The 124,908-nt window shown below is 26.1% G+C and overlaps 12 protein-coding genes across 23 annotated transcripts; 8 read left to right on the top strand and 4 right to left on the bottom strand.

Moving 5' to 3' along the window:
* Window positions 1-4,192: 4,192 nt before the first annotated feature.
* LOC129612898 (heterogeneous nuclear ribonucleoprotein R) lies at window positions 4,193-57,788 on the top strand. Of its 9 annotated transcripts, none has more exons than XM_055526753.1 (13): window positions 21,336-22,390; window positions 30,262-30,383; window positions 30,499-30,820; window positions 32,252-32,493; window positions 36,327-36,462; window positions 42,251-42,384; window positions 43,420-43,548; window positions 43,641-43,781; window positions 43,851-43,957; window positions 44,609-44,739; window positions 48,841-49,016; window positions 51,873-52,098; window positions 57,278-57,782. In XM_055526753.1, exons 2-13 carry the CDS (start codon window positions 30,264-30,266, stop codon window positions 57,460-57,462), a joined length of 2,049 nt encoding a protein of 682 aa, XP_055382728.1. In that variant the 5' UTR covers window positions 21,336-22,390; window positions 30,262-30,263; the 3' UTR covers window positions 57,463-57,782. The 9 variants fall into 9 exon arrangements, with proteins under 9 accessions (XP_055382703.1, XP_055382693.1, XP_055382736.1 ...); XM_055526746.1 differs by lacking the exon at window positions 36,327-36,462 and adding an exon at window positions 39,284-39,419 and having other exon boundaries at window positions 21,337-22,390; window positions 57,278-57,777; XM_055526728.1 differs by lacking the exon at window positions 21,336-22,390 and adding an exon at window positions 4,193-4,574 and having other exon boundaries at window positions 43,641-43,957; window positions 57,278-57,787.
* An 8,991-nt stretch (window positions 57,789-66,779) lies between these two features.
* Window positions 66,780-68,408, top strand: LOC129611194 (histone acetyltransferase Tip60). The gene has a single exon (XM_055524189.1). It carries the CDS (start codon window positions 66,900-66,902, stop codon window positions 68,265-68,267), a length of 1,368 nt encoding a protein of 455 aa, XP_055380164.1. The 5' UTR covers window positions 66,780-66,899; the 3' UTR covers window positions 68,268-68,408.
* A 3,144-nt stretch (window positions 68,409-71,552) lies between these two features.
* Window positions 71,553-73,407, top strand: LOC129610403 (putative SERF-like protein). The gene is made up of 3 exons (XM_055522972.1): window positions 71,553-71,741; window positions 72,987-73,092; window positions 73,145-73,407. The coding sequence occupies exons 1-3, from the start codon at window positions 71,735-71,737 to the stop codon at window positions 73,218-73,220; spliced, it is 189 nt and encodes a 62-aa protein (XP_055378947.1). The 5' UTR covers window positions 71,553-71,734; the 3' UTR covers window positions 73,221-73,407.
* Window positions 73,408-77,856: 4,449 nt separating this feature from the next.
* LOC129608553 (mitochondrial transcription rescue factor 1) lies at window positions 77,857-78,799 on the top strand. The gene is made up of 3 exons (XM_055520140.1): window positions 77,857-78,285; window positions 78,352-78,424; window positions 78,492-78,799. Exons 1-3 carry the CDS (start codon window positions 77,951-77,953, stop codon window positions 78,690-78,692), a joined length of 609 nt encoding a protein of 202 aa, XP_055376115.1. The 5' UTR covers window positions 77,857-77,950; the 3' UTR covers window positions 78,693-78,799.
* Window positions 78,800-78,902: 103 nt separating this feature from the next.
* LOC129608542 (protein VAC14 homolog) lies at window positions 78,903-82,340 on the bottom strand. 2 transcript variants are annotated; one of them, XM_055520118.1, is made up of 14 exons: window positions 82,207-82,340; window positions 82,042-82,144; window positions 81,825-81,975; window positions 81,543-81,773; window positions 81,255-81,475; window positions 81,063-81,183; window positions 80,884-81,007; window positions 80,607-80,809; window positions 80,420-80,543; window positions 80,259-80,367; window positions 79,697-79,993; window positions 79,541-79,620; window positions 79,302-79,464; window positions 78,904-79,225 (listed from the first exon to the last, which is right to left on the bottom strand). In XM_055520118.1, the coding sequence occupies exons 2-14, from the start codon at window positions 82,137-82,139 to the stop codon at window positions 79,072-79,074; spliced, it is 2,076 nt and encodes a 691-aa protein (XP_055376093.1). In that variant the 5' UTR covers window positions 82,140-82,144; window positions 82,207-82,340; the 3' UTR covers window positions 78,904-79,071. The 2 variants fall into 2 exon arrangements, with proteins under 2 accessions (XP_055376103.1, XP_055376093.1); XM_055520128.1 differs by having other exon boundaries at window positions 78,903-79,225; window positions 82,042-82,294.
* A 1,264-nt stretch (window positions 82,341-83,604) lies between these two features.
* LOC129608668 (RRP15-like protein) lies at window positions 83,605-84,283 on the top strand. Its single transcript, XM_055520332.1, has 2 exons — window positions 83,605-83,734; window positions 83,790-84,283. The coding sequence occupies exons 1-2, from the start codon at window positions 83,719-83,721 to the stop codon at window positions 84,227-84,229; spliced, it is 456 nt and encodes a 151-aa protein (XP_055376307.1). The 5' UTR covers window positions 83,605-83,718; the 3' UTR covers window positions 84,230-84,283.
* Window positions 84,284-84,508: 225 nt separating this feature from the next.
* LOC129608660 (nuclear cap-binding protein subunit 2) lies at window positions 84,509-85,264 on the bottom strand. The gene is made up of 3 exons (XM_055520320.1): window positions 85,117-85,264; window positions 84,847-85,064; window positions 84,509-84,784 (listed from the first exon to the last, which is right to left on the bottom strand). Exons 1-3 carry the CDS (start codon window positions 85,165-85,167, stop codon window positions 84,583-84,585), a joined length of 471 nt encoding a protein of 156 aa, XP_055376295.1. The 5' UTR covers window positions 85,168-85,264; the 3' UTR covers window positions 84,509-84,582.
* Window positions 85,265-86,002: 738 nt separating this feature from the next.
* On the top strand, window positions 86,003-88,020 carry LOC129608650 (RAB6A-GEF complex partner protein 2). The gene is made up of 4 exons (XM_055520309.1): window positions 86,003-86,389; window positions 86,622-86,821; window positions 86,996-87,264; window positions 87,335-88,020. Exons 1-4 carry the CDS (start codon window positions 86,277-86,279, stop codon window positions 87,914-87,916), a joined length of 1,164 nt encoding a protein of 387 aa, XP_055376284.1. The 5' UTR covers window positions 86,003-86,276; the 3' UTR covers window positions 87,917-88,020.
* Window positions 88,021-88,482: 462 nt separating this feature from the next.
* LOC129609620 (protein CLEC16A homolog) lies at window positions 88,483-92,676 on the bottom strand. Its single transcript, XM_055521661.1, has 12 exons — window positions 92,509-92,676; window positions 92,292-92,459; window positions 92,079-92,218; window positions 91,859-92,007; window positions 91,654-91,796; window positions 91,508-91,594; window positions 90,724-91,448; window positions 90,363-90,482; window positions 89,846-90,304; window positions 89,480-89,787; window positions 89,182-89,420; window positions 88,483-88,821 (listed from the first exon to the last, which is right to left on the bottom strand). The coding sequence occupies exons 1-12, from the start codon at window positions 92,541-92,543 to the stop codon at window positions 88,572-88,574; spliced, it is 2,823 nt and encodes a 940-aa protein (XP_055377636.1). The 5' UTR covers window positions 92,544-92,676; the 3' UTR covers window positions 88,483-88,571.
* Window positions 92,677-93,267: 591 nt separating this feature from the next.
* LOC129608437 (probable cleavage and polyadenylation specificity factor subunit 2) lies at window positions 93,268-96,165 on the top strand. Its single transcript, XM_055519934.1, has 5 exons — window positions 93,268-93,703; window positions 93,762-94,027; window positions 94,086-94,743; window positions 94,805-95,253; window positions 95,308-96,165. Exons 1-5 carry the CDS (start codon window positions 93,555-93,557, stop codon window positions 96,021-96,023), a joined length of 2,238 nt encoding a protein of 745 aa, XP_055375909.1. The 5' UTR covers window positions 93,268-93,554; the 3' UTR covers window positions 96,024-96,165.
* On the bottom strand, window positions 96,099-98,103 carry LOC129608448 (uncharacterized). Its single transcript, XM_055519944.1, has 6 exons — window positions 97,961-98,103; window positions 97,591-97,902; window positions 97,453-97,532; window positions 97,181-97,381; window positions 96,939-97,126; window positions 96,099-96,878 (listed from the first exon to the last, which is right to left on the bottom strand). The coding sequence occupies exons 1-6, from the start codon at window positions 97,971-97,973 to the stop codon at window positions 96,185-96,187; spliced, it is 1,488 nt and encodes a 495-aa protein (XP_055375919.1). The 5' UTR covers window positions 97,974-98,103; the 3' UTR covers window positions 96,099-96,184.
* A 2,886-nt stretch (window positions 98,104-100,989) lies between these two features.
* Window positions 100,990-116,946, top strand: LOC129608678 (myotubularin-related protein 13). 3 transcript variants are annotated; one of them, XM_055520351.1, is made up of 15 exons: window positions 100,990-101,065; window positions 101,163-101,468; window positions 101,522-101,607; window positions 102,269-102,556; window positions 102,635-102,981; window positions 103,926-104,303; window positions 104,487-104,730; window positions 104,786-105,679; window positions 112,617-112,771; window positions 112,835-114,079; window positions 114,139-115,410; window positions 115,471-116,169; window positions 116,224-116,348; window positions 116,462-116,544; window positions 116,612-116,946. In XM_055520351.1, the coding sequence occupies exons 2-15, from the start codon at window positions 101,414-101,416 to the stop codon at window positions 116,702-116,704; spliced, it is 5,964 nt and encodes a 1,987-aa protein (XP_055376326.1). In that variant the 5' UTR covers window positions 100,990-101,065; window positions 101,163-101,413; the 3' UTR covers window positions 116,705-116,946. The 3 variants fall into 3 exon arrangements, with proteins under 3 accessions (XP_055376326.1, XP_055376335.1, XP_055376318.1); XM_055520360.1 differs by having other exon boundaries at window positions 101,029-101,061; XM_055520343.1 differs by having other exon boundaries at window positions 101,054-101,468.
* The last annotated feature ends 7,962 nt before the right edge of the window (window positions 116,947-124,908 follow it).

Here is a 124,908-nt window from a genome sequence, read left to right as displayed (position 1 = left end):
CAGCTTTGGCTTTCAATAATGTTTGACATTTCATTGCCAAAAATCAAAATTAGGTGTCAAAAAAACTATTGAAAAAATATTTATATAATGTATAAACAACAATGTAGGTGTGCATATGCATGAGGTACAAAATAAAATTTTTAAGGGTTTAGTGTGAATATCATGAATTTTTAAGAATTATCAAAAGAAAATAAAGTTAAGTCAAACAAAACAATCTAGCACTACTACATTAAATAAATAAATTATTAAACGATGTAATACTACATTATTAAAACTACTTTCATTCATAAACGAATATAATAAAAAAATTACATACGTTTTAGATGAGCAATCTATTCAAACGCTGGAATTTAAGGGTTAATTGAGTGAGTTAGGAAAAATAATAATTGTACTTTTTAATGGCATGGCATTTACCATAAATTTGGAAAAGCTTGCAGTTTCGGAAATATAAGCTACCAAAAATTTGAACTTTACAAATTTCGAAAGCCGATAGCTCGAAAGGGGGTGGAGGTGAAAAAAAATTCTTCTAACGAAATAAACTATTTATTAGTGTCTAAAAGTTTCTAAAATTTCAGCTTCGTACAATTTACGGTCTAGAAGAAATGCGATATCAAAAATTCGAAAAAAACGGATTTTAGATAACGCTAAATTTTTCTAAAGTTCAAATTTAGTATGCCGTCATAGAACAATTTTATCCGTCAGGAAAATTTTCAAAATGCTTATGATTTCTTATTATGAAAAATATGATGAAAAATATGATGAATGATTATTATGAAAAGTTATGATGAAAAAGGGCATTTTTAAGTGTTTTAGGGGCTATAACTTTTAGGGGGGAGGTAGGTAAAAATTTTCTTCTGTGGAAATAAGTTTCTAGTAAGGATCTATGTACATATGAAATTTCAGTTTTCTATATTTAGGGGTGTAAAAGTTTTATAAATATGTCCACGGACGGACAGAAGAACGAAAGGACGGAAAACTAATCAGCACTTTTTCTCAAAATTTTTTTTTGGAAAAGTGCTAAAAATTATTTGAACTTTAGACACTTATTATATAGTGACTTTTAGAATACAACATTGTCAAATTCATATTGAACTACTTTTCTTATGCTTATCTGAATTCATCTGAAGAACTTTTACTTGTCAATGTCAAAATTATAATTACCGAAACGATCAAATTGGTTGGTTGATTTAAGGAAAAATTGTATCAGTTAAAAAACATGTCCTTTACATTTACGTTTTCAATCTTTGTTTGAATTTTTGGCCTTTTCGATTTACATTAATATAGCTATAGAATTAAGCGAAGTGCATACATTGATCAAATTTTAACATAAGATAGATTGCATAATAAAGGATTCACACGCGTTCACATTTAAATGAAAAAACTACTGAACTCAAATTAGGCTGTTATTGCTTGCTACAACAGAAATACATATATACATACATATAATATGATAGTATAACAAATAAAATAAATTGTGAGGAGAAATTTTTTTTTTATTGATAAAAATAACTTTTTATTAAGAAAAAGGATAACTCTAAGTAAAGTCGAAAAAATAGATGAATTTTGACGATAAATTTTGTGTAATATGACGAAGTTTCTGGAATTAAGTATGTCCCCATTTATTTGCATCGTGAATCGTTTTTTTAAACAAATTCATTGCATTGTCTATAATTTTTCCTCTTTTTTCTCAAAGCGCTGCGCGTAACATTGATTGATTTTTTTCATACTTTTTGTTAAATTTTTTTTGTTGTTTTGTTTTGTTCTTAAACAATTAATATGATTATATCCTACCTCACCTTTTATAAGATGAGACACTTTTTGACCACTGCATTATATTTTTTTTTTGTTACTTTTTTTTTTCAAAATTGCATTGCAATGCAAAACAGGAAAATGAAATTAAATGCATAAAATAAAAAATGATATAAACGAGCATCTTATGTTATTAAAGACAAAAAAAAATTGAATGCAATGAATAATTTTATTACGGTTAACTTTTTAAGTAATAAAATATAAAAGAAGCAAGGAAAAGAGCGAAAACCAAAAATGAATAAAAAAATAAAATAAAAATTAAAAAAAAAGCTATATACACAAGAACAATGAAGAAGCAAAAAAAAAATAATAAAAAATATTGCTTGCAATACAAAAATTTGGAGTCGAATTGCACACCGCTCTAAAATACACAATAATAATCAACTCAGTAGAGAATTAGAGACAAACCAGTAAGTTAAAACAAAATTATATAGACATAATTTTTTTTTTATATATGTATACATACTTGTACCGGAAATCTGTATGTGGGTATATAAAAGAGAAAAATTTTCAAAAACGAATACCTATGTATGCATGAATGTATACGAATAAAGTACAAAGGTATTCACAGAATGAAAAAAAATTATTTTCTATATTGCAATTTTAATTTTATTTTTGCCAACAAATTTTTGTGTATATGCTTACGAATTCTAAAAAACTTATTTTGTTGTTTTTCGTCTTCTTTGGCGTTCTTCTGTGCTACAATTTTGTTTTTTTTTTTGCTTTTCTTTTCTTAAAATTCGCAAAAATTTTCTCCTTGTTGGTAGACTCCTTAATACAAATATTTTTTGCTTGGTGTAGAACATAAAAAATCCTCTATACACATACCGTCAATATAACAATATTATTTTTGTTATTATTGCAACAGCAATGAATTTTTAATGCAATGAAGCAAGTCTAACGTCGTGTGTACTCCTAACTGAATAAAGGAGACGAAAAAGAATTAGTGAAAAAAAACAACCAATATTTCTATTTATTGTATATGTGAATATACACGAGCAGTGTATTATAGTATAGCGATTTTCTATATATTGTATACATACATACATATAAAGGTATAAAATTTAAAATCACGAAAAATTTAGACAATCCAAATTTTAGGCGAAATTCAAAATTTTTGTTTTATTTTTTTTTGGTTTTTCTTTCCTGTTTTCTTTTTCTTATTTTATTTTTTGGTTTTTTTTGATAGTGGGGTCAAAAAATTGAACTGGATTTACATTCAGTATGGTAAATTTGTATTAGCAAAGTTGACCGCGACTGAAAATGTTTTGAGATTTAACACAAATAATCGTCGCGGATAAAAAAAAGTTTTTTTTCTCCTCTATTTTTTTTTTTATTAAAATAGTACGATGATAAAATAATTAATAATGTGAAAACAAAACGTTTTTGGATTTATAATCACTTTGCTTGAACTAAAAACACAAAAAAAAAAATTAAAAAAAAAAACAAAGCACAAAAAGTAAATTTTGCGCTAATATCAAAAAAAGAAAAATAGGAAAAAATATTGCAAAAATTAAAAACAACTTCTTTTTTTAAAATAATTTTTGGCTTTTTTTTGGTTACCACTTTCTTCTATAAATTTTTGGCACAAAAAAAAAAAATTAAAATTTTGTTGGAAAAAAAAATGAATTGCAAAAATTTTTATCATACCAAAATTTCGAAAATTTAAAAAAAAAATAAAAATTTTTTTTATAATTGTTATACTTACAACATTTAAATATATTTAATACTAAGTATAACAATTACCGAACCACAACTTAAAATTTCATCTTTACTACTTTTTAAATATAAATAAAAATGGTCATTTTTTTTATTTAATTATTTTAATTAATGAAAATGATCATAATTTTCTCATCAGTATAACAAAAGAAACAAAAAAAAAACAGTTTTTCAAAAAAAGAGGAATAAAACCTTAAGGAATATTTTTGTAAAACGTTGAGAAATAAGAAAAAACAAAATAAAATAAGAAAAAGCACACTAACACACACACGCACATAAAATGCTTTATTTCGATGAAAAATTTATTTTACGTTCGGGTTCTTTTAATTAATAAAAGCTCAAAAATGAAATTGCAAAATATAAAAACCAAGAAAAAAAAGATAAGTTCATAACACTTTTTGAAAAACAAAATAAAAAAACAAAACGAATCAGATAAAAAAAAATTATTTGGTTATTAAGAAAAAAAAAAAGAAATTCTAACACAATTAAAAAATTTAAATTTTAAAAAATAAAGAAAAAAAAATTAATAAAAATAAAGTCAAATTTTAATAAGAAAAGAAAAAAAATTTAAAATACAAGAGAAGTGATTCGAAAATAACACCATAACATTTTTTTAAAAGTGGCTGTGTTTCATCCGTTCCTTCAAATCTGCTGTTAAATAATTTTTAAAATTCGGGAATAAAGAAAAAAATTTATTTTTTTTCAGTATTTTTTTTTTTAAATACGCAGTCAACGTAACAAAATTTCAAAATTTTTCATCTTTGTTTAAAAAAAAAATTGCAAAATTTCACTTCAATTTTCTTTTCTTTTTGCAAAAATTGCAATAATAAAACAACAAAACAAAAATAAACAACCTTTTTGAAGAATAAAAAAAGAAAAAAGTAAATCTTGAGGAAAGCAACAACAATAAATTTCATCCACAACAAAGTTTATATGGTGCCACAACTCTCCCCCTTTAATGTGCTATTTCTGGAACAAACAAACGGAATAATTTTTAAAAACAAGAAACAAAATACACTTTTTTTTTTCATAATTCTAAATTTTGAGTGAGTATTTTTTCATTAAATTTTATATTCATATTTTATTTACATTTACACATAAATATAAAAGTAATTTGTCTTTATTAATAAAAAAAGATCTATTTAAACATATTTAAACACAACTATACAAGTAAATTCATTGTTAGGTTAAAACACAACTTAATTTTTTCAAAGTCATTATAATGAATTAAAACCTAAATGGATGCGGTATACGGTGTGCGATATTCCGAGTGTATCATACGGTGTGCAATATGGCGAGTGTGGTACTGGTTTTATAAAAAACATTAATAATAATAAGTGCAGTAAATATTTAAATATAAAAAAAAACTTTTTTTTTAACAGCATGCCGCGTCCATTTAGATTAGCACTAAATTATTTGGACACTTACTTTATTGCATACATAATTTAATTACATCTTTGCAATAAAATTTCGTAAAATTCTCCTTGGAAAAAATCTTTAAAAGTTAAAACTTTGTAGAATTTTTTATCTCTTTTTTTCGTTCTAATAAACCTAGTTACTTAAAATTGCACTTTCCATTTAATCACTTTTATTGATTGTGGCTATTCAATCTCATAGACTTACAATAAAATATGAATTCTATAATGTATACTTATTACATTCGAAATTTGTAATTATTACAAGTGTTCATTATTGTGCTTTTTATATTTTAATTCTAAATTTGAACGTAAAACTCGCTTATTTAATTTAGTTTAACATAAACTAAGTATGTCAAAAGAGTGAATACATAAAGAGGTTTATACCAATATCAAAAATGTTTTACAAACTCTTTTTGTTTTTGGTTTCATTGAAATTTGACGAAATCTTTATGCGTAACGTCGCTGATGTCAATTGCGTTTGATGGAAAAAATAAAATTATATCTGTTTTGCATTAAACCAAAATACAACGTCTAAATGCTGCCTAGGAATTTTTAATAAATATTTATATACAAGAAAAAATTTCGCTTCTGTCAAATCAAAATCGAAAATTTTCTATATTAAAACTAGCAATATTCAAAATTTTTTAAACAACAGTGAATTTCTGCTCTTAAAGATGGCATTTTTTAACACTAATTTTATGAAATTGTCAAAATAACTTGCGCTATAGAGAGCTTGTACGCTTCCTCATTAAAATAATTAGAAGTTTTTTATACATATATATACATATCTTTAAATCATTAAATTAAATTTTATTCAAATTAATTTTGATTAAATTAAATATGACGTCAATGTGTTTTAACGAAACTGCAATACTTGCCATTTCTAATGCGTTTACTTTCCTTTAATACAAGTTTTATTGTAAAAATTAATGCACAAACATAAATACATAATAAACAATATTTTAAAAATAAAATTTTATAGTTATAACGTAAATTACAAAATTCGATTTACAAAAACTTAATTGTGCGGTTGTCAAAGTGTTAAGATTAAATGGTTTCAAAACAGGAATTTCAACTTTTATTTATTTGATTGACTCCGTTTTTTCTGTAAAACGAAAAAAAAAATATTTGCTGTTTTGTAACTCGTGTATTTTTTCGCCGAAAGTTGTATTTGAGTTTTTTTTATTAATTTAATCAATAAATTAAATTTCCATTGACATTCTAGTAGTTATATTATTAAATTCAACGAATACAACTTAATTTTTCTATATTTTTAAAAATATTTAAAGTAATTTTTACATTATCTTTGAACAAATGTAGTTTTTTTTTGCACAAATGTTTGAATTTTTATACTAAGAAGAATTTTTAATTGTTCTCTTTTGATTCCTCGTCATCTTATTTCTGTTGTTGTGTTAACCCCCTTCTTTTTTCTCATAAAAATTTCCCAAGGATTTGAATACACATTTAAATACAGCAGCCCTGATTCTTTTTAATGAGTTGAATTTTATTCAAATTTATTGCAATGCAAAAAAAAATTTCCGTTCTTATGTGAATGCATAAATGCAGCGTATAAAATCTTTGAAATTGAATTTAATTCAATGGTAAATGATATTGTAGTGTTGGTTCCTGCTTCTACAATTTTTTTTATTTATTTATAAAAAAAAGATTCCTTTGATTTGGATTTCGTATTCAGTATGACCATTCTGCTGTTGATTATTAAATTAAGGAAGTAGTAAATTAAAAACGTGTTTGGTCTTTTACTTTTTATATGGATCTAGAGTAATTTTAGCAAAGCTTTTTTAAGATTATAGTTAAATTTGTATTTTTTAGAAACTAATAAATGAAATTTCAAATGGCTTTTATTAACATTTGACATTTTCTTAACCAAGAATAGTTAAAGTTATAACTTTCCACTCAAATTAAAATTAAAATAAGTTAGCAAAAAATATAACGGCTTGTGAAGAGCACATTTACGATATTAAAGAATCATTTGAAAATAAGTATAGCAGATTTGAGATTACATCTTTCCATGAAATTTGAGATTATCTCTTTCCATTTTTGTGGCAGTGTTAGTATCTATCTGTAGGAGCTGCTGTGACGACGAGGAGGAAGAAACGGTGACCCACCTGCTTTGCTCATGTCCGGCGTTGGCGAACTCTAGGCAAAGGTTTCTTTGAACCCACTTTTTTGAGCGGGCTACGGACCTAACGAATGTAAATGCTAGGGATCTTGGCCGGTTTCTGAGGAACTCGGGCTGGTTCCAATGATGGAGAGGGGGAAGATCCGTGTAACCTAGTATTTATAGGGGGAGAATAGTAAATTTACGCAAAATGTTTCAAAATTATTTCCCAATACTTACGTCAAATTTAAGTCAAATTTTCTTTGCCGAACTGGTATTCTTACATTCAATTTTGGATTTATGCGTTTTCTTAAAAATATTTTAAAATCTTTTGTTTATAGTGCAGAAGTTTAAAATAGTATTGTAGTTAAAATTGAGTCAATTTTTTCGATTTTATAATCTGAACAGGAAATATAGATAAATTTTCATACATAATATATCCGCACACGTGAGTTCGTCACAAAGTATGTTTCGCTAGTACTTCGTATAATAAAACTTAATGGTGTGGTATACAAATATTATTTTATCACTACAAAACTTCAAAAGAGAATTAGGAATATATACACATTTAGTCTTCTATAGCGAAATTTGTGTCAAAAGTTTTTTGCATTCTATCACGAAAAATTATGTAAATGGGAAGACTGACTGACAAATTTTTTTTTTACAATTTTTTCTTTTCTTATTTTAATAAAAGAAAAAAGGAAGCATATCTGAAAATTGAAACCTGTGGTAGTAAAGAAAATTTTGCATAAAGTTGGTTTTGTTCTTAAAACACTTCAAAAGGTATGAAAAATTAAAAATATAAAACTTAGTGAAAAGGGGGAAGAAATCTGGTTTTCTCTTGTCATATTATAAAGAAAGTCGTTTAAAAAAAACTGAATTGAAATTGAAGTGGACAAAAAATTCAGCGTATGTACATACGTGAATAAATCTAATCACAAAATTACATTTTATTAAAATATTTCAAAATGTGTGCAAGGAGAATTTTAGAATGTTCATCAATAAAAGTATATAGAAAAAACATACTAAGTAGTGCGTGTGTAAATTAGTTTCTATTAGAGCACATGGAACTGATTTTAAAAAAAAAAAAAGTGTTTACTTGAAAGATGCAGAATAATATCAATTTCTTCCTCGAATAATGTTTGCTCTGATTTCCAGATTTTAAGTTTTAAATATTCGCTAATTTATAAAAAGTGTGACTTTGAGAACTACTCTAATCTGTCATAACTGGTGATTTTTATGTAGTTTCCATGCAAATCTTCATTTTTACTGAAATTTATAAATTGTACTTACATTTTAGCGGAAAACGCTTAATAGGCAGGATTCGTATAAAAAATTTGGATTACTTTCTGAATTTATGTAAATTATCGAACAGTTTTTGTCCATTTAATTTTCTTATTTTTGAATAATCTTTAATTATTTAATTAATTTTTTAAATTCAGTGAAAGTTATTGAATTCAATTTAATTGTTGGAACTGTGCATATTTTCCAATTAAAAACTTAAAGAAAAAGCATGCAAGTTGGCAAGTTTGTGTTCTAAATCTAAAGTGAAAAAAAATCGAAAGGATGAATTGAGCTTTTGAATTTGATTTCTTCTATTTATAAAATTAACAAAACAAAAATATCTAAGTAATATTTTTTAGAAGATTATTAAACCGTAGAAAAGTTTAATTTTTTACATTCATATTCCTTTTTACAACTTCTGTGCCAATTTGCTAAAACGTGAATCATTGTGAATTTTTTTTTTTTGTTAGAATTTTATTAAGATAATTTTGAGATTTTTAGGGGCAGTTTTCGAACATATTACTGACTAAAAATAATGAAACTTTTCGAAATTCGATGCTACAATATGTCGCATTTGTTCGGAATCCTCCCTTTTCATTCAGTCAATTGTTACAGTTTTTTTCGTTTTCACTTGAGGCCGGCCATGGCTATGTCGACTTAAAATTAAAATATGAGTAAGAATGCATGTATAAGTATGTATATTAATGTGTTCAGAAATGTCTTTTTTCTTGGGGCTAAATGCATACGTTGTTACAAAATGAATATACCCTTTATAAAATAAATGATATATACAGGCGGGAATAAATTTCACAGTACAAAAATTTTAATTTCCAATTTGTTTATTGTGCCTAGATACGAGTAACAGCTGTGTTACATTAATAATTAAATTACAAATATAAAGTAATTTACATCCATTGAAATATATTCTTTTCATGGAATAAGAATATTTTGAATAGTTATAGTAATTAGAGAGAAATAGAAATCTTTGAGGTTTTATAAGTGAAACTTAGAAACTACTATTAAAATAAACTTAACCTAATTTTAGTTATCGAATATATGGATCTAAGATCGATTGTTTTCAGAATTCAAATCGAAAATTTTATAAGTATTGTCTAAAATTTCAATACAATTTCATAACGCTTTAAACACAGATTTGCGTATGCAAATAAAAAATGCAAATAAATGTATGTAAATGCAAATAAATTGTGTCATTAGCATCGACGTCTTGTTTTATTGTTTTAATCCACGGAGTCTACAAGATTTCATTTTGGTGTCATTTTCCATATATTCATTTATATTTTTTTTATAATACAACATTGCAGGTAAACATATACATATATTTAAAATGTTTGAGAAGTGTATAAGGCTGAGTAAGAACAAGTTTTGTGCATATATGTACATACAAAAAAATTTTAAAATATTATAAAAGGAGAGTACAATCGTACAATTAATCATCGTGGGTAATAAGTTTTGTACCTATTTTGCATAATAATATACAAGAAAAAAGTATAGCAAACACATGTAAAACTGAAAGAGCGTATCAAAAACATAAGAAAAAACAAAATAAAAAAAAGAGTATAAACGTTCGCAATATTCTAACGTAATACGAGTACTCTAACAATTTGATGCACAAATCTTCAAACTTAACAATAATAAGATCTTTACATAGACACACAAGTTATATATATATTGAATAATTTATATAATATATATTACGATAAAAATATTTAGATCACATTATTGTATGACAGTGTGAAATCAGGAGTTAATTTATGTAAAAGAAACACTACGTTTTGTAATTAACAAAAATCATTTAGTACTACAAGTACTGTAATTAACAATATCATTTACAACGTCTAAAAGTATTTTAGATCATAGTTTCATAGTAATAAAAGTACTTTGGACATTGTACAAAATTACTTACAATTACGGCAATAATTGTTATAATTGTAAATATGCAACCACTTTGATCATTATGAAACCATTATATAATCTAAATAGATTATACCGTTTGATACAATATGTATTCAAATTTTTTAAAAATTTAACCGTCGGATTATAGTTGCAATGGAAATTTTCGTTGGTTTAAGGGGCAATTTTGAGCAGCGTCTGGAAATTATCATTATAAACACCATAAAGCTTTAATTTTTTTAAGTCTTTTTCCCGAATGTACGGAGGTTATAATTGTGATATAGGCTAATAATTTAACATGAGCGTAACAGTATAGACAGAAAAAATTAGTACTGGCGGGATGTGTAAGGTGGATGAAAGAGGGTAGCGTTTACGGAGAACCGTTGGTGTTTTTTTTTTATGAAACAAGTTTTCCATCACGATGAAATTTTTAGCAAAGGAAGAAATATATACTAGCATTACATAAAATAAGGGAGTTTCTGTTTTTGAACAAAATTTCACAGGAAACCGAAAAATTTTTTTTATATTTTTGATTTTCGTTTTCATATTTCTTTAAAATTCTTCGCCCAATCCCGGTATTATTTTTGGTTCTTAATTAAAAATTCACTAAATATTCTCAATAGTAAGTTATGGGCCCCGTAAAATATGCAAAAATTAATAATTATTGGCTTTAAGCAAAATTTAACTTTCTAAAATTACAAAAACTGACGGGGGTCTGTTTTTCTTTTTTTTTTGCTATTCTATATAGTTATTAGGTATATATACCTATAGAAACCAAAAAATCTGATGTGGTCAGGACATAACCGGCGGTAGTTTGTATTGTCTATTTTAACGAAAGTGTTAGAAAAGATTCTAAACACTTCTTTTAAGGTCGCTAGTCGCTCAATTTTAAGGTCGCTAGTCAGCTTTTAGTTTACATACTTTGGAAACTAAATGTAAATTTGAGTCTTAGAAGAGTTTCGCTTCATACCATCCAAATCCTTCTGAAAATTATCTTTTCTCTGAAATTGATTTCGGTAGTAAACAGAACTCAAATATTAAGTTTTAAATTCAGCTTCCGCGCACTGATATTCCCAAAAAACTTACAAGTTCATTGTTTTAACATCCTGAACTTAAATATTAAATTTCAAAGAAATTGGCTGATTATTTCTCCTTATATGCGCAAAAATGTAAAATCAGCCCGCAAAAAGGTCTAGTTCACAAGACCTGATATATCCCAAAAGTATAAAATTTCATCAAAATCGGTTCAGCCGAACTTGAGATATTCCTCTAAAAATAGTTTATTAACGTTTCCTTACACTGGAGAAGTGCGTTTCTACTGAAAAGTCGATATGCAAAATTTGCTACCATCACGTAACCTCCCTTATTGTATGCAATGCGGTTTTCTTTACCAGTTTTTTACAAATGTACTGTGTTAGCACTGCAGTATAAAATTTAATCTCAAAAATATTCGTGTAGAAAAATTAACGTTAAAATATTGTTAACAAAATATTGCTAACAATGATAACCAGTCCGTATATCACTCACCTTATTTAAGTAAAACGGCAATTTTAATAATTAAATTTTTCCAGGATACATGCATTTGAAGAAAGCTTTAAAGAACTAAGTTTTTTTGCGCATAACTTCCGTTCGAAAAATATTGGAGTTTCCATAATCATTCGTTTTTTCATACTTAAATCACCTCGTATTTATAAAACTACAACATAGTTAACCGTGTATTTTGGTTTGAAATCGAAAGTTTTTCGTAGCTACGCGTATTTTCATAAAAATTTATTTTTTTAAAAATATGTGAATAATATTAAGTAACTTTAAAATTTGTACTTAAAATTTATTTTATTATAGTTTTTTTATTATTAAGTGCAAATTTAATTACCATTATGTAAAAATATTAACGAGCATTTTTTTGAAATATAAGTTAATTACATACTTTCACGTATTTTACGATAAAATTTTGTTTTACCGCGTGTTTTATGATAACAAGAAATAACGTTAAAGTATAAAAAATGTATTTAATTTGATGACATTTTATATTAACTATGAGTATATAATAAAAGATGAAATCTAATGTGGACAATGCATAACCGGCCGCAAAACGTATTGTCTAGTTTAGCGAAAATGTTGCACATAATTATGAAAATCCCCTTTAAATATTACTCTTAAATTTTAAGGGCTCCAGTGAGTTTATAGTTAACATACCTAGAAAAATGTTATTTTGGTTCTTAGAGGAGATTCACTTTATGCCACCTGAACCCACTTAAAAGTTTCCTTGTTCGGTTCAGGAACTCTGAATTTAATTATTAAATTTCAAGAAAACTGATTGATTATTTCTTTTTATGTATGCAAAAATGTAAATTTGGGCCGTAGTAAAATTGCAGTTGATTACACTATTTCTTGATTTTTTTTCTTGATTGTCGCATTGGCAGGCGAACTTTATGTATTTCAAGTTTTTCTGTTATACATTTTCTGAAGAAAGATCAAAAATATAAAATCGTACCGTATCCAGGACTTGACATATCTTTCCTGAAACTTAACAAATCCCAAAAGTTAATCAAACCGTGGCATAATCAAAATAAACTCAGATACAAATTTTCATGAAAATCGATTCAGCCACAAATTGATATTCACATCTGCTCAGTTTTATGCCATCTTATGAAATTTTGTGTCATCACCTAATCTCTCTTATTGTATACAAAAGTAAATGCATACATATAAAATCGTTTCTTAGCTTATACACCAAGCCCCTTTTTTGTTGTTGGTAAAATATAAATTCTTATTTTTTATAATATTATTTAATTTTTTTTATATAGTTTTGTTTAAAGTCTAATTTTGATTTAAATTGTAAGTCTATTTAAAAAATTTTAAATTAATTTAAGAAACCTCAATCAGTTGGAATTTTCTAAGTTCCATTTCGTCTACAAATGAAACTTATATAATATAGATTGTTTCGACAGAAATTTAAAAATTTTCCAGTAGCTTAGTGAAATTCCTGTATTTCCCACTTTTAATTCTTGATGATTTATAGAAAAATTTAGCAAAGCGTAACATAAATAAAAATTCAATAGGCTTGGAATTATAAAGAAGAAAAGAAAAAATAAAAATACTGCAGTAAATTTGTTGCTATGTGAATATCTACACTTCTCACACATTTTGTTACATAAGCTCTATCTCAAGTTTTATAATCACATATATATTAGTGTACTTATATACTTATTTGTATTAGTCACAATTCATTTTTTTATTTCCTAATAAAGCAATTTTTTTTACAATACTTGCTATTTATTTCATACTATATGAAGATTATAAACTTACACAATAATGATGTTTTAAATATAGTTGTTTGTACTAAAGAAATTCTAAACTTTTAATTCATTTTACAAAAATGTTATGAGAGGGTTATTCATAAATAAAGTCAAATAATTATTAGTCAATAGATTATGTTTCTCTTTAGACAAAACTGCACCACAGTATGCACAGGTAAACGTATATAGACGGATTTCACTAACTTTCATAAACGCAATACTGTAAAACAATAATTGCGAAACGCAATACTGCTTAAATATAACCTGATGATTTTACAAACTATTTTTAACTGTTTTATAAAATTAAAAGATTTACAGTACATATGGTTTTCATACTTATTTCGTCATGCTGCGAAAAAATAGCCATATTTAGGAATGAATTAGGTTAACATTTGTATTTGAACAATTTGTCATTTCTATACAATGTATGTATGTATGTATATGTTGAAGTATAATCAGTTATGAAATTGATTTTATTTCCTTACTTTTCCCTAATAACTATTAATGAACAATTTCCTTAAAAGGCAGTAAAGATACTTATGTTTACCCTTTCAAAATTAATTAAAAATACATTTTGTGCTTTTGGCGTTATTTATGAGACAAATTTAGCTTCAAACAAGTGAGATGATCCGTCTGAATGGTTTGAATTGTGTTCTCTAGATAAAAATAATTTTACATAACATGAATTTGGTACGAAACAAAACAAAAGTGGCTCTTTTAAAAATTAGGAGTTCTACAAATAGTTTTCTCTCAGGGCTATGCAGGCTTAAACAAATTACCTTAAGATAAATAAAGAATAACAATTTATTAATTTTTAATTGATAAGAACAAAATTTTTAATTCAAAACATTTTTTTCAAAATCACAGTAAATTAAAGTTATTGCATTACCCATGACAAAATTTATGAAAGCTCCCATTTTAAAATGCATTAAATAGAACTTTAAGAAAATGTTTTTACATAATAGTGTTATGCGTTTAGAATATTACTTTTGCAAGAAACCAGAATATTTAAATGAAAAATGTTGTTATAAATCTTTTTTTACGTTTAAGATGCAGAAGTTTTAATATTGTTATATTATGAAATTTTGAATTATACTATAATGTAAAGTATATAATATCAAAGTTATATATTTGGAAATTTAAATTCCCTATAAATATTGTAGTACATGTTCTCATTGTCCAGCATTAAATCAAACCAAGTTACAGCTGATAAGGTCATACATTCATACTTATATAAATACCCTTATGATAACTAATAATATTAATTGTGACATAATATTTTTCAACCTAGAATAATAGTATAAATTTTTGAAAATTATTTTATAGATATTCGAAGATTACTCCTAAATATATGCAATATTATATAGAAATAAAATCATTATGTATTTCAAATCTTATAAATAAATCAAAATTTAGGTTTAAATTGTTAAAAGGAAATTTTATATTTTTTGCTTTTTTAAAAAAATTCATTTGGTCGACCATATTTTCTTTTTTTTACCGATAAGAAAGGTTGTGTGATGGCACCAAATCACGCAAGTCGAGTTTTCATTGGAAATACGTTTCTCCATGGTAGGGAAGCGTAAATAAACTATTTTTAGAGAGATGTCTATCGTTCTGTCTATCAACCAGTTTGTCTCTCTGTCAGTTTGTGTGTGCAGATCAGAATCTCGATTTCGACTGAACCGGTTTTTATGAAAATTTGCATTTGAATTTACTATGGTTATGCCCCCATATGTCAGATATGACTTTCGGGATATGTCAGGTATCGGGAACTGGACCTTTGTTATACGGGCCGATAACAAAACTAAAAATTACTAAAGTGAACTTTCTATCTTTCATAGAATATGAAATAATTATTTTAAGGAACTTTTCACAATCTTATGAAATGCGGTCGGTCATGTGCTGTTCACATAAAATTTTTTTTATTGAGTTGCACGTTTATTTGAAAATTGCTTTATCTTGTCTAGTATAGTTAAATCAATTTTTTGATTATCTGTTTAATATATGCAAAAATTACAACTTTTTAATCAATATATACATATATATATATATATATATATATATGTAGTTATACATATGTATGTAGATTTATATTGTAATTTAAGTTTCGGAGACATGCTTACATTTCGTTTACAAATAAAATTTATTAATTTTAACTCAACAGTCAACACTGCTGCATCACATACCCTTTGACGTTTTTTTTATTTCAATACTTAATACATACGTACATACTCTGAATATCAAATTTTACATAAAAGCAAAAACAAAATTAAAATTTGTCTATATAAAACGAAATAAATAAAAAACATTTCCAAATATCTGCAATACAAAATTTTTTTTTTAAATAAAAAAATAAAAAAATTTTAATTATAATCATTACCTTCAATATTATTGTACAAGAGAACTGAGAAGATAAAAAAAAATAAAGCAAAGAGATTAAAAATATTATTTTCTCTCCTTTGTCTACTTTTTTTTTTATTTTGAATTTGTTTTCATTTTTTGTTTTTCATTTTATTTTTGTGCTCTGCTAGAGGTCATTTACATTTGCAATTTATTCAACTAAATTTTGTATTTTTTTCTGCTTGTTTTTGTGTATATGCATGTTCACATATATATATCCATATGTATAAAGATATGTGTATATAAATTTTTATTGTGTATATATTTATATTATATAAATATATTTAATATACTTTTGATATTTATTTTTATGAGACATTTTAAATGTACAAATTAACATTATTGAGTAAAATTTACTTACATTTGATCAAAATTAAACAAATAATAAAAAAAGACTTGTAAAAAGTGCATTTATATCAAAATTTCTCAATAAGATTTTAAATGAAAGAATAAAAATCTTTTTAGTCATTGTACCTATATGAGTATAATAGGTAGAATATATAATACATTTGTATATAAGGGTTTTAAATCATAAAGTGTATGTACCCTTAAAAGAAGTTGTATTTGGTACAGAAGTGTCTGCCTATATAAGACAAATTTACTATTTTGCATTTTGCAAAAATAATAAGATTTTGGTACCTTATTAAGCATTCTTGTCGCAAATAATAACACTTTAATATTAAAATTATTATTTTCAAAGATTATCTGTTAAAAGAATATTCAAATTATAATAATTTTACAAGATTTTCTATATTAATACCAACACATGCACGTACTTATTAATTATTATAGTATTAGGGTGTTATGATTTTTTGTATTGCTTTAAGGCGAGTAAAATAAATTAAGTAATATTAATTTTTACAGATTTTTGATATTGATTTTCGTTTTAATTTTATGTCAAAGGTGTATGTAATTTTTAAAATTTTAGAAAAACTGTTCTTACGTCTACGTATACACATGTCATTACATTCACCGTCATATAATTATAAATTTTGAAAATTAAAAGCATAAATTATGTTGAGATATAGACGTCTGTAATCAATTACTTTAAAAATGTGTCTTTGCACTCAATTTAAAAATTTTTTTTTTATAAAATTCTATTTAGTTCATTAATGAATAATTGTTTATTTTTGGCCATTCTATTAGACATCCAAACATTTTTATGTTTACTTGTGTTTGTCCTCAAATACAAAATGTTTTGTGTAAATGTGAATGTGGATAGTTTTTGTTGTTTTTTTTTTGGATTTCTCTAAAAAATTTAAAGCTCTATATGGCACCCTATTTTTAAAACAATACACTTCCAAACATACATATTGTACTCCCAAAATAAAATATTTAAAATATAAGTACAGGTTACGAGAATTATATTATACACACATGCATATACATACTTACATTATATGTCTGTACGTACGCACATACCGGTCATAGATAAAAACAAATTCTAAAATATAAAAAATAAGAAAAGAAAACAACAGCAAAGTGTCCTATTATTTGAAGTCTGTATAACAGGAAATCAACATTTTTAAGCCTTTATATTTTTCTACATGCACATATACATATGAATAATATGTAAAATAGAAAGATAGAAAATAAAATTACATAACACTAACAAAACAAAAAGGACAATTTATCCTAATTTCAAATGAATGTAGGAATTGACTATTTTGTTTCTATACTTTTGTAATTTTCTCTATTCATTTGTTATTATTATTTCTGTTTTTCTTTCCTTTTTTAATTCTATAGTTGAAAGTTTTTTAAGGTATTAATTTCGTTTTTCTTCTTATTCTTTGATTTTTTATTTTTGGTGTTTTTCAAATTCTCAACGCTCTCATGGGTTCTTTTAATATTCTTTACATAAAACGTTTGTTTTTCAGAAATATTCATAATTTTACATGCAGTCAATGTACACACGTATCTATGTATGTACATAGAATGTGTACTTTTGGTGATATACAAAATTGTACGTATGTGTATGTACTTTTATGTACTTACATATATCTGTCGGTATATTTTTTTTGCAATGTACCTTTTATTAAGATCAAAAACATTATTTCTCTATGGAAAATATTTATCTATTATTTCTACATACATTGTTTATACATACATGCATCGACAAAAGCGACGACGATGACGACGACGACAACGACGACGAGAACGACATTTCAAGGTGCTTTTAGTAAAGACTTTCATAAAGATTCGAAAAAAAGCTTTATTTTTACTTATAAAATATCTTTTATTGCATATGTGTACATATATACATATATATATATGTATGTAGGAATAAAGTGAATTCTTAATGATTAAGTTAAAAATTTGCAAACTAATACACTAATATTCCAATTATTTATGCATATGTATGCGGTTATACACGATAGTATGAAATATGTGTTGGTGAAAAAATATTGGAACTCGATGATAAAAAAAAATGCAATATTATTCTCATTTTTTAATATTTAAGATATAGATGAATGCACATACAATTATTTATAGATAAATAATACATATGCATGTAAAGCTATGCATATGTATTAAAGAATATATATATATGTATACACAAGACACGAAGTTCATACACTATATACAAATTCTTAATGTAGTCTCAAAACATATTTGAAGTATAACATATACAATAAAAATTAAAGAAAAAACAAAAAAATTAAAGCAGAACAAAAGCATCTCTGTACACAGTAGCCGCACCACCGCATCAGCAGCAGCAGAGAAGCGTTTTTTAAATGAAAATTTATAAAAAAAGCATTATGTATATACATTTTTCTTATTTTGTTTTCTTGTTTTTATTTCGGTTTAAGGTCGGTCGTCAATGCAACGACGACGGCAACGCAACGAGCAAAAAAAATTGTTTTACCCTCCTATACAAATCATACAAACATTTATGCAAGTTTATCAACGGATATATGCATATTATATACCTATATATATATGTATATAGGTGTAGGATATGAGCATATCCATGGCCACATACGTACTTATGTGTATATAAATATGCATGTATTGAAATATATGTATATATATATCTATCACTTGTTATTTATTCTCTATATAAATTTATGCTTTTTTTGTTTTTATTTTTTTTAAAAAAAAAACGTAAAAAAAGTCACTGAAAGCCGGTGTCTTTCATTGACTTTTTCTCTATGTTCTCTATGCTAAAAAAACAAAAAATAAAAAAAATATAGATAAAATAAAAATGCTTAGAGATAAAACCAAACAAAAAAGAAAAACAATAAAAAAAAAGGAAAAGAAAAAATTGTGCAGAAATGTGCTTTGCTATTTTCTTTTTTCGACATTTTCTGTCTTTTCAGTTGTTTATGTGCAATATTTTTGTTATTTATTTTGTTTCTGCTGACGAAATTTTGCTCTCCGGTTTTTTATTTCGTCTGTTGTTTGACAATTTTTTTTTGTTTATTTATATTTTTTGGATTATTTGATTATTGTCATAATAGACATGTACATTTATATATACGTACATATATACATGCATGAATATTTATATTTTCATTTTTATAAATTTAGAATATTAGTAGCTATTATTTTGTTTAAAATTTATACATGTTAAAATGTATTTTAAAACGTACATATATGTATGTCTATATACCTATATGCATACATATGTATACAAAATTAATTTAAGTGCATAAAGTGAATAATATACATGTATGTATATAATCGGACATCATACATAATTATGCACTTATATTAGAATATACGTACATATTATGTATATGGACATCCGAGCATAATATTGTATATAATTCCACTTCATTGTTACATTATCTATGTACCTATGCACATTATATATATAATCAAATCTATACACAAGTATGTACTAAATTTCTATGGATATGCATATATCAAAAATATATGTATGCGAATCTATCCTGTACATAAGCATCTAGCTTTTATTACCTTATGTATAATGAACGTTAATTTTTGCTAATATGTTTTTTCTGATAATTAGTTTCAAATTGAAGAAAATTAAAAATACGGATTTACTTCATGATGATTGATACATTTAAACTACATACATATGTACGTATATATATATGTGTATGTGTATAAATAGCATTATTATTATAAATTACAATGATTTTCGAATCTTTGTGCATAAATTGGAAAAAATCCAAAAAGAATTTTCATAATTTTTAAAAACTCATAATTTTACCTAAATTTAAAAACGAATTGATTGTAATTGCCATATTTTTCAATTCAGACATGCATACTTATAATGAAAACTACATAATTTATAAAAATTTATTCCTTATACTTGTATATACATATATCTTTACATACATGTATATTCTATAAGAAATATAAATGTATTATATTTCAATGTATTTGAGTCAAATTTCCACTGGTATTGTATAGATGTACATACTGTGTATAAAATACAAAATATCCATGGATATCTGGTATTCTGGTTCTAAATTTTCTATATTATACATTCGTGTACATATGTGCATAAATATATACAATAGACGTATACAACTTTAAAGTATACTTAAATTTATTACCATATACACATAGTTCATATGCAGCCTTATTACAATACAATATTTGATATAATTATTAATTTCTTTAATTTCATCATAATAAGTACAAAAACTCTGAACAGTCTGCAAGAGACCAGTCTGTTTTGTATGAATATGACAGTTTTTTTTCCTTTTTATTCCTTTCTTTCCTTCTTTTCTTTCTTTATGGGATTTACATGCACAACTACATACATACCATCAGTACAGTAGATATCATGCCAAGACGTAAAAAAAAAAAAAAAGAGAAGAATCAAAAGGAAACAAAAACAAATGAAACAAAAGTAGAAAGAACAAAACAACAAAAAAAAATGTTGTGTTCTCAATTTCATAGCAGACACAAGGAGCGGAGCGCAATGTAACAGTATTTATTAATAATAAAAATGCACAAAGCAAAATACATATTGCAAACAAAGCAAAAGCATTTTTCTCGCATTTTGCGAGAGAATATTTTACAAATACATTCGCATACTTAACAATACAATCATAACAAAATACTCGTACTTTGAATGTATTTTGCAATTATATGTACATATTTTTGCAAAAAATAACAAATTCATATAGAGAATATAGAAAACACAAAATAAAAAAAATCATATAGAACAAATTAACAACAACAACACAAACAGAATGAATAAACGAATAAAATGAATAAAAATAGGGAATGAACTTTTCGTCGGTTTTTGTTTTTGTTTTTTCTTTATATTTACATGTATATAAAAAGATTTTTTTATAAATATATAATATGCATGTAGATCTATAAAAATACACGATATTAAAAGTATAAAGCTTTTTCCACACTTAGAAATACTATCGGTTGCAAATTGAAATTTTAAGTGGTTTAGCTAACAGAGAACAGCCGGTGACGTAGCGTCCGCCATATTACACCGCGACATACAGTGTATTATTTTTTTTTATTTTCAAAAAAAAAAGTCTTTAATAAAATTTTTTATAAAAAAAATTATTGTATATTAAAAAAATATTAAAATTTTTTATTGCTTGTTTTCTTTTTTTTTTCTGTCGTAATATTGTCAAATTAAAAGTACTAAAATTAAAAGAAATTTTTACTTAAGTATAAAAAAAATCTAAAAAGGAATATTTTTGTTGTTGGTATTCGGAATCAAAAATACTGCATTATTGCGATCTTTATGGTCTCTACTACATTCTTGCCTTACAACTTATTAAGAACGTTTTTTTTCGATACTTTCATTAAAGCAGTAACAATAATAACAATAATAATAAAAAAATAATACAACAAAATAATAAAATTAAAAAAAATTAAAGTTGAATGTGAATTTTTTTGTGCAATTTTCAAATATTTAAAATAAAAATATTAACAAAAAAAAAATATTTTAAGGATTTTAATAGTACAATTTAATGTTAAATTAAAATTAAAAAAAAAAAAAATTAGTTTTGCATCGCTTATAAGAATTTCTGTTTTTTTTTCTTTTTTTTTTTTAAATATTGAAACTCTCTGTGAATATTTTTGAAATACAAAATTATATACAAAAAAAAAAATATGCAAGTTATATAAAAGTAATAGTAAATAAATAAATTAAAGGAAAAATAAAAAAATTGATTATGTTTAATGAAACCGGCCCGGCCCGTCTGTAAATTAAAAAAAAAAAAAAAACAAAAAAAAAATAAATAAGAAAAAAAATCGGTGTTGTGCAATTTTTGTTATCACACAAAATCAATGCCATATTCATGCTCAAAAAGAAAAAAAAAATCTACATTTAATATTCAAATTTAAAATTTTTAATCCAAAATTAATTGTAGCCTAAAAAAATAATTTATATATATATAGAGAGAAAATATCAAAATCGTCAATATTAAAATTTAATAATTAAAATTTAACTAAATACAAATTAAAAAAAAAATAATAAGGTAAAATAAATTTCTATATTTTTAGATTAAATTAATTTTTACTTTTTTATTATGAATTTTGAATTAAATTATGAAATTTAAGAAACACAAAAATGCATTTTGCAAAAAAAAAGAAAAAAATTTTTTTCTTGATTTTAATGTCCACCATCTTGTTTAATTGAAAAACTGCATAATGTTAATGTAGTCTGTGTCTATGTATGTGAACATATATTGTGCATAAATTTTAATTTAATTCCATTGTATGCATATACATATATGTATGTATGTGTACATGTATGCATATTGTAAGTAATATTTATATAAAAAAAATTTTTGCACTCTTATATTCATATGATATTAAAATTTGTATACATAAATTGCGTATAGAAGTAGATGCACAATATGTTTGAGCGAACGTGTGAATGAATATAGGAAAAGTATTAACACATTTACAATAAATTTATGCACATTAAGTATATTTATGTTTGCATGTACATAAAAAAGAGCTCTTTGTACTTGTGCAAAAGTACTGCAATTATTACATGTAAATATTTTTGATGTTTTTCTTTTTTTTTTTTTAACTGCAACTGTCAATTTGTACAGCAAATATGAAAACTAGTAATAGCAAAATATTGTGCTTCTAAAAAATGAAATGTTCGTTCTTCAACTATTTCTTCATATGCAAATATCTGTATGTATATGCATCTTGTTCTGCATTGAATGTATGTGTGTGTGTGTAATTTGAATTTAATTTTATGTAGTTTAAAATACAATTTATTCTTTTAATTTTAATGTCATAAATTTACATTTTAAGAGTTAATATTAAAAATTAAATAAAATTATTAAAAAGAAAAAAAATAAATTTTAATAAATAATAGTAAAAACAATACACAATAAATTTACGCCATACATACACGGATACGTAAATAAACACATACAATGTATATTATACAAGTCAGTGTATGTACACAAAATGTGCATTTTTTCCAATGCTTCAATGTGTTTTATTCTATTTAGCTTTTTTTTATATTAAGCTTAAAAGTGCAATAAGAAAAGGAAAAACAAAACGATTTCAAGAAACTAAAAAAGGCTTTGAAACAAAAAAAAATTTTAAAAACCCCTGCGATACTCTCAAAAATTTTTTCGTCTGTTTTTTTTGCACTCGTGTTCCGGTTTTTATTTTTTCAAAAAAACTAAGAAAAAAGCGCATTGAAATTGAATTTGAACGATTAACTAAAAATTTATGCTTCAATCGCCATGCTTTCGTTTACATACACACACACACACACATATATACATGACAATTTTTATTATCAATTATTGCAAATATCTTAATCTACTGTGAGTATTTGTAGGGTAAGAATATTTAATTTTCCTTTTATATTATTATAAAAATTTATGCATATTAGATTGCACAATTGCACAATGCAAGGAAATTTTTAAACAAAACAAAAAATCCTTTTTTTTTTTCAAATAATAAAAAAAAATATCGTTAAAAATTTCATATCCTCTTTCTCTTTTGTTTTCTGGAAAACGATTGTGTTTTTCAATACAGGAAAAAAGTTCCATATTAATTGAAACCATTGCACAAAAGACGTGCGTCCGGTGAAACTGGTCTTTAGCATAAAAATGCAAGAGAAAAACAAAAACAAAAATCAAAAAGATGCAATTGCACATTTTTCGTTTTCCACATACATTAAATGCACAATTGCATTATATAACAATAAGTGTGTGTGTTTGTGTGCGTTTTTGCATATATAAAAACAAAGAAGAAAATAAATTTATTTTTCTTAATGTTTGGGTAAAAAGCATGATTTATAAATTTTTTTCGTTTTTTGTTTTTTTTCTTCATTCTTTCCGATGAGAATAATGTGAAATTGCTATAGAGGAGGCGACGACGACGGCAGTATCGACGACACAAAACTCTTTTTTTTTCTATACATTTTCTTGTCTTAAAGTTCATTGAATCCCAATATAAAAACCACATTACAAATATATATGTACATAAATGTATATGTATATTTATGTATTTATGTTTAAGGACTATATTTGTATATACAAATAATATATATGAATGTAAAAATATGCATGTACATAAGTTTCAGTTGTTTTCAGGTATACCAATGTGCATTTAATATACATAAGAAATGGCTACAAGAAACAAAAATTGTATTTGTAAAGTAAATATATATACATATATGTATATATGCACATATTAATAATGTTTAAATATTTGGACTTTGGGAAAAAAAACGATTTTCTTTTTTAATGTTGTACTTGATTTCTTGTATGACTCTCTATATTTGTGTCGTACGAAATTTAAATTCTTCTTACATAAATAAAAAATAATCGTGCATTAAAAAAAGACGGACAGTCATACGTAAATGTATAAATAAGTTTTATAGAAAATAGAGAAAAAAATCAAAGGACTTACATACGAGTACATATATGAGCATAAATAGTAATAAATATGTGTGTGCTCATAGAACTTATTGCCTTTATATTTAATTTGTAAAATAGTTTCGGTTTCCTTTTCAAAAATCATAAAGTTTCCATTGTAGTTTAAAAAATTCAAAAATCAATATTCAAATTTTTTGCCGGCCGACACAATTTTTTTTCTGTTTCAAAAATAACTTGGATTTTTCAATGAATTTCTTCTTTTTTTTGTGTTTTACATAAAAACACATTCTCTTTCTCTATTTAATTTTCTCTCTTAATGTCCTGGATTTTTTTGTTTTTTTTTTCATTTTGGAAATGTCATTATGTTGAATACAAAATAAATTGCATACGTACAATAATAAAATTTCAATCTGTATTTGAAATTGTTGTTGTAATTATTTTTTTTGTTGTTCTTTTTTTTTTACTTAATGTTAATACTCGTATAGAGTTAAGGGTTGCCATGTAATAATTTTTGTCTTGCTAGTGTTATTTTTCTTTCTTTATTATATTGACGTCGTTGTGTTTTTGTTGTTGTTTTTGTTGCCGCAGTGTGTTTTTTTACTTTTCTCTGTCCTTCTTTTTTTTTATATACTTTGTTTGTTCGGTCTACTTTAATATATGTAGGATTTTATTAATAATGTTGTTTTCCTGGTTTTGAAATAATTATTAGAAGAGTGAGTATGTATGTCTACATGATAAATATTATGTATGTACTTAGTTTTAATTAGTCGATTAAATAATATAAAAATGTCGGTTATATTAAGAGTACCTAATTATTTTATATATTTGATGCACATAAATACATACAGATATACATACACATTTATAAAATACATAAATAAGTACTAATATATTTTACTCAAATATGCTTTAATTATATTTGTATATATACGAAAATGCATCCATAGTACACTGTATGTATTGCACATTGCAATGTATATATGCAATATATGTATGGATATGTATGTAATTGTAATTGTATAAAGATATTTTCCCTTTATAAATCTATAGTGTTATTACATTTATTTTTCTTGTGTGTTTGATGTTGCTATGGGATAGCAGTTTGCTTTTAAATAAAATACTCGTATGCAATTTTTTATGATTTTCATATGTACATCATATATATATGTATATAGGTTGCACATAATGTTAGTACAAAGGAACATATCTAAATACACTATATATGTACTTATATGTGTACATGTTTAGAATTTATGCCTATATGTATGTACATGGTTTGTACTTTGCTACTACTTTTATTTTTGAATGCAATTTAAAAATTTTTTGCTTCATTTTTATGTTTGTTTGTTTGTCTGTTCGTTCTTTTGATATTGTGTATGAAAGGTTTTTCCTTTAATAATAATTTTGTCTTACAAAACTCTTTTTTAAATTAAAAATAAAGTTTTCATTTCAACAATAAAAAAAATAATTGTTTTTTACGGCTTTATCGTAAGTTTAAATTTTAATTTTTTTCAATTTTGAAAATTTTGTTAGAGAACAGAATATTAAAAATGCATTTCCATGCAAACACACGCGTGTATAGGTATGTAACGCATGTATATGCATTTATGTTTATCTTTGTATAAACTGAAATGCATTTTAAATTTTGCACATGATTTTTTTTTTTATATTGAAATTTTGATTGTGTATGTTTAACATACTTATATAATTTTCCATTTTACGGAATTTCATTTTTTTCGTCTTTGATATTCTGCAATACATGTATTTTGTATATATGTATGTATGTACATTATGATTATTACAAATAATTTAAGAATTAAGGGTAGTTAAATGCTATTATTCTTCTTTTTCTTTTATTTGTAATATTTTTCTTGATGAAAAATAAAAGATGCTTTCAACCTATATACATGCATACGGACATGCTTACAGAAGTAATTGCAATACAATTTTCTTGCGCGCATACATACAAACACATGTACTTATTTTTATACAATATGCACTTTTATTAGTTGTTTTTTTCTCTTGTTAATATAGATAGAAAAAAAAATGTGTAATGTTAAATGTAAAAAAATTCCGGTTTCATATAGAATTTTTTTTTTATGATGCATCAACGCCGCATCTTAACGATATCACACGTTATATGCACATACATATAACATATTACGTGTATAGATATGTGCCTGTGTGCGTGGTAAGGAAAATTGTAATAAATTATTCTTTTGATATCCAGTTGTCTGATTATTATATGGCTATATAGTCTTAACGAGATTTAAAATTGAGTGACCCAAAATTATTCTAAAATTTTCATCAAAAGTTTTCTTTTTTTTTGCTCTTAATTTTGCAAGTTATATTTTTTTATATAGACATACATATTTACGTAATGTAGGTTGTTCCAATTTCTATTAAATATTTGTTCTAATTTTTTTTTTGTTTTATAAGATAGTGTCTACACGTATTTAGTTTTATTTGTTCAAAAAAAAAATTGAAAAATTTGGAAAAGTTATAAAATATTGATGTTTAATTAATTAATAGTGTGCTAATTTAACCATAATGTATAACAGTTAGTTAAACACATAGACAATAAAAATAATATTCCATATTGTATATTTAATTTTATAAGTGGGTCAGTTCTTTTGAAGTTATATAAAACGATCCCCGGTACCAGAGGAAAATATTTTGTTTTGAATATAAGTAAAATTTGGTGTAATATTAAGTATCTCATGGGCTTAATGTGCATATAACTAAATCTATATGGTCAACTAATTATATAGCCATGGTATAGTTATAGAACATATACCTATACGCTTGGCATGGAACGCACCCAATAATTTCTGCAAAAATAAGAATAATATCATTATTCTTAACAATATTGTCAAGCAATAACTGCGAAACGCAATACTGCTAAAACATAACGTGCTGCATATGCAATATATTTTTATCTATTATATAAAATCAAAAAAATTCATATGATTTTACTGCAGTTCACACACTAATTTCACCATATTTATCACACTAATTTTAAACATTAAAAAAAATATGTTAACATTTGTTTATGAACACAAATAAAGCGCAATTGTCGCTGTATATGTTGTGATATATTGCGTTTATGGGCTTATAATTATAAATTCCAAAAAATTTAATTTAAATTATTTTCGATAATCTGAAATTTGGCTGTTCGATAGTCATTAGTCAAGCACAAGTTACGCCATGTGCAATATAGTTTCTTATAGATCATTTAAAAAAAAGCGGTTTTCTTATCAGTTCGCTGATATTTTCAAGGGTTCAATATTTTGTTTCATATATGTAATTATCCTAAAAGTATGCTACAAAATTTTTCTTAAAAGTGAATCCAATTTTATTTTCGAAGTAACTGGATTTACTGATAAGTGATACATAACTATTTTTGGATTATGCCTTATCAACAAGATTCGAAAATATATACTAATCCTATACTTAAATATTTTTAAGACACATAGTGAAATTTTCAATTGACTTTCAGTAAATTCTTATTTTAAAATTGAAAATTTCTAAGAAATTCAAATGAACGATTTTCTTTTTTTTCGATTTGTTTTATTCTAAAATATTTTGTGAAAGGAGTTTGTGAAAGAGTGGTTTCTTCCTTAGACAAAAATTGTGACAAGATTATTAGGTCAAATAACCCGATTTGAGATTCTGAAGAGTCATCAAACAATTGCTAGAATTCACACCGAATGCTATTTAAATGATGCAGTAACACTAACTAATCGAAGTAATATGCGTATAGTGAAGAGAACACTGTTAATATTTGCCCTGCGTAAGCAAAGATTTGGAAGAAACTTGTCATTCCGTAATCAATTGCAGAAATTAGCGCTAAATTTGTTATTTTTATCTGAGCCTGGTGTACGAGATATTGTGTTGTACATACAAATTGGGAACTGATATTATATTTATATGCGATAAAATCAATTTTTTCCGCTGTTCATGCGAGCAAAAAACTTTATAGATTCCGTTAAATTCAGAAAACGCACTTTTCATTTGGTGCATTTTTAGTAGTCAAGTAACAAAATTGTGAAAATATCAGTGAAATTACATTTATAAGCCGAGATATGCTTACAATGGAAAAACATACTGTTAACAGCTTAGGTGGTGTTTTTATTATTTCTTGTCGTACTAATAGATCGTTAAAACGTATAACGATTTATAGGCTATAAAATTTTTCATTGATAGCAGTCGGTTAACAGCAATTTAAAAAGGAGTCCCAAAATTTGGCAAGCAGGATCATAAGTGTTTCAAGTTTTATTGCATAAATTCTTTTAAAATTTTTCAGTACTTTTTAATATTTATAATATCTTAAAATTCAATCAGTTTAGCTTATAATAGAATTTTAATTAACACTCGATTTCTTATTATAAGAAATTTAAAACATGTTAAAAATTTTTTAAAACCCTAGTTGACTATTGAATTTTTAAGCTACTCAATAATCTTTCAATATTTACTCAAATATTGGGTAAGATACTCAAATATAAAATTGTGCCAGAACTATTCCTGAATCAACATGCCATTTAGTACATCTGTATATCTTAAATTTTGTGTGTTTGTATTTTGGAAAATTATGAATCAATAAAAATTCGCAATACTAAAGTTTTAATGTGCAATGCAAAAATTGAGGTCACTCCAAATTTTTGTTTTGTTTTCAGGATTTTCTACTTTTTTTTATATAATATTCTTTTATAAATGTGCTGTAATAGTTATTGGCTATTTCATTAATAATTGATTGAAAGTTCCAAAAAAGAAAAATTCATAAAAAAATATTTCAATAAAATTTAGTAGGGCCACTTTTAATTGAATTAAAAGAAAATTTTTTAAACAAATATTAACATTTGTTCTTATAAAGGAGTGCATATGCAAAAATTTAATTGAAAAAGAAATTTCTTTCAAATTTTTTTGATGCGGTTATCGAGTTGTACAAATGAATTTCTAAGTTTAACAATAACTCGAAATGGATTTGAAACTCATCAAGAGAGAGCATGCGATACAAGTTGAATTTTGATTAGTTTGATTGTTAAAATTTTTAGAGACATCGTCGTTATACGAGGATAAAAAATTACAAATTCCACGAAAATTTGTTTAAACAAACAGAAGCTACGGTCATGTTTAAAGTTAATTGGGTCAAAAAGTACAAACACTTGCGTATATTTTTCTTGATCAGTTCATAACTTTATATTGGCTAGATGAGTTTTGCAGATTGTCCTTATTCCCTTTAAAGACATACGTAATTTATTGAGACTTCCTATTCGAGTACTTTACCTATTTTTGCTGGGCGAATCTACTGTTTTGTGTAAAAATCTATTTCTATTCTGTCTGTGTAATTGAACAAAAAAATTTGGGCGTTCATCTCCAATTATAATTATTAAAAAATATTGCAACTTTCTAAACTATTGTTTATTCCTAAATTTGTTTTGATATTTATTGGCTTAAATCACTAATGACCATCTTTTAAATTTTATTTTTAGAAATGGCAGAAGGAAATGGAGAAATAATTGAAGGTGCAACCAATTTAAAAACTGATGATAGAGGAGATGGACAAAGAACTGAAGATTATCCCAAAATTTTGGAATATGGCTTAGATGAAAAGGTTTTTATAAAATTTAAAAAAACTTTTTTTTTTTTTTATTCAAATATAATTTTATTTAAAAAAAAAATTTACAAATACTTTGTAAAAACCCAAACAAAAAAAAATATTTCCAAAGGTTGCTGAAAAATTAGATGACATCTATAAAACTGGTAAATTAGCGCATAGTGAACTAGATGAACGTGCTTTAGATGCATTAAAAGAATTCCCAGTAGATGGTGCTTTAAATGTACTAAGTCAGTTCCTTGAGTCTAATTTAGAGCATGTTTCAAATAAATCAGCCTACTTATGTGGTGTTATGAAAACATATAGACAAAAAAGTCGAGCTAATCAACAAGGAATTACGACACCGTCAACGACTGTGCAAGTTAAAGGACCCGATGAAGAAAAAATTAGAAAAATTTTAGATCGTACAGGATACACTTTAGATGTAACAACAGGTATTTTCATTAATTTATTGTCAATGTTCAAGTTTTTAATTGTTTAAGACAAATTCGAGGAATGCTAGGGAAATGTAGACTACAATGTGGTTACCACTGGGAAAAATTTCTTAAAATTCTTGTTGGGCTTATAGTTTCCATCAAATTCAATACATTATTAAAGGCTTTAATTTCAAGTGACGAAATTGAATTTTAAGTAAAAGCTTGAGTGCCAAGACGGAAACTCCTTGCGAAACTTTAATATTTTTGTTGCGTTTTATAATATAATTTTTCTTATTCATTTATATAATACATGAAAAAAATTTATTAAATCTGTAACTACTAGTAGAATTTGCTCACCTTTTCGCACATTTCTTAAAAAACTGAAAAAAATCCACCTATTAAGAGTAACTTTGTCCGTTTGCTTGGGCGCGAATATTTAACTACTTTTATGTTAATAAGCTAAAACATACTCAAATAGATTTTTTCAAGAAACCGTTTCTCTAGAAGACCACTTTTCCCTCTCTTTAAATATTTGATTCTTTATTGTATTGAAAACACAAATATTTTGTGAATTTTGCAAATGCAGTAAAAATAGCTTCTTTTACAGTAACTTGCTTGTTTTACTGCCAAATAACAAAGGTGTGCGTTACTATGATAAAAGAGCCATTGAAGTTAGTTGTTATTTTAAGCCTCTTTTCCACATTTCATATAATTTTTCTCCTACATAGTCTTCCAAGTAATATAACCTCTCAAAATTAGAAATTTCATATTTCCAAATTGCTATAAAAAAAAAATAATATCGGCAAATGTATCTTCGTATTGGAAAATATAATTACTTAATAATTTAAATACACCAAGCTTTCATTCGAATTCAATCATTATGTAAGCACCTCATTCAATGATTTAATTTTGATTCCCATACGGTCAATTTGCAATAATTTTTTATAGCTTAATAAAATTATAATATGTAACATATTAATAAAAAAATTCAAGTATTTCTACTTGTTCGAGGGTTCGGCGTGGTTTGACTTATATTTAAGTTAGAAATCCTGTTTATTCCGATTTATTCAGATATTCAAAATGCAGTAAACTTATCTCAATTAAACTTGAATACTTCAGTTTGAATTTTGACATTCATAATACGTTGTATAAAACGTCTAAACATGAATTAATTCTGGAAATTGAATTTTGTTAGATTTTATATAAAAAAACACAAAATTTCTTTCTTATGTAGCATACAACAAATTTTGTGGGAATTCTATATAGATTTTTTGTTTGCCTTTATTGCAATATTTTACTTGATTTCCTTGATTGATTCCTAAGAAACCAATTTTATATTGTCCATATACAATGGTTTTTAATTTTTATTTAATTAATCTATGAAAATAATAGAACAAATTCATCATAATATTAAAATAAAATTTAATTTTTCTTGTTTTGTAATTGAAGGTCAACGCAAGTATGGTGGACCGCCTCCTAATTGGGAAGGTCAGCCGCCAGGAAATGGTTGCGAAGTTTTTTGTGGAAAAATTCCTAAAGATATGTTTGAAGATGAATTAATACCGTTATTCGAAAAATGTGGAGTAATTTGGGACTTGAGATTAATGATGGATCCAATGACAGGAACGAATAGGGGCTATGCTTTTGTAACATTTACAAATCGTGAGGCAGCAAATAATGCAGTTAGAGAGGTATAAAAATGTACTCATCACAAATAGTCATAAAAAAAAACAAAAAATTTTATTTAAAATATTAACTCTACTGCATGGTATTCTCATTTAGTATGTTTTCTCCTGATTCTCAACTAGCATGTAAAATATTGGTCTAAAACAAATTTGGATTCACAATCTAAAGAAAGTATAAAATGTGTATGTAATTAGAAGAAAAAAATAGTAAGAAAAGCAAAATAAAAATAATTCGGCCAAAGTGATTTTACAAAAACAGACAAAAAAAAAAAGCAAAAATTTCCCATGCTGTTGAGTTTTGTATCTATCCTACTTTTTTTATGTTTCATTTAGGTTAGCTTCCTAAATACACATGGTGGTTTGTAAATTTATTACATTTAATTTTAACAGATCTATATGTCAGTCTTAAATATTCTTAGTATTCTTAGTTTTTTTGTTTTTCTCGTTGTTTTAGTGATCTTTTTCATTAATTTTTATATACAAAAGATTTACATAATGTACATAAATTCATTTCATCGATTATTTGTATATAAATGCATATATAAATATATATATATCGATATTAAGCTAAACTAGAATTATATATGAATACTATAGAAAAGATTTCATATTTTTAAAGACCCTTACGCAAGAAAAAATTCTACACAAATTCGCATTCAATCTCCTCTTTGTACAGCATCTATCTTTAATGTGCAATTAAATAAGTAGGGCATGAAATGACTTAATGTTTGTAATGTAATCGAAATTTGAATACACAAAAGCACTAAATAATCTTTCATATTCTGTTATAGATGCATCGCGATAAAGTAAAATTTTTCTATATGCAGCTAGTCGTAGACGTTAATCGTAATTATTACGTGAAAAGAACATAAAAAGGTTTTTTTAGTATTTATTGGTAGTGCCACAATAAAAAATTGTCATTAAAATCATCTAAATATCAAAGGATAAAGTTCTTCACTTTAACTAGTAAAATTTTATAAGATCCTTTTTATTTTTAAAAACTTAATTTTTAAAATTTACCAATTAGGTTTTTATTTTTCGTTTAAGAAACTGAAAAAATAAATACAGATTTACTTAATTAAAAACATGCCATTAGAGTTTCTAAATGATTCACCTAAAAGCATGATCATTGGATATTAAACACAATCTACCAGAACTAATAATTCTTTCTGAAATTACGTCATTTGTAGAATCCTGCCGGTATGAAAATTATTTCATCTGTTTCGTCTGTGTCCAATAGAAATAAATGCATAAACATTTTGATAATTTTCATCATCTATAAGTAATGCGTCTAACAGAATATGCAAGTGATAAACTAAAATTACAAAAAGAATTAAAATTATCAAATAATTAATGTGATTAACAAATGAGTAATTAAATTTTTTTTTTTCATCCTTTTTTGATAACCACATAAAATGATTTGTGTATTGCGTTAAAAAAATTTGTTAAAATTTTGAGTTCATACGAAAATATTAGTCAAATTGAAAAATAATGTGATAAACAATAAGCTATTTCTACCTCTAATAATATTTAAAAAAATTATTTTCAGTAAATTCCATTTAATAGGCTAATAAATTAGAAAAACCAATTTTTTTTTGTCAAACTATGCATATATTTTTAATAACATTAAATTAATATTATTTTTTTAAGAAATTCGAGTACAGGGTATAAGTAGAAGATAATTAGAATATAATTAGAAGATTCGCGAAACTTTAAACTAACTAAAAATTCTTGGCATTGTTTAACTTAAAATTTAAATGTCTTATAATTCTAATTTTAAGTTTTTTATGTTCTTTGATTTTCTTATTATTTTATTATTAAATTTAATTTTAAAATTAGAACTCGCTTAATCTCCGTTATTTCACTATTGTTACTAATGAAAATAAAATTATAATTGTTGAAGAAAACATAAAAATAATTTTAAAAATTTAGAAAATAAATAAATAATGTTCTTATAGAATTAATATAGATTGTTTCAGTTTCAGCTTTTTAATGCTGATATTTTAGTAATGTGAAAGATTTTGATTTATTTCTATATTGAATTGGTTTTCACAAATATGCATAGATTATAATAAATAAGTTAAAAAAGAAAAACGTGATTTTTATGTTCTTACTGACTATGTTATTTAAAATGGTGGTGTTAAAAATTCTGAAATTTTTTGTTGAAACACTTAGAACAGCAAAAGTGTTTATTAATTTTTCTATTTCTCCTTGACTATATCCTAAGAGAGAAATTTGTTCTACATTTTATTCATTTTGTCAAAACAAAATAAAAAAAAAAATTTTCCCTGTTTTCTTTGATTTGATTTCTTGTTCTTCTTTTGTTTTGTGTCTTTCTCTATTGAAAATTCACTCTATGTCACTTCCGAGGTTGCGCAATCTTACCAAAAACCGTGTGCTTCGTATAAGAATTTTTATATTTCTGTATAATGTAATTTTTTTTTATTATTATTATTTTTGTTTTATTTCTTTTTTCTATATTCTTAACTATAGCAGTTCTTTTAGTATTTAAATTGGCAAAATGTTTTTTTTATGGTGGGTGATTACTACTGTTCTCATTGTATAATTTCGCAGTTCAAATAGTTCACATTTATGGATGATCTAAATTGTAACCAGCTACAATATTTTAATGAATAAATTTGTATATATTTATAGTCACGATTTTTCTTTCTTTGAATCCTGCATTGAAAAGTTAACTTTGAACATTTCAAATTTTAAGCATAAATTTATCTATATAACATATACAAATTTGTTAAAGAAGTTTTTTAAAGTTTTAAATTTCATCTAGACGTAAAAAACTCTTTAATCTTTAATAATTACTTTATAAAAGACTTACGCCCAAAAATATATGCACAGTTTTATTTTTTAATAGAGGTTAAAGCATTTATTATGATGAAATAATTTATAAAATACGATATTTAATTTAATATATACGATAAATATTATTATAAAAAATTTTTCTCTTTCATATTACATAATTTCCGTAAATCTGTATAAATGTTCAATTTATCTTTAAAATTAAATTTATCATTCGTTTACTTAAGTTATACTTAAAAGGGCAAGCATATATTTCTAATTCAACAGTATATTTAAATATAATAAATGCCATGTTGATAAGATCTTTTAATATTTAATGTATATTTATATTATTAGTTTAGTGTTAAAGTGTCATACTTGTGATAAGTAAATAAGAGGAATGATAGTGTTACACTTAGCGACTTGTCTTGCATATTACTGTAATTGTTATCAAATATAATGTTGCTGTTTCTATACTGATAACGCCTGTAAATGAATGGCATTGTAACAGAAAATGCTTAGTTATATATATTTTTGATATATATAATAATAATACTTGCAATTCAATTTAAATTCAACAGAATGAATTTCAAATTTTTCACTTTATTGATGATTGATTATGAAAAAATCTTATGTTATATAAGTGCATTTAATTGCATTATGAACGCGGTTACAAAAATTACGTCTAATATGTGAACTATTTTGAAATTTCTTTATAAATGCAATATATTTGGGCATTCTTAAAATTCCCAGCCTCTTATCTTTAATGTAGATTTTTTAAATATTTCCTCTGTAATTTTTTATAATTTTGCCTTTAAAAAGGATTTCCGGTTTTTTTTAAACATAAAAAAAATATAATTTTAAAAATTGATTTTTTTTATTTTATATATTTTGATTTTTTTTTGTTTTATTTTAATCCTTTTGTTGTTTTTTTTTAAGTTTTTATTTTTTTTTTTTTCATTTTTTGTTTTTTTTTGTTTTATTTTTTATTTTTCATCTTTTTTTTTCGTATTAATTTTTTGCGTACTACATAACACCCACAGCTCGATAACTATGAAATAAAACCTGGAAAATGTTTAAAAATTAACATAAGTGTTCCGAATCTGCGCCTTTTTGTAGGAAACATACCTAAATCAAAAGGCAAAGAGGAGATATTAGATGAATTTGGTAAACTAACAGGTAAATTTCATACTCACCATTTAAAAACCAAATGAGTTGATTTTTTTTTTACATTTATTAAATATTTTTTGAAACGCTTAAATCAAAGCAAAGAATTAAAAAAAAAATAAATTTCGCTTATGTCTTTGTACAAAATAATCAAGCAAAGAGCATCGATCTAATATTCTTTTGCGATAAAAAAAAAACTAAACAATATTGACAATGACATTAACACTGAATGCCAATCAAAAAATTTAATTTAAAAGGGCTTTAGCTTACACTACAGAATTGCCATTTTTTCCGAAAATAATTCTGTACTGTCAAATTGACGCATGTATTTTTCTAAATAAAAAACTATTTTTAATTATTAAATTATGGCGTATCTTTGTTCGTATAACGGTAGCCAATAATAATGAATCCGTTTTATAAAATTGTTTATTAAATTTAAATAAAAAAGTAAATAGTACGGGCTTTTATTATTGACAATAAAATATGAATTTATTGTCAGATTTTTTTTTTTAAATACTACAGAATTTTTCAATAATATTATATTTAATTCAATTATAAAAAATCAAAATGCATATAATTACATAAACATAAATAGGAATAAAAAAATATTCTACGAAATTCTTAATATTAAATTAAAAATTAAAAAAAATCGAGACTTTTTGAAAAGCTATATAAGTGTAATCGAACTTAAGTTAATTGAATCAAACAGGTTCCCAAAATGCAATATTGGTGTGTATAACTATATATAGAATTAATTAAATATTTTTAATTTTATAAAACCTTAGCACTTGCAATTCAAAATCATTAAACAAAATTTTATACTTCAATTATTATTTTGATAAGGTTCAGACTATTTTAAAATTTATATAGAGTGTGTACGTATATTTATATAGCATATGTATATATTTATAGCATATGTATATATTTATATATTTATTAATTAATATATTCTGTTTCTAATCAAATTCTATAATATTCTGAATAGTACCATTATGAACACACAAATTCCTCTGAATTCAGATATTATTAATATTTTTGTAAATAATTGCCTTATTAATGTGTTGTTAATAATTAATAAATGTTTATTAATTTAAATGTTTAGTTGTTAATTGTCCATCATTCTTGCACAATATAATATTGATTTCAAATGCCTCCAGTCATTTAATTAGGTGTGACAAAATATGTAAGAAAATAAAATTATAATTAAAAAATATTTTAAAGGAATAAAAAATTTTCTTTCTTTTAAATCCTCATGCTGTAACTCCTGATAAATTGTTTGATTGTATACAATTATATGATTATTTATATTTTAATTTCTTAAAAATTAATTTTTAAATAAATTTACATGAAAAAGTTAGGTTATTTTTTTTTGTTCTAAAATCATATCCCAATGATAAATTTTCGATTATTTTTAAATATATAATCGATTTTTAACATAGTTATATGCAATTCAATGCAATTTAGTTACTGCGTAGTTTTAATCGATTTCATTTAGTATCCACATATATTTTTTTTTTTGTCATTTACTTTTTCTCATGAGCACCAACAACATTGTTAACTTATCATATTGTATTAGATAATAAATACACATATATATGAAAAAATTACATTAAATTTCAAAATAAGAATATATTTTTAACATTAATTTTACATATTAAGAACTACATAACAAAGTTTTTCCAAACATATTCATAATTTTATTTTTCGCAAGATGAAATACATCTACATATGCATACTCACTTAATGGTATATATGTATGTACAATGTACATGATACACTTATAGTTTCTTAACTGATTAATGAAAAAAAAAATATTTTGAAAAAATTTCATTCCGTTTCATTATTTTATTAAATAGGAAGTTAGGGGTTAGTGTCATAAATTAATAACATATGTACATAATAATTTTCAAATATATAGACAAAAATAGTAAATTGTAATAACTGTTCTCATCATAATACATTATATTGATCCATTATCATAACAAAGATTTTATTCAATACCAAATAGTATTCAAATGCAAGTGATTACAAACTAGTTATTACATAGTTTTTAATTAAGCTTATTTTTAGTATCGAATCACTGTAAGTGATATTGATATTTATTGTAAAAATTTCAAAAACTTTATTATAGAAACGATTCATCTGTATAAATTGGTTTGTGTTTACAATAACAACATCGAATTTTTAAAGATTATTACCAGTTATCACTATCACTTACTGATTACTCACAATTAATAAAAGAAACTATGTTTTTTTGACACTTTAAAAAATCGAAAATTTTTTTTTTTAATTTTACAACATAAGTAAAACGCAATTACATATAAACAAAAACTAAAAGATTCATAAATCCGTTTGATCTAATAGATTTAAGAAGTATTTTCTAAAATTCAAAAATAGTAGAATATTTTTAGAAATTTATTTTAATCTCCAACACATAGACCAAAGAAATTTTAGTTAATGTTAGCGTTTATTAAAATAAAAATCAAATTGGTTTATAAATGTTCATTTCACCATCAATTTTTACTTAATTACCATTAAAATCAAAAATATTTTCATAAGTTAAAATTTACACCGAAAAATGTTTTTTTTTGTTTTTGATTTGTTTTCTGTTTAATTTCTTTCTTATTTTTATGTTCATCAATTTTTTCAAATTCGAATTTTGAATAATACAAAAAATCTGTTCCCAAGTTCACTACTTTTAACTTGGTTTATTTGTTTTAAACTTAAAATTATATAAGAATTTCAGTTTCCTTTCTTTCTTTATACAAAAAAAATATACAAAAAAAAAAAACAAACAAAAAAGGAATTTGAGTGACTTGTAACTTAATTCCAGCTAAATGACTTCGATATTCGGAAAGGCAAAAAGATTGGTGTTACAATTTCGTATAACAATCACCGGCTATTTGTCGGAAATATACCAAAGAATAGAGATCGCGACGAATTATTAGAGGAATTTTCAAAACACGCACGTAAGTCATCCATATAAAGAAAAAATTAAAATTCCAAAAAAAAAATCTCGATGTAGACCTTTCCTCCACATTTTTTTTTCCAAATGAAGCGATCAAAAAATTTTACACATTTATAAATTTTTCTCATTTTATGCAATTGGATTTATTTTTTTTTTTATTTTTTTTTTCTAATTGATTGGCTGTAACATAATGTAATTATTTAATTAAGCCCTTTAAAAATTTCATTGTCAAAATTATTTTATATTTCATTTTTAACATGTTTTTTTTTATTGGTTATTATTTGAAATTAAAAAAATCAAAATTAAATTAAGACAATTTTCATGATTCTGTCACCTATATCATCATTAAATTGAGTTATTGGCGTGAAATATTTTCGTGAAAATTATCTTAATTACATATATACATAAAATTGGTATTTCATGTGTATATTTTACATATTATATACATATATATATATATAATTATATAACATATATGATTATTGGTTTGAAATATAATAGCATTATGTGATTGATAATAAACTACTTTTTATTAAAAGTAGTTTTATAATTTTATATGTACGGCTTAGTTTCAATATCGTCAAATAACGGAGTAACTTTGTAATCGAAAAATTTTGTAGTTTCTGATTTCATAAAACATTAAATGTTTTTTTCTTTTCATTTAGAAAAAAATTTTCATTGAAATCAGCATTATTTTGTTTTTTAAAAATAACTACAAATTATTCTATTGAATGTTATTTCAATGTTTTTGACCATACTTAAACTAAGCACACATATATATTTTTTAATAAATTATTGTAATAATCAGGCCTATTTTATTATAAAATTAAAAATTTTACCAAAAAACAAAATCAATTGCCAAATTCGCAAAATTTCAATGAATACATATAAATTTTACTGTTATATAAAATTTATTTCATATAAAAATAATATTTGTTAATATTTGGCTATAAAAGTAAAAACAAAGAAAATTTATTTTTACTTTTAATTTTATTTTTATTTCGCCAATGGTATATGTTTGGACACTAAAAACTTCGATTAAACAGCATTATTTATATACAATTGAATGGAGAAATGTTGAATTCAAATGCTACAGTGAAATAGAGTACGCATAAAATACTTATACTCAAATTAAGCTGGAAATCAAATAGTAGTAACGGTAATTCTCAACAAAATATTATAAACTGTTACAGTTCTATTCATTATACTTTTTAAAATATTAATAATATTATTAAATAATCTAAATTATACATTTATTGAAATCACATTTAAAAAGTCTATCAGAATATACAATGTTATCATATATATACAGGTATACATACTAGTTATAGCTATACATATTAATAACTGTAAAACGTATGTAATTTTAAATTTCTATTATTTAAACAGAAATTTACAGTAAACACATATTGAATATTTATTCCGACATTTCATTTATATATAAAATCTTGTTCCCCGAAATAGTCTACGATTTCCGTACCCAAATATAAACTTAATTTATATAATACAAATTTATATATTAGACTTTAGGTTTATTTTATGACTTTTTTCTTTTTCGAAAAACTTCTTAAATTGTAAAATTTTCTTACAAACTATTTTAAATTATTTTTAATTTTTTACGAAACTTTTATTGAATGAACGACAATGTGCTAAATACAAAAACACTTTACCTAACCTAAAATTAATTTTTTAGTGTTTTATACATAAGATTGGCATTAGTTCTATAATGCAATAAGTGCAGATCAAAAACACTAAAACGAGGAGTACTTTTAATATTAAAAAAAGAATTATTGTTCTTCCATTTTAAAAAATAAAAAATATTCAGTTTTATTATTGAGTCAATATTAGTGTTTGACTCACACTATAAGAAAAAAAAATTTTATAAAATTAGAAATTAAGAATGAAACTCATTATTTTCTAGAAATGCGACAACACTAAGTGCATTTTAATCGAACTTTTAATGAATTTATGATTATTTTCCACATAATATTACGTTTGATGCTTAAATTTATTAAAAAACTAATTCAAAAAAAAAAAAATAATTATTAAAAAATTTTTTTCAATTTAATCAAACATAAAAAAAGAATAAATATGTGAATTAAAACTAAAAAATTTTATTTAGTATGTGATGACTGGAGGAAGAAAACACTTTCTTGCTTTCTTTTAATTTTTATAATGTGAATAATGTTTTTTTTATAGTATCGTTTGTGGTAATTCAAAAATTTTTTATAAATAATTTATAGCGAATTGTCCTCCATGTATAGCGTCTACCTAACACAATAATATTTTACCGTCTATACAAGATTAATGTATGTACATAAAAATTATTTATTTTTTTTAACGAGCACTAAAAAATATACAAATCAAATTTTTAAAATAAATTTTATATGAATTTGGCCTAAGTTATTTACATATTTTTATAAGAATATGTATATGTAAAAAGTTTTGGTGGTTATATTGGTGTGAAATGGTCTGCAATGGTCATTATGCGCAATTAATACCAAGACTTCAACAAAATTAAAATAAAAAATTTACCAAAATTTAAAGCATTACATTGAAGTTGGTTGACTCTTTTCCTTTTCGAAAATTATTCCAAAAAAACACAAAAAAAAACAAATAAAAAGAATAAAAAAAATTGCGTTTTTGGCATTGAATTTGGTTAAATGACATTAAAAGAGCATACATTAAAAAGATTAATCTTGAATTTTATTATATTTCAATTCTATAACATAAAAATAAAAATTTAATTATTGTTTTTTTTTCACAATTTTTAATAATTATTAAAATTAATTTTTTAATATTTTATTTTAATGAAAAAAATAAAATGCGTAGCCGGTCTAATTGAAGTGATAATATATAGTTCTCCTGATGACAAAAAAAAGAACAGAGGCTTCTGTTTTCTGGAATATGAATCACACAAAGCAGCTTCATTAGCAAAACGTAGACTTGGAACTGGAAGGATAAAGGTAACTTTATGTGTGTGTCTTATAATAATAGAGTGAGCTTTTTTTTTGCTTTGAGAAGATTTACTTATTAAACAAACTATCATCATATTTATATCACTGTCACAAATAGATCTTTAGTATAAACTTATTACTGTGGCTGAAAATTTTTACATGTCTTAACCCTTGCAAAAGTTGAAATTCCTCAAAGAGCCAAACATGCTTCTTTTTGATTATGATTTTGTTTTCAAAACAACAAACATTTCTCAAATTCTGTAAACGCAGGAAGGAATAACACGCTTCTCCTACCCTGACACCTCATAATTGGATATCAAAAAGATAAAATGGCCGTTGAAATTGATGGTTTTTTCTCAAATTTTGTATATCGTTTTTTTTCTAAACGGCAACTTGTAAGAGTCTGAAATTTTAGCAAGTTGTAGACACTAATAAATACTTTATATTAATCCATTAGAAGAAAATTGTTTTCCACCTTGACACCCTTCCAAGTCAACGACTCGCGAAATTTTTAAAATTTGAATATTCAGTGACTGATGTGACATTAAAAAGTATACTTATTTATCTTAACTCAGCAACTTGACTCTCCATCCAACTGTTATGCTACTGCTTCTGTTAATTTTATCCATTGTTCATTCTAAAAGCATGCAATATATTGATATATTTTGGTAAATGAATAAATGCATTGTGTATATGGGTTATAGTATACACGGAAGACAATTTTTGTAAATACACAAACACATTTTTTGAGGAACGGTAGTAGGTATTAAGTTTTTTTATTTAAAATACCGTCGCTATAATTATGCTATAAATTATATACACAATGGTAAAAGAAGTTTAAATAATGTAATGGACTTTAAAAGCAGTTTATTACTTTTTCAAAAAAAAAGTGTTGCCATTGGTTTGACCCAACTTTATGAAGGTTAACTTTAGCTACAAAAATATTTGTTAATATTTAGTATAACAAATATAAATAAATAATATTGTCTATCAATTTTATACAATTAATTTAAAACAAACCATATTTAATTCGTTCTAAATTAGGTCTGGGGATGTGATATTATTGTCGATTGGGCAGATCCACAAGAAGAACCGGATGAACAAACAATGAGCAAAGTCAAAGTTCTTTATGTTAGAAATTTAACTCAAGATATTAGTGAAGAAAAACTAAAGGTATGTGTTAAAAAACTGTTTAAAAACAAAATATAAAAATATGAAAAAGAAATTTTTTGCAAAAAAAAAATTAAAATTTTTAAAACAATAAGGAACAATTCGAAAACTTTGGAAAAGTTGAAAGAGTTAAAAAAATTAAGGACTATGCTTTTGTTCATTTTGAAGATCGTGATAACGCTGTTATAGCAATGCGCAACCTTAATGGCAAAGAAGTTGGTAATTCTAATATAGAAGTATGTAATTTTTTTATATTTTTTGAATTATGGAAAAGAGAAAAACATAAATATTTTTATATTTTAAAGGTGTCTTTAGCAAAACCCCCTTCAGATAAAAAAAAGAAAGAAGAAATTTTACGAGCTAGAGAACGTAGAATGATGCAAATGATGCAGGGACGAATCGGAGCAGTAGGGTAAATTATAATTAAATTTCTTAACAATTTTATTGCTTTTATTTATGACGTTATTCTTAAATTATGATTATTTTATTACGGCATTTTCTGAACATTCTTTAACACATTTCTCTAATTATTAATTTCATTATTAATAATCTGTCCAGCTGCCCATTCGTTTGAAAATTTTCAAAATGAAGGGCTGAACAACATAAAAACTTTTTGGATTGTCGAACTGATTTTGCATAATAATTATTATCTCAAACCGGATTTTCATAAATGTTTGAAGCAGTGTTTTGCCTTATTACAAAAAAAGGCTTTTCCACTTCATCCCCTCCCCAAAGTTTAAGTTTTTTCAAACCTTTAAGTTTCGATTTCATTGAAACTTATAACATTTATGAAAGCAAAAACCTAAGACTAATAGAGCGTTTATTTTAATAAATGCAAACCAATCTGCAATCTTATTTATTACGCAATAAAAATTATATTGCTGAATAAATAAAAAAATAAAATTATACTCTCATTTGAGATTGGATATAAAAAAATCCATAATGAATTTTAATAAAAATTCGACTTTTAAATTTATTTAAAAATTAAATTTTATTCTTTCATTCTATTTTAAATTCTATTTTATATTTTGTGTATTATTAAAAATTTTAATTTGTGATGCAGGATTGAAGATATCCCGATTCCTCGAAATATATCACCAACATATCCATCTATGATGCCGATTGGAACACCTTTAAGAGGTCTAGCTCCAAGAATACCATTAAGAACTCCAATGGCTACACGCGGTGATTATGGTAAGTGAAGTTCAAGTAAATTAAAAAAATGTTTTTTTTTTTAGTTTTAGGTTAAATCCAAGGTTTTATTAAAATTGTTCTGTGATAAAATAAGAGAAACAGTAAAAATATAATATTTTCATTTGTAAATAACGTTAACAAACCAAAAAAAAAAAAAATTAATTAGAAAAATTTATTTTATCAGGAATATTTAAATTTCTTGTACATCTTTATTATTTTATTGTTCTTTTTATTTTTAATTTATATGTATTGAATAATAGTTGCCACATTTAGTCATTATTTTATGCCAAAATATATATATATATATAGACTTGAATATTATAAATGTATGATTTGGTTTAAAGAAGGGAAAAGGTCAATTGTATTATTTTCATGAAAACATTAATTTCTTATAATCTTTAGTTTTATTTTTGCTACTTCTCAATCACACCTTTTTACTTTCCATTTTAGAAGTATGAAAAAAACTAATTTAATATTTTTTTTGCAAACCGATTATTTGTAATATAATTTGAATTTTTTGCATTATAAATATCGTTTCTATCCTATATTTGTTTTTTGATAATCTTGTATATTTTTGTTGCTTTGGCATGTAGATTTCATTTAAAATAACCGTATACTTAACAAAAATTAACTATACACTTAGTTTTGCATGAATAAATCTTAAATTTTAATAGATAGAAAAATATTTTTTTACTGAAACTTTATGTACCAAATATAAGTAGACACCAAAAACAAAAATTTTTTTTAGTTGTATTAACATAAAAATATATAGCATATTATTTAAATTTTTTTCAATTTAGATTAAATTTTTAAAATTGTAAATAATGAAAATTATATTATGGTAACACTGGGCTCTATTTAATAAGAATTTTTTTTTATTATCGGACAATACAATGTCAAGTTTATTTTGTCATTCAAAGAAAAATCTAAATTTATATGATATAGAGATCATACTATTTTGAGAAGAAAATTCAAGAGTTAAACAGAGACAAAATGTTTGATGAATATGACGAAGATGTGGCGTATTAAATTTCTCTTAATTGAAATTAGTTTATGTTGTGAAAGTCAAATAGCGGTTTTATCAAATATAATTATCGATGAACAAAATTAAACAAAGCTTAAATATACTTTACTCGCGTTTAGAGCACGTATATACTACTTTACATTATTAATTTATAAAACACTCGAACACACTTGACTTGACAATAAAAGACGCTCGTAAACATTTGATATCACAACAGTTATTTCAAAATTTTCTCTCAAAAAAACTTTGATCAATTTTAAATTGTATTTTAACAAAAATTTTAAATTAAATAAAATATTCTCATATAAATATTATTATGATGATTTTTATAAAATAAAGCCCAGTGTGAATTAAATCAAAATTTTAATAAGTTTTATTTTTGATAAATATAGCAATGGCGAATAAAATCATGATTCTCACAAGATTTTTACATACAAAAATATCCAACTTTTTATTTTAAGCACCCAAATTCAAATTTATATAATATACTAAAATGATAGTTATATATAGTATATATGTGATATAGTATATATTATATATACATTCATTTAAATATTCATGTTTAATTAATAACTAAATTATATGTTAAAAGTAGGTATATTTTACCAATCCCACCTCACCCTAATACAAACATAATATATATATAAAACGTAATATATAAAAATTATTTTTAAGTTCCAATAAGATAATAATATTATTATCGTTATTATTGTTATGTAATCATAAGTTTTAAAAAATATTAAAATGAAAAAAACGGCTAAAGAATTTTACTTCTAATTTTTTAATGTACATTTGTTCTGCATAAAAAGATGGCGTAAACTGTTTGATAATATAAGAAATTTAATTTATTTTTTTTGTCGAAAAATTGAATGAAATGCACTGTTTTAAGAATATTTATACATACATGCATGTATATCATGTATACTGTATGTATAGTATAAGACGAGACCCCGGATAATTTATTTTGGTAAGATAATTAAAATTTTTAGTCAAATTAATTGCAAAAATGTTAAAGAACAAATCAAAATCTTAATTATTCAAGAATTTTTAGCCATTTTTTTTAAATATTATAAAGAAATTAATACTTAACAAATTAAAATTAATTACAAACTATCATACATATTCTGGAGCTTGTAAAAAATTAATTTAAACACAAACCAATACATACAAATATAATTGTACACATAATTTGAAAACATACTTAATATGTATGTATGTAAAAATCATTTTATTTTTCAAAACATGATCCTACATACTTCTTCCAGAATATGAACGTAAAAATTATATAGAAATTGGAAATCTCCTCAATAAAATTCTTAATTTATTTTGATTATAACTTAGGCAAATATTAATGTTTTCAATTTCTATGTAATATTTAAGGTGTACCTATGTTTAGAGTTTGTACTTAAAAAAAATTGAATTTATGAAACCATGAAATAAAAAATTTCCGAAGAACTCATAAATCAGTAAACTCATGTATAAAAAATTGTAACGTAACTGTAATTTTCCATTTAATTATTATAAATTTAATCATAAAGATAGGGTGATTTTTTAAGTGTTTGATTTTTATGCTTAAAAGAAAAACACAGAAAAATTGTATATGTTTGTGAGTGAATTGATAAATCAATCGTTGTTATTTACTTTTTGAATATAAATTACTAAATACATATATTGAAATATCACTAATTATTTTAACGCCTGTTGATATAAACAAGAGATTCAATTCAGGATCATTTCTTTGGGCTTTAATTTCTCTATGGTGATCGATTTTAAGTTAATAACTTTTTGTGAAGAATTACGCATAAGTGTCAAAAATAAAAACTAGAAAAATCGAACACAAAATCACCCTTTGTAATTAAAAACTTAAATTTTATTTCTCTATTTTGAATTATAGTATTTTTTTATTTTGTTGAAATAAATCGTATTTCATGGTACCTACATATATTTAGTACAATTTAAGTATAAACTATATGAAATCCCAAATTAGCATTTTATAATTTCTGAATACAATTGGAATTTAAGTGCAATATAATTATATATTTTAATTTTACGTTATAAAATATTGGCATTGGAGAAATCTGAACCAACTTAAAAAATTAAAAAATAATCATTTTATAATGTTATAAATTAAAAAACCAAAAAAAAAAAAAAACTAATATTTTTAAATGTAAAAAAATCCAATTTTTTTTCTTAATTTAATTCAATCACAAAATAAGTAAAGAGCCTATAAATTAAATATTTTTTATATTACAACCTTCATATATACATATATATATACATATGTTTATATATATGTTTATATGTATATATATATATATATATATACATATATACATAATGTTACCACCAAGTTATTTTTTTTTCTTTGTATATCAACCAATAACATTTTTTTCTACAAAGCTTACATAATGATGAACGGTAACGACACCTTACATAAGAATATGTAAACCTTTAAATTTTCAATTTTGGTTACTTTTACATTACGCACCATTAGGAATTTTAATGCTAATTGAAAACTATTATAAGTATTTGACTTTTAATGGCAATTAAATTTTTTAAAGTTTTGTTTTCGATTTTCATAATTCAAAATTGTGACGATCTCATAGATAAATCTTGTTTAAAGGTTTTCGGTAAAATTAAAAAAGAAATCTTTGTCAATAATTTTTTTATACAATTATTTAATATGCACTACATAAATGTAATTTCGGTAACTCAATACTGTTATCATCATGTGAACTTTGTACTAAAAAAAGAATAAACTAACTAACCACTAAAAAAAACAATTGGTAAAATAACAGCATGTTGGATTTCTGAAATTTAAATTAGAGTATTTTTTTTTGTAATCTCTGAAACTAAAACAAAAATAAAAACAAAAAAAATTTAATTGTAGTCAAAACAAATTACATGAATTCCATTCTATTGTAATATCGTAAATGTAAAAGATTAAAGTTTTTGATGTTCTTTTTTTTTGTATTAGTTAAAATTCATAACTATAAATAATATTTTAGAAACAAACAAAAATTGTATTTAAATTTCAATAAAAAAAGCAAACAATAGAAATCTCAACAAATTTATAGATTATGACTACGACTTTTATGGTTATTCGGATTATCGTGGTGGATTCAATGAATCATATTATGAAGACTATTATCGTACTTTTGAAGGAGATTACTTTTTTGATTATCCACCATGTGGGGTATCACCATCCGGAGGGCCCGTTGGTGGACCACAAAGAACTACTAAAAACAATGTGGTGGGTCATCAATAATGTTATGTTATTTTTTTTTATTACTTTAAATTTGTCAAAAAAAAAAATAATTTTTTTTTTAATTTTTCATCTGTTTATTTTTTTGGTTATTTTATGCTTTAAAATTTTATTTCACTTTACATAATATTTAAAATACAAAAACAGAAAAATCGAAACAATTTAGAATTAAAAAAAAAGAATGAATTTTAATTCAACTTAACGATTTCTTAAACTTTACTATATGAGAAGTTATGAATTTTACTATTTTTTTTTAATTACCAACAACTTAACAAATATTTTAAAAGTTTTTCTTTTTTTTCTTTAAAATGAAAACTTTAAAAATACAACAATATAAGAATAAGGAAGAGAGGTAAAACGAGAATCAAAATTAATTACAAAAAAAATTTCATATGTACAAAAATTACGAGCTTTTAATGAACGGGATTTCTTTTATTCTGTCCTACTAGAAATTAAAATTTTGTTATAATTTTATAATGCACAAGTCCAGCTTAACTTTTATTTTAATGGTATTTATGTTTATTTATATTTTTTTATTTTATTTAATTTTTTTTTTGTCTTTTTTTTTTTTATTAAATTTATGTTGCTTGGCAGAATTACGTATGTGGTTTTGTACTAAAACAAACTTTGTATAAAAATAATATTACTAATATTTTAAATGTAATAAAAAAACATGAATAAAAACAAAAACTTTTTACCTTATAACTTATATGCTTGAAAGCTAATTTAAATATATACATACATATATATATATACATATATACATATGTATATATATATATATATATATATATATATATATATATGTATATATATATATATAGTGTATTTAAAATAAAAATCCCTTTAAAACAATTTTTTATAATATATAGTAATTTTTTAATATCCATATAAGAATCCTTCTTTAAAAGTGCTTGTAGAAGTTTTATATTAATTATATACTTATATGAGAAAAATAATATTTATATACATAATTAATTTCTATTAATTCATATACATATAATATTTAGGGTAAATTGAAAAAAAAATCATCGATACTGTGAAGGTGATTGGTGCATCAATTCATTTTTGAATTTACCCACTATTTATTTTATAAATATTTATGTATGTGTATAATATAATTTAATAAAAATAATACTATTATATTATCTTAATTTTTTTTGTGATAAAATGTCAATTAAAAGGAATCATGAAACTAACAATGTGGAAAATTATTCTTTTTAAATAGTTAACGTTGATCTATAAATAGCTTAACAGGCAAATTAATCTTGTAATTTATCGCTTTAAATAAAAAAATAAATAAAATAAACAAAAATGCAAAATATTATTGTAAAATTTTTAATGCTTATTGAAATTTACATAAACGTACATATATTACGATATATAACAAAAACTGTTCAGTATTACAATTGTGGATCATTTCCTTAAAAAAATTCAACCGAATCGCAATTTCAATACTGTTTCTAAAAAATGTCCGAAAGTTTAGAAAAACAATATAGCCAATCAATGTGTTTAAAAAGTCTATGTTTTTCTAATTCTTAATTATTTTTTGAAACTAATTTATATTTAGTTTCAGTTAAAATTAAAATAATAATTATATATTGTTTTAAAAAATATTTTTTATTGAAATAAAAGAAATTTCACAGGTGATTTGTTAATAAGGAGGTTATTCCACACAGTAATTTTTCTATCATGTTTTCGCCTAATAAATTTCATTTACAAATTAATGAAATTTTTTTTTCATTTAAATTATGTAATATTTTGTATTTTATAAATATTCACAACAAATATTTAAATTTTATAACAATAAATTCAATTTAAACTTTGAGTTCATTGCATACAGTTAAAAATAAGAAAAAATAAATATTTATTTGGCTTATGGTTTTTACATCAATTAAATTTAATCGAAAAAAAGTGATTTTTTCAAATAGATAATATAATGAGTATATACGTATAAATATACATGTAATAATGTTGTATATTAGAACGCTGGATTATTGCATACGTATTTTCAAAGCTTCAATTTATATTAGGTTTATTTTTCAATTAACAAAAATTTTTCCTATACAAAAAAAAATACATTTTTTAAAAAAAGATTAGAACGTTACTCAAAATTTTCATTTCGCTAATAATTATACTTCTCAGTATATAAAATAAAATTTGAAAAAAAAAATCAAAGAATTTTTTTTTTATTATATAAGACGTATATCAAAGTGAGTGCACGCACTTGAAAAACTTAAAAATTATAGAATATAAGCAGTTATAAATATTTTTAATTAATAAACGCAGTTGTTTTTTATTTTATCGTATATTATTGAACTTTTACGTTTTATTCAGTTTCAACTTAATTAAATCAATAATTAATATAACCTATTAATATTATATACATATGTATATATATAATAAGTGTATATAACTATATAAGGTATACATATGTACATTTTTATAAAACATTGAGTATGTACATAAATAAGTTTAAATATAATTACATATATACATTTATATATCTTATTTATATACATATATATATATCTAATATTAAAATATATTGTTAATTATATAACTATAATACAAATATACAAAATATAATGTAGCTTTTATACTTTTTTATTTTTTATTTAATTCTTTTATATAATGTTCTAACGAATTTCGTTTTTTATTTTCTTTTTTTCGGTTATGCTTCTTGAATCAAAATAATATGAAAATCTTAATATGTATTAAAAAAAAAAAAAACACACGTTTATTTTTGCAAATCAAATTTGTTTTTTTTTTATTGAAAATGCATCAATCAATGAACATTTTCGTAAAAAAAAAAAATGAAATTAAAAAAAAAAAAAAAAATAGGGGGTTGGACTTGGACGTGGAACCACGGGGCGTGGCCGAGTCGTTGGGCTCCATGGCAACATCAATCGTCTGGGGGTCCCACCGGCAGTGGCGGTGGTGGCGGTGGCATCTCATCGAGTGGCCACCGCGGGGGTTCTGGAAACACCAGGGGGGGTCCATGGGGTGGGACAAATTCGTCCCAAAGATCGTGGCATCCAACGCGCCAAGCCGCTACAAAATTTACCAGGTGAGAAGTTCAATCACAAAAACAAACAAACAAAAAATAAACTTAAAAATTTACGAGTATATACGAAAAACAAAAACCTGATAAAAATGTTAACAAAACAATTTACAAAATAAAAAAAAATATAAAAAAAAAATTGTAATAAAAAAAAATCTTAGATTACAAAAAAAAAACTTTTTTTTTTATTAAGGAAATTTTTTCAATTTTACAAAAGAAAACAAAGGTGGATATTCATGTATTTTTTTTATATACATATATACATATATATATATATATACATATAAATGTATTAATTTATATATGAGTTTAAAGAAAAATAAATCTTCTTTTACTGCTGTAATAATTTAAATTACAATTACGATAGATTTTTTTGTAATAGACGTAAAAATTTGCTATTTCAAAAAACAAAATTTTTTTTGCATGTAAAATTTTTCAATAATTGTTTCTGTGTTTTAAGAACTTTTGGTTTATAGAACTATAAAATATTTTTATTATTATTCAAAAGCAGTAGAAGTAAAAGCAAATTAAAAAAAATACCAAAAATTATTTCTTGAATGAGTGTAAATTTTCATAACGTTCTAACGACCGAGCGTTCTAAAATTGTACTTTTTTTTTTAATATTTTTTTTCCTTGTTATAATTTTTCGCAATGAAATCTAAAAAATAAGAAGACTTATTTTAAAACAACTTGGAATTATTCGAACTGTAAAAAATTTATTGAATGCTATTTTATTTCTTCCTTTTATTTTACAAACACTTTTCATCTCCTACATAATGGAATGTTAGTTTTACTCCTCATATGATGTATGAAAAATATTATCAAAAAGAATATTTGACAATTTGGCTAAAACTGCATTAGAAAATTTTAAATCTTGAACAAAAAAAGATGACTAAAAACTGCGGTTGGACGAAGAAAACAAAAACTTCATACAAAAATATAATTTTAAAGAAAATATACGTTAAACAAATGCAAAATTTTCATTACTTTTTGATTCAGAAGAACCGAATTTTTTTTTTAGAGCAAAAACATATTTTTATTTTTTTTTTAGTTTTGGTGTTTATTTGAAGTTTTCAAGGAATACATTAAAAAAAAAAAACACGTTCATAAGAGGCTTTGTGTGTATATAATATATACTATCATCTTTTTATAACATATATATACAAACATATATATATATAACTACAATATAGTTTCTTATTAATTTTATTGAACACAACACACATACATAAAACATACACATGTACACATTTAAATGTATATAAATTATGCATCTGAAATTCGCTGTAAGATAATATAGATGTGCAGTATACTTACAATATATTAATACATATATGCGAATAATTTTGTTACGTAATATATATATATATAAATTATACTCATTTATGTAAAACAGTAGCGCTTTATTCATACACAATAATACATAACGTATTTGAAATAATATGCATAAATTTTCCTAGGTTACAAAATTTATATACCAAACAAAAAGCATTAAAACTACTAAAACCACCAATAACCAAGTTTTGAATTAAGTATGTAACAAATAAAAAAGAAAAATAATTCCATTTTAAGCTTCAGCTTTTTAAAAACGTTTATTATATCAAAGCAAATATTAGACTAAAAAACAAAAATATTTAAAAAATTAATCATCTAGCTTCAAAAATGTTGAAGTTAGTTACAATAATTTAATGTATTTATAATGTTTTTGATTGACATTCGCAATAAAAATAATTTAAAACAAAGTCTAGGGTGTTGCAAAAATTTCCAAAAAATATAAAATCGATCTGGTCGCGAAACTTGTCTTTTATAACTTAAGAAATTCCATTAAGTTTTTACACTTAATAATTGTTTTCTTCAAAATTAACAATTAGAAAATAAAATAATTTCAATTCAATAAATAAATTTTTTAACATTTAATTTATACAACATTCTACATAAAAAATATTTATCCAAACATCTTTACGGTATTATATGACTAATATTCTTACCTATGTTATATACAATTGTAGTTAAATTAAAAAAAATATCTTTCTTTTAGTTTTTAATAAGTTTTGCTACATATTAATATAAATTTGGTTTTGTTAAAGAAATTTTTTACTTTTGCTGCTGAAATTTACACACGTTTTTTATATATATATACATAAAAAAATAATTTTCACATTATATACTTAATTCTAAAATAATAGTTTAAGAACACTTTCAATTACATTAATACAATATATTTTTTTGCCAAGAAACTTAACATTTTGTAAATTTCATACTTAGATTCTACTGTATAATCATATTTTATATAAATTTATATTTAAAATATAGTTGAATACTAATTGAATAACATTTTATATATATATATGTATATTATATACATACATATTTGTACTTAAAAGTAGTATAATAAAAATAAAAATTCTTATAAATAATAAAACAAGAGAACGAATGTTATGACTTTAATTATAAATTTACACACTGCATTTAATATTTAATAATATTTGGTATTTATTTTTTTATATTTCTTTTTTTTTCTTTGAATTTATTTTTTTTTTGTGACTGAAAATGGAATTTTACATCTAAATTTTTAAGATATTAATCGAAAAATAAAATAAAATATTTTTATTACATGTATAGTTTACCAATGAATAAAAAAGATAAGATTTACACAAAAAAACTTGCAATTGCAAATGCTATATATTTTGTTTTTTGTTTTGGTTTTTAAGTAACCTACATACATACATAATTATTATAAAATTGTCATATTTTAAAATATTTATAAAGGGTTTTTTAATTATATTTTAACTTGTTTACCCTTTTGCTTTGCTAAAGAAAAAAAAACGAAGCAAATTAAAATTTCATTTAAAATTATTATTTTTTTTATGATTTAATACTAATCGTATCATTTATATACATACATAATACATCTATATATACTTATATATATATATAAATCTTGTATTTACGTGTTTCATTTTGAATGCGATATTAATTATATTTTGCTTAAAATTGTATTATTTTTTTTTAATAAAATTTTTTGGTGTACTGTTTTTAAAGTTAATATTCTGCATAATTTTAACATAAGGTATTTTTGTTATTTAATACATACATACAATATATACATATATATATATATTTCTAATATTTTTTGAATTTATTTTCATACCATCATTTCTTAAAATTTTTTATTTTCCTTTTATTTTATTTTTTGTTCTGTAAATGTACAAACATTTTTTTATTTTTCCTACAAAAAAAAAAAGACCAATATAATTCGGCAAAAATAAAATAAAGTTTTACCTTCTTAAAATCTTAAATAAAAAAAATATAAAAAGCAAAGAAGAAAATACAGTTTCCATTTAATGATGAACTAAAATTCTTTTATTTGAAACTCCTCTATTCCGTTTAAAAATCTTCTATTAATGAGCCATCATAAGTTTGGCATTTAAAGTTAAAACAACACAAGGTAGTAGGGAGCGGTAATATTTTAAATTTTATAAATTTCATCATTACGTCGTTTATTCGGTATCAAAAGATTTTTGCAATTTATTTGACATTTTGTTTTTTTTTTTTTTAATTTTATAGCGTTTACACGTAGTGTTTTCAATACACTTTTCCTATTTTGGCAGTTTTAAAAATAATGCGATTTTATTCAAAATAATACTAAAACGATAATATTTTTAATTAAAAAATATATTATTGTTACGTATATAAGCAAATATTAATTTTTCATTTAAAAACTTTGATGCCGTTTTTTTTCAATTATATAGTTATCAGACATATTATTATGACAAATACTAAAATTTAAATTAATATTAAGAATTTAAGAAAATTATTGCCACAAAATATTGCTATTTGTGATTTTGTTTCAAATAATATTCTATTTGTATTAATCAATTTTTTATATAAATGTACATTGATATTATTAAAAATTCATTGAAAAAATTTATATATATTTTACATATATTTGCAATTATTGTATTAAAAGAAATTGAAAACGGTTTGAAAAATTTATTTTCATTATTTCATTATTACAAACGGAGATAGAATATCTCAAGAGCGGAATGTTCTCAACGTTCTTCATAATTTTACTACCTAAAGTACGAATCTAGAGTATAAAAAAAAATTTGAATAAAAAAATGTAAAACGCTTACGTTGTTATATAGTAAAAGTTTTCAATTCTATATTAAGTTTATTAAATATTATTGCTTACAATTAATATTATATCATATGAAAATTTAATAAAAGTATAATTTAAATTATATTCCAGTATCCATTACGGCCAATTCCTAAAATTGCAATGAAAATCCATGAATAATTGTGTCAAAAGAAACTTGAAAAAAATAAAATTCAAAACTAAAAAATTCAAATTTATTATACTATTTTAATTATTTATGACGTTGAATTTTTCAAATATGCAAATTAAGTATTTTGGAGGTAATCATTACTTATATGTATATAATACAAAAAAACGACTATATATCGAATGATAACAATCTATAAAACATTATCAGTTGATTTTATAAAAAATTTCCGAAAATTCTAAACCTATTATAATTTAAGTTTACAACCGAGTGGATAATTAATTGAAACGAATAAGAATTGAATTATATGAAATATTGCCAGATATTCAAAATCGTTTAATTTATGTATTCGAGCTATTTTGTATTCCAAGTATAGGCGCATACCTATGACTTATAAAATCATGTTTTAAAACTGAACCAACCAAAATTCTGGGGTATTTTTTTGATATCATTTAAATTACATAAAATTTTTCAGTTTATCGTAAATATAAAGAATTTATTATATCGTACAACAATATTTACAAGGTTTTTTTAATATCTGACATTGATATGTAAAAAATGTAAAAAATCATATATTAATTTAAAAAAAAGATGAAAGCATCAGTTTAGGTGTGAAATCTGTTTTTAAGGATTATTTATTAATTTATTAATTGGGTGTAATTCTTGAAAAATTTTATCCTATGAATTTTATAAATCTCTGGCGATAGGCATATTTAATATTTTTTTTTTTTTACTTTTTCAATAATATTCTATTACACTATATTTTTACATAAAAAATACTGTTCTATTTTTTTTTGTTGTCTTAGAAATTAATTTGTAAAATTTGATTTTTTTTTTACATATAATCAATGAATTACTTTTCGAAATTATCAAATTTATTTTCTTTTCAATTCCTAAAGCACTAGTAGTAGTCGGTAAACGTAAATTTGATGGAAGTCACCAAAATCCAGGAGATACAAAACGACGTTATGCAAGCGGTTTGATAGGAAATAGTAGTTCATGGGGTAGTCAACCTCTACCCCAACAGCCATTAGCAACTAACGGAGAGCAGTGGTATACCGACACTTATCCACCATGGAGTTAAAATTTTTTATTTAGACTATAAATCATGATTATTAAAAAACAAAAATAACTTTTAAAAAACACCAATATAAAAAAAAACAAAAGAAACAAAAAAAAATAATATTTTTTCATTTAAAATATATTTTGTGAATACAATTAATTTTTGATCACACTAAGCAATTTCAGAAAATAATAACATAAAATAAAAATAAAATAAAATGTAGTGCAAAACACCCAATTTTTGAAAAATTCTAATATGTTAACGACCATTTTGCTCATTACGTTTTTTTTTAAATGCCACACATTTATGATTATATGTACATTTTTGTTCTTTTATCATATAGCAACATTTCTTTGTAAGTTTTTGTTAAAAATTAAATAAATTATTTTGTTTTTTTTTTTTTTAAATAAACTAAAAAAAAATGAATGTTTCAAAACTTTTTGTAATTTTTAATACAATGAAAGTATTTGAAGAACAGAATATTCTACTATTTTATAATTATTACTTTTAGATATTAATTACAATATATAAAAATATTTAAGGCATTGTTTTAAAATAAGTTTTTTTTTAATAAACTTAAAAAGTAAATAGGTGCTATTCTTATGGTAGTTAAGCAGTATTGAACGCTAATTACTAAAAAACAAAAAATATAAAAAAAAAAATGCAAAAAAATTAATAATAATTAAAAATGTATAAAAAAAATAATTTCATCCAAAATTTAAATATTCGAAATAAATTTGACAAAAGAAACAAAAACATTTACTCTGGGCGCTAAATGAGAGTGATTTTCTCATTTTCATATATATAGAAAAATATTCTCTTCGGATCAAAAATTTAACAAAATTTAAAAAGAAGCATGTCAATACACACATTCTTTTAAAGGTACATATATATATATATATATATATATATATATATATATATATATATTAAAAATAAAAGAAAAAATAAAAAAAAAAATAATAAAAGATAAAAACATAATATATTGTAATGTATTTAGTTAAAAACAAAAGAAAATTTTTAAAAAATTGAAATAATAATTACAAATAAAATTAATAATTAAAATAAGAACAAAAATTAAATTAAAAAAGTATTTAGGATATAAATTCAATTATCACTAACAACAGACGTTTGACTGATCTTATTTACAATAAATAATTAATGATAAATGAGATATAAATAAATAAATTGTATACTATTTGCAATAAATGAAGTATCGTATTAAGATTTAGTAAAGAAACAAAAAATAATTTAATAAATTTCCAATTAAGCTTACAATAAAATTACGTACTTCAGTTTAGTAGGGTTTATATATAATAAAAAAAAATGTGGATGTAAAATTACATTTTCTAATTTATATATATATATACATATATATATATATATATATATATATATATATATATATATATATATATATATATACATGTATTAATATGTTAAAAAAGCGTATACATATGTTTTAAAAAAACGTATACGCAACTATATAATAATTATATAACAAAATTAATGTATCGAATATCGAAATATGTTATAATTTATGAGTATATTAATAGTATACATTCTATATATATATAAATTTGTATGATTATATTACGTATTATATACTTATATACGAATAATATATAAAATATTTATATTTACATATAATGTCTAATACATTTTGCCTTCTTGATCAAATTAGCATACACGGTAATAGTGTTATAATAATCCGAAAAGGTAAAAAAAAAACTAATGTTTTTATTTTTTAATTTTTGAATTTTTTTTTTCTTTTTAATAATTTTAATAGAGTATAAAAAATTCTTAAGCAGTTAAATTATTTTTTGTTAAGCATTTTTATAAGAATAACACAATAGTATATAATATGAATTTTAATTACAGAGATTTTTTTTTCCTCCATAAATAATAAATATTTTTTTTAATCTACATTTACATACATACATCATACAAGTTTTATAAACATTAAGAAATACTTTCAACTTTCCATAACCCATTTATAATTTTTTTTTTTTAAAGTAATTATATGTAAGTAAGGACCCTTACATTTATCGTACATCTATTAAATTTGCTCACTTTTATCAATATAAAATGTGCATTAAAAAATAAAATAATAATAAAATTTTTATATGATATTTACATATATGTATGTACATAATATATGCTCTATATTAGATCGTAAAAAAATATAATAGAAAGATAAAAAACGAGAATAAATTGTTAAGTAAAAAAAATAAAAAGAAAAAAAAACATTTTAAAAACTTTACTATATGCACGTGGTTAGTTTCAAAATAATTAAGAGTATTTTGGTTTTTGGTTGTAATAATAAGGATCTTAATAGAATCTTTAGATCTATTAGAATTTTTTATCTTATTACATAATACATAGGAAGTATAGGGAAATATTTGTTCGTTTTTTTTTTTTTTGTTTTAAGTTTTGTTTCGGATTTCCCGTTGTTATTTCGGATTATCATGACACCACTACTGCATTTAAAATTTTTATAAAACACACACACACAGAAAAAATAGATAACTCAGCATTTTACTAACCTGTAGAGATCAATTTATGAGCATATATATATATAAATAAATTAATAAATATATAAGTATATATATATATATATATATATAAATATATTATACATACAAAAATATTATTGTCTTCTGAAAAAAGATTCTGGTAGCTTATGTACGCAAAATTGTAAAACAAAATGAGACAACATAACGCCATCTTTTGTAGAATACTGCTTAATAATCGGATATTTATTTTAAATTCTTTATAAAGAAGAAGAAATATAAGTTTATGCAGTAAAATTAAAACAAAAAAAGGACGTCATCGGTTTAGATTTGCAATCAAATGTTATCAACTACTATTATAGTGAATTTATACGTCAATATATTATTATTTTTTTTATGCAGCCGTTGTTTTCCAACAAAACATTTTTATTTTTTTTTTTTTTTTGTAAATAAATTTATATTTAAGCACAAATAAAAAATCATTTTTAACACTTTATTTGGTGACGTTGACATCAGTTGGACAAAATAAATAAAATATTTAAAATTATATCTTTGCTAGTTTTATTTATTTTTACCTATATTGTACTACATATATTTATTTTAATTAGTGTGTTTTTAGGAAAATAATCAAGTAAACAAAAATTTTCTATTTTGACAAAAAAAAAAATTTAAGTGTGATGAACTGCAGTCAAAATTGCTATCGTTTAACACCAAAACTTTTTATTTTCTTACCATCGGTTAATGGCCAATAAAATGAATAAACTAAAAGAAAACTTTAAAAGCTTTTGCTTTTTTTATATTAAAATGAAAATAATTTTTTGTTCAGGTCTATTCTTAACCGATCTATCCTATAAGATGCATGAAATTCACCGTTAAAAGTTTTTAAGCAGTATATCAAATGTATGCATTCAAGGGTCATCATATTATGGAAAATAAAATTAATCGTAAGGTATCAGCTGAAAATTTTCCTCAAAATTTGTAGGTAGTTTTATAAGCAAGGAGATTAAGTACATGTCAATCATAATAATGCAAGAGTTGATGTATTGTAAGCTATTCACAATATAAACTACGATATATGAAGACAAAAAATCAACTGCAGAATTTTTTAGGAAATTTGCTGTAAGTTGAATGTATTTTTAAAAAAAAAATACATTATTTTAAAACAAATTACTCAATTTCGCATTCTTAAATAAAGTAACTGAAAGTTATGAACAGTGATGCAGCTTCGAATTTTTTTTAGAGTCCAAATTAGAAGAGTGAAATCACTGAATGCAGAAAAAATCTGATACATTTTCTGCCAACAGGCGGTAGCTCGAAAACGAATATACATGCACATCCTCTCACAATTTTTTTTTTTAGATTTGATCAAAGAATCATCTCTCAAATTATTTGTTACCTTAAGTGAAAGAGCCACACAACAATATCAAGAAGCAATAAAGCGTCCAATATAAGTGTCCATAGCAATAATATGCTGCTCACCTACGTACAAAATAAATTTCAAGATTTTCGAAAGGTAACATTTCTTAATTGAATTTATTCAAATAAAACACAAATTATAACCACATTAATTCAGTTATTTATATTTATTTTATAATTACAAATTTATAAATTCAAAAGATATACTAGTATAGCAAATATATTTAATATATATATATGTGTATATATATATGTATTTTTGTTTGTTATCTCAGTCATAAAGCCGAGAAGCGATATATATACATAATAAAAAAGGTAATGAATACTTGCATACCTACTAAAAACTCCAATTATTTCAAAATCATTACATTTTAACGATTTCATTGTATCACAAATTAATAACATTTTAAGATACAAGCGACATATAAAAGCAAATTTAATAAATTATATTATAATAAAAGACCGATGTCCTTTTATTTGGGTCTCTATTGGATCCTGATTCGTCATCAACCACAGCTCTCGGTTCATGATCCTCCTGACCAGATTTTTCTACATATGATTTTGCGGCATTTGTGAACGAAGTCCTGTATCTTTTGCATATTAGTTCTGGAAACCTAACACGTCTCGCTCCCGTGAAGCAATGTCGACTTAACACATGCGTTGAATATTCTTGCGTCATCCACATTGCGTTCAATATTGAATTCAGGGCGCCCACAGTCTGTCTAATTCTATTCTCTATTCACAGCAATCCTATTCTCTATATCCTTAGCAGTTCCCCATCTGTTGCTATTTTGGTGCCCAGATTCAAATTGTGATACCTTCTCAATTAAGGTACCCCGTATGCAGAAAATGAACTGACTGGTATTGTTAATTTTCATCAGCTTAGTTTTTGATATATATTTTGAGGCCTACTTTGTCTACAGTCGCAACCACTTTATTTGGGTATAATAAGCTCCATGTCTTCGGCCGAGTGAGCGAGTATTATGACGTCATCGACATATTCCAGGCTTTGTAATTTTTATTCGAGCTGCCAGGTGATTCACCTGCGTAGTGATGCTGTTTCCCTCATACCTTTATCTAAAACCATAATGAATAACAGCGGAGACAGCGGACATCCTCGTTTGACTCCTATTGTCTGATCTGGCGTCATTGTATAGCTCCTTAATAATTTGTATTAGTTTAGCAAGGGTTCAATTTTTCTCACGTCACGTATGATTGCCAACGAAATCTGCACATAGGGAGCGCCATTCTACTTATTGCGCAACTATCAACCTATATGTTTGTCTGTTCGGTAGAGCTCCAATTCTGACGAAAGCCTGCCTTTTCATTTATAAAATTCTTTTCAAACTTTTTTCTACATTATTCAGCACAGCAATGTTTCTCCAATTTCAGCATTCCCTTCTTCCCTTTTATGGAGATTTCTTCTTTTAGCCATATTTTCTTTATTTTTAATTTCAGAGCAATGGCTACTGTGATTTCACCTGCCCTACGCAGTTCCATTGGAATGCCATCTAATCTTTCTGCGTTATTTTGCCCCAACTTTCTAGTTGCTTTAACTATTTCTCAGATACGACTAACTCTTCGATAGTCGTGCCTTCTTTAATATTAGGTTATTGGTCTTCGGGCTCTTTACCTTTGACATGTATGCTGGTTATTACGAAGTGTTTCATCTATTCAAATTACCATTCTTATTCTTTGGTTGGTTTCAGTTTTCGGTAGTTCTTATTTAAGAGAGTATTTATTTTTCTGTGGAGTAGTCGAGCATTATTTTGTTCTGCAGCTATTTGAGCTTCTTTTGCAATGTTATTATAGAATTTTTTCTCATCACTTCATGTCATTTTTCATATTCTTCTACACATCGAGGCACGTGAGTCTTTCAAAATTTTGATCAGTGATTTTTACCAGTTGTTGTCTTATGTTTCTTCTTTGTTCTATAGCAGCCGATGTTTCATCAGATATCCACTGGTTTGTCACCTGCCTAATGGTCCCCAAGACTTTTTCAGCAGCTTAACGATATATGTTCTGTGCTTGCTTATGATTTCGATTCTGACATCTGCCAAGTTTTTGCTGAAAGTTTGATACGTTCTTGCTTTCTAGCTTCTGTATTTAGCTTGCGAACGTCAAGTCGCTTTAATCTACTACGTTCTGCGAATTTTTATGCCTATAGTTAGGAGCATGTGGTCACTCTGAACATCTACTCTCTTCTAAGCTCTTAAGTCCATTACTTATCTTACCCTTCTCTGAGCAATACATATGCATACATATGTATATGGTCCACTTGGCTTTTTGTTTTGCCATTCAGAGATATTCAAGTGTATTTATGTATATTATGATAAATACAAACACAATAAATAGAAATAATAGGTCAGTCTGGTATAAGAAAGTTTTTAAAAACTTTTATGAAGCTTGAGAAAACTTTACAAAGTTCTTGTATGCAAAGTGTCTGGTATAACATTTTTTGAACAAAAATGAGAGAATATTATGACGTTATCATTTTTTCAATGTTAAAAGTTTTTCCAGTTTTGTAAAATAAATTTTAGTGTTTTAAAAACTTTTAAAATCTTAAAGCTGTCAGTTGTCACATACACATGTATGATACATATGCATACCCAAGAAAAACATGTCTTAAGTTACGACAGGTTTTATTTTTAACAAATTTTTTTCATCAATAATAATCTTTTTTTCAAAACTTTTTAATTAAAATTAAAATTTTCGATATTTTGTATAACCAAAATATTATATTTGTTCCATATAAGCATATGGGATAGCCCATTTCGGTATAAAAGTAAAAGTGAGAGTTTTCATCTAACGGTAAATTTCTTACGTGATCTGATAATCTCCTCATTTGTTCAAGGTGGCGTACTTTTGTTCGGTTTAGGGTAGTTATGAGTAGTTCGAACATAAAAATGAACGCAATATAAACAATGTTATGATCTGCTAATGTTCTCTCAAATATTAACTTGGTTTATGATTAATTTCTAATTTAATACTTCTAAGCAAGGCATATATGTAAAATATTAGAAGTAAGGCAATCATTAGACTAGTGTAAGGGTAATGAAAGTAATATCGATGTGAACCGTTTACCTTGCAATATTATTATTCTTCAGCTTCTATTTAAAAAACTTCTCAGCTTCTATTTATAAAACTTTGCATCAATACAAAATCACAAAAAAATTGATGCGCAGCTGATTTAATATTATGCGTATTTTTGACAGTTTTGGACACCAAACTTTAAAGTATTACGATATTGATGCATTTTCTTACATAATTTTAACATGATTACATATCGTTGTTGCATTGATTGTAAGTTTTGACATACCTTTTCTTTTTGATTGTGTTCATATCCATAATATATCTGTTTAAAATTATTAGGTACTGCCTATATTATACGACAATATCTAATATTAAATCGAACGCATTCGAAAAGTTAAAGGAAGAAGTATCTTTGTTTACATCTCGCTTACATTCCCTGAAAAATCGTATCTTGAAAAAAATCATAGTGAAGCCAAAAACTTCATGTAAGTCTCTCTCTTTGCTTCAGATATTGTCAAACTGAAATTAAGATTTAATGCCAAAAATGTTGTTGTTTTTTTTTTCTTAGAAAAGTACATGGCGCTTGTTTAAGAAATAAACAAAGAAGGTTTTACATATAAAATTAGTGAACTTTGTAAATAAAAAATCATTAAATATTTAATAATAAATGTTAAAAAAAAAATATTATTTTATAAGAACTTAAAGAAAAATATAACAAGTGAAAAAAAGAAAAAACCTGTTGAAAAAGGAAAGGTGTAAAGATCTAAATTGTTATTCCCATTTATGAAAACAAATATGTAGTTTTATTACACCACATACATGTGAATAATATTCATTTCAATAATTAAAAGAAATATTTATTCAATAGGGCTTTGATTAATTCATAATTTGTATTTATATTTATTGTTATTAATATTGTTTAGAGCTATTCGGTAAAATTGTCAAACAAAACTAATAATATAAGAAATTTTTAACGAAAAATGTTCATTTTAGAGGGTAATAAAATATTGTGATATTAAAATACTTTTAGTTAGTTACAATTTATAAAATATTATTATTCAAAGAGAAAAAAAAAAAGAGTTTTGCTTAAATTTGGTTTTTTTTTATAAATATCTAAAATGAAAAAATATTTTGAAATATATTTTAGTTTTTACTTTTAAAAAAATTTTCAATTTACCCTTTCTACAAATTACACATATTTTATAGTAGAAACCAGACAAAAAAATAAAATAAATACGCTCCTGTTACGACTTTGACAATGCTCGGAGCAAAGAAAGAGACATCTTGAAAAAATTTTTCTTCATTGATTTTTCAAGATGCTCCTTTTAGTATTTCTGATTCGTTAAATCTAACGAAATTTGCAAAATTATAATCAAAATAAAAATTAGTTGATCGGTGTGGAAGACTTTCGCAAAAAATAAATTTTCACGTTAATTTCTATTAGATGAAAATACGTTAATTTCTATTATTTGCTGTTAGACAAAGTCATGTCGTATATGTATACAGCACCTCATGTGTTACGTGTTGAAATTATTTTGAATTAATATAGTCTAATTAATAGAATTAATATAGTCTGAGAGTTTATGCGAATTTCGTACGTCAGGTGAATTACATAATACCTCTTTCATTAAATTTTCCATTTGCTCACTTTAAAAAAAACGCACTTAAATTAAAATATTTCCAGTAATCCACTATTTTAGTAAAATACATAAAAATTTAAAAAAGTTAATTGGAGAAAATTGCAAAGAAATTGCAAAATGAAAAATGGATGAATTTGTGTAAAATTTTTTTTAAACTTAAAATAAAAACAAATATTTAATGTTTTTGCCAAGTGGTAATAACTTTAACATTATTTATACTTTGACATTGTCAAAAAATAACACAGTAATTTTTTAATCAAGTTATTTTAAATCAAGCCTCGGAGCTTCTTATTTCTTAAAATTTAACTGAATTTATTTTTTCCTTACATTTGAAATTAAACTAAAGCACTTTCTTCTGTTATTTGTATTATTTAGTTTATTACTTTCCAAAATCTATTGATTTTGCAGGCCACTATTCATATTCAATATAAATTTTACTTTATAACACCTTGAAACTACCCTAAAATGGAAAACATTGAAAAAGATACAATATATCCAATATATGACAACATTTTTGTGTTAAAAAATTAGAATATATATATAACAGAATGTAATACATTTTAGAAATAAACTTTTATACCCTATTAGTTTTTGTTTAATTTTAAAATCACGAAAAATAAAATGAAAATGAAATTTAACTCCTGCGTAAAAATACATATGCGGTAAGTCTAAAAAATTGACAGCATTTCAATGTTTTGATGCCAAATGAATGTTAGTATTGAAATATATTTTAGGATCTGAAATAAGTTAAACAAAAACTTCTTAGATTTTCATATGCAATTGTCACAAATATTATAAGTTAAATCAAAATTAATTTTAAAGTCAATTGAAAGAAGATTATTTAAAATTATTAAAAATGGATGATGATGATATATCAACTATATATGATTCAACTGGAGCACTTGTCGAAGGGTGCAGGTTACCAGTGAGAATGCATGGAACGGAAGACTGGCCATTAGCTGAAATCGTTAGCGTCAAAGAGCAAGAATGTAGAAGAATTTTTTATGTGCACTATGTTGATTTTAATAAACGCTTAGATGAATGGGTATCTGAAGAGTATTTGGATACCAGAAAAGTACAATTTCCCAGAAGAGATGCAACAGCTACTACAGCAAGTACAGGCGTCACAACGCCAAAAAGAATTCTTTCAATTCCCGGAAGTGTGTCAAGACCTGCCAGTCCTACAAATTCTGAAATCGTTAACGGGAATACGGTTTTGGCAGCTGCCTTACAAAAGAAAATTAACAGAAAGCGTAGAACTCAAATAGTTATAGAGAATGAAGAATCTTCCCAAGATGTTCCTGATAAAACCCCAAGACAATCTGGTAGTATGGTTGCACATCATGATGATGTAGTGACCAGAATGAAAAATGTTAAAATGATAGAACTAGGAAAACATAGAATAAAACCATGGTATTTTGCGCCATATCCTCAAGAGCTGTGCCAAATGTCATGTATATATATTTGTGAATTTTGCCTGAAATATCGTAAGAGTAAAAAATGTTTAGAGAGACATCTTAACAAATGCAATTTAAAGCACCCACCTGGAAATGAAATTTACAGAAAACAAACAATTTCGTTTTTTGAGATTGATGGAAGGAAAAATAAAGTTTATGCACAAAACTTATGTCTTCTTGCGAAGCTATTTTTGGATCATAAAACATTGTATTATGACACAGATCCGTTTTTATTCTATGTTATGACAGAATTTGATTCAAGAGGCTTTCACATAGTGGGGTACTTTTCCAAAGAAAAAGAAAGCACTGAAGATTACAACGTTGCTTGTATACTGACGATGCCGCCATATCAAAGGAAGGGATATGGAAAACTTTTAATAGAATTTAGTTATGAATTATCGAAATTTGAAGGAAAAACAGGTTCGCCTGAAAAGCCATTATCAGATCTGGGATTACTTTCTTACCGATCTTATTGGGCTCAAACTATATTAGATATCTTCATTACCCAAAATCCTGGTCCAGATGGTGAAAAGCCACAAATTACAATTAATGAAATTTGTGAATTAACAAGCATAAAAAAGGAAGATGTTATCTCCACCTTACAAAACTTAAATCTAATTAATTATTATAAAGGACAGTATATTGTGTGCATCAATCGAGAAATAATTGATCAACACAAAAAAGCAATGGACAAAAGGAAAATTCGCATTGATTCTAAATGCTTGCACTGGTCACCCAAGGACTGGACGAAGAGATCGAAGTGGTAAAATAAAATAAGTTTACTCCATGCATTCTTTGTTAAGAGCAAAATTTTATTTTTAAAGTCAAAAGCAGAAAATATAGAAAATGAAACATTAAACTATTTATATTTCTTAGCAACTTTAATATATAATTTATGCACATTTGCATTTTTATTTTACTAAACACTCATTCCAACTGCATAATTCTCCTGAAACGTTATTTACCTAAGTTCGCCTATTATTGAATTACAGAATTGAATAATAATTATTGAGTTAAAGTTATTTTCCCAAGGCTTTGGAATTCATAGGTTAATTCCCTAAACTCTATTGTGATAAAATTTTAATCAAAATAATATTACGCTAAGTGCAAAAATTTTTTTAAATTTAATATGCACATGCTATGTACATGTGTACGCATATTTTAAGCATTAACTGTGTGCGTTCTAAAAATTCATGTTCCTCTTTTTGCAAGCTTAAATTATTAAGTGTACACGGATGGATTGGTGGGAAGAATTCCTTAATTATTCAATAGGAAAACACCATTTGGTGGCACGCCGATGAATTGAGGGCATCGGTATCCAATAAATCGAAGACTATTGGAGACAAAATATAGGATATAACTCAGTCACCTGCGAAATATTGTGGGATTGCCTCGAAAAACTAAACGGGCAAAACCAGATAATTTTGTACTAGGAGTCAGGCCGACGTGCTAGCGAAGAGGGCGTTCTGCGACCGTTTTCTGCGGGATAGGTCCGCAAATATTGCGTGAATAACTCAGGAAAGAAACCGTGAAGGAGTGATTGAAGCTGTTTTATGGGAATATGCCATAGCCGGCTTTAGTATTTTAATAAAAACGATTCTTTTAAACAAACTTTAAAAAAAATTTTTTTAATACTAAAGCAGTTCATGACAAATTTTAATAAAATAAAATATTTTATAATTTGTATTAATCCAACTAACGAGTGAAATAATTTATTTTGTATGAATGTAATTTTTAACCTTAATCGTTTTATTAACCTGTCTTTTAAAATCAGTTTAAATAATTATATGCTTTTTTGAAAATATCTAAACAATCAAATAAATATGTATGTACTTACATATGTATGTTAAAAGTTGTCTTGTTGAGATGGCAGTTAAAGGAATGGGAATGTTACATGTTATGAAAATAATGGTAATCAGAAAGCAGAATCAAGTTCGTTGTTTACAAAATCGTGAATACATTAAAGTGCAGAAGCAAATGTTATTCACAAAGATATTTCTCTTAAGAGCTAATGCTTCTAAATGTCCCAAAAACGAACCAATTTCAATTAAAGGGTTTTGAATCTTTACTAAAATCGGAAAAACATCTTTTCACACATTTCATTCCATGAAAAATAACGATAGTTCTGAAAGTCAAAGTTTGGAAGTACATAAATATTCTAGTAGTAGAATATTTGAATACCTTAAGTCCTCCGGGATTATCACCATTTAAAGTATGTATGTAAATATTAAATTAGGATGCTTTGTTAAACTTACGGCTAACAAGGCTAATTGTTATAGGAATTTGTTCAAATGTTAAAGGGGAAGGAAGGGGAAACAATTGATACTGTCGTAAGGAGCAATATTCAATATAAAATTTTTTAATTGTGCTTATTTACATACTTATGATATTTGATTTTTTTAAAAATTTAAATATTTAAAAAAAAAGGAAAACAAAATAGAAATTATTTTATTTAGAATGCATATATGTATGTACATATGTATGTCTGTTTTATAAGGGCCTCTCGTTAAATTATAATTAACTACTAATTCTTCAGCTAAATACGCATGATACTTCTGGAGTAGAGTAATAGAATTCCAGATAAACAAAAAACATCTAGTTACATTTTGCCTTTTAGGTCCTTCTGTAAATATAAATTTTTCTTTAATCGTCATTTATAATTAGATGTAATTAATATATTCAGTCATATTCTGTGAGTCGCGTCACCCACGTGAAATAAAATCTATCGTGAAATAAATATTGCTTTCTGGTAATCTTGTCTGCAATAAAAAATGTTTTTAGGTTGGTAGCATTGGTTTTGTACATATGAATAAAAGCAAAGAAAGTTTTGAAGCAATAATTAGCAATTTCGAATTGTGTGTTATGTTTATATCTTTTTTATTTTTTTCTTCCTGTATACATTCAATTATTAAAATAAAACGTAAATTTTAGAATTATCAATTCCTAATTAACATCTGAATAGGAATTAGACATGATGGTACCACTCCATGCATGCGATGAGTACCAGGATATGAGTGTAGTATTTTTTACAGGAAATAGTGTATTGCATTCTAGCCTTCATTTTGATATATCAAGCGAAAGCTTGAGGTCAAAATACTAAAAAAAATAACCAAAGCAAAGTGTTTTCAGAACAAAAGCAAATTTTAAACTATTATTCAGAATTATGCATTATTAACATTTAAAACTTTTTCTTTTGAAAATAAAAAGTATTTGGCTTATCTTTATTTCACTACCAAATATTTCCAAAAATTTCAGAAATATCCTCGTGCGAACATTTAAGATCTAACTTTAAAAAATTATCAAAAATAAGCTTGCAGTTTATTTGGCATCATTTGTTTATATGTAGCATATATGCATAATATTGAAGAGTTGATTTTGCCGCTCCACTCTTGTCTTATGGTAATGGAAATCATGTGGCGTCACCGTTCACCACTTTGGCTCTGGTCTCTTTCTGATTCGTTTGATTTCGCATGACTCTGGACCGCGGCTGGCAGAAATAGATATTTTTGTTATAGACAGTCTCATTTAAATATATAAATTCTGACATTTTATCACGGAAAAACGCTCTTCTTCTGTTTTAAACTTCAATCACCCTATAGTCACATGGTCTAACAATAACAAGGTTTGCTAACTAGTTTGAAGAAATGACGTCATTTGGGAGAATATTGTTTTTTGAAAAATAATCTTTTGTTAGTTTGTTTTTTTTTTTAAGAAAATTATAATATAATATTTTATATTAAATTTTTTTTTTCTTTTTTCAACTGACAACATTTTAAAATGAAATTTTTCATGTACATGCATTGCACATACCTACGAGAAAAATCATTCCAAGTTTCATTTTCAGCAAAATTTTATTTTGGTTTTCACTGGAAGTTTGAGTATTTTTTCTACTTAAAATATATTTTTTTGGGTTAATTTAAAAGAATTTGTGTCGTTTCGTATAAAACAATGAACGATACACACATTCATCAAGACGGACAGCAGCTGTCATCAATTATGCAGCATACCTTGTGTATTATTAGATTATGTTGCCTATTCATTTCATAGTCATACTGTTATGTTTTACAGACGTATTAAAGATTTCTGTGCGAGTGAGCAAAATAAAATTATTTCTAGTTTTATTTTTGTTAAAAAATCGGATAAATAACAAAATTTGCGTGGAAAAACTCAAATTTTGCTCAAAATATTAAACTTAACTGTTTAAATTGGATTTAATTAATCAGAAAGAAAAAGAATGACACGTAAGAAATTAATATTGTGGTACAGCCTAAATAATATAAAAATAGCACTAGAATTTGCACGTTTTAAATGTTTTGTAAGATCAAATTAATTTTATGTAAAACTTCATTTTATAAAAGAACAGTGATAAATTGAAGGAGCACGAATAGTATTTATTAAGTCTAGATTTTTCGTTTGTTTACAAAACACAAGTGAATTCTTCTACAATATGATTAATTTTTTATTGTCAAAAGCTACTATGTATAATAAGCATTTTTCTTTGTAGAGAAATGGAAATAAAATTTTTAATTTTAATAAAAAATCGAATAACTTGTTTAAACACAAGATTGAAAATAATCAGCTTCTCTAAAACTACTAAAAAATTATAAAAAAATAACAAAAACATTCCAAACTATTAAGCTGGACCTTTCTATTACACACGTACTGATAAAATTTTTTATCGTTCGTAAATATACATACATAATACATATAACTTATTTATTCAGATGAGGCCTTAATCTTACGTGGAACTTGTTTAATCTGTACCTATTTGAAAAGATGTTTTTTGCTTAAACAATGTTAGTCAAATTTACATATTATATGAATCATATTTTGATAGTCACACAAGACTACAAATTGCTTGAACCATTAAAATTTTATATTTTTTTTTATTTTGGCTTCCTAATTTACATATGAATTACGATTTTTCATTATAAGCTTTATTTAATAAATAGATATGGATACTTTACGCATAAGGCTCTAATTAGATGCCAAAATGTATAAAAAAATCAACCTTCATAATAATAAAAATAGAAAAAATTTAACCTTTATTTTAGTATTATAAAGTGTTTTTTGTTTACCCAATTTCTTTTCGCTAAAAAGACCTTTGATTCTTCACGAATAATGAATGAATTAACGACAAATTGAAATTTTAACTCTTAAATTTCAATTTATATCATTGAATTTTTTTATACTTTTTATACTTATTTAAATATTATGGCTTTATTTAAAAATCGGATAATGGTTTATGAATTTGTTTTTCTACTAATGTAGCTAAGCGCGCTATATTAAATTTATTTTCCACGTTCATCTATTCTAAGTAAAGGTACAACAAAAGCTACAATTTACCCCCTGTATTTCTCTATGCTGCGATAGCAGTCAGAATTAAATTTGAAAAAGCTTTTATTTAAATAATATGTTATACATAAGTATTAAATAAAAAAAATAAAACAATGTATTTACTAAAAAATACTAAAAAATACTTGTAGGAGGAAATCAGCGAGAATTAGCAAGGGCAAAAAACCAAAAAAAACTACAGGAACAAGGTAAAGGAAAAAGAAAGGATGATTTAACTGTGGAACAACGCAAGGCAAGGTACAATAGTTCCTAAATTAATCTAATAAAAATCTCAATAGATTTTTTTTAGAGATGCCGATTTAATGCGAGAAAAGCAGAAGAAAAAAGAGATTGCCGAAAATCAAACATCAAAAACTGGAAAGTGAAATTTTTAGATACTTAACAACTAGCCTTTAAAGTGAAATATCAAATATTGAATCAACCAAATCTCGTGTTTTTTAAAAACATAACATCCCTTTAATTCTTGTATAATACAAATTTTTTTATTATTGGTACCTTTATACTTTATTAAATGCATATATATCTACATATGCATATATGTATATAAGAGTATATGAATCGTCTTTATTTAAATAACTATGCTTTATTTTTCTCTAAATTTAATAATGGTTAGAAAATTAAATTTAATTTTAGTAGATATGCTATTTTTATAATAGAACTATTAAATATCAAATGAATTACAAAAGGCACGAGATCATAAAGTTATTACCAGATTTATGCTGCTAACAAGTCTTATTTTGTTAATTTTTTCTTTTTAGTAAAAATTAAATTACTTTATTTGAATGCAAAATACATGTGATCATGCTTTTTCTTTATTTTTTGTATTTACAAAAATTTATTAAGAAACAATCATTTCATGTCTTAACGGGATCTAAATTAATTTGCAATAAAATGTGTTAAGTCTATTAATTTTAAGTTGATTTTTGTAAAAAAGAAAAAATGGAAATAATTTTTGTTCAAGCAGTCATTTAAACTTTAATTCAAAATATACACTATGTGTATGTATGCAAGTTATTTTGGGTGTTCGATTTACATAACTTGCTCTAAATTTGGTATCCAATAGCATTTTACATGCATCGCATTCATTAACAAGTAGTCGAATATTATCTGTCATGTTAAAAAAACAATAATTTTAACTTTTAGAAATAAAACTAAGTTAGGTGAAATTTTTATTTATGTACATATAACACATGTTTCTGTTTAATTTTAGTAGAATGTTCTTGTTCCCAATTTAAATTTGGTCAATATTGATACCCAACCGAAGATAAAATTATAATATGTACATACAATATGTATGTACATATTGTGTTATACCATTACACAGCAGTAATTTTTAAGCTGAAGTAAGATGGAGACCTGGACCTAAGAAGCATTAACCAAAAACATAAGGTATTTTACACGAATGCATCTACTGCTACACAAAAACGATTAGTGGTGCAAATGCTTCACAAATTTTGATTCTCCAAAATTTGTCTTAATACATTGTACGAGGGTTACTATTTATATTTCGGGTCTAGCAATAAAAAACAAACATTTATCATTGGAAATGGTTTTATTGTTTTTCAAAATATTCCCCATGAAGATCAATACACTTTTGCATGCGCTGAAACCAATTTTCGTAGCACTTTTTCCACTCCGATTGAGACACCTCCAAAACATAGTTTTTGAACGCATCGACTGCTTCTTCAGGTGTTGAAAATCGTTGTCCACGCATTTTTTTTTTGATGTGAGGGAATAAGAAGAAGTCATTGGGTGCTAAATCAGGACTGTACGGCGGATGACCCATCAATTCGACATTTTGAGTGCTCAAATAGTCCATTGTTTCAGCTGATTTGTGAGAGCTTGCATTGTCATGATGAAGAATGATTCGCCGGCGCTTGTTTGTTTTCCTTATTTCTTCGAAAACTTTCGGCAAACAGATGGTGGTGTACCATTCAGAATTTACCGTCCTACGTTCCACTAAAGGTACTGTGGCCACATGACCGGTTATACCAAAAAAAAACGCGATCATTTGCTTCGATGTGCTTCTTCCACGAACAACTTTTGTTGGATTTGGCTCGTCTTGGAACACCCATACGGTCGATTGCTGTTTCGTTTCGGGCTCACATGCATAGATCCATGATTCATCACCTATGACTATCTTATAAACGTCTTTTGACGCACCGCGATTGAATTTTTTCAACATTTCTTTGCTCCAATCGACACGAGTCTTCTTTTGTGCAATCGTCAAATTTTTTGGGATCCATCGACAACACACCTTTTTCATGGCAAGATGTTCATGCAATATCTTATGTACGCTGGTGGAACTAATGCCCAAGGATGCCTCAATCTCACAGTATGTCACATGCCGGTCCATCATTATCATTTCGCGCACAGCATCGATGGTTTCCGGCAAAACGACCGAAATTGGCCGACCTTCACGAATTTCATCCTGGAGCGAACGGCGTCCGAAACCAAACTCTTGGTACCAGCGATTTACAGTGGTTTTTGATGGTGCTTCATCACCAAAAGTCGAAACAAGTTGATCGAGACACTCTTGTCTCGATAATCCGCGCCGAAAATCGTAAAAAATCATCGCACGAAAATTTTCACGGGACAATTCCATTTTTTGACCGAGATGAATTTTTCAAGTCACTGTAAACAAAACAATTCGCGCTCGAATGACGAAACCTTCTGAGTGAAGTTGTCCTAAAAAATGCCAAACTTTCCAATGGAAGTGTCAGATTGCACCTGGCAGCACTAGTATTGCCAGGACCCGAAATATAAATAGTGTGACCCTCGTATTTTGATGCTTGTACATATGTATCTAGGTATACATTTTTGGTATTGAAAATATGCAGCTACACCATTAATGTGATTTATCAAAAGAAATATTTTTTCTGCAAATATTAACTAATTTATGTAGTACATATTAACTCAATCCCTATGGAGGCTCACTGGCATATACCAGAGTGCCGATCTTCTCCCACATTATGTTTCTGTTGCAACCGGTTTAGAAGATAGGGTTCTCGAAAGCAAATTTTTTTGACTGATTTTAACGTAGAGCCGTTAAAAAGAACTATAAACTCTGGCTGCACAAAAGGCTATTTACAGACATACAAGTTTGTGTGCTACAGCCTGTTAAAAAAAGGGTACTAGATTTTTCTTGCGTAAAAATAAATGCTGAGCTTCGGAACCTTACGACATAAAGTAACCATCCATAAAGTATATGGGTGGCTTGTTTTGCAGATTGATTGCTCTTTATTTTTGGTCTTACAAATAATTCGATTTGTGCCGCAGTTTTAGAATTCGCCAAAATCAGAATTCTTGTTCTTTTGTTTGAAATTATTTTAAAAAAAACTCGAAAATTTGCGATTTTTTTTTTTGATGCGCCGCAATAAGATCTTAAAGAACGCCCATACAACATTTTCCTTAAAACGTATTGAATGTGAAAAACGCATATTTCACCGCCACACACATCCTCCCTCTCTCTATGTCTCACCTAACAACCATTCCCTAAATTATTTGCTACCCTATGGGAAATACCCTGTATACTTACTCTTCCATTTTAGAACCTTCTTATTAACGTAGAGCTACATTGCTATAAAACTAAAAAAATTAATATTGTAATAAAGAGCGTGTTTGCAACAAATTGCAAATCTAACTGCATTGTACTGTAAAATAACAAAAACGAACCGGTACGACTACCGTTTAATATCGAAATTGCAATCATAATTATACATGCCTTTACATCTTCGTTCTATTTTCTTTAACGAATTCTGGCTCGTCAATCCATTTGGATTCAAAAAAGAATACAGAAACAAAACTACAAATTTAGTATGTATGTTTAGTATGTTGCGTGGAAATACGGAATAACCCGAAAACATATATTATTTTTGAAGTTGTCAAATTTTACAGTTTGAAGTACTGGACATAAAGTCTTACTTGTTTACATGCTATGTATTTTCATCACTTAGGGACTTTCGTTAGATTCAGACTAAATTGTAGATTTTGTCGTATACATATGTAAACAGTAAATAAGAAGAATTAAAGAATTTTGTTTAAATACATTGTGAATAAGTGTTACACATGGTCACAAAGTGAAAAGTTTGCTTTTTGTTAGATGTTCATTGTCTTTACTGCCTCTCTATTAATGTAGTAAATCTATTGATAAAAAGAATATTTGTTTCAAACTGTCAATCCAATCAACGTCCAGAACCATGGTATACAAAATTATTGATAGTTGTTTGTGACGTCACAGGACCCGAAACTGAAAATTATATAACACAATATATTGAAAGAAATACCAAAGTTTTTTTTAATTTATTAATTTATCTTTAATTTTTGCTTAATATTCGTATTTTTCTGTATAATCTGATTTTGAAGTACAGTTTTTTTACATCATCGCTAAGCGAAATATTTTTTTATTTTGTTACCAGCAAAATAAATAATTAATTGCATCTTCTAATTTCAATGTTAAAACTCTTATTTTCATCATCAAAAACGCTGCGCTATTATTATTTTCGTTTATTTTATCTTAAAACGCATGTGGTAGTTCCATAAGTATTTTCCCCGTTGAAGTTTAAGTTTCAAAAGCCCCCATTTTCCCATTTCAAGTTACTACTCGTGCTGATTTGTTAATCAGATTTTACACAACGATCTAAACAAACATTTACAGCATTCATTGAACACTGAATTTATTTAACACTGTTTTTTCTTCCCTTTATCCTTATAATTTTTACTTTACTTCCGCTTTTTTATTTTTTTATAAAAAAATGTTACTTGATAACTTTTAACACTTAATATAGTTGTTATAATACACTTGAATAACTATTAAAACTTAATTTTTGCGTGTTTTAAAAAAAAACTTGCTTTATTTTTATTCTTTACTATTTACCTTAATAATTCTACCAAACAATAGAAAATGAATTCAAACGTGTCAAATGACATCACTCTCCATAAAGTTGTCAATTGACAATTCATTGGCTTGTTTAGATATGTATGCCATGGTTCAGAAACATATTTTTTATAATATCAAGGGTTAATCAAATCATCTAAATTGGTTATGGTATTTTTGTACATATTAATGTAATCCTGCTTGAATCCAAAATTAAGGATGAGTGTTAGATTAATTGCTTCTCTTTCTTTAAGAAAATGTAAAGCGTTCCGGAATATTTCAACCGTTAATATTTTATATAAAAATAAGACTTTCTTAAAAGGCAAAAGTTCTTTATATATGCACAATGATATAACAACATTCAATGCTTCCAAAGATTTTTTTCGTACAAAATATACAAAAAAATCTTCACATATGAAAGATGAAGACAGTGACGAAGAAGATAAAAATGAAAATATTTTTGCAGATGAACAAGATTCTAAAATTGTTAAAACGAAATTGAATTCTCTGCGGACAGACCTAATATTAAAAGCAGGATTAGGAATAGCCAGGAAGTAATTACAATAATTGTTTTTCAACCGATTTTAGTAGTAGGTACCCTACATAATTATCTCTTTTAGTAAAGTTGAGACTTATTTTTATGAAAGCAAGATACGAGTTAATGGAAAAAAAATATTGAAAAAAAGTGCTCAAGTAAGGTTCGAGTAGTTCTCTATAATTAAAATATAATAAAAATAAACATATATAATTTGTATTACAGTTGAATATTAACGACGAAGTGGATATTATTAAAGGCTTCAGTCAAACGAATCCATCTCATTTACTTGTGTCAAGAGTCAAAATCTTGTCAGTAGAAGACCGCGAGGTAGAATTGTTTGTGGCTATGAGAAGATATAAAAGTTTGGTTATTGAAAATTATGAAGGTTCAAATGCTTACAAATCTTCTGAAACACCATTATAAAATTTTGCCAAAATTGACAAATTATTTTCAAAGCGCAGCAAAATTTATTAAACTTTAAGTAGATTATTTTATAAAAAAATATATTAAAAAATTTTATTTGAAATTAATTTTTTGTGTTTATTATATTTAAGTATTTTTTATATTGATATCAAACAATTATAAAACTTATACAATAACTAACTATAATTTACTTTTAACTTTTGGAAAAATTTGCATTTACATGTAAATGTCTCTTTCAAAGTGTAGCGTTGTTACAAATAAGCGCTAACATAACAATATGGAATTGAATAGAAAAAATGAATAATTATGTAAGTTCAACTTCACAAAAAAAAAAAATCTAAATCTTGTGTTATATAGGTAACACATTAATTACGTATTATTATTCCTTATTAACTTCGCTATCCCACAATAATACACTACGTTTTCTAGATGTGATTCTTTGTTCTCGATGCATTTGCTGTATTTTCTGAAAGTGCTGCAGCAGCTCATCAAAATCAATTTGGCTTTGACTTTGAATAGATAATTCATCTTTCCTAAATTTTTGAAAGCAAATGAAATTTTACAATGTGTGTATGAATATTTTAAAAACTAAAATTAATTTTTTCTTACAATGGCGATTGACCCCAATAATTTGGAACGCACTGCAATCGATTTTTTAAAGACATAAATGCATCTGTTTGAGGCATAAGCATTAATATACCAAACAAAGCATGAGCTAGATGCTGAGCATCCGCACATTGATTTGATTTCGAAACCAAAACCAATCTAAGAGCTACGTACAAAAAAAAAATTGATACATACATATGTATGTATATATTTGGTTTGTATATTGAAAGAAATTAACTTACAAGCAAAAATAGGAGATTCTATTAACTGAACCAATTTATCTAGTTCTGTTAAAAATTCTACAGTAATTTCTATTTTTCCACTGCAATTTTTTTAAAAAAGTTTGGTTTGTTATATTTATAATATTAATACATACATATTTTAAATAAATAACTTACAATAAAACCACCAAATCCGAGACATGTTGATAACTTTGAGCCAATAATCCTAAGGAAAGAACTGATATTGGACAATGTGCCCAACTTTTGTATAAACACTTAAACAATGATGCTGAATTTGAATTTCGAATATCCCTTAAAGATTGCCTTAAATCAAAAAGTTCCGACGATGTAAGCAAGATCATATTAAGCGATCGAACCATTGTCGAAGCAAATTTTATGTTTGTTTTTTCTTCAGCGATTATTTCAGCAAATGTCCGATAAATATATTCAGCGTTTAAATGAACACATAACTGTCTATTTGTTTTTTTTTTTAATTATAAAAATAAATATATATATAAATACAAAACGAGAGCAATCAAAATATATATAACTTTTTTGTAGTACAAGAAAAAATTAATTGGGGTGGAATGGAAGTAAAAGAATAATGTAAAAGAAATGAAAGTAGAAGGCTGAACACTTATTTTTCAATCAAAATGAAGCCTATTTATGTTATTTAGTCATTTTGAAAGATGAGTAACGATCGATATTACAAAATACAAATGATCGCTTTATTATTTACCTTATTATCAAACTGCCACGGTTTTCCAAGAACTGCTTTTCAGAGTGAAATAAATTTGATAACGAAAGTAAAAATTTTCTGTAGTGGGTTTTGTTAAAGTCCCCGCTTTCTAAAATACTTATCAAATCAATAATTAAACTTTTGACGGACTTACTTTATACCGTTTATATGCGTTGAATTTACTATTTCAGCAAGAACTGTTAAACCTTGAAGTACCACCTCATCTGAGCTGTCAGATAAAATATTTAATAGTACTGGAAACAGATGAGTAGCGTGAGAGCACATCTAAGGAAATTTTTTATTTTTCGTAAAACTTTCATAAATACTTATTATACATGCGTTTTGTACCTCACTTTGAATTTCGGTTAAAAGATGATGTATCCATTTAAGTACAGCAACTTTGGTATGAACGGAGTTGTGGGTGAGGTACTGTCGCAATACTTCCATTACTGAACCTAGATCGATCTTTTTAATATTTTCTTTTTTGCTTTCTCGTGTTGATAATAATTCTAACATTGATTTGTTAACAGCGAGAGCACAGTCCCGTATATCTAAAATGTATTTAGTACAAGTACTTACACTAAATCAGCTTACTTTTAAAATAATTTATCGCAACATTAAATACTTTTTTTTGATTCTCCTTCATAAGCTAAACAAGGAAGTATTGCTGTAAATATTCCGCTATAATAAGGGATCATTTCTGGACCAAATATCGAAATAAATTCTTTAATCCAGTTAATTGCTGTTGACTTTACAAAAGAATTGAAAAACTTGAAAATTAAAATGTTTAAATTATTTCCTAACCTGTATAAGTTCGTTTGTAGACTGGGCATGACCAATTAAACAAATAAGTATTTCCTTTATTTTAACAGAAGATGGATCTTGTCTAATAGATTTTAAGAACTGGGCTAATAAGGTTTCACACCTAACATTGTTAATAAAATAATAGTGGTTATTTCCACATAAATTTATCTAATACAAAATCTATAAACTTACATTCTGTGAATTTCTATCATACTATCTTCTAGCATTAAAAATAGTCCATCTAATATATCGGTCAAGTACGTTACCATGTTAATCTCAGGAACAGCATTTAAAACAGATATCCAGGAAATAACATATTGTCGTCCAAAAGAAGATTTTATGTATACCCGTTCGCGTAATAATGGTATGAATTGATTTAAATTAAACAAGGAAGATGATTCGGTAACAATATCCTTAAATATTACATGTAATTTTTATTTTATAAATGCAAAATTTTATTATAAATTACATTTGTCTTACCTTTAAAAGTCTATCTAACAATTCACTGCCATCTTTTACAGCTTGATCAGGATCTGTTACTAATCTAAGCAAAGCTTGGAATATATCAGGAAATAGTGGAATGATTGCTGTTCTTGCAACCTTGACTACATTATAAAGAGACTCGCAAGCAAAATAACGTACTCGTAAATCAGCATCAGCTAAACAGGTAATTATGGGTGGAACAAGTTCGTTGATATATTTTTCTGAATCCTAAAATACGATTTGCAAAGTTAATTTTTCAAGTAAGTGTGGTTTTATTACTTTTCCGAGACCTAAGCTTGTTGCAGCAAGTCCTATTAAGCCACCTTTTCGACGGTTAGGATCTCTAGAAGTCGCAAAATTATTTGCCAAGACTTCAATTAATTTCTTTATTTGATTAACATTTTTTTTGTTATTTAGTTCTACAACAGTTCTAAAAAAATTTTAACAAAATAAGACTATAACGGTTTCCGCTGGATTTATGTATATTGGATCTTACTTTTCAATTTCTCCAGCGGCAAGTTTTCGTTTGTCGTACATTTTATCCCCAAGAGCTTTTGCACATGATTCACTGAGTGGATAATACGGTGAATCCATACTTTCTAAAGCATGCAATAGAGCTGAAATAATTTATATTTAAATTAAACGCAGAAATTATACTAACAAGAAAATTAAGTTGAAGTTCCTCAAAATTAATTTATCAAAACATTAAGCAGAAACACCCCAAATAGATTGAGTTGAATATTAAGTATAAGAATAAGAAATATAAGAACAAAAATCTAATGCATAACAAGAATCAGTTGTCAAATTTGTATGACGTTTTAAGTTATTAGTGTGATGTTTGTGTTATTTATTATACATGCATATATATATGTACGTATTCCAACAACTTTTGACATGTTTTTGTATGAATACACTGATTATATTTCATCCTCCTAGTTTATGACTTGCTCAACTACCAAAAAAAATTTCCTACCACTAATTTGAGCAAGTAATTTGATATAATTTGACATCTTGAACAAATTATAGAACCAAACAAAAATTTTAACATTTTTTATTGAAAAAAAAATTAAAGATATTTCCGTTACAGTGAGTAATAATTCTTGTTGAAGGAGAAACTAATTATTTTTTGCTAAGATAACTGACCTAAAATTTAAAAAATTTAAAAAACGAATAATCTTATTAAAAAAATGAAATATCTATTAAAAAAGTTTTAAAGTTTTGATTTGAAAGTGTTGCGGGTGGCCCGTTTTGCATAAACGCGAATTGAAAAATTGAAATTAACAAATTAATATATGTAAAATGCTTGTCAGCTAATAATTTTTATTTTTTGATATTAAAATAAATCTGATGTGTAAATGCTTTAGATTTAATCGTATATTAAATCGTAGATTTAGTCTGATGTGTAAGTGGCATCTTTGGTAAGTACAGTTTATTTTTAATAAATAATTTGAAATTTGATGATTACTTCGTTTTTTTAACTTTTTCTGTTGCTCTATTTTTTTTTGCGAAAAGTAACGCCAGACAGACCTATTATTTCCAATTTTTATAGAATGTATATACGCAGTTTATAAGTTTTATGTCCACATTATATTACGTTGCCATTCCTGTTGCATAACTAAAAAATTAATTATATAAGACACGATATAAGCTTAAATCTACGATAAAGAATGATGATTGTTTACATATCCGAATGCTATATATCAAATTGCTCCAAAAATTAAACAAAATAAAAATCAGCTGATCATTGATCAAAATTCTTGCAAAAAATTGTCTTGAAATTTTTGTCACATCAAGATAATTTATATTATTTGACGTCAGATAAAGAGTTATATCAAATAGTGCTTACATATACGACTTTCATCAGACTTTTGATTTTGTAAAAATTTTGTCGTTTATGCAAACTGTAACAAATTTCAACTAAAATCGAAACTAGATAACAATTAAGTGTTGTACTCACAAAACTAAGTATTTTATTTCACTCCTTTTTATTTAAGTTTGGTTCATTAACTTTTTTTAGTGGCAGCCCTGGTAAAAACCTTATAATATTTATTATGTTTAAAGCAACCCTACTTCAAGCAGAATATAATATTTTATACCTGGCTGTATTATGCTAAGTTTTTTATTTACATGAAAATTGAAAATTAACCTATTTTAAAATAAAATAAAAAAAAGAATGGCAGTAACAAAAGGTAACTTTCTATAAGAAATCGTATAATCTTTTATAATTTTGCTTTAAATAACCAGAAATGGAGTCTTCACAAGATTGGAATTTCGGTTGGACAGATTGCATAAATAAAGAATTAGCAAATGACAAATTTAAGAAGACTTTGACTAGAAAACGAAAAATTGAATGCAACTCCAGTATTGAAGAAGAATTCAAGGAGAAGAAGGCCAATGTTGTGAAAACAGAATCAAAGTGTAAAAGCATGGAGGCAAGCCATCGTGGACTAAGAATAAAACCGTCAGTCCAAGACCTAAGCACGCAAAAGGTTTTGAAAAAAATTGCTACTAAGGGTGTAGTGCATTTTTTTAATGCTGTTAAGTCCCAACAGAAAATGGTGGAGGCTAAAATGGAAAACGAACGAACATTTGCGCAAAGGGAAGATTTTAAGTTAAAAAATATTGACAAAACCAAATTTTTAGATATTTTATTAGGAACACCAAAATCAGAATTAGTTCGATAATTTCTATATATGTATATCTCTTTTATGTATGAATTTTTAATAAAAATGATTGTTATAAAAGGAAAAAAATTTATTAGTTTTCTAATTCATTTTATTACTTTTCGGTGAAAAGCTTTGTACGTTTTGTCAATTTTATTTCAAATCGTTGTTTAATAATACAACAGTATTATTAAAATCGATAAGATGGATGTATCCGCATATATATACGATAAATTTTTATATGCAAACTTTACCGGTTCTATGCACAAGTACAGGAAAAGTTGAAATAAATATATTCCATTCAGGCGTTTAAAAATAAAAAAGATTTATTGTAAAATATGAACTAATAAGATACACTAGGATATGATGACAATTTACACAATTGCAGCTGTATTTGGTGCAATTTTCTGTTGTAAAAGCTTCCCATACCCTCCTCTTCCAGCATCGTAATCAGTTCGATATTCATCACGAACTTGTCCACCCGATTTTCCTCTACCATACTGGCGGCCTTCAATAAAACCAGCATCCCAATCAACTCGAATCAACCGATCATCAAGTCTTGTCCCATTAACATATCTAAGAGCAAATTGACAACTTAATGAAGTATTAAATATATCAAGATAAGTATAAATGCATACCTCATGCAAAATTCAGCTTCATTTCGAGTATAATATTCAACAAAACAAAACCCACAAGGGGTTTTTTTGTACTTATCAAGGCCCATTACTATTCTTCTTACATCTCCACATCGCGAAAAAAGTTCATTTATTTGCTCTTCCGTGGTGTAAAACGATAAATTTCCTACATATAATGTACTTGTATCTTTAAGAAGCTTTTCTTGCTCGTTCCTTGAACCCTGAAAAATTTAATTTTAAAATAGTTTTAAAATAAATTTTAAGTACACTTACTTTGAAATGCTGATCGCGATATGAACTTAGTTCTATCGAATTTGCAGACATAATTAGAGTTTTTATCTCATTTAAAATTTAGCTATAATACAAATCACATACTCCACAAAGAATAAATTTACTATTTAGTTTTATTTACTGTTTGAATCTAGCAGGGATGAGTAAAATCAATTGCATTAATTAAAAACACATTTAAATCGATAAATGAAAACGAACGTACCATGTTATGTCAAGAAACGTGTACCTAACATAGTATTTTCTTTGTTAAGAAAATTTTTTCAATTATGTGATTTGATTAAACTTCGTTGGGCTTTTGTTAATTTGTATTCTTTGGACTTTCTGACCTCCCATTCATCTCCCTTTGTATACCTTTTCATCTAAATTAGAATCTTTTTGACGTAAAAAAAAAATTTTTTTGACACAAAGACATGAACAGTTTCATGTTTTTGTGTCAAAAAGGAGATGAACAGTTTCAAAAAAGCCAATTTTGAAAAATTTGAATACAACCAAAATTCAATGAATTCCAAAATGAAATAAAAATGACTTTTTATACAAGTATATTGAATAAATAAGTAAATAAAAAACTTTACATTTCTTTAATGAAGAATCACAAAATTTGTATTTTCTGTTATTAATTCTTGAATTCATACAAACTACCAAAATATTTGCTGTCAAAACTTAAACAATATAAATCATTTTAGACTTAAACAATATAAATCATTTTGGATTTCTGATTGACAATTTCAAAATCATACTTCAAAGTGGAAATTGATGCAAAATACTAATTCTTAGTGTATCTTGAAGCTAATTGTTTTTAGAATTTTGCAGCGTTGTTAAGATATGTTTGATAATATAGCATTCGTCAAAATCTTAAAAAAATGAGCAAAGTCTGGAAGGTTTTCTTGAAATCAATTTTTTAATATTATATATATAATAGGAAAAGATTTAATTTTAACTTTTGTGATTTTTGCGGCATTGTACGTCTGAATGTATTTGATTGACATGTTTTTGATTTTTGTAGTAAAATACATAATCGAACCAATTGAACGAACTTAATGTGTTGTTAAAAATTCATAAATTAAAAAGTTTGCTTTCTGAAATAGAAAAAAAAATGTAACTTTAAATAATTTATCTAATCTAAATCCATTTTTTTTGGAAACATGATAGAAATTAGCGCTAAACTTATAAGAAAAGAAAATGCTGCTTATGTTACTGGTGAGAAAGTAGAGTGCTTTATTGAGCTGAATAATATTTCAAGTACCCTAAATGGGACGTAAGTATTTAATGTATTGTGTATTTAAGAGTATTTATCTTTTACTTTCCCTATCATTTTAACAAATATAGTAAACCCGAAATAATTTTTAATAGTTGGTTTAAATTGATAGAGAAATAGATGCATGCATAGTTTGAAGTAATATTTGTTGAAAAGGGGATAGATTCTACAACTAAACTTAATATCATACATATAAATTTTTAAAATTGAATACAGAAAACTTTCATTTTAGAAATGATTTTGAGCATTTGGCTTGGGGTTCCGTGCAGATACATTGTTACAAATGTACGAACTCGAAAACTGAGGATGATTTTGATTATCAAAATGTGACTGCTTTGGGAAATATGAACTCTCATGGAAATCTAATTACGTCAACTAAAGCGAAAATTTTGTTTTGTGATTTAAAACTAAAAATTGGGGAAAACAAAAAATGTATGTGTATTTTTTTTATAAATATACAAACATGTACATATATACATAAACAATTACCTATCTACATACTTCTTATTCTTACAATAATTTCGTGTTAAACACTAATAAAAACACTCTAATTATATTGTAGACAGAAAATATCACAGATTTTAAACAAGTTTCTTAATTTTAAAGACTTTTTTAGCGAATTTATACCAAGAAGTGGCCCTCCAACTTATCGCGGGTATAACATCAATTATTTTTACAAACTGGTAATTGCAACACAACGAGTAAAATCTAAAGTAAATGTTCTCGCAGTTCCATTTAGAGTATTGCCTGTTTCTATTATTGCTAAACGTGAAGAATATACTTCAGTAGAAACACAAGAAAATTTCAAACCAACAAACCCATTCTTAGATAAAAATGAAGTCACTGAGTTGGAACTTTCCTGGAACCATTTAACTGTAAGATATATTCTGAATTTCTAATTTTTAAATTATAATTTTTCTATTATTTATTACTTTTTTTAAAAAGAATTTAACAGCCCGTCGTATGCCAAAATTTTACAAAATTACGAACAAAAGGGGATACGTTGGTCGATTTTGCCTTTTCAAAAACGATTTTAAATTGGGAGAAGATATTGTTGGCACAATGGATTTTACAGAATGTGAAGTTCGCTGCGTTCAATTTTCCGTTAAATTACAACGTGAAGAATTACTTATTTCCAATAAACCGAAAAAACTAGAAAATTGGGAAAACCAGAACGTACAAGAACATTCCCAGAATACGTTTTCTGGTCCTGGAAAGTTAACAACTTACACAAATCATCATGAATTTTGTTTATCTATGATTCAAACTCAAATGATAATTCCAATTCCTTTGACTGTAACCCCAACTTTTAATACAAAGGATGTTGATGTACGATGGAGATTGCACTTTGAATTTGTTACAAGTAATATGATAGGAACTGAAAATTCGAATTATGAAGACAACTGGATTGCGCCAAGTGATATACCAGTTGAAACAATGATTTGGGATTTGCCTATTACAATATGGAGTACATCGCCCCTTCAAATATGGACTCCACCAAATAAATTTTCTTTAATTTTAAAGTAGTGTGGCGACAGTTTTGGTAATTACAAAGTACAATGAATGGGTTTTTGAAAAAAACTGGAATGTTTTTTGTCCTGATTATGTAAAAATAAAGACATAAAAACTAATTTTAGTTGTTTTTTATAAAAATCTAAATACGCACATACATATCAAAATAATTTCATACATGATCAGAATATGTACATACGTAATCAGAATAACATACCTTCAAAATGGACTGAATTTCTTCACATTTCTTAATATTAGCACATACGAACCAAACGCATTAATTCTGCAGGTTAATTAAGTGTAATACCTAAAGTTCTTCAAGTTTTGGTAAAATCCTGTATTTTAAAAATCTTTTTTTGCTTTATATTTTTACCCTAGATTTGAAAGTATCAATCGCGTGGTTATTCTTTCTTGAATTTTATAGGACAGAACATTAAAAGTCAATGTTCAATAACAAAGAATTTTTGTGGATTGAACAAAAATGTATAACATATATCTCAGTCATTACGATTTTCGATTGAATAATTCTTCGTTTCTCTAAAATTCTTTATTAATTAAAGTTATAAAAAAAGCAATACGGCAATAATCAAATTTATTGTTTTAAACTTAATAGATTTATACAATATGACTCAATGTCAAAAGGTGCCAACATATTTTTTATACACCTGAATTATACATCTTGAATAGCACCTCTCTTTGACTCGTTACGTTCCTCACCAATAAAAGATGTTTCGTCAGAAGGAAAAAGTATTTCCGTGTTGGGTTTAATATCCTGGTCAGAATTTGTTATCTCCTTTGCTTCTTGTACAGATTTAGTAATTTGAGATTGTAGTCGGGATGATTGACCATTTGAGGACATAAATTGAGATGATCCTGAGCTTCGCGATTTTTGAAAATCTTCTAAAGGTATTTCTTCAGATCTGAAAATATAATTCCATTAAAATAATGTCGATATTACAATTTTTTAAGCATCTGATAAATTTATTCAATCTTGGCTTTTGAAATATGTATAGAGCTATGTAAATCTTCTATTATAGAAATAAAGGTAGGGAAGAATAAGGCATATTTTCAAAAAGTTTGTATAGAAGCATAATAATATTAAAGTTTGTATAGCCTTATAATAATTATTAAAAATAAAAAAAAAAATCGATCATATTGATAAATTAAATTTCGACACAACCAGTCTCAAAATATATAAAAAAAATATAATAATAATTTTGTGTATTTACAAAATGAAAATATCTACGCAAATATGTACATATAGTATTTATAACACTTACCTTTCGAGATTTCCATTGGCTACAATTTGCACTCGACTCACGCCCCTATTAAGAGTTTTACAGTTTCTTCCTAAAGCTGCTGCAAAACCAGGGCCACTTGAAATGGAGAAAAGTTGCGTGTGTCCCCTAGCTAAAACTTTTTCAGATGTATTGTAAGCCAAAGAATCGACTCCATGAATAGGTATTTCTAATAACTGGGCTATTTGATACATTTTTTTTTGTCGTGCTTTGCTACGACCCTATTAAAAATTTAAAGTTAATTATTTTCATTTCGCGTTAATTACTCAAGGAGTTCAACCTTAATTAAACGTTGTTTTGATGCCATACATCTTATATGGTCGTCAAATACAAATTTTACGTCTAATATTGGGGATTGACTGTGTGTGGCTCCTTTGCTTTGGACAGTTATATGTAAACACCGCGAATCTTCCTTATCATTTGAAACTTCAATATCTTGTAAAAAACCGACAAATTTAGCTACTCCCCAACCTAATCTTTTTGCATCAGGTTCCACCAATATAAATTGAAGATTGTCTATGACAAGAAATCTTCTTTGTTTAGTAAGATTTTTATTTACAACTGTACAACTAATCAAATCTTTATTATCTGTAAAATTTAAAAAATGTTATTACTTTGTGAATAATTTATGAAAAGCTTGTATTACTTAAATCTAAAACGTTGTTAATTTCAACGCAATTCGAAAAATTTGTTAAGGGAAGTGAGTTTTCTGTTTCATTTAAATACTTTTGACATGTTTTTCTCAAGAGGAAGAATATTCTAATTGCTTTCCTTGCTTTTTCTACTTCATCAACAGGTAAACGTCGTGAGAGCGGCACCCCAGCCATTGGTGCTTCGGTTGGTTGCATTAATATGCTTGGATCCATGCAAAGGAATTCAACATTTAATGTTGACTTTTTAATATCATTATATTCGTTCTCAAAAAGATCTAAAAATATATCCTCGGATTTATAAAAATTGTAAAGTATTTTCATGGATTGATTTTTGGCCGATATTAAAGATGATTGCTGATTATTATTTATGCAATGATCTTTTGTAAATGGTTTAGTTAAATAAAGAAGTAAATTCAATGAAATTTCTAGAGTTATTAAACGAACACGATTTGCTGAAAAGAAGGAATGTAATTATTAGAAAATTTTGGTTATAAATTAAAAAAATCATACATTGTTTGCTAGAAAGGATAATGATATGGAGAAGCTTATCAATCAATGTCGTTTTATAATTAGTTGAATTGTTTTGTTCGTTTTTACTCAAAGCATCTTCCAATAAATCAACACTGCCACCTAAAAAGAAAGACGCCATAAAAAATATCATAATACACATTTGAATTATGTTACAAGAACTTAAGTTATTTAAATTGTCGAGGACTATTGTTTTTCTATTTTATTATGCTGTTACATTAAAACTAAAATGTAGATAATTCATGAATATGAATGAAATAGGTTTTTAAAAACGCTTTAACCGAAAATTTGCTTTAAATAAAATAATATGGCAATATATGGATGAAATATATTTGCTACAAACCTTTATTATAAGCCAAAGCGTAAAGTAAGCACAAGCTCATGAGAGCTAAATAATCGTTTTCTGTACAATTTAAAGAAGATAAAACTAAATCCAAGTAAGGGCGTTGCTTGTCCACATGTATATCACTTGACGTAGTTTTAATTTTTTGCTTTTCTTCATCTGTAATATTAATCTTTTGAATATCAAAAGAGTATTCTGATTTATTTATACGGCTGGGGTTTTCAAAGTTACACGGGAAAATAGCTGTTTCAAATTCTCTTTCAAAACTTTCTTGTTGTTGCGAGAAGCCTGAAGCGACATTTTCCTTTTTGTTAAATGACATATTTAAAATTTTGGAGGATCCGTCTTTAAACAAATCGTAATCACCATTTAACAAAAGCCAAGCTAATGAATGTACCAATGGGGCGTGGGTTATTACTAAAAATACCAATGATAACAAATAAATTGAAACTACAGGAGATATTCTGGGATTTTCAGCTTCTTGGGCATCAATATTAACTTCCTTTTTAAGAATTGTTGCTAAATTTTTTGTAACTTCTGCGATTGACTTGTCTACCGCAGGCGTCAGAGAAAATATATAAAGTGGGACGAATAACTTATGTAATAAGTGAGCTGTTAAAACAGCATTTAAATCGGTAATTTCTAAATGAAGAATATCGTTTAGATAATGTAAGTGATCCAAATGCTCCGCAACCAAATTTGACAGTTTCCGTTGCATTTGTTGACTACAAAAAATAAAAATGCTTAGTGCTTAAGTAGTTTAATTTTTTTGGAAATAGCTTACTCGCCAATGTTTTTTACACAACAATCTAATTCTACGATATGTTTTCCAATAAACCAAACTAAGTTACTAAAATAAGGAGCAGCAGTTCTAGAAACATTATTCATTAGTTTTTTTTTATTTTGCATGTGTATTTTTTTTCTACTTACTTGTCTCTTATAAACTGGAGCATACTCGTATTTTGTATTCTATACACATTAAGAGTGATTGTTCTTACGGCTATTCTGACCATTGATTCGGGGTGATTAAAAAATTTGATAGCTTCGGTATATAACGGAAAATCATTTGTGTGCTAAACATTAATTTAAATAATTATGATAAAAGTTAATGATTTATTGTGTTTCAAAACATTACCTCATTGAAAAAGAAGTGTATCGTATGAATATTTAGTTTCAAGCTTAAAGTTTTCAAAAAAAGTATGTAATAACCCATCACGTCTTCGTCAGAGAAATCAAACTTATGAACAATTATGGAATTTACATGATTATTACTAAGCAAATAATCTATAAATTCATTGAAGTAGTAATAAAAAAAAATTATTAAAAAAAAAATTATAATCATTTATTTAACTCACATAGTGATGTCTCGTTCCTTATATTTTCAAAAAGTATGTTTAAGGTTTGCAATAATTGAACGCAAACAAAGCTTGACCCACCATTTTTTTGCCTCATTATGTGTAAAAAATATGAGAGCATATTTTTCTCTAAGAAAAAACTGAAATATTTTTTTATTTAGTTTTTTAACACCTACATACATATTATTCCTGGACAAAAATAGGAAAACTTACTCAAATACAGAGGAATCATGTTGATCTCCCCAAATTAATATTTCGGCTATACATCTTAAAGATTCCACAAGTAGACCACGATTGTTTTCAGAAACCATTGCATTTCTTTCTAAAACGCTATACAAATATTTTAGGTGATCTAAGGACAGACGGTTTTTTGGACGATTCCTTTAATATAAAATAATTAGTCTAATTAAGAGTAATTTGTTGATCATACCAGTTAGTCCCAAACCAACTTCTGCTGCGCAGCATTTTTTTGGAAATGTACAGAGCAAGAATTACAAATTAGAAAAACAATTGATAAACTTATAGTAAAAATAATAATCTTTTTATAAAAATATCCGTGCAAATATTTCCTGGATGTTATAGCAATATGACATCTCTTGTTTTTATTTCTCTAATTTTTTTTTTCAATAATATTTGACGTTTTCATCTTTACATTAAGCTACGTTTATACAATCAGCTGACTGTCACCTTCTGCAAAAACACCATTCAGCGCATCAAAATCAATTAGAATAGCCTTTTTGAGCGAGCAGATCGTAAACTGAAGTAACTGTTAACCAGTTTTGAAGGTTAATGCTCTCGCAGAACCAAAAGGACAATATATTCGATTTTAAAAGTTGGGCTGAATGTTTTTTTTCTGCAAAAGTGACGCTCAAACAATCCATGTTCTCCCACTCTTAAGGTTCGATTATTTTTGTCTTGGACAAAAAATGGTTCTTGTGGTTGGCAGTAATCTTTCCTTCGCAAAAAACCTTCATTTAGCTCATTTAATTATAAAGGCTTGTTTGCAAGAAATGGGTTTGATTTTAGAGGCATTTTTGTAAGAAAAAACCGCAAAACCTTTTGTGGGAAGTGAACATTAACCTCGATTTATATTATAAATTGTACTTGATTTGATTATACAGTGATAGTTCATACAATACATGCATTGACGTCAAGCAGAGGAAAATCCACATATCGTAAACACATGATTGTTTGAAATAAATAGAAACCCATGAGAGACTGGTGTCAAACGTTGATAAGTGAGTTTCTATAGTTTTATGTTTTAAATGCTTTAATCATTAGTCCTCCGCAGCTGCTCTACAGCAATATATAGGAAATATACATATGTGAATCGGAAAATCACAGAAAAAAAGTCTATAAGAAAATAGTTTAATTCAGTTCAGAATTTAGGTTAAAAGCTTAGTTTATATTTAATATAAAATTATCATCTTATAAAACTGTGATCTGGGCCAACATTTTAAAATAAATTTTCTTTAAATGACTTCAATCATAAAGTTGCAAGTCCTCTCTGGGGCCATGGATGAATCTCCCCCATGCTACATTTTACAAGTAGATGAAGTTCGCATTCTATTAGATTGTGGTTGGGATGAAAAGTTTGATCCGAATTTTATTAAAGAACTGAAAAGGTTTTTGTTTTTTTTTTTTTACATCTAATCGCATAATTTTATATATTCTAATTTACAGGCATGTTAATTCAATTGATGCTGTGTTGTTATCTTATCCAGATGTATCTCATTTAGGGGCCCTTCCTTACATCGTTGGAAAATTAGGTCTTAATTGCCCTATTTATGCTACCATACCGGTGTACAAAATGGGACAAATGTTTATGTATGATTTATATTTATCGCACTATAACATGTATGATTTTAACTTGTTTTCGTTGGATGATGTTGATGCGGCTTTTGATAAAATTGTACAATTAAAATATAACCAGACAGTTTCTATGAAAGGTACCTACATAGCTTAAACATTATTTCGACTAAGTTTTATAAAACAAATGATATTTAGGCAAAGGTTATGGTATTACAATAACTCCCTTACCAGCGGGTCATATGATTGGTGGAACTATTTGGAAAATTGTCAAGATTGGTGAAGAAGATATAATATATGCTGTCGATTTCAATCATAAAAAAGAACGCCATTTGAATGGTTGCGAACTTGAAAAATTACAAAGACCTTCATTATTAATAACTGATTGTTTTAACGTAAAATATCAACAAGCTAGACGACGTGCAAGAGATGAAAAATTAATGACCAACATCTTACAAACTATGAGAAATAGTGGAAATGTGCTGGTAGCTGTCGATACAGCTGGACGTATATTGGAGATTGCTCATATGTTAGATCAACTTTGGAAAAATAAGGATTCCGGTTTAATAGCATATTCGTTAGCTTTTTTAACAAATGTTAGTTACAACACAGTAGAATTTGCCAAATCTCAAATTGAATGGATGAGTGACAAATTAATGAAAAATTTTGAAGGAGCACGGAATAATCCTTTTCAATTCAAACATATAAATCTGTGTCATAATTTGACTGACTTAACCAAAGTTCCGAGTCCAAAAGTAGTTTTAGCTAGTATGCCGGATTTAGAGAGCGGATTCGCAAGAGAATTGTTTGTGCAATGGTCAGGCAATCCCAACAATAGTATAATTTTCACTACAAGGTAATTTGAGTGCGTCTAAAAGTGAAGCCAAAATGATTTTTTTTATAATTGAAATTTATAGACCTTCACCAGGCACTCTAGCAAGAGATTTAATAGAAAATGGAGGTAATGGACGCAAAATTGAGGTTGATGTTCGCAAACGTGTAGAGCTGGAAGGTATAGAACTAGAAGAATACTTGCAAACAAGAGGAAATAAACTAAATCAACCAGATAAAAATGACGCACTAGAAGACTCTTCAGATTCGGAATATGATTTAGAAATGAATGTTATAACAGGAAAACACGATATTGTTTTGAAACCAGACACAAAAGCTCCTTTGGGATTTTTCAAATCGAATAGAAAACACGTTGTTTTTCCGTTTTTGGAAGAAAAGTTTAAATCAGATGAGTATGGTGAAATAATTAACTTGGATGAATATAGAATTGTTGATATTTCAACTGAACCTCCTACCGAAAATCCACAAACTTTTACAAATGAAGTATCGGAAAGTATGGAGAAGGGCGAAGATTGTAAGAAAATTAAAACAAATTTGTTCAATAAAAACCTATAGACAAATTTTTTAGATAATGTTAATCATGAAAAACCAACAAAATGTGTAAGCAGCAGAAAATTAATTGAAGTTAATGCACAGATTCAATACATAGATTTTGAAGGTCGTTCAGATGGTGAGTCCATTCTCAAAATTCTCTCACAACTTAGACCTCGACGTGTCATAATTGTAAGGGGAATGAAACAAAGTGTTGAAACAATATTAAAACATTGTGAAATAAACATAGGTGCAAAGGTGTTTGCCCCAAGAAAAGGAGAAATGGTGGATGCCACTACTGAGGCATATATTTACCAAATTCGTTTGACAGAAAACCTTGTATCTCGATTACAATTTCAAAAAGCAAAGGACGCAGAGGTAGCTTGGCTAGATGCTGAGATCGGGGTTCGTAAAAAATTTGTAGAAGAATTGCCTGTTGAAAATGATGACAATGATATGCAAATAGAGCAAACAGATGGAAATAAAAATATTTTAACTTTAGACCCTTTGGAAGCTGATGAAATACCTATACATAATGCAGTTTTCATTAATGAGCTTAGGCTTTTTGATTTTAAACAGGTTCTTCTAAAAAATAATATCAATTCAGAATTTTCTAGTGGTGTTTTGTGGTGTAACAATGGAAATATAGCTATAAGAAGATTGGACGCCGGACGAGTTGCTGTTGAAGGCTGTTTGTGTGAGGATTATTATAAAATAAGAGACCTTTTATATCAGCAATACGCTATTGTTTAATAGTTTGATTGAAAGTATCAAAAATGTATGCCGTAATATTCTAAATGAACATGCTTATTCGTATTAAAACATAACTTTTCGAAAATAATTTATATTTTAGCTGTATTTTTTTATGATAATAGTAATAATTAAAATTAAGTAAAGAAAATTATAATCTTTTATTAATCTATATGATAACTTAATATTTTTCCAAAAACTTCAATTTTGACATTTAGTGATCTCACACTTTTTAAGTTCCTACGACAACTTATTTTTCCTGAAATGATTTCTCCTTTGGTCACATTTACTTTTGTATCTAAGTAAAAAACTGATTGCTTCCAATGTGTCGGTTTACACTTGGGTGACGTGGAAAGTGTTATGGGGACAGGAAATTCAAAAAATGTATCAAAAAAACCTACAAAGGAAGTTAAAACACCGTTCTTTATACATTTCAAGTTAAAATTATAATCAAAATTGGAGTAGTTTAGAGAAACTGTGTTCAAATCGTAATTGACAATGCAGTTTTCTTCAGTGAGAATATAGTCAGGATCACAAATTTCGAACGAAGGTTCTTGAATTACTTCAGCTTTTAAGCAAGACATATTAAATCCATAAACAGAATCCCAAAATGTAATATAGTTGTCATAGCGGTTTTCATTTCCATATCCTAATAAACTTATAGTGCATTTATTTGGCATTAATATTCCATTAGGTTTTAAATATTTATCCCTTCCATATATGATAGAATCAAGCATTCCTTCAAAAAAGAGAAAATATCCCATCCACTCTGACACTATGATATCATATTTTGGCTCTGGTAGCACTGTATCTTCAATTTTGCCCTTAATTAGTGAAATATTTTGAAAATTATTTTCCCTAAAATTGATATACTATATTAATTAAATAGCCTACATATAAAATTAGTTTTAATTCAACTTTATTATGCCCATAGCGTGATATATTATTTCTGAGTTATCTATTCCAACGACATTTTTTGCTCCAGCTAACGAAGCGAACATGGAAAGAATTGCAGTTCCACATCCAATATCTAAAACAATTTTATCTTTTATGGAAGATTTGTTCATTAAAAATGCGTTACGATAAGCTTCTGTACGAACTGTATCCTGTAAAAAATTTAATAATTTTAATATTCCATGTAAAATTTAGCTATTATTTACGGAAAGCATCTCATGATGAATATTGAAATGTGCGTAACTATCGAAGTAACTTTCTTCACATGAATTATTCATTTTAGCATTTTTCGAATTATCCGATGTAGAGCTATTGCTTATGGAATCGTTTAATATTCTTCGAAATCCGGTCCTTATCTTATGCATGTCTTCAGACGCTTGTTTTAAAAGGACATTTTTCGCTTCAATCTGAAATAACAAGTCAAAATGTTTTTATACGTAGTACTTATTTTATAATCTTGAAAAACATTTTTAAATACTTCTTTAGACATTTGCTCTATCATTTCGTCTTTTGTGAGCACCAGTTGTTTACCATCCAGACTATTAAGCTGTTCAAAATCTGAATATTTAATGATATTGGAATAAAAATTAAAGATATATTTTCCATATGCTAATACCGTAAGTTAGCCATGTTTCATATTTCTGGGGTGTGAGGTATTTTTCATCATTCCACAGCACATTTTCTGATTTATCTATTACACTTGCGTCTACTTTCTGTTTTCTAATATAATTTACCAATTTGATATATGAGTATTGATCCATTTTAAATTTTTGCTTTAACTTAACTAAATCAAGGCCATGTTCAATTCTTAAATGGACAATGCCCTCATCCACATTTTGTAGGGCAGTCTCACAAAAAAGACAAACTGTAGTGTCTTCGTCTAAAAGTTCATCGTCTTCACTGCTAGTATCTTGATAGTCCGCGTTTTCTTCAAAATATATTTAAACATTTTAATTTTTTTCTACACTTCATGCAGTTTTACTTACCGATTTCTGTCATTTTTTACAAAATACAAATAATAATTTTTAATTATTTAAAGAATTTAATGTAATACATATGCTTAATACCAATTTGTTTTTTTCCGAAAATTTATAAATAATAAATACACGTGTCGTTTGATTTAACAAGATTGCCGGTTGTCAGGGTTGACTAAAGCATACCTGTTAGCACGACGACTTTTGTATCGGTTAACATAATGCCATACTTAATTTATCGCTAGACCTAGGGTTCCCACATGTTTGCGTTTGTATCCATTTGCCAAAATAGTGCCTTTGAAAATTTTGCTGAAATATAAATACATTTCTTTCTCCAACTGTAAAGTATTGAAAGACAAAATGCTAATTTTTAAATTGAAAGCTTCTGATTGTTTCTTGTATTCTGAATTATGAGTTGGTATGATGATAGGTGTTCGCTTAAAAAAAATTATTTACCTACAGTAAAAAAAGAAACAGTGGGTTTTCCTTCAGAGGGAAAAACGTATCTCAGCCATTAATGTAAAAGTCGCAGTTACAATAAAACTTTAATCTTAATTATTGCCAAACAGATTAAAAAAAAGTGCAAACATCTTTTTACAAAATGTGTAATTTACGCATTATTCTTGGTTCAACAAACAGAAAATGTTATGGTCCATTAAAAAAGTTACAAAAGCAAGTGTTATGTTAAAAATTTGCGAAACTTTCAAATAAAAAACTCGATGAAACATAACTGATTGTCATTTATATAAAAGTATGTTAGTTTTAAAATGATTTGAATAAATAACAGAATTATCTTTTGTATCGTCAAAGTAAAAAATTAAATAATGCAAAATTGTAAAACGTTTTTTATTTTTACCGTAACTAAAAACGGATCTAAGCTAAAATTTAGATCATTCTAGATTCAGAAACTTGACCCTAAAATAACTAAATATTTAAAAATATAATCATCATCAATGGCTGGACAACCCTGTTTTGGTCTTCAACTGCTGCAATTTTTGCTTCCATGCCGATCTGTTCTTTGCTAAGATTCGCCAATTTCGCACACAGTTTGTTTCTGCATCTTTTTGTATACCGCCTATCCATCTTAATTTATTACGGCTCCTTTTTTTTCAAATCGCATTTTCTATACACTATTTGTTTTGGTGGGTACTTGTTGGTAGCTCGTTCTATGTGGCTCGCCCATCGTTATCTATCGATCTTTATTGCTTGGACTATGTCGCTATGGTCATACATGTCGTACAGTTCTTTATTGTACCGTATTCTCCATATATCGTTCTCATTTACTGCCCCAAAACTTTTTCTAAGAATATTTCTTTCAAAAACTTCAAGTTTGATTTCATCTACTCATTGTCGATGTCTCATTGGCGTACGTCAGCGCTGGTATTATAAGTGTTCGATAGATCTGTAGTTTTGTTTTTCGATCGATAACATTGCTTTTCAAAATTTACCATAGACCATAATAACACCTACTTGCTGCCACAGTCCTCTACGTGGATGTGGTGCTTACGGTTTTTTTACTATTAATATCGACGCCTAGATATTGAAAATTTTTGAAAATTTCGAAATTATGTTCCCCAATTGTAAGGATCTGACCTAGACCACGAACTCCACATTCTCTGCATGTTGTTACCAAAATTTTCTTTTAGCTTTCATTAAATCCATATTTTTAGCCGCCTTATCGTTGTTAATGAAGCTGCTTTTTAACTCTACAATAGATTTTGTTTCTATGTCAACATCATCAGCGTATGCTAGAACATGTACTGATTTATAAAGAATTGTCCCTTTCACATTTATTTTTGGATCTCGTATAACTCTTTCCAAGGCGAGATTAAAGAGCATGCAAGATAGACCATCTCCTTACCTTAACTTTAATGTTTCAAATTTTTGAGATATGTCATTTTGTATCTTGATTCTATTTCGTTCATTTGGCCATGGTGTACTTTACTTAACGTATAAGCTTTGCAGAAATATTGAATTCTCTTATTGTTGCATAGAGACGTTTTTATTATGTAATCATATGCAGATTTAAAGTCTATGAACATATGGTATGTGTAGATGTTATGTTCTCGAGTTTTTCCAAGTACTTGACGCAAGATAAATCCGATGTTGACCTTACAGATTGGAAGCCAGCTTGTTAACTGCCTATAAGTTTCTCAGCAAATGGGCGCAGTTTTTAAGAATGTTTGAAAGAAATTTACAACCCACATTTAAAACTGTTATGCCCCTGTAATTGTCGCAGTTTAATTGTTCTCCTTTTTTATGGAGTGAGCATAATCTGGTATGATCTCATTGCTCCATTTTTCAGAATGAGACGATATACACTTTATAGAAAATCTCCTTCTATATTCTTATAAAACTCAGCAGGCATTTCAGCTAAACCCGGGGATTTGTTCCTATGAAGTTTTTTTTTATAGCGACCTCTAGTGTCGGTGGTTCAATTTCACTTACGTTTTCTGTTGAATTTTTTTGAATATTTACTACGGGATGTACATCTACATTTTTATTTAAAAGTTCATTAAAATGGTACAGCATTTCTAAAATCTGGGACTTATTTGTTAATAGGTGCACATTTTTATTTTTACAATATTTGTTTATTTTTTGATTTATTAGGCACAAAAATAAGTAATTTTAATATGAAATATAAACGAACATTTGTGTGTTGACATTATTTTGAAAAACGCTTAATTCATAATTTTTGTGATATCATCATGTTTCATTTCTCCATTTATGTTATATATTTTCTATTCATATTATGCATGTGCATTTTTTTCCGAGAACGAAGCGAAATTTCCGCCGCAAATTTAACCGAAGACGGTAAAATAGCCTTATAAAATATAGTTAGAAGCTTTTTAAATTTGTTTCGATGTGTTTAACAAAATATTGTACTATTTATTTACATTCGATTTTTCCATCCCGCTGCCGTTTTGTGTACGGAAATCTTGCATAGTTGCCGTTCACTGCTTTGGTTTTGTTTTTGCAATACGTTTGAACAAATTTTTGAATAAATTTAACTAGCCAAAATACTACAGAATCAGATATGTTGGCATGGCTCAAACTTAAATGTCAAAATTTGACACAATTGTGGTTCCCAAGTATTTCTATGTTTTTGTTCTGTAGGTAAAACAGTTTTAAAACCTAGAAAATATTATTTTTCTAATTTATATAAAATATTGACTAGTTAAATTGATTGAAATCGTTTGTTGTGAATTTTCAGCATTTATTGTAAATTTATTTGGAAGTGTATAAGATATTTTAATGTGATTTTGTGCAAAACAAATAATTTGACCAACTTGCTGTTGTGGAAGTTATACATCAAAAAATTATCTGTCTTCCAGCGGTTCACTGAATATAAAATGGCTAAAAATATAATTACAAAAATTGCAGTTTTAAAAAGTATTTAAAATCTTGTTTAAATATATAAAAACCCATAGTTCTAATTTTCTGCTGATTTGTATACAAATCGCAATGTCACGGTTAGCAGATTATTTTGTAATTGTTGGTTACGATCACGAAAAAGAAAGTAGGTTTTGTTACATTTAAATAAAAACTGTGCGTTAATTTTGCATTTTATAGGAAGCGGAGCTAGTAATGGAAAAATATTGCAAAGATTTCCAAAAAAAGATTGGTCAGATACACCATTTATTCAGGGCATCGAATGGGTAAATTCTTATATTGTACACGTAAACGAAATTTTTATGGATTTTTTTTTTATAAAATTGCGGTTTTGTATTGTAATTTGAATAAAATTATTGTATTTATTTATAAAATTTTAAAATCAGTTTAAGACTGCCAGGCACTCTTGAATTATATTTTGAATGTAGATTTTGCTTCTTTTTTTATAAATCCTTTGAATACGAATATTTCCGAAATTAGGGCGATTAAAGAAGAGTGCCTAATTAGAATTTAAAGTTATTTTTTGTAATAAATTTAAGTAGCACAACAATTTTCACTGAATTCGAATTTTAATTTTTTTTGTGAGAAATACATTCATTAATGTTGTAAATTTCATATCAACTTTCACTTGCTGAAAATAAAGATATTTACAGTAGAATAATAAACAAAATTTTTTATTTGCTCGGAACCGTTCCGTGTGGTTTTTTTTTAATTATTTTTTTCTTTTGTAAATTATTCGTATATGAAAATAAGAATAATTTCCTTTATTATTATTCTTATGCCATGATTAATTTTAGTCAAAATTAGAATTAAGATATTTGTAAAAAATTCAATTGGCTATTTATATTGAGTCTTCTTAAAAATTATCGTTTATTAAACCTATGTTAATAATTCATTTATAAAAATTTCAACAATTTATATAAATAGTTTTGCCAACCGTTAGGATGGAGTTTATCAACAGAACGACAGGAACCCAGATTTTTTGTTTCGGTTTTAACTGATATTGATGCTAATCGGCATTATTGTGCTTGCTTATGTTTTAATGAAACTGTCGCTATAAAGCCTAACAAACCAGTTGATGAAGAAGAAGAAAGTATTTCATCGGCGCACTTGCTTGTGTTGGGAGCAACAGCTACAATTAGCCATCATAGTGTTATGTATGCCCCAAAATGTTTGGTTTTGGTATCGAGACTTGATTATACAGAAACATTTCGGGTAAACATTTTTAAATTACATGAACACATATGTATGTATGTAAATGAATTTAATATTTTTTCATATTATTTTTTGTAGAATTGTCTTGGCACTATTTATACTGTTTATATAGAAAACTTGCCATTTTCTTTAGAAACACTTATCGGCAATATCCTTGGATGTATAAAAGTTCCATCGCCAGGAGGACCGCAAGTACGTTTTTCAATAGGTGCAGGAGATAAACAGGCTTTGCAGCCACCGCTGTCAAATACTTTACCTGTAACAGGAACATGTGTTAGCTTTTTGTTCAAGCAACTTGGAATTACAAATGTTCTAGTATTATTTTGGGCTGTTATGACAGAACATAAAATTTTATTTCACTCCAAAAGTTTTTCACGACTAACAGAGAGCTGCAGAGGATTATCCGCTCTAATATATCCGTTTCGGTAAGACATAATTTTTGAAAGCATTAACATTTTTGACACTACGTAATATTTTCAATTTTCATACTTTCAACTGTTTACATGGCTATGCAAAAAATCGACAGATTTATAAATTAAAGAAGAAATACTAAAAGAAAGGAAAATTTCTTGTTCGTAATACATTCATTCATACTAATATTAATATATAACATATTAATATATTATATATTATATTCAAGTTTAATATAATATATTACACATAAATTCAATAATAACCTGTGAAGTCTAAAATTATGAAAGAATTGTTAAATTCAACCTTCTTGAATTAATTGTATTTACCTTTTTTTTACAAAGAATACTTGTTTTCATTAACTATTCTTGTTGGCTTTATGAAGAGCTTTTACATTTCTCGAATAAAGGCCTATATTGAAATATAAATTTTTCATTAGACTAATTTGCAAAAAAAATTAAAAAAAAAATGCCAGTATGTCAAATTCAAATATAAGCACTTACTAGAAATATCGCAACAATACCAATATTAGGAGATAAAAATATATGCCCATGCATCTTTAGAAAATTCATAAAATTTTTAATAGAGACTAGCTCTTTTGAATAGTTTAAACTTCGAAATGTACTTTTGAAAATTCTTGATTTCATCTAACCTAATATTGTTGCCTGCGGTTTAAAGGATATCTTAATATCTTAAAGTTGGATTTTTTTTTTCATTTATGTACCTACATACATTGGGGGTTTTTTTTATTTATCCATGTGATGGGTGGCAAGGAGCTTGCAAAAGGTTAAATGAAATGGTCTACTTAAAAATAATTGTCAGAATTGAATTTACCTATATTTATAAAGAGTGAACCAAAATTATTGTCTTGCTCTGTTTTTTATATTTTGAAACAAATTTGCGTAAATAAAATAAATTAATAAATTTTTGTTTTACCATTTTTCTTTTTCATTAACAGATACAGTCACGTGTATATTCCAATTTTGCCAGCATCTTTAATAGAGGTTTTATCAACTCCAACTCCATTTATAATGGGTGTTCACAGCTCTCTCCAAAACGAAATTGAAGATTTATTGGATATTATTGTGGCTGACTTAGACGGAGGCTCCATTTTTGTACCGGAATCTTTGGCCCCACCTAGTTCTACATTTTCATCGTTATTATGGGAAACAACACAACAAGCATTAACATTTGTATTGCAGCCAGAGCTTGCTCAAGCAGATTTGGCATTCAACTCGTCTTTTGTAAATTTAAATAAAGATGTACCAAATCATATCATGTTAGATAAAAAAATTAGAGCGGTCTTCATGAGATTTTTCGCTCAACTTCTGCAAGGGTAATAAACATTTTGTAATTTTTTGAAAATAATAAAAGAAATCGTGTAAGTTATTAAGTTTTTTTATATTGAATGTTAAATTTTTCTTAAATTCAATAATTTTTAAATAACTTCTTGCAAATTTCAAATAATGAACTGGTTTTCATTGCAAACTTACTGTTCTATAAATTTTTTATTTCATAGATACCGATCATGCTTAACTATTATCCGAATTCATCCAAAACCTGTAATTACTTTTCACAAAGCAGGATTTTTAGCTGGGCGAAATTTTACAGAATGCGATTTTTTATCGAAAGTTTTAGATAGTATGTTTTTTACTGGTTTTGTAAATGAAAGGGGACCACCGTGGAGAACATGTGATGCATGGGACGAACTTTACAGTTCAATGAGCGATTTGATAAAATCTGAAGCGAATGATCATGACTTGGTAAGTTTATGGAGTATTTTTAAAATATTTTATTAAATTTTTTTTTTAATTAAAGATATTTAGCCATGTACAAGAGTTAGCACAAATATTATACACAAACGAAAATCCAAATTCACAAATATATCCGCAGAAAGTATTAAAACCTCCAGAAGGTGCATTCGCACGAATTCATCAGCCTCCCATGCCAAACATTGCGTCAGAACAAGTTGAGTCTATCATATCAGAGGGAATGGCAAAAAATAATCTTCAGTCAAGATTACAAACTTTACGAAATCCTCCTCGAATAGTACCTATAGGACCAAATTTACAAAGCATTTCAGATGCACATTCCGTTGTTTTAAATACTACTAGACGTCTCGAAGTATTACGTACATGTATTAACTATATTTTTGAAAATAAAATTTCAGATGCAAGAAAAATTTTCCCGGCTGTTATGAGAACGCTAAAACAGAGAGATGCTAGATTAACATTATGTCGGGAGTTAAGCAGAACTATTCATGGAAATAAAGCAGTTTTGGATAGTCAGCAATTTGATTTAATTGTTAAGTTAATGAATAAAGCACTTTCTGAAGAAACGAATTTAGACGAACACGGTGTTGCTGCTCAACTTTTACCTCTTTCAAATATATTTTGTCGAAAATTATGTACGGGAGTTATGCAGTTTGCTTACACTTGCATTCAAGATCATCCAGTATGGAAAAATTTACAATTTTGGGAGGCAGCATTTTACCAGGATGTTCAAACGCAAATTAAGGCTTTATATTTACCAAAAATACAATTTGAACATAATTCAAGTTCTAGATATAAAGATTCACGCAGTCCAACATCAAGTCTTGATTTAAGTAATTATACTTCTTTTGTTATATCCAAAGTTCAAGAACCTTCTGCATTAGAAATTGCTGCTGAGCAGACTAGACTAAGTAGTAATATGGAACCATTGAAACAGAAGGTAAATAAAATTTGTTGTTCATAAATAGTGTCATGAATACCTTTTGCGAAATACGAACAAAAAAGGTTTCTACATTGTAAAAGTTTTTAGAAAAATGTGAAATTCAAAAATTAATAGAAAAAATGGGAATTCTAAATTTGGGGACGCAATTGTGATTTTTTGATGCAACGTTATATTTTTATATTTTTGCAAATTTTTACTCGGTAACTATTTGCCAATACTCCCAATCAAGAAAAACTGAGTTTATATAATAAACTGAGTTAAATAGAATAAACTATCCACAAAATTAATTTTTCTTTTCAAATTTTTTGTTCAAATTTATGAAATTGCATCATGTACATCGCGTGTTTTTTTGTTTTTTTCTTAAGTTGTAAAAAGTTATAGTAGTAAAAAGTTGCTTTGGTTTTAACTAAAAATACTTCATTAAATCGAACAAGTTCCAAAAAAATTTTGGGTCTTACACAATTAAGTAATCGTGGCTGACTATAAATCAATATAATACATAATACAAGTGCATAATTCGATTAAAAATAATCTTAGATAACACGTTAGACATATGTTAATAAAAAGGAAAATATTGTAATTTTACAATGTAAAATATTTTAAGAATTTCTTAAATGTTTAGAAATAAATTACAGTCTCAAGTGTGTGATTATTAACTGTGGCAGCCATGATTTTCCCATGCGCAGCATCTACTTAGATTTATCACTATTTACCTCCAGACCAGCTGCATATGCATGTCGTTCTAAATTTGAAAAGTGTCTTTCAATGGACTCATATTTCTTGATATTATTACATCTTGATATTATCATCCGCATACGCACATTTTTGAGTAGATTTATTAAATATTGATCCCCTGAGATCTACAACTTTTAGAATCACGTGCAATACCAGATTAAATCACCTTACTTAACCCCCGATACGAACCTGAAAGGTTTAGACAGTTCACCCTGAATGAGTACCCTAGCCTTCGTGTCTGTGATTGCAGTTTTCATCAATCTAGTAAGCTTTTCAGGTATGCCAATCATTTGCAGTGTGAATTCTACCTTTGATCTATCTATGCTCTCAAGCGCTTGCTTGAAGTCAATGAACAGCCAATGTATGTCAACTGAGTATTCATAAAACTTTTCGAATATTTGATTTATTATAAAACATTGGTCAGTTGTTGATCTATTTTTTCTTAAACCGCATTGGTAATTTCCTATATATTCTTCAGCATAAATACTTAGCCTTTCATATAAAATATTTGTGAAAACCTTGTATGCAGCATTAAGGAGCGATATTCCCCTGTAATTTTCACACATGGTTTTATCACCATTTTTGTGGATTTTCTTGTTTCAATATTTTTTCTTGTTAACTTGTTTTCCAGTTCATTGGCCCCGTGTTTAAGGAATTCAGGTGGGATCGAGTCTTCTCCGCCTAATTTATTATTTTTTAATTTTTTTTTATAGCGTTACGTACTTCATATATATTTGGCAACTCTGTATGATTTTCAGCGCGACTTATTTGTTTTTGCTCATTTTCATTGTAATTGATGACTGGTGTATGGTTTAAAAGGCTATTAAAGAAATTTTTCCACCTTTTAACGATTTCCTGTTTTTCGTTAATTATCTTTCCATTTTCATCTTTACATATATTTATTCTAGACTGAAGCTTTCTTGTCTTGTGTTTTATTCTTTGATACATGTTTCTTATATTGTTTTGGGCGTATTCGTTTTCAATAGTTTCCACTTTCAATTTCATATACATACATACTTTCTTTTTTTATTTCTAATAATATTCTTTGCATCTCTTCGTTTATTTTCATAATTCTTTAGATTTGGACGTGAATAAAAACATATTATTGTCGCATGTATAAGCAAAATTTTAAATTTTAAAATTATAATTGAATGTTTTTATTCAAATTATTATGCGATTAATGTTTTAATGGTCCTTATCTGCCAATCAATTAGTCAATTCATAATAAGCGGTATAATTCGTATAATATAGATACTTACACAAAGTATTTCTATCTCAAAACCATAAATAAATTTTTTGTTAATTTTATTTTGGTTTTAATTAATCTATGAAGATTTAAGGAAAAAATGCTCGAAGAACACTTAAATTATAACTGATCTATTTCCATTTTCAGTTTTTTCGACGTTGTTTAAACACTCAACAAAAAAAATGAAAAAAAAAACAAATGCAAATGAATATTCAATGTTGAATGCATAATATCACTTAAAATTATATAATTAATCAAGTATCGAACGACAAATAACGTTTTATCTAATTTTTTGTTTTTTATGCGAAACCTTTTTTTGTCAGTTCTCTAATATTAAAAGTTTATAAGCAGATATTTTAAATATTGAGCTGAAGCTTAAAAAACATTTTTGAAAGTAATTTGTTTTAAATTCAAAACAATTAACTTTACTATCTTTTTCTTAAATGAAGTCGGAATTGAGGTAATTACCTTTTAATTTTTTGATAGTGTTATGATGGTCCAAAGAGATCAAATCAAATAAATAAAAAATATTTTAAAACAACTTTCAAAGGGCTGAATACATATTCTGCGTGCTAACTAAATACTCGTAAAGAAAATCTCTTTTAAACGTAAAAAAATAAGTACAAAATGATACGTAAAGGGAACTGTAACACGTATGTGTAATGTATTTGCAATTATGTATGCAATTACACATATGTATACACATGTTATGTATTAAAATTATTTTATTTTATTTTTAAATTCATAGTTTCAATTAATTTAGTATTAAGAAAGGTTCAGCATTTTTTTCTCAAAATTAAATAATGTCAATTAAAAATTAAACCTACCTTAAAAATTTTACATATTTACATTATGTACATATACATAATTGTATTATCATTAAACATTTCGTTTTATATGTACATTCACTATTGTATGTATATTTTGTATTCAGTTTAATTATAGTTAATACTATAACTCTTACTATATTGTGTTCTATTTTCCTTGAATTTAAATACTAATTTTTTTTAACTTTTTAACTATATAAATAAAACATTGCCATAAATAAAATAAATTGTTCCCATTTTCTTTACATTGGTATTTTAAATTTTTTTCTTATTTCATATTTATTTAGCTATTAGAAAATAATCAAAATTTATGTAAATTTGTATGCTGAAATTACATACATATGTATTACATATATATGTATATTATAAAAATTTATATATTACAATAACTAATTAAGGTTCAAAAGTTTTTAATTATATGGTTTTATAGACCATATATCATGTTGTTAGTAACAGAAGTAGAGGCTAGAAGAGTTAAATCTAAGTATAAATAATTTTTATTAAAGAAACATTTTCGACATAGTGATTAAAATATTTACATTACCAAGAATTTCATTTAAATTTTAATTAAAATTAATTTGAAAGGAATTTTTATTTACATAAGTACTTACATATAGAATTTTTTTCGAACATCATTCATATTAATGATAGTTATAAGCGATAGTTTAAATTTTCTTAATTCCGATTATTGTATTTTAAATCGTACTTTTTTTTTTTAATTTAATTTTATCTCACCAGTTAATTCTCCAATTTTTTTTATTAAAGTCTCAGTAACTAAAGCCACTAAGTTCGATTTTATTTTCCGGTCAAAATTTTTTATATAAAATCTATAATATGAAATTGGAGTTAAAAACCTCAAACAATTGTACAATGTTGGTAATAGGACAAATTCATTTGAATCTTTTTAAAGTTAATTAATTTCAATTATTTTTATTTAGTTCTTACAGGCTATTTTTTTTAAATTTTTTGATTTATGAATTATGATCCATATGATTCCATTGGAAACCATCAATTTACGTTTAAAACATTCTAAATTTTTTTTTTTAATTTTTTAAAATACTAAAATATAGAACAAAACTTAATCGATGAAAAGAATTCGTATGTATGTAATATAATATTCAAATGCGACGTGTAAGTATCTCTCTCTCTCTGAATAATGACTCTTAATTGAATTTCAGATAAATTATACTTTGGCAATATTCTCTTAATTGAATTGAATTTTAGAAACAAATACTTTCAAGTGCTATTTTTTATTAACTTTAAAAGAAAAAAAAAATTAAATACATATTTTTATTCACTCCATTTTTTTTTTTTGATTTTTAAATATAAATTTTCGTTTAATACCATTCCATTTTATGAACTTGATCAATCCATAAATATTTCATTTGACATAAACTTTCTAATCCACCCGGATAACGAAATTGTGTTACATATTTCCCGTTAACATAAATTTCAAAATATTCCGTTCCAACATTTATGCGAATTCTAAAATATTCTCCAGGCCAAAATAGAACCCTATAATCATCACGAATCTCGTAACCCCAAATACCATTTTCAAAAGAATTTATTCGTAAAACTGAATTTGTTGCTTGTAAATCTATATAAAATAAAATATTACAGCATCCAACAAATGTACAATTACATTCTTGAAAAAAATATTGAATTCTAGATCCATGAAGTAGTCCCATATGTTGATTGAGAAGTATTACATCACCAGGCTTTAATTGTGGATCGATTTTATATACATCTGATCTCGTTCCCTAATTTAAATACGACTTATACACTTTCTTATTATACACACATACTGTACAAAAACTTACATCTGGTCGCCAGAATTCACGATAACGGGGATAACTACCCTGCGTTAATGACAAGAACATCGAAAGAAAAATAAATTTAAACATTTTCAGTTTTCAGTATGAAATTTTTTAATTACCGAAATATATATTTTATTTAACGGTTATTCGAACTAATCTAGTTTTTAAAATGAAATTGAAGAGGTATTTAAAATATTTTGGAAACAAAAACATCAAAGTTTAAAAATGACTAAAGCAATCAAATTAACGTTTTCTTCGTCTTTGTAAAACTGTAGAAATGCCAATTATAATTTATCTTACATTATATTCATGTAGTAAAAATTTACTAAGGCAATTTTAGAATTATTTTATAATTGACGTAATTATAGATTTTAAAGCAGAGAGTTTGGGAATATAAAATAAAAATATTTAAATATAGACTGCAATATAAGTTAATGTGTGTTTTAAACACACATATTGGTTTTATAACTAGTATTTAATTCATATTTAGAAACAAAATTGATTTATTTTAGGTTTAAATTTTGTTTAGGTAATTAAAGTTAATTGTAATTGAGGACACCAATTGTCATTATATTTTGAGCTTTAAAAAAAAATAAGAGATACATATATTATGAGATACCATGCACGATCTTTTTAGATCAATTTCGCCAAACAAACTAGTTTTTTAATGAAAGTTCATTTTAATTTTCAAATGAGTTCGATTTGAATCAATTTTATATAAACCATATATATTTAAAAATTGTGAATAAACTATGTGTACACATTTATTAATACAATTGAATTTGTTCTGGTCCACTTCACATGGTTATAAACATTACTTTTACCAAAAACATAAAATCTAAATAGGTATGGCTTTATGCAAATAATAAAAATTTAAAGGTTAGTTATACCAATATTATAATGATGAATATGACACAATAGTAAAATTAGCTTATTCAAAACTTTTGTTCGAAAATTCTTTGCATGGCTTTATATTTTGTCGTTTGTTGAAGTAAAAATTGTAAACTTTCAGATTTTCAATATTATAATTTTGGTAATTTGTTTTAATTTATGAGACTTATTTTAGGTCTGCCATACTGAATTCTTAGAATATATTAATAAATCAAAATCGCAAATAAATAATGCAAATAATATTATTTCTTATTGCAAATCACATTTATTTTAATTAGAATTAAAGTAGGTTCTATTCTAAATTCTTTAATTTTGCATGCCCAATTATATTCCACAATACTTTGAAATGTTACAAATACAAAATTCGTACATTATTTTCTGAAATACTTTTATTTTTCTTTATTCTTAGAGCACTGGAATCCATAACAGGAATTAGTGTAAATACGACTTAGAGAGATATTGTATTGAGAGATATTGTCGCAATATTTTATGTTTTTTTATGCAAAGAAAAAATAAAATTTAATATTTTGTTAAATTTAAGAAGAATGTCATGAATAAATTTAGGTACTTTCATCGTAATAATAAGCATTAAGAAATACATTAATTATTGATTAAAAATTACCCCTAGACGATTTATTACATGTGTGCAAAAAAAAAATAAATACGCAGCCATTCCTGACTTATTGTAGCCTCCATATGCTCCCACCTATAATATCCCTGTCCCAACTATAAAGCCGGAGATATCCGTAAGGGAGTTGGACAGCAGTTCCCGAACGCTTAGAAATCCTTGTTCAAAACAATTGCGGCGCCGAACAGTCGCAAAGGATGTGCACGGCGGTCTCGTCACTGCGCCCAAAAATATGCACAGGAGGGAGCCCGAATTCCCCAACCTATGCAGGAGATATTTCATTGGGCAGTGCCCTGTGAAAAAATTCGTAATAGCGCGAACCCAGCTCTTGTTCATCTTCAACAACTCTGCTGTAAATCCGCCGGAGCACGAAGAAAGAAACACCATCGCATGACGACACCACTTCGTGTTCCACCAGTGAAGGCCGCATTTCGCCGCGAGCACAAAGTCAACCTCGAATCCCCTCCGCGCCAGTCTATCGGCGATCTCGTTGCCCGCATGACCACTCTGGGCCGACACCCAAATGAGCGTGAATCTGTTCACCGATGCTAATTCCACAAGTACAGTAAGGCGGCCCCAGACCAGATTGGATGTAACCTGAGTAAGTGCCAACAATTCCGCCATTCGGTCCGAGAAAACATAGATGGTATGGTTTTTATACCGCCGCTATCAATTAATTAATAATATTTATATACATTAGGGCTTGTAAGATCTCTTCAATTTTACAAATGTCTCAATCACATTAATATGTATTTATTTTTACTTTAATTTAAATTAACATGTATTAAAGGAACTGATACAGTGTGAGGAATCAACATTATATAGTCAAGCAATACATTACGCAAATCGTATGGTGGCTTTACTAATTCCATTAGAAGTAAATGTTCGTAATAAACCTCAAAAGCTTGATCATCATCACGAAGATGATACCAGCGTTTCCAATAGGTTTGCTGTACAATTCTTAGAATAAATTTTTCTATTTATCATAATGTCTTTTGTTTATTTTAGTGTTATCGAGTCTAGAAGTCGAAGCGAACATTCAGACGAAGGTTTCGACGAAGCTGATCCATGTGACGTTGAAAATTCTGTAACCAAGATAGTATCCCGTTTTATTGATAGAGTTTGTACTGAGGGGGGTGTCACGCCGGAACATGTACGCAATTTACATGCCATGGTGCCAGGTGTAGTTCATATGCATATCGAAACGCTGGAAGCTGTTTATAGAGAATCAAAACGCCATGCACCTATTCAAAAACAAAAGATACAAATTCCTTCATTGTTAACGGGGGAAAAAATTTTAACTGAGCCCTTACGAGCATATTTAGTGCCCGATGGCCGTGATTGTGAAGTTTCCACATTTTTACCAGCTGAAGGGGCGTTATTTTTGACTAATTACCGTGTAATATTTCGTGGTTCTCCATGTGATCAATTGGCATGTGAACAAAGCATTGTTCGTGCTTTTCCTATTGCATCCATGACCAAAGAAAAGCGGGTTTCTGTAATTGATTTATCGCCTCTTGATCAAGTTTTGCCGGAGGGTTTGCAGATGAGATCTTGCACTTTTCAGTTACTTAAAATAGCTTTCGAGACTGAAATAACACCGGAAACAATAGATTGTTTTCGAAAACTTTTAAACAAAACTAGAAACCCACCAAATGAATTCGGTCATTTTGCTTTTTCATCTTGTAAAATAATATCTCATACACCTCATCACAAAGTTAAAGAAAAAAATGCTACTTTAAAAGGATTTGCTAAAAGAACTTTGTTAAGAACTGCTAAAAAAGCAGGATTCAAGCAAAAATCAAATACTAAAAGGAAATATGTTTTACCAGAACTTGAGTTTGATGAATTCAATGACGTAGACGAAGATGATGATGGATCTGATGACAATAATGAAATAATACCTCGTGTAACAATGAAAGATGTAGAAAAACTGAAACAACGTAGCTATGTGAAAGACTGGGAAAGATTAGGATTTGCAGAGCCACAATCAGGTTATAGAATATCGGCGATCAATTGTAATTATAGTTTATGTCGAAGTTATCCAGCAATAATTATTTCACCTAATTCAATTTCTGATGAACAATTAAGAAATTTAGCACGTTGTTATAAAAATCAAAGGATTCCATTAGCCAGCTGGAGACATAGAAATGGGGCTGTATTATTTCGCGGAGCTATACCTCACAGTAAATCAGTTATTGGAATGCTTAAAAGCCATCCTCACCCTGCCAACCCTTCAAATGATACAACAGGGTAAGTACCTAGATTAGATTGAAATATTATTACAATAATCAAAGTACTTTTTGAATTAGATATCATGAACAGGATCGGTATTTTAAAGCTGTGATCGACAATATGCCAAATACAATGACATTAAGACACCCTTTTGGGTTATCCGATTCGAATATATCACTTAATTCTTTACTTTTGGCTGCTGACGATAGGCATATAAATTCAACGGGGAATAGATCCGAAATAACAACGATTTTGACCCCTGATGTGATTCGAAAAATGAATACGAACCGGAATACATTTCAAACTGTTCGTTCTTTTTCAAACCTTGGTTTAGAAAGCGGAAATCGTGCCGTTGTGACGAGTAATAATAAAAGAGATTCATTAAAACCAACAAGCTATATTAAGAATGACGATTCACTATATCAGCAGAAGCATTTAGTATTTTGTCGTGTTCCTTTATATGTAATAGGTGAAAAAAGCCAATCAAAATCTGCACGCCTGTCAGAAATGTGCGCAGATTTTGTTCCAGTGGATTATACTGATATAAGACATTCAAGAATCGCTTTTAAAAAATTGATGAGAGCATGCTTACCATCCTCCGCATCGAATGAACCGGATCAAAGTTTTGCCAAATTGCTAGAACAATCGGAGTGGTTACAACAAATAAGAGGACTATTACAACTATCTGGAGCTATGGTCGATTTGATTGATATACAAGGTTCCAGCGTAACTTTAGGTCTTGAAGATGGTTGGGACGTGACTGCTCAAATATCATCTTTAGCACAATTGTGCTTAGATCCATTTTACAGAACTATAGAAGGTTTTCGCATATTAGTAGAAAAAGAATGGTTAGCATTTGGACACCGTTTTGCGAATCGTAGTAATTTGAAATCAAACTCCAGTTCTAGTTCTCCTTTCGCTCCAACATTTCTACAGTTTTTGGATTGCGTGTTTCAAATCCAAAATCAATTTCCATTAGAATTTGAATTCAATGGTTTTTATTTAAAATTTCTTGCATATCATTCAGTATCCTGCCGCTTTAGAACGTTTTTATTTGATTGTGAAATGGAAAGATTTGATTTGGGAATAGCTTCTATTGAAGATAAAAAAGGTTTACTAATGTCCAAGCATGTTATTGAAACCGGGACAGGTTCTGATGACGATAGTATTTATTCTGGAAGTCTAAAAACCTCCACTTTGAATTCTCATAAAATTGGTCACTCGGTTTTTGAATACATTGAGAAATATAATGCAAAAAATCCAATTTTTTTCAATTTTATGTATACTCCTGATCCAGACAAAACAGTTTTGAGGCCGCTGAGTTCCGTAGCGGTCCTGGATTTATGGAGGTAAATTATTTATAAATTTAAGTAATTTCCAGTCGGGTAGTTATTTCAACGTTTTTTTAGTTATTATATTGAAGAAGAGCTTGGCCAAGGTCCCCCATATGATCCTGAACTGTTATTATCAGATTTGGATGATGGAAATGATTCTTCTGAGAAGCCGTCTAAAAGGAAAATAATAACTGGAGGCTATGATAGTATAGAAAAATATGATACAAATTCTTTTTCGAGATTATTAGACGAGTTAAAACAAGCAGAAGCTGAGAGAGGTTTACTTCCACAAAAATGGCGCCAAGTTTGGGATAAACTTGAACCACCACATTCAAATTATTTGGTTCGCAAAAGTTCATTTACCAGTGCTTTAGTTCGTTCACATAGTCGATTTTTACATAAAAAAACAACTTTGGAAATTTTGATGCTAGGTAAGCTGTCTGGAAATCATCAGGAAACGTTTTCACATCCTCATCGTTTTGAAAAACACCCGTTTACAACACCAACTAACTGCAATCACTGCGACAAATTGCTTTGGGGACCAATAGGAATACGTTGTATGGACTGTGGAAATTCTTATCACGAGAAATGCGCAGATTCCGTTCCCAAAAATTGTACAAAGTATAAAGCTGTTGAAAGAGTTACACCATCTCTCTCTAGATCACAAGGAGATAACGGCAGTATTGCTTCTAGTGCAACTACGGGGCAACATTCTAGTCAACAATTTTATGATCAGTTTTGTAGTAACGTAACTGAAAACAGAACGCACGAAGGGTATATTTCCGTTTAACTAATTTATAAAATTATAACATACTACTTAATTTTTAGGCATTTGTACAAAAGAGGTGCATTACTAAAAGGGTGGAAACAGCGTTGGTTTGTTTTGGACTGCATGAAACACCAACTAAGATATTACGACGCCGTAGAAGACTCTAATTGTAAAGGATTTATCGGTAAGTTCAATATTTAGAAAGGTTGTTGTTAAAAGGTAGACATCCATGAGATTGTTCTTTTTTTTTACATAATTTTGATTACTCATGTTTTGATTTTCTCTTACTTATTCAAGATCTTGCGGAGGTACAGTTTGTTGGTCCTGCACTTCCCTCTGCAATTGGCACGAAAAAAGTGGATGAAAAGGCATTTTTCGATGTGAGTTTTAAATATTGTGATTTGAGTATTTAATAATTATAATATATATATATATTTTTTTCTGTAGTTAAAAACAAATCGTCGGACATACAATTTTTATGCATCGAGTGCACTAATGGCTCAAGAGTGGATCGAAAAAATTCAAGGAGCTCTTCAATAGGTTTTCATCTTTTGAAAGTTGACGATATAAATACTATAGATTTTAAGTTTTCTTTACAATATGTATAAATTTTTCTATTACCATACCTAGAGTAAAATATAAATTAGTAAATTTATAAAATGCATATTATATACACGCATATATATATCAATGTGAATCACATAATGTATTTTTGTACATAACATCTTTATACTTATATTCAATTTCTATTACTTACTGTACATATTTTTCATTTCTTAAGATGCGAGTACAATTTAACAATAGATATGAATAAAATATGTTATTATTCAAACAAAATAACTTTCATTTCTAAATTTTCGCCAATAAAAATTTCTAGAAATTTTTTATGAAAACAAATTTAGCACTAGGATAAATTTTTATTTGATTTGCAAACTTATTTTGACTGAAGTCATGATAAAGTCAAAAATTTACCATAGTTATATGCAATATACTTATGTATATATACTTATACATTATATGAGGATTGTAGAATCAAAACACATTATATTTGCAGATTAATTAGTTTTGGATAAAATAAAAAACCGAATTGTGAATATCTCAGCACTCATATTCCAAATTATATTATTTATAGTCGTGCAAAAAATGAGCTTATGACTTTTTGTAAAGAAATATTAAAGATAAACAAGATATTTTGAGCAAAAAACGTAGTTTGTGAATGCAAATGTGAGGTTTTTTTGCAATTAAAATCGTAAATAACAGTTTTTGTTAGTATGATTTTGATCAAACACAAAAGCAAAAATTTTTCACCTAAATTTTATTCAATTTCATTTAAATTGAGCAATAATAAAAAATAAAATGGGGCTGTGTTATGTAAAAAATGTAAAGAATTGTAACTTTTTCAATTATTATAAGAGATTATAAATTTGTGCTGAACTTGTTTTATAAGAAATCTGTTTTTTAAGTATAAGTAAATTATTTTAAATGTCGGTATAACAATATTTGGTTAAGTAGTTTTATAATAAATAAGTAAATTTTCTGTTTAACTGAGCTAAATAGTTTAGTTTACAACATAATCGAAAACTTTTGAAAGTACTACAACGTTACATGAAAAATATTATAATTTTGAAAGTTTTTTTAAGTCTACAATGCTTTGCTACAGGCTCATTCAGTATTGAGTACTTTAGGGAACTCAGTAGCAAGCAGATAAGATCTTCCAGCAAAATAAATAATAAAAAATTGAAACTGACATAGAACTTTATTTCGTATTTTATGTACATTTATGATTATGATTTTCGTATTTATTTAACTTTTATTTAGCTATTGATAGGCTTCCGAAAACAAATCAAACTTCAAACACATCTAAGGAACTAAACTAATTGAATGTAAGTGGAACGTAAATAGGGCATTCTGATTCCATTTCGTTTCAAGATTTATTTCTCCAGTTAGTACAATAACTTCAAAAATATTGATTAAATTAAATAAATATTTTTGTTATTTGGAACCTGTAACGGATTTCTTCACACTAGTTGATCCTTAGTTGTAATATAGCATAATTTTAATTTAATAACAGAATATAACATCGTTGCAGTAACCTTCTGGTTTATCCTTATAAGTTTCGGCAAAACAAATATACCAATCGTTAAATTTGGAAAATTATCTGTAATGTTTTGGAGTTGTATATGTTGTCACGGGGTGTTACACTTGTTTTTTAAAGATGGTCGTATAGATAAGCAACAATATCTAGACATTTTAAAAACGAACCTGGTAAACAAAGTCGAAAAATTTGGTCTTCTTTTATAAGGTCAGACTTCAATCCAATTGAGAATTTCTGGGCCCACTTGAAGAAAAGTGTGGCGAAAAGGGTACTAAAATCCAAAAGTGACCTTATAAAACATATAATAGAAGAATTGTCCACAATTTCGGACTAGATTGATATGGAAAAATTGACTACTTCTATGAAACGGCTGTTCCAAATCTACGGGCTACCACGTAAAGTATTAAATTTAACAATTGTACTGCATTTTATTTTTTTGCGTAATATTTGATTTAAAAAACTAATTTTGAAAAGACTTTGTTTACATTGCAATTTATCGAACTTTGTTTTTGTCCCTTTTCTTTTGTGGCTTCCTCATTAGAAAAATTATTTTAACGCAATTATTAATGTCTTTTTATCTAACAAGTCCCAATACTCAATTTTTTTTACGAAATATTACGAATTTTTGGCTTCGTTGCTGGTTTTTTCTTTAAATGCCACTGATCGTGTCATATTTTTTATTAGTTTTTTCTTTTTTTTTAAGTAAAAAAGAGTTTATTTTAAAAAATCTCAGGATATTATATTATACACATTTTTTAAAAAGCTTCCCATTGAAATTCTATTGCACGAAAAAGAAAGAAAGGTAGGAGGAAAGAAAAAATGAAAAAAAATTGCAAATTCATATTTCAGTATGGTTTCAAATGTTAATGAGGAAGGATGTATGATTTTTCATGCAAATTTTGTATTTCACAATAAGGTAAGTTGAGTAGTGTCGGCTAACAAAAATGTTATTAAAAGTAATATAGGTTGACACATTTCAACAATTTGAATTATCTCATTTCAGTTATTTATACGTTACTTATAAAATTGTTTCAAATAATTTAAGTTAGTTTTTAAGTTATTAAAAATAAATATGTATGTACCTACTTCCAATAAATTTTTTTTTAAATAATTATTTTAAAACTATTTCAAACATGTTATATTGAGTTTTTCAAAAATTTTGCTGTGTTCTTTTTCATATTTTATTAGCAGGTAAACAAGAGCAATCTATTTCTGTTATTTTACAGTCGGAATTTTTGAGTCATTTGGTAAAATATCATTTATTTCCAAAATAGAAAAATATTCAAATCCGGTCATAAAAATATATGATTGTTTTTTCCAAACATTTTAAATATTTTTTTTCTCAGGTAATTGATATAAATGATAGTAAGTTTTTAATATTTTTTCAAATAAAAATAGAGGTAAAATTTTGAAGTTTATATAAAATTTGTATTTAACAATTAATATTTGATTGTATTTTAGATATTATTTTCTAATTCCCTCTTCAAATTTTTTCTTTACTACGTATTTATATCAATATTTAATAATTATCTTTCATTAATTATATTTTCAACTTGACACCCCAGGTACTTCCCATATCTTGAGTTAACTTACCCTATGAGAAAAAAAAGCTGTTCACTTAAAAATAATGAAATGCTTTCAGTAACATATAAAACGTTGAAGGCGAAGGTTGTGTTTGTTGTTTTTCCGCTTTTAAAATTTTAAAATAATTATCAATGAAAGTATTAATATATTTTTTTGATTTTTCAAATATATGTTCTAAATTTTACCTGCTTTATAATAAGTGTGAATTTATTTTAATATTTCTTCTCAAAAAAAAGCCACTTCGATTTAAAAAAGGCCATATAAAATAAGGTCGTGCTTTCAAGTTTCTCTCTGAGCATTGGGACTTGTTAGATATAAAGACATTACAATTATATTCTATAAAGGAGTAATAACTGACATTTCCAAAAAAAATCAAAATCAATGCATGCCATGCAACTTATTAAAGCAAATTTTTTCATTTTGAAAAGACTTTTTTTATATTTTGTGTATAAAGTCAAACTTTTGCAAATGATGTATTTTGAAAAAACTTTTTCGGCTAATAATGCGACAATCCAAGCAAACATGGGATTTAGTTATAAAAAATTATATTTTTGAATTATTTTTATAATAATGGGATTTAGTTTTTGTATTGCTTCATTTATCTAAATAAAAATGTAAGACTTCGATTCTACTACTAGTTTTTAATCTGGTTTTTCTTTTCAGTGAAATAACATGTTTATGATAATGTACATATGTACATACACACATATGTATGTATATTTTCCCAAGAGGGATAAAGCCTTATCATTAGTTTAATTTTTTAAATTTTGCAAATATGTACATATGTATATGGGTTTTGATTTTACGATCTTCATATGGATATTCTTACATATCTTTAGTGATCTCATTTTTGATTAGGGTAGCCTACACTTTCTAACGAAAGTCGGCATTTCATGTTTCAGAAATTTATATACCAGCGGCCTCATTTTTTTCCTAAGCTGGACACTTTGCCACAACACTTATATAAAAATATTAATTTGAAGAACATTTGATAATTTTTTCTTGCTCACATGCTTTTACTGTAGCAGCTGCGAAAAATTTTTGTAAAACATAAATGGGCTGAAACTAACATTACATATTACTCGGTTTTGTATGTACACATGTATGTATGTATTTTAATTACTTTTGAAATACAATACCACTTGTTTTTTCCCTTTTGAAACTACATTTTTTATAAAAATCTTAACGCACTCTTTTTTCGTTATTTTCCGGTATTTAAGGTTTATTTAAGTTAGTGATGTCCAACTATAAAAAAGTCAAGGGCTAGTTTTTATCCTGAAATTTTTGGAGGTCAATAAAAAATAAATCCAAACAATTCACTTTTATTTCTAATTGTTTAAAAAAAAACAATTAAAAAAAATATTTAATTCATCTTCATCTTTTCATAATAAAGCATTTTCAATGAGTGTCTTGGGCGGAAATTTGCAAACGGGTCGCATCCGGCATGCAGGCTACCTGCTGTACGCCACTGATTTCTGCCATTAAAGTGTGTGATATTGCTTTACTTGAAATTTTTTTTTCTCGATTAGCTATTTACAATTAATTCGTTTCTAAATCCGTCAGCCTATTACATCCGAACTCTTGGATATTAAACACTTTTTTTGCGTCGCTTTTAAAATTCTTAATATTTTTCCCTATACTTTATATACGAGCAAATAATAAAGTGTCGCCTTTCAAAATACATTATAAAAAACAGGTTGACATCTATTGCGTACTCTTTCCCTCACCCAAAAATTCTTATGTGTATAAAAATGAAAATAAGAAGGTATACTGCTTAACTCTTTTAACTAAGGGAATTTTTTGTATACAAATATTGGTGAGTGATTGCATTAGTGTAATGTAAACGGAGAGTCGAACTACTTGTTAGTAGATATACTTTGATATTTCAGTATGGTTTCAAATGTTAATGAGGAAGGATGAATGATTTTTCATGCACATTTTGTATTTCCCAATAAGGTAAGTTGTAATGGATAAATATGATCCATATGGATAAATATTATCCATATCTTGAGTTACGTAGTAAAGAAAAAATTTGAAGAGGGAATTAGAAAATAATATATAATATATATTATTGAAAAGACAATAATATATTTTTATGACCGGATTCGAATATCTTTTTTATTTTTGAAATAAATAGTATCTTACGAATAGCAAATGACTCAAAAACTCCGATTGTAAAATGACAGGTAGTAGGTACTGATGTAAATTTTTGTCCGTTTGCGTTTACTATTAAGATTCATACACAGGCAGGACCATTTTATAAATAGGTTGCTCTTGTTTACCTGCTAATAAAATATGAAAGAAGTGCACAACAAAATTTTTGAAGCATTCAATATAACATGTTTGAAATAGTTTTAAAATAATTATTTAAAAAAAATTTATTGGAAGTAGGTACATACATATTTTTTTTTAATAACTTAAGAACTAACTGAAATTATTTGAAACAATTTTATAAGTAACGTATGAATAATCGAAATGAGATAATTCAAATTGTTGAAATGTGTCAACCTATATTACTTTTAATAAAATTTTTGTTAGCCGACACCACTCAACTTACCTTATTGGGAAATACAAAATGTGCATAAAAAATCATACATCCTTCCTCATTAACATTTGAAACCATACTGAAATATGAATTTGAAATTTTTTTTCATTTTTTCTTTCCTCCTACCTTTCTTTCTTTTTCGTGCAATAGAATTTAAATGGGAAGCTTTTTAAAAAATGTGTATAATATCCTGAGATTTTTTAAAATATTAATCTCTTTTTTACGTAAAAAAAAGAAAAAAATAATAAAAAATATGACACGATCAGTGGCATTTAAAGAAAAAATCAGCAACGAAGCCAAAAATTCGTAATATTTTGTAAAAAAAATTGAGTATTGGGAGTTGTTATATATAAAGACATTACTAAAACATAGGTATGTACATATATAATTAAAAAGTGTAAATTTTTTATTGTTTTATATGGTAATATACAGTATACGGTTATGTATGGAACAGCATATTCGGTAAATTGCGCCCACAACTTTTTTGGCACATATAGTTCTTTTGTTGAATTTTTCCATGATTGTTTTGCATAAATGTGGTTGAATTTCGTTTATACAGTGCTCAATTTTCTCCCTCAAGGCGTGGGGGGTTGTGGGCTTGTTGACATAAAGCTTAAACTTCAAAAAATTCTTTAAAAGGCATTAAATCGCATGATTTGACCGGCTAATTCTGATCACAAAAACAGGAAATTATACAACCAGGAAATAACTCATGCAGTAATTGAATTGTTTCTTGGGCTGTATGGCATGTGACACCAGATTGTTGAAACCACATTCTGTCCACATCCATATCTTGAAATTTTGGAATTAACCGTCATTGTCTGACCAGCTGCATTTTCGAAGAAGAATGGTCCGATGATGCCTCCAACTCCAAATCCGCATCAAGCAGTGATACGTTATGAATGCATTTGTTTCACAATAATCACTTGTGGATTTTCTGAGCCTTAAATGTGACTATTTTGTCATCACACAAGGCCATCAAAATGAAAATGAGCCTCATTGCTGAAGATGATTTTGTTTGCATTGAGACTTGACTCAAACTTGAGGCAATTGAACTTTGTAAGCACAACGATGCAAATCTTCGCGAAAATACGCTGTAAAGAGCTTCTCCAAATGTCAAATTCTTGACCGCGGCGCCGAACTGATGTTCCTGGATTAAAATAAATTTGGAAATTGTATGGCATGTACTTGAACCAGTACCTTGGTCACAACCAATTAAAAGAGGGTTCTGACATTCACTATAATAAATCATTTGCGAAAATTTGCTGAGCTCAATTAGTTTTTGAGTTATCCTTGGGACGGACGGACGGACAGCCAGACAAAAGTAAATCGACTTAAGACAGACGGACAGATTAGCTAAATCAAACCATTATTCATTTGCGTAACAAACGGTATGGCAAATTTAGTATAGTTTTCGAACATATGTTCGTACGTCACTATAGAAGTTTTCATTCTCAATGTTTTATCAAATTATGTGAGAAAAATTTTTTTAAATGTCAGATGCTGCGCTTAATTTTAATATAACAAATATTTTTTTTATATGTGAACTGTTACTAACTTTTACTAACCTTTATAAAGGGAAGATTTGGTAATCAAAGGAATTTATTCAGACGGATTCTGTTGAATGCAGTTAGTCGAATAAAATAATAGTATGAATGAAAAAGTATGTGAAGCCCAATTAATTAGAGAACATACCATAACCTTCAGTGAGTGACAATCCAAATATTAACCAAATTTTGTCAAAAATTATATTTTTGTATCTCAAATTTAAAAAGTTAATATCATTTTTTGCTAATCTTTATCAACAGCAAGTAATATCTAACGTAGGACTAAATGTAAGAAATAAAACGTTTATTTTCAAGATATTGTGACATTAAAAAATATAATATTATTATATTTAATTTAAATTTACATAATAAATTTATTCAAAGAGAAAAAAAATTAATGAATTTTATTTAAATTTGATTTTTTACATATAATTGAAGTAAATCAATATTTTAAAATTTAAAGTGAAATATTTTTAAATATTTTTTGATTTTAAAAAATATTTTAAAATATTTAACTTATTTTTGTTGCATGTTACACATATTTATATTGGTGGCCATAAAAAAAATAAATATACCCTTGTAATGAGTTTGACAATGCGCGGAGCAAAGACAGAGACACCTAGAAAAAATTTCGCTTTAATATTTTTTTAAGGTGTTACCCCGTTTAAAATTTCTAATTCGTTTTTCAAAACGATCAATTCATGAAAAATTTGTAGTAAGACAAAAATTTTAAACTTTGTTTATTCTTGCGAGAAATGCCATGTATTCGGGTTTGTTTGCTGTCAAATTACTGCCAAATAACAATTGTTCATCGCTCGCTCAAAAAGATCGCTGTTCACATTGTTGCGACACTGCTACAGCGAGAGTCGTGCGAGATCTCGCCGAAAAAATCGTTGTCGCAATTCAGTTTACATTAGTATCGACAGCGACGGTGCATGTAATTTAATCAAAAAAAATTTAAACAATGTGAAAA

This window comes from Condylostylus longicornis, unplaced genomic scaffold, assembly GCF_029603195.1.
Source record: "Condylostylus longicornis isolate FDR11 unplaced genomic scaffold, ASM2960319v2 ptg000004l, whole genome shotgun sequence".
Classification (NCBI taxonomy): domain Eukaryota; kingdom Metazoa; phylum Arthropoda; class Insecta; order Diptera; family Dolichopodidae; genus Condylostylus; species Condylostylus longicornis.
Note: the sequence above shows the minus strand (reverse complement) of the source record. Positions and strands in the feature narration are given on the sequence as shown.

Bases quoted from the DNA above. Each gene is read 5' to 3' on its own strand.
- LOC129612898 (XM_055526737.1), top strand. From the start codon at position 30,264: ATGGCAGAAGGAAATGGAGAAATAATTGAAGGTGCAACCAATTTAAAA. The intron at 49,017-51,872 runs GTGGGTCATCAA...AAAAAAAAATAG, and splicing joins GAACTACTAAAAACAATGTG to GGGGTTGGACTTGGACGTGG. The intron at 52,099-57,277 runs GTGAGAAGTTCA...CAATTCCTAAAG, and splicing joins GCCGCTACAAAATTTACCAG to CACTAGTAGTAGTCGGTAAA.
- LOC129611194 (XM_055524189.1), top strand. From the start codon at position 66,900: ATGGATGATGATGATATATCAACTATATATGATTCAACTGGAGCACTT.
- LOC129610403 (XM_055522972.1), top strand. The intron at 73,093-73,144 runs GTACAATAGTTC...GATTTTTTTTAG, and splicing joins GTGGAACAACGCAAGGCAAG to AGATGCCGATTTAATGCGAG.
- LOC129608553 (XM_055520140.1), top strand. From the start codon at position 77,951: ATGAGTGTTAGATTAATTGCTTCTCTTTCTTTAAGAAAATGTAAAGCG. The intron at 78,286-78,351 runs GTAATTACAATA...TATCTCTTTTAG, and splicing joins GGATTAGGAATAGCCAGGAA to TAAAGTTGAGACTTATTTTT. The intron at 78,425-78,491 runs GTAAGGTTCGAG...TTTGTATTACAG, and splicing joins TATTGAAAAAAAGTGCTCAA to TTGAATATTAACGACGAAGT.
- LOC129608542 (XM_055520118.1), bottom strand. From the start codon at position 82,139: ATGGATTCACCGTATTATCCACTCAGTGAATCATGTGCAAAAGCTCTT. The intron at 81,774-81,824 runs GTAATAAAACCA...ATCGTATTTTAG, and splicing joins CAAGCTTAGGTCTCGGAAAA to GATTCAGAAAAATATATCAA. The intron at 79,621-79,696 runs GTAAGTTATTTA...AAAAAATTGCAG, and splicing joins TCGGATTTGGTGGTTTTATT to TGGAAAAATAGAAATTACTG.
- LOC129608660 (XM_055520320.1), bottom strand. From the start codon at position 85,167: ATGTCTGCAAATTCGATAGAACTAAGTTCATATCGCGATCAGCATTTC. The intron at 85,065-85,116 runs GTAAGTGTACTT...TAAATTTTTCAG, and splicing joins ATCGCGATCAGCATTTCAAA to GGTTCAAGGAACGAGCAAGA. The intron at 84,785-84,846 runs GTATGCATTTAT...ATTTGCTCTTAG, and splicing joins GAAGCTGAATTTTGCATGAG to ATATGTTAATGGGACAAGAC.
- LOC129608650 (XM_055520309.1), top strand. From the start codon at position 86,277: ATGATAGAAATTAGCGCTAAACTTATAAGAAAAGAAAATGCTGCTTAT. The intron at 86,822-86,995 runs GTATGTGTATTT...TTAATTTTAAAG, and splicing joins AATTGGGGAAAACAAAAAAT to ACTTTTTTAGCGAATTTATA. The intron at 87,265-87,334 runs GTAAGATATATT...TTTTTTAAAAAG, and splicing joins TTTCCTGGAACCATTTAACT to AATTTAACAGCCCGTCGTAT.
- LOC129609620 (XM_055521661.1), bottom strand. From the start codon at position 92,543: ATGCTGCGCAGCAGAAGTTGGTTTGGGACTAACTG. The intron at 90,483-90,723 runs GTTTGTAGCAAA...CTTTCTTTTTAG, and splicing joins CGCTTTGGCTTATAATAAAG to GTGGCAGTGTTGATTTATTG. The intron at 89,788-89,845 runs GTAATACAAGCT...TAAATTTTACAG, and splicing joins TAACAACGTTTTAGATTTAA to ATAATAAAGATTTGATTAGT.
- LOC129608437 (XM_055519934.1), top strand. From the start codon at position 93,555: ATGACTTCAATCATAAAGTTGCAAGTCCTCTCTGGGGCCATGGATGAA. The intron at 94,028-94,085 runs GTACCTACATAG...AATGATATTTAG, and splicing joins CCAGACAGTTTCTATGAAAG to GCAAAGGTTATGGTATTACA. The intron at 95,254-95,307 runs GTAAGAAAATTA...CAAATTTTTTAG, and splicing joins TATGGAGAAGGGCGAAGATT to ATAATGTTAATCATGAAAAA.
- LOC129608448 (XM_055519944.1), bottom strand. The intron at 97,127-97,180 runs GTAAATAATAGC...AATTTTTTACAG, and splicing joins TTCATCATGAGATGCTTTCC to GATACAGTTCGTACAGAAGC. The intron at 96,879-96,938 runs GTTGAATTAAAA...TATCAATTTTAG, and splicing joins CACGCTATGGGCATAATAAA to GGAAAATAATTTTCAAAATA.
- LOC129608678 (XM_055520351.1), top strand. From the start codon at position 101,414: ATGTCACGGTTAGCAGATTATTTTGTAATTGTTGGTTACGATCACGAA. The intron at 114,080-114,138 runs GTAAGTACCTAG...TTTTTGAATTAG, and splicing joins CCTTCAAATGATACAACAGG to ATATCATGAACAGGATCGGT. The intron at 116,349-116,461 runs GTAAGTTCAATA...TACTTATTCAAG, and splicing joins TAATTGTAAAGGATTTATCG to ATCTTGCGGAGGTACAGTTT.